Source organism: Natator depressus, chromosome 3 (assembly GCF_965152275.1).
Source record: "Natator depressus isolate rNatDep1 chromosome 3, rNatDep2.hap1, whole genome shotgun sequence".
NCBI classification, from domain to species: Eukaryota; Metazoa; Chordata; order Testudines; family Cheloniidae; genus Natator; species Natator depressus.
The window spans coordinates 172402714-172546892 of record NC_134236.1 but is presented as its reverse complement, the minus strand read 5'-3'; positions in this window follow the sequence as shown (position 1 = coordinate 172546892).

The following is a 144179-nucleotide window of genomic DNA, read 5'->3' as shown; positions in this document are numbered from 1 at the left end:
AATGATAGGGTGAGTTATGGTACTTTGCGTCTCCAGCTTGATTACTCAATACAGTTTCAAAATAATCACTCTTCAGTGTCAGGCAATGAATCTTAAATCCTGTAAGCAGAAATAAACAATGCAAATGAACAAAGACCTAGCACTACCCCATTAAAAGACTCTTTATCCTCAAAAATGTTGGGGTTTTGGTTGTCAAAACAAAAAAAAAATAATTAATTTTTGACGAAAACCTGAAAAATGTCATCAAACAATGGAACAATTTTCATGAGAAAGTTTCCATGTAATCAAAAAGATGTTTTTCATTAAAAAAAGTTATGATGAAATATTTTTGACAAGTTCTACTAACCCTGTCTGAATTAATATTTCTCTCATATGGGAAGAATTTACACTTTTATGTCAACCTGCAAATCCAACAATGGAGAAAGTGATAAATATCATCTAGTTCTAGCTCATCAGCATATAAAATATAATAAAACAAGGGAGAGAGGGGACTTGTATCAATTGCTCAATGTTTTTGTAAAGTAAGTAAGGCTAAAATGACCTGTAATCCCCTCAGGCTAGGAAACTTTTTATTCCTAGAAATATTAAAGTGCTATTTAGGTGAACTCTTTTCTCTGTACTGGGTTTTCCAATTTCCTACCTTAACGGACATGCTGTCAAGATAATGGATTTTTCTAATAGTTCTCTGTGAACTACTGATACCATCTTGGCTTAATTAAACAGAGTGTTTTGATAAATCAATTTACTTTACACTGTTAATTCTGTTGGTTTCTTTTGCATTTTGTTCCCGTGTAACTAGTTTGTTCAGTCTTATTTTTGTTTCAGGTCAGTTTCTAGCCAGTCTCAATTTCCAGTAATTGTGCTTTAGACAGTGGTGTTATTTCGGGCTTTCCAGCACAGAGGAGAAGTGTTTACAGTAAAGGAATGCAACCAACTTGAAAATCACATTTCTGTCTGGAAGTTTTGTACCTACTAGAGTTACAAGCAGGACCTAAGATTACTAAATTGAGCCTTTAGGCTCAAGGAGCCATGACATGCCAGGAGGAGCACTGAAGGGAAGTAAGTTACTAAAATGCTGAAAAGCTTGAAGCTTACTTACCACTTTGCACCCAACAACACTTTGTGCCAATATCACAGTTCCCTCTGTATGTCCAGTTAGCTACATTGTTTTTCCCTTGCTGGAAATACCTTTTTATCAAGGTTTCAGTTGTGCCTATTGGGCATATCCTGTGTTGTGAGGAGTGCAGGGCTACTCTGCCCCTGTAAATACTCTCCATCACAGAGGCAGAATACATAGCAGAGGATCCGGGCATGAAGAAGCAAAGCTCCCACTGCCACTCCCCTGTAGTTTACTATTCCTCTCCACTACACAGCCAGCTGACTCTAATGGCCAGTATGTTGGTGAGGTGGAACCATGACCTTACCTTCTTCTCAGCTTCTCCCTCTCCTGGATCATGAACCACCATTGGTGGAGTAAGGAGAGGCAGCCTCTCTACTCCCTGGATCACAGGGGCTGCGGCTGCAACTGTGCTGGACCCTACGGGCACACATGGGAAGGCCCCTTATATCCTACTTCCTCCCAGCTCCCTTGTAAGAACCTGACAGAATGTGATCTCAAGAGAGCAGCAGATTAAAACCATCAGGAAATACTATTTAAAGGGGAGCATTATCAGAAACGGGAATGTTTTGAAATGAGTCAGTTCTAAAAAAAACAAAACCCATCAAATTTTAAGGTAAAATGTTTTCATTTCAATGTAATAATGATCATAGTGAAACACCTCTAGATCATTCAACACCGACCAGATGAAATCTAAACTGCATGCTGTTTAGGGCAGAGACCATGCTTATATGTGGTTCTGAACAAACAATACATTATTAATAATAATGCGTAACAAAATACATATTTTAGATATATACATGTGCGTATATAATATCTATTTACAAAACCTATGTTTTGGATTTAAATTATAGTTTTTGGCAGTGTTGCTTTAAAGCAACCTCTTAAAGCAAAGATAGATTTTCTGGATTGTATCTATTTAATCCCATTGAAGTCAGTGCAGTTACACCAGGGATGCATGTAGCCTGATGTTGTTTACAAAGATTTGCAAGAGATTTGGGGCAAAGTTTGGCCATCAAATCAATGGGAGATGTATGTGCATATTGGAGAAATGTGGAATTTGACTCTTAATTTTGTCTTAAACCAGTACTTGAAACTCAGATTGGAAAATGCTGAATGAGGCCATTAAATGCAGTAGCCTTAATACTGCCCTAAAACAACTTATCCTTTTAGAGAAATGGGTCAGGGTTAGAACTCTGTCTCTCTTATCAAGCTCACAGTTAAAGATCAAAGCTGAAACGTATAAACCAGTTAATTGCAATCGGTTATTTTATGCCAAAGCAAACAGTGATTATAGATTTCAGACTGATACCAACATACAATAAGCCTGCTGTAGTTTTGAACATGGGTACACAAAGAGCCAGATGTCCAAGTCCCACAAAAGGGACACATAACATTAACGGTTATGCTCTAACACAGAGCGCCACAATGGAGGGTTTTCATTTCCTAGTTCTAGCAGCCACCCATTTAAAAATTGGGGTTCCCATATGACCCACATTTCAGGGTAAACCCCTTGCACAGGGAGTTGTAATTTCAGAACTGCATGTATTTTAGTGAAGGGGGTTCACACACACATCCCTACCCATGAAAAAATGACAAATTCATGTTTATGTTGATAATTCCTCCCCTCCCCCAAAGAATATACTCTAAATCAGCGGTGTCCAATACGTTCATCACCAGCCACATGTGGCTAATAGGCTATTGAGTTGTGGCAAATGCATGTAGCTTTTTTATAATGTGGCTTTTGAATAATGTGGCTAATAAGGAAAAGTCAAAACCACAAGTGTGGCTAGCAGTGTGGCTAGCATCGAATTTCTATTGGACACCGCTGCTCTAAATACTCTCTACAGATTTCATCTCCCCTCGACACACACACACACACACGAATCTCCTATTCGTGTCAATGCAAGTTATGTCTGCATATCATGGGGAGAACAGACCCCGAAATAATTCACTACTACATAAATTAGCTTCCCTTGATGAATACCTGCTATCAACATTTGTGGAAAGGTCCCTCTCGAAACATTTTCAGAGACTAATCAACAAGTTCAATTCTTAAGACTGCCCTGGAAAGACTTTCCTTGTTTAAACCTGCCAGAAAACATGTGGGCAGCTCTGATTCCATAGGATTTTCTATTGTAGCATTTTAAAAATTATTGATACTGGCTTGGACACATTACCGAAAAAAGGCAATCAATGGGGTTACATTTTGGCTTGATTTTACTTCATTAATTATTGAACTCAAATAGGCCTGGATTGCTCAGGGGACTGTTAATGGGCTGCAGAGCCTTTCACCTCTAGGTCACCAGTTTAAAGCCAACCCTGCTCAGAAGTGAGTGAGAGTCATTACTATCTATCTGAAGACTGTTCAATGGCCCCTGTGAAATAAGTCAGAGGTCTCTGTTTCTCTCCTAATGCTTAAGGCCCTGATTCAATAAGACCCTTAAGCATGTGCTTAATAAGAAGCAGATGATGAAGTCCTTTTGAATTTAATGGGATTTAAGCCTCTGCTTACAGTTAAGCATGTACTTAAGTGCTTTGGTGAACAGGGATGGACTCAAACACATCTTAAGAGCTTTGCTGAATCAGGCCTAAGTGTCTATATCACACACACAACAAACAAAAAACCCACCCAAACCTTGCTGACTGACTGTCTCAGCAGGGATGCCAAAGACTGAATGGGCATAGATACTGAACTGCTTTCTCAGTCATAGAACAATTCCCTTTAGATATAGTACGACAGGGTGGGAGAAATGTGCACTTCTGCTACCTTGTCATATTTGTTCTGTGTATGTCATTAAATAACTTTTCACTGGCCTAGTCTGTCACCCTGATATCTTTCATGAGCACTAAATGTACTTGAAAAAGTGAATACAAATATGGCATTTTGTACACCCTTAGTTGAGCTTATAGGTGTTTCACCCTTCAGGTATTCATGTAGTCCAAAAAAATTGGCAACATTATAAAAAACAACAGTATCATCCACTGATTACATATATAGTGAAGTTTATTTGCTATAAAGTAAAGCTTTTAAAACTGAAAAGTTGTTTTGCAGTTTATAACATATGCACCATCTATACTTAAAACCATGTGGAATGGCAAATGTAGGTCTTTAAACTCAGCAACTGGAGCAGTTGTCTGACCTGCTAGAGCAAATAACTTCTAAGATTACCAGTGGATCAGATTTTGTTTTGCTTCTTTTAAACTGAAGTGTATTATGGGATTTCTCCATGGTACACTGATCATTGTTTTGCACAATCAAGGTTAACTGCTGTGAAATGTAAGCTACTGTTTCAAACCATTGCAGGCTGAGACAGCCACCATTTTAACACCACATCTGTGATTCTAGAAAATAATTTGAACTTTACCAGATTTCTCTCTCTCTCTCCCCCTAAAGGTCTGTCTGGGTGACAGCTAGCTGTACAACATAGATTTGGTCTCCTCATTCTGGAGTGACTGAGGACTACAGGACAGATTCTGATCTCAGTTCCACAGTGCATCTGCTGAAGTCAATAGAGTGATTCTGGATTTATTTCATATAAGCGAGATCAAAATCTAGCTCAGTATTTCTTAAATTTTCTGGTGCTTTTTCACTTGAATAACAAGGAGTTAGCTGGTCTTTAAATAGGTGCATAATGGAATGATCACACCCAGTTTCCTGAGACCTAAACAACAGTGTTTCAAATGTTTAATCTCAGGAGATTTCTATCCCACAGAATTTTGGATAAGATTCCAATAAACATTCTTAGATTAAATGAATGAAACCATTGAACTCTTAGATATGTCCATTACTAGTGGAAGATAAACCTCAAAACAGTGCTAATTGTTTGGCCCAATTAATACTTTTTCAGCCAGCAGGAATGATCAGAGAGTGCTCATCGGATTATGAATCTGTCAATTCACCCATGAAGACTGTCATATTGTATGGATATTCCCTCCACATTCCTGATCAAGATTTTAGAATAACCAGAAAAAATTATCCCCAAAGAGCTTTTCCTGCATTTTACACTCAGCCCAGTGCATGCTGGGTTATTGCCTCGGTATCTTAGTGGTGCCATGTGGATACTTCACACTTGTAAAGTGAAGTATATTTGTAAGTATTTGCAGGATCAGGACCTTGATCCATAAACTTATGATTGGTAGCAAATAATGTATCTTATATATTTACCCTTTGTTCCCCATTCACAAAATACTCACTGGAGATTTGGATTGATGACTGCATTTGGATTGATGGCTTGTAATTGTTCAAACAACACTTTATACAAATTTCAGGTTTCAGAATAGCAGCCGTGTTAGTCTGTATCCTCAGAAAGAACAGGAGTACTTGTGGCACCTTAGAGGCTAACAAATTTATTAGAACATATGCCCACGAAAGCTTATGCTCTAATAAATTTGTTAGTCTCTAAGGTGCCACAAGTACTCCTTTTCTTTTTACTTTATACAAATGTATTTCAACCTATTGGTGGTCTGGAAACTAATCACTTCATCTGTATCTTTGATTACTTGCTATTCATTATTAGTTTTTTTTGTGGTGCATGATTGATCAGCCTCGTCACATAATATAGAACAACTCAGCCTTCATGTAAATAAAACCAGCTCTCTCAGATGTTTTTGGAAACCCAACCAGAGACCAGTTTCAAGGCTGAACTGAAAAACAATTCAGAATTCAAGAAAATCGGGTCCCAGTGCATTTATTGAAGTAGCTCCCTGTAAATAGGGACACAGCTACCATGCTCTGGCACCTCATATTGGAAGTATAACTCAGAACCATGACTATGTTCCTTTGTCCCGTTCATGAATGTTCTTGTCTGGATACTTTTTAATATTTCTACTTCAAGCTGCCATTGCTATTAGCCCCAGAAGCCACAGGGCATTGCCAGTAACACCTAAGGTCTAATGATGAAAAATAAAAACTTGGAGCTGCCTTTAAATTGACCATCCCTCTTCTCCATACACATGGGGAAATTGTGTCTGACATAGCAACACTGCTGACAAAATCAATACCAGAACTTACTTTGTTCCAATCCTCTAATGTGCTCCAGACACTTGCTGTACCACAACAAAAGGGAACATTCTCAGCATTTATATTCATTCACATCATTCTGAATACACTGAATGAGAAAAGAAAGACTGGCGATAGATTTTTGATAAAGGAACACCTGTTTTTCCTGTAACACCATGCTACTTAAATGAGGCTAATGAAATGACAGCGCGATTGGGGACAGAAGTTTAAATCCAGATTAGCAATTGGAGTCAGACTGACAACAAGTAGGGGAAACAGAAGTTTGGTTCAATCTAATTTTGAATGCTTCTTAAGTGTAAGAACTTGATGGGAGAGTGTCACCTTCCAAACTCATAAATGAGGCGTTGTGTATTGCAGTTTCCTACCAGGATTTTTAGTGTCTTACATTATTAAGTGATATATTGCACTCATATACATTGTTACTGTTTGTATTACATTGGTGCCCAGAGGCCCCAGATGAGAATGGGGACTCACTGGATAAGATACTGTACATAGATATAGTAAAAAAGATAGTCCCTGCCCCAAAGCCTAAATAGACCAGACACGTAAAGTATAAGACACAGAGACTTGTCCAAGCTCACAGAACAGGTCAGTGGCAAGGAATAGATCCAGTTCTCCTGACTTCCAGGCCAGTGCCCTAACCACTAGACTAGGCTGACTCTTTAATAGTAATATGTTAATTTCCTTTACGCTGCATACCGATCCTAGTCCAAAATCAAAGTTGTTAGGCTTGATGCAGAGGGCTCCTCGTGAGGCTTGGGAAACAGAAGAATCCTTTTAATTTGTGGAGTGGCAACAGGAATGCTTTTCAACTGCTACCGCAGCCCTGAAGCTGCAGCAATCTATGCCCCTCTGGTGACTGCAGGGTTGCAATGGCCGGTGGATAGTGGAGCATGGATCAACTGCTTTGGGAGCTGCAGGAGCTGCCATGGAACTGAGCTTTGTGGTGTCCATGGTGTGAGGAGACACTCTGAGGCTCCCCAAAGATCTTGAAGAGCAAAATACTGATTCCACTTCATTCCTGTCCTCTGCAACTCAGGAGAAAGTGGCAAAGACTAGAGAATGACAAATAGGTCTTATGTTGTAAGCAGCTTTACTTTTCACTGGGAATATTTTTGCATGACATTAGTTGGAAACAAACCAGTTCTGACTGCTTCTCTTGGAAGATCAAGTTCAGGAAATGCAAAACTCCAGGGAACACCTGTCAACACTCCTTTCTCTCCATTTCCTCCTCCCAAAAAGTCTAGAGACCCCACATTCTTACCTAAGAGGTTTTGAGTAGGGTTTCTTGGACCTGATTGGAGAGGGACTTCTCTAGTGAGAAAGTTCTGTGGGGAATTAAGGAAGGCCAGCTAGAGTGGAGAAATCCTAGCTGATAGAGTAAAACCAGTGCCCATGAAAGTAGAATCATGAAAAATCATTTTTGTCAGGTATGAGGGCACCTAATAAAAGGAGCCTGCCTATTAGTTTTCTTTTCTATTTGAACTATTAAATGCTTTAACCAACAATATTTTGTAAACCAACACTTGTAGCTTTTAGCTGACAGCTAACACCGAGAGTGAAATTTCTCACTTTCATCTGGTACTGGCAGCTTTTCCAAGTCCATTTTCATGTAAACAGAGGTCAGATCTGCAAACAGGTATGGGGAACATTTTTTGTTAAAATCTTGCCTTATTTTTTGCCAGGTGGGTGTCCATTTCCAAGGAAATGGAAACTGGAGATGGAAATGGCCACAGGAGCTGAGAATCACAAACTTGTCTTATTTCCATGGATCCAGAGCCAAATTCTACTCTCATTTACATCAGTACAAAACCAGAGTACAGTAAGTCCACTGAAATCAATGGAGTTACACCAGTATAAAGCCAGCACAAGAGCAATATCAGCCTCCATTCTCCATTATTTCTGAAATATTTCCAGAAAAACTGTCATTAGTTAACCATTTCAAAGAAGTCAGGGCCATTTTGTTTCAGCCATTACTTTTTGTTTTCAGATGCCTCTGCATATCCTGGTTCTGGGGTTGGAACCAGGATCAAAAATTGGTAGTGATAGAAATTTTGAGAGAAAGTCTGACTACACAAAATTTCCAGACCAACTTTGAAGACTTATTAGGGACTTCTATGAAGCCCATTGAAGTCAATTAAAAAAATTGGGTTTGGGTCAAGCCCTTAGTTCACATATATTCCGTCTGGATATAGTTCAAAAAAGCATCCATACTTTTTCAGCCAAACAGATTAAATTATTAGAAAAATGTACCATACTGTATCTGTGTATGGATCTTGTGAAGGGTATCCTTCTTGTGTTTTGCTATCCATCCATCCATACTATGGTTTTCTATAGCACCCTAAGAGGAAGAGAGTGCATTGTAAAATAGAACCCTGATTGATTTATTCATACATTGATTTATAGTGGTACTTATAAAGGTCTGACCCTACTCTCATTTAACTCAACAACAAAGCTTCCATTGTTTTACATGGTGCAGGATCAGGCTATTACAGAGTTGCAAAAAGGAGTGACTTCAGTGAAGGTAGTAGGGTTATGCCAGTGTAAAGCCAATATGTGGGGCCTGATTCTGATTTCACACATATGGAAGGCGACTGATTACAGGGGAATTACTCCTGCTTTACATGAGTGTAAGCGAGAGTAGGATTGGGCCTTAGATCAGGTTTATTTAGTTGATTGCTGTTTCTCTGCAAACAGAAAAAAGCGGCATGGAACAAAGACGGTAGCATAGCAACAAGATAAGACACTATGAAGCCATTCATAGGTTACTTGAATAGCTACACTTTAATAGCAAAGTAGAATGGAACAATGACTGCTAAACTGTAGGACGATATTGATTGCTAATTTGTTTACTATTTTGGCTGAAATGCCTTCCAGCATTCTAAGTCAATTTTTAATCCATATAAACAGCCAAGGAATGCTCTATCACAAAAACATGTAATTACAGGGGATTATATTACACCTCCAGCATTTTGGCAAAAGCACTCAATGGCAAAAGATAAAAAGGTAGCACCAAAGTCTTTTTTGATTTTGTACTAACAGCAAACTTTCTAGTTAAGACTACAATGCATTCATTGTTCAATGTCTTGGCTCCTGTTCTTCAGATTCAGAGCTATTGGCTCTAAAATAAACACACACACAATTAACTTCCTCCATTCTCCTTTGCTTTGCTCATATCAGTTCAGAGATAGACACTCTAGCAAAGGTAATATGAATTCTGAAAAGTTACAACTGTAGCAAAAATAAATTCCAACAGAGCTAACATAGTGATACTGTACATAACACTTCCAGCGGCACTACTGTTTAAAATAAAAAGGACACAGTAATATATGTAGTAGTATATATATTACTGTGTCCTTTAAATATATATATATATACAGGGCTTTCTGCGTTTGCTTTCTGCTTTTGCCAAGAATTAAGTGGCTGTTTTGTGCATTATCTGTGGGCTAAACTCCTGACCACACTTTTAACGGCTGTAGTTCTTTTAGCCAAAGCTTGATTTAAATTAAAAAAGCCTGCCCATAAGCATTCATCATTTCCTCCGAAGGGCGAGAGCTTTCTGAAGAATCCGTCAAATCAGGAGGCTCTAGTCACAGAGATACAGACAGACAGGAAAATACACATAATTTAATTTCGTTTTATGTGTTCATTGGAATTTACTCACTTGGGATAGATTGGCTGAAATGTTCTTTATTTTAGGCCCATATCGTGCAGTCTTTGCACAGGCAAACTCCCAATGAGGTCAATGGAAGTGTTGCCCACTGAAGACTTGAAAGATCAGCCCCCAAGCATTTTCCAAATTTTATCCAGCTCTGCCAATGGCAAACACTTAATAAGAGAAACTGCCTGGGACACCTGTGAGGCTCTGGTTTAGATTTTGCTCCCGCTCGCACCAGTATCACTCAGGAGTTATACTCTTGAAGACAATTGAGTTACAATGATTTAAAACTGATATGAGAGGAGAATCATGACTTCTGTGTTTAAAGTTGCATGGAGGAGACTTTAGCTTACCCATAAGGATGGAGCACTCTGCAGAAATCCTTTTTTAAGCTACACATGTCCATTCAGCCCTTCTCAGCAAGTAGGGTGACCAGCTAGCAAGTGTGAAAAATCAGGACGGGGAGGGTGATGGTAATAGTTGCCTATATAAGACAAAGCCCCTAGTATTGGGTGTCTGGTCACCCTATTTGCAGGGCAGGTGGCCACAATGTGGGCCCTTTGGGGAGCAGGGTATCAAAAAAAGAGGGGGAAAAGCCCTCCATTGAAGGATAGTGAAAAGGGAACTTTCTTTTCCTTTTGCCCTCTCTCTCTCAAAGCAATATCTTTGTTTTAACATTCAAGCTAACGTCTGCCTAGATTCACAGTGAACCAGAGAGTTAATGATCCTTCTGAAATATAACTCAGTCAGTTCTTTCATAGTCTGGGCACCTGGTTCTAGCTACTACCAACCCCTCCCTGCCCCATGCATTTTGTTTTGCATTTACTAACTGGTTTCTTTAGGGTGCATATTTGGAGTTGACTGAACCTTCCCACCAACCCTGATGGAATTTGTTTATTTTGATTCACACATGTTGCTTCTTGAGACTTCTACAGAGTCTTTGCAAAAAGCAGCAACCCTTTCAAACCATCCTAGACGTAATCTGTGACAGTTATCAATGTGCTCTGTTTTTCTTTAAATTGCTCGGAGCTGGGCTGCTAGTCGCTCCTGCAGGCCCAATAGAAACATAACCTTTTACTCCCCCAGTTCCAGCTTGCTTGGACTTCTTGGATTCAGAATGATGGGTTCCTGCCGCACATATTCCTCCCCCCACCCAGAGGACCCTCAGACATTGAAACATCAGGTTATGTGCCAGCTGGGGCCAGATTTCCAATATAAACCAGCTCCCTTTAAGTGTTTATATAAGGATCAGAATTTGAAGAGGACACTCCCAGCACTCCCATTGCCGCATTTATGGCCAGGTTTTCAAAGAAGTTGAGCACAGAAAATGCTGAGCTCCCATGGAAATCTGGCCCTAAGTTGTTAAAGCATTTGTTGACCTTCTATTTATTGTAACCAAAACCAAAGAAAAAGAAAATCTTCAAAAATAATGGTTTGAAAAGTACAGGATTTCTGGTGCGGATGTTTTAAATCCAAGTCTTCTTTAGTTTTGGCAATTGCATAACCATTTTCACTTCATTTTCCTGACATACTGCCAATTGAACCATAAGTGTGTTTAGCAAAGTGAATTAAAGAGCACCTTTCTTGCCAGAAAAAATGACATCTGCTGTTATGAAGATAACATGGTATTTCCGATGTTAAAAAAATTAAAATCCCAATCTCATTTGCTGTCATCAAGACCAGGAAAATAGAAATAAACACAGTGTGCTGTCTTCACTGGAAAAAACCACTTCATTTGGGTCAGATTGTGCTTTCATCTACTTCGGTGAGCACAGGATCATTCTCTTTATACGCTGCTTGTCATACAAATTTTACTTTTGAATGCTAAAATACTTCTCATATTAAACATGTTAGATTTGAACCAGTGATTAAGAGAAGAAAGGCTCTCTTCCCACTGAGTCATCCAGTTCCCCAGTTAAAAAGTGGCTTTCTTGATTGTCAGGTTTTTGTTTTGTAGATAGTCCCTTCACTTTTCTGGGTGAAATTCATCCTTGTGCAGGGAAACCCCAGAAGGCCTACATGCCACTTGACCCTCATTTATAAACAAAAATAGTACCAGTGTAAGTCATTTTTTTCCAATCAATTTAGTTAAAGAATACAAACCCCTGGCTTCTGCAATCAGTTTCACATTGGCTTATATTGATTTAGATTAAGGCAGTAAATTGATTAGAAGTATTTATATATATAGTTAAACTGGTGAAACTTGTGTGTATAGAGAAGGCCTCCAGAGTCACATAAATCCTGCAAATAGAGCTTATATGGTGCATAGGTCTTGTGCTGCTTTCTGCACAGGAGTGACTTCTATCCTCTTGTGAAGTAGCTCAGAGTAGGGAAGAACTGTATTTTTTGTGCACTAGTGCACTGTACAGTATGTGCTTAATATATATGACTGAGAATCATAAGATGCTAGAATCTAGCTATACTGTAGACGAGTATGAGGGCCCAGAGCAGTAAGTTAGGGTTAGAATTTGTGGTCAGTAGGACTCAGAAGCCAGTAATAGAACAGTAGGGTGCTGGGTAGTGTATTAGAAAGACATCCAAACAGACATATGATGGGTTTTTTTATGGAAGCAATTGACTTCAAACTGAGGACAGAATTTGGCCAAAATATTTAAAATCAGAGAAAGCTGCTTTCCTGGATTCTTGTGTATTTTGTATTTTTCTTTTATTGGCATTTGAAATACAAACTTTCCTTTGGCTATTAGTTCAATTTCAGCCCTCTCCTTTGAAGGGAAAAACCTTGTGGGAAGAACATAGTGCCTTGCTTGTCTCTGTATACCACAAGTGAAAAGAACTGGGACAAGCTGAGCAACATTCAGGTCTAGATATGAATTAAACACGTTTCAAAGAGACTCTTGGACTATATCAACTATAGTTTGAAGCTGCCTATCATCAGTTGGAGACATATTTCTTTCCAGTGCCACCCTAGTGGTCTTTATCATATGAATTACTAGAAGTTACATTTTGCCAACAAAGAAGAAAATATTCCAACAAGAAACACATTGGTCGTGGCTAGTCCAGAACCTTAAGCTATGTGTGCTCAGGGAGTAGAGCTATTTAGCATGGGCCAGATCTTCAAGTCTTTATTCAGTTTGTATTCTGTCCATGCGCAGGAAAACTTTCCCACTGACTTCAGTGGATGTTTTTCCAGAATAAGGAACGAATTTAAACTGAAAGCCCAATCCCTCAAATCCTGCACAACTTTACTCACAGCAGTAGTCCCCTTAATGCCAACAAGACTACATCCAAAGCTTAGGATTTGGCCCTTTGTTAGTTCACCATCAAAGAAGAAAATGTATAATGATCTTTTCCAGTCTTTTAATGCTAATAGAAAAATGACAAGTAGTTTAATTAACAAACAACAACTATTTGACTATTACCAAAAGTTTCCATGGCATCTTTGTTCCTGGCTGTTCAAAAAACAAACAAACAAAAAAAGTCCCTGCTTGCTCATGTGAGAAATGTAGAACTTCTGTAATTTATTGTAAATTTGTCAAACCATTCTCTAAAGTGCACATACGTTGCTATTTCTATTCCTAGCTTCTGTGGTTAAGTTGCCACTAGCCAAGTTTCCAAAATAAAATATGAAGTTCCCTCAACACAGAAAAGTGTCCAGTAACATTCTGTGGAATATCTAGAGCATAAGCCAGTCAATAAAAATAATAATTTATTGCTCATTAGGTAAAAAAAGAGTGATAGCAAGCCCAGGTGGCGGATGGGGTCAGAACTTCCCGTATGCTAACATAAAGGGGCTAAAGTAGTGCTGCAGCAATTTTAAATCAAAGCTTCGCAAATTGGCAGTACATCAAGTTGCGACATTTTCTTTTGTTAGACACAATCTCTGACAGCGTAATGGTGAAATCCTAACCCCATTGAAGTCAATGGCAAAACTCCCACTGAGGCAGGATTTCAACTTAATAGAAAATAATTAACTTCCCAATTCCTGCCAGTGGTTTGGGCTCTAGGCACCAACCCATTAGCCATAAAACCTGCCTGCACTACTGACTAGCAGTTGCAAACATGTGCACAGCACAATATGGCCAGGGAAAGGTTGCTGTGGGGAGGTCTGTAAGCAGTGGTGTTGGGATGGCTACAAGGGAGAATGGCTTTCAAGCCAATGTCAGTGATAATCAGCAGTGATGTGAAAAGAGATGACGAAAGTATACAATGGTATTTCAGACACAGTTTTGGTGGTAGACCAAATTCCCAGCTTCCATTATTGGCAGTCCTTAAAACAGCTCTGTTCAGAGTGGAAATGAGCCCAACTTAGTGCCCTCAGATCTGAATACACCAGCATTTGGGCAGGAGAGCTTTGTAATCTGGGTCCCAGTGTCACAGCTGACTCATGTATAATAGATCAAAATACCTCTGAACTTTGGGGAGATTCTACATCAGGATCTACATTATGCAGCTCATGGCAAGCTCTAGTTCAAAGGTGCCCATGCATTGTCCCCTCTTCTTTATGATGTGTGCCTCTGCACTGTGACATTCCTCACATGCTGAATCAAGCTCTTTCACTTCTGAGAGCTGTGACAGGTGAAGAAGGAGAAAGGAGCAATGAAAATAATTCACAAACATTACCAGAGAATATAGAAAAAATGGCAAAGCTTCCTTATCTGTATGAACATCGTGCTCCATTATTGTTTATTAGGACAGCACAACAAGAACCGTATCCTAGTATGAACAAACCATACATTACAAAGGGACATTAGGAAGGCCCCCTATAAAGCCTCAGTGCTGCATCAGGATCCCCTAGCAAGACATCTGTGCCTGTAAAGAGCCTTATTGGCCAAAGCTGTCTAGCCCTAAGCACGCAGCACTCTTTATGTAACGCCAGCCTAGGGTTGAGAGTGATGTACACTGACACAACTAGAATATCAGAATGTGTAAAAGACGACAGCTAGTGGAGACATTGTCTCCACCTTCCTTGAAGGCTCACAGGCCCCATTCATCAAAGCGTTGTGGTCCTGTTTGTCTCTTTATTAAGCTTGGATGACCAAGTAGAATCAGTAGCTAAAAATGCTGCCTTTGACACCTAGCTTACTAGGAAAGTTTATCCCTTCCTCCCAGAATAGAACCTGATTTGTAACCTCCAGGATGGATTGTAATTCACTGTATCTGAAGCTAAACGTGAAGACGACTCTCAGGCTCCAGCTGGTAGAGAATGCAGCTGCCCGTCTTCTACATGGCTCAGGCTGCTGTGAGAATATGTGGCCCATTAGTTCTCATTCAGCTTCTGGTGCCAGGTCAAGGTCTTGGTCCTTATTTTCAAGGCAATTAATAGATCAAGCCCCAGCTACATCAAAAGACCGAATGCTAACCTATGAATGGTTTTGACAGCTGTGGTCCTCTGGGTTAATGCAGTTCACGAAGCCCAGGACAGAGTGCATAAGAGGTGGGGACACAGCATTCTCAGTTAAAGGCTCCTGCTATGGCACAAACTTCTAGAGGAGAGTAGGTAAATCCACAGTGTGACTATTAGGAAACATTGCAAAACCTTCCTCTTTGGAAAGACCTTTACATCATAAGAATCACAAATCACTGACACCCCTCACCCCCCAAAAAACCCAAACAAACAGATTTTTTTTAAAAATGAAGTCAGTCCAGCTAAAATCACCATACAAAAACGTTAATAAAATCTTAAAACCAAAAGCACAAAGCCTATTCCATGCAGAGATTTTACTCTAAAAAGGGAGAAGTACCAGAGACTCCATAAAATTCAGCAGGGACTTCATTATTGCTATTGATTTTATATGGAAGGTGTTCAGACACTGTGGTGATTGGTGGCACTACAAAATCCTTATGTAGATAAGATGAGTGAAACCATGAAAAACTGTAACAAAATATGGCTCACCTGATTTGCGGATTTATTATAAATCTCAACCTCAGGTAATGTTCTCTGAAACATTTGCGTATGTAGAGGAACATTTTCTTATGGCTTGAATTTTAAACATTGTTCTAGTCTTTGAATCACAGTGAATGTTGTAAAATTATGGAATTTCTTTGGGTCTGGTTTTAATGTCCCTTACACAGTTGTAAATCAGGAATCGCTCCATTGAAGTCAATGGAGTTTCACAAATGTAAAATTAATGGGGGTGATATTAGGGTCAAGCCCTTTATTTCAGCATCGCAGGGACATTTGTTAAATTTAATTTTTTTTTAAATCAGATGTTTACTTCTAAGGAAGAACCTGCACATTGTACTGTCTTTATATCTGACTTGCAGGCTGACTTCAGTTTCCATATGTTTCCATACTGTTAACATCTCGAATGTCATAATCTGGTGGCCTTTTGAAATGATAGTGTTTTGCAACACAGTTTCCAATAGATTTTTTCTGGTTCAATAACTGTAGATTATACAGCTCTCAGGCAGATGAACATTACCCAAATTGACCTGATATTAGATTTCCAAAGGATATGTTTGCAGACTTGTTGGCTCTGATCATAAATATGCTTGCCTTCATTTTAAGAATGCAGTTCACACATGGGGTGAAACCTCTCCTGTTTAAAATGAGTGTATATTGTATTTAAAAGTAAATGCAGAATACCTATGAAGGGAGGATAGCATGTTTACATGTCAGAAATATAGACATTTGAGGGGAAGAAGATGGTGGCTATAGATAACGTGTATGGTGAATACTACATGAAAGAGATAGTGCATCTGAACTTTTAACTGAAGTTGACTAGCTTCATGGACATTTTACTGCACACACTTTAATCTATTATCATCTGTCTGGCCAGATCTTGCAATCCTTGCTCGGGTAAAATTCCCATTGAAGTCAATGGGAGAGTCGTTTGAGTGAAGATTGTGGGAGAGGTTCCGTACAACGTTTCATATGGTATTATAGAAGCAGAACAGCACCTTAAAAACATTTCAGAATGTTCTTTTTGAAACACCTCCTTTGTGACTGTACATGAGCCGATAGCTCAATCTGCTAATATTTGTCACGTCACTAGTGCTGTGGAGATGATATCCTAATTCCACCTGTTTTGTAACTTCCTGACATTTCTTTCATCCGTAATAGGGATGCAATGCCTACCTGAGACTTGATCTGCTCACATCTTTCTTTGATGTTCTTCACTCTGCGTCAGGGATCAGAGTGTCAACAGACATGTCATTGGTATGAATGATTTGCAGCAACAGGTGAAAGTCTTTAAATGAGTGTATTTACTACAGGCTTTCAAGGACTCTGTATCAGCTATGCCTGATCGTATTCCATGTGTACTTTCCATTGTGTTTCTGTTTATACAAGTAGTGGCATGGTCACATTTCATGCAAGTTGAACTATTCAGTGAATTTCTCATGCTGATCCTGTAAAACTGGTCTAGCGTGGATGGTGCATCTCTTGAGCTTTCATCACTCAGTAATGGACAGATGCACTTCAGTGTAAGACAAACTAATAATACAACTTTAGTTCAAGGCTCCCCATGAATCCACCTTTGCCTGCATCTGATATGGCCTTCTGTGCTCTCTTACAAGCTCTACACTGTAATCACTTTCATGCCCCTCTGCTTCCTTTTCTCACTTATGACTTTCTCCGGAACTGTTCCTATGCCTGGAGCTGCTATCCCTTCCAATGTGACTGCACTTTCCTCATTCAAATCGCTCCTCAAAGTCCGTCTCTTTTTGGGACCATGTTATGCCATGGAATTTTTTAAGTGCAGCTTGCCACTGATGGCATTGGTATGGACCTTGGCTAGCATTCCACCACTGATCTATCACCACAGCTGTTTGCGCAATTTAAATAAAAACCTTTCAGCCGCCCCACAGGATGGTTGTTATTGCAGGATATGTCAGTGACAGTAACCCTAACTGTGCAAACAATCAAGCAAGACAAAAACTACAAACTCCCATAAAACAAGAAAACAAACTAACAAATAGCTATAACGATAAAGTGCTAGAAATATCTATTGTACATAAAATGTAATACCAATAATTAAAAATAAGTGTGGCTACTTTGAGAATAGGAAAATAAACTGCTGTGATTCTGTAGAATAGTGCATATATAATGCTAGACTGTGGTTCTTCTTCTTTTCTCCATCTCTTTTCTCCCTTTCCTTAAATCATATAATGAGGGGACTCGATGTGCATAGTTAGGACCAAAGAGTCTCTGTGAATACAAACTACTCATGGGTACCAGATTGGTCAGAATCTTCTTTCTGTTTTACTGGGGTGAATGAGTGTCATAGTATGCAGGATGCACATAGAATAATAGACTAGGCCCTTTAGTCAGTGTGGGGAGCAGTTTTCTACTTTTAAAATAATATTGATCTCTTATATTTAGTGGATAAAATTGAAAAAAATAAGTGAAAAATAAATACCTACTCAAAACTAGAGGAATCGGGGCCAAGTCCTTAGATCTCTGGACTGGGAATCAGGAGACCTAGCTCTACGCAGCCTGCTGCATGATCATTCCCCCTTCTGTGTGTTTCTATAAAGTACTGCATAAAATATTTACACTGTTTTTAATTAACTTCTCCAGTAACACTATTATGTACATGAAGGTGCACAAATACAATCTGGAGCTCATGCTGATATCCCTTAGCACATCAAGAATGAATATATTCAGGTGTATTTAAGGAATAACTAGCTTCAGATTTCATTTGCAAATTACTAGTGATGGGTATCCTTAAATGCTCATTGCCAGTGAAACACGGGATGGGGGGGGAAAAGGTTGTTTTCAACAATGTGCAATGGCTGCATCTGCAACAACAACATTCGCAAAGCATTGGCATCAAGGAGCATTTGATGTGAGCAGAGTGACATGAAAGGTTAATTGGTAGAGTGCCTTTGTCTGCAATACATCAAGGCAGCAGTGTCACTGCTTGTAATACTTTGTGATTTTAAGACAGACTGCAAGCACCGCTGCTTGTGGATTTGTCGTCTTTTGTTGTTTGTTCAGTAACTTTCATGTGACAAATTAGTATTTTCCTATAAATAACTCCTATTCTTTTTTACTCTGTGTTTCCAAGGATGAAAAGGGGTCTTAGTGGAATGGTGCTGGTTGGAAAAACATTTTTTTCCCCCTGAGGGCATTTTTTGCCTTTTAGTTGAAAAACAGAAAGAAAGAAAGAAAGAAAGAAAGAAAGAAAGAAAGAAAGAAAGAAAGAAAGAAAGAAAGAAAGATATCCACCACCACCACCACCACCACCCTTTTTGGGGTTTCAGTTTTCTGCTGAAGAAGCTAAAATTTTAAAGGCCAGGAGACACTTTCTGGAAAAAAAATGTTTAGTTGAAAACCCAATTTTCCATTAAAAAAAGGTTTATTGAGAAAAATTTCAAGCAGCCCTCCTCAGGCCCTTTATTGCATACAAGGCCAAATTGTGATGCCATTGAAATTAGTGGCAAAACTTCCAACAACTTCACTAGGAACAGAATTTGGTTTGCATTGTATGATTTAATTGCACAGGGCTTCACTTATTCAAAACTGCTATTTAATTTAGCATCACAGTGCACCTGTTAAATGGATTCTGCAGCCCATCCCTGAGAGGTAGTGACATTTTAGCCAGTATCTTACAGGATTGATATATGGTTTGTTGAGTACCCCACTGACTACAAAAGAGGCAATTGGGACGAGTAGGGACTATTTGTATGTGTGACTCAAGGACCTCTGGATGTCAACTGGCAGAGGGCTCAGGGTGCATAAGGGCTACAGAGATCCCCTGGGTCTGGTATTTACATACTAGTTCACCAAAAAGCATCATGTAAAGTCTCTACTGAAAGCTTGTGTCACCCGGGTCAACATAATAGTTATGTACGTGGTAGCTAAGAGGCAAGTAATAGGATTTGTTATTTAGTTTTTAGCTGGTGTGGTTAGGAGTAAATAGAATGTTAGTGGGGCACAAGATTGACAGGTGTATATTGACTTATTACAGAACCAAATGATTTAGTATAGATTAAGGCTGGAACACAAGGCCTCAGGCCTAGAAATAGATTAACATGAGGATAACTTTGTACCATAAAATGTGCTGTTACAGTAAATAGCTTTGTTAAGTGCTTATGTTAGGGGAAAATGTATCACACTGTGGCAGTTAAAACTGCAAGATGCCAATTAAAATGGGTTGTAACATTTGGGGGAATTTTTTGTAGATATAGAGTGTGAGTAATAAGTTAACCTCAAGTTGCTATGGTGATTAATTGATGTAAATGTTAATGAGCATATGAGGAATTACATATTTAGCCTATGAAAAATGGGGCTCCCCAAAGTTAGTGGGGTGCGGAAGTACAAACAAGGGAAAGAGGTGGAACCTTTTGTGCATATGTATGAACCTCCATGGGTGTTGGTATAACTCATCATAAAAGGCACCACTCTGTGTCTGTGCTGGGAGGGAATGCATCAGGAGATGCTCAACTGATGGCCACCTGATGATCATCCATATTCCAGTGTACCCCACATGGAGATGTGAGTAACGCACATATTAATGCTGTACATTCTATATTATCCCACTTTCTTCTGTTCTGGATCAGTGATTGTGGTATTTACCTGCTTAGTGAAATTCTTAATAAATGGATGTGTGATTACTTGTGACTGTTCCTCGGGTACTCCGAGGGTCTCTCACTCTAATGATCTGGTGATATTCACCTTGTTGCTCTCAGGACTATAGCCAATCAGGAGACCCAAACCTCATCAACCGTCACTACACTATAAGGCATAAGCCCCAACTCTGTTAAACCCTATCAATTAGGCCATAAAGGTTACAATATATATTTGAAATTCTGCTCATAAGGCCTTGTAGTTAAAGGCAGGTCCACCCAGGTTACGTCTACACTACGGTTAGATACCTGCAGCTGGCCCATGCCAACTGACTTGGGTTAACAGGGCTTGGGCTAAATGGCTATTTAATTATGGTGCAGATGTTTGGGCATGGGTTGGAGCCCAAACTCTGGGATCCTGCGAGGGGGAGGGTCCCAGAACTCGGGGTGCAGCTTGAGTTTGAATGTCAACACTCCAATTAAACAGCCCTTTATCCCAAGCCCTGCGAGCCGGAATCAGTGGGCAAGGATCAGCCGCAGGTGTCTAATTGCAATGTAGACATACCTCCAGAAATAGCATGCCTTAAGACAAGTTCCAAACCACAGGGGAGGGAGACACTTGTCTCCCTGGTGGACAGTTGCGTGTCTTATACTGGGAGTCTGTTTGCATACTGAGCCAAATGCTGATGAAAAGATTGCCAGGGACTTAAAGAGAAAAAAATTAACAGAAAAAGGTGAACAGCAGTGGGAGAGGGGAACTCCATTTACAGGTAATGAACAAAGGACTGGTCTAATATAGCTAAGGGTACAAAAAGACACCTTGGCATTCTTCGTCTGGGGAGAAAATCCATCCTGCCTGAAAAATGCTGAAATTTGGGTTGGGTTTACTATAATTGCACAGAGAGGTTCCATTTGCAGCCACTTAAGCTATTGTAACTTCTCTGTAAGCTGAATGTGTAATTTGCTTACCTTAAATATGATATTCTAAGAAACCTTGTTGTCTAAAGTAATACTAAACCTCTTCATTGCTGTATTCATTTATGATAAATAAATCTGTGCCCTAGTCAGTGTTTGTCCACAAGTAGTTTCTTGTAAGATTCTAACAGTGAAATTTGTTTCATAGGAGACATTTGGTCACTGTAGCTGAAGCCTCTTTATTCCGCAGGACAAGTCTGTTTGGTGTCAATGACCCCTGGTGAAACTGCACAATATTGGCACTACTACAATTTGAGCAAAGAGTTGTGATTCATTATGAACAAGACTTTCAAAACTGTGCAACTTGATCTGCAATACTAAAAATAACAGGTGCAAACAGCACCCGATCCCAGTGACCTCAGTGAAACAGCAGGGGCTGGACAGGCATGGAAGAAATCCAAAGGGAGTCTCACCTCCTTTGTGTATTTAGAATTAAATCTCTCAAAGATTCTCTCACTACTACAAATGATCCCCCTGACATCCTCACATGAGTAATGCCAGTTTGCAGAACCCGGGCCTTACGTTGCAGGAGGTAGCCACTGAAAAGGGATGGAAATGGTAAGAGACCCCTGGGTTTGAAATCTAGTTTGAGACACTTAGTCTCTGACCCTTACCAAATTTCTTAACCTTCCTGGGCCTCCATCAACCCAGTTATAAAAATGGCCCAATGCTGCCACTGTGACTCTTGCAGATTAGTTCAACTCAAGTGAGTGGGACATCTTTAGGATTACCATATTTCAAGTTCCCCAAAAGAGGACACTGCTGGGGGAGAAACTGGGCGGGGGGGGGAGGGCGTTACTTGGAGGTGCTGGAGGAGTGTGTGTGTGTACTGGGAGGGGTATTCAGGGGAAATTGGAGAGGGTACCTGTGGCAGGGGTACTCACTAGAGGTCGGGGGCAGTGTCACTCCCTGTCACAGCGGTAGGGCGGCTGGCGCAAGCCCAGGATGCAGTGCCAGCCGTCAGTCAGCACCTCCCCGCTGGACCCCATCCCCAAGGCTGGGAGCTGGGGCCTAGGTGGGTGGAATCCGGCAGCTCTGGCTTGCAGGGGAATGGACCAATCATCTGCAGAGTCAGGGGAAGGACCAACTGGGAAGTGGACCTATCGGGGCTCTTTCTGAGCTGCAGCTTCTCCGCTCAGCAAAAACCACAGACATTTCCTGTTATTTTTTAAATCCCCCTGGAGAGAGAAAGGAGGCTCAAAAAAGAGGCCGTGTCTGAGAAACCACAGACATATGGTAACCCTAGACATCTGGTTGAGTAAGGTATTATTTGGTGTGAGCAACGGTGGCACAATCTTGCTCTTAAGCACTCTCTTGCTATAAACAAGACGCTGCATCACTGCTCTGCTATTCTAATAGATTACAGAAAACTAAAATGTTATCTATGTGTACATTTTGGGTTTAAAAATAAAAATTCTTCACATTTTACTTAGAAATGTAGGCCCTGTTTCAACAATGGACTGAAACATATGCTGAACTTTAAGCATGCATATAAACCCATCCCAATTCTGCTAGCTTTCTGCACCTGCAAGGGTTGCCAGGCGTCCGGTTTTCGACTGGAATGCCCGGTCGAAAAGGTCCCTGCCTGCCCTAGCCCTGCGTGGCTCCCGGAAGCAGCCGCCAGGTCCTTGCAGCCCTTAGGAGCGTGAGCGGCCAGAGAGGCTCCGCGTACACTGCCCTCGCCTCCAGTGGTGGTTCTGTGGCTCCCATTGGCCAGGAACCGTGATGAATGGGAGCTGCCGGGGCAGCGCCTGCGGGTGCATGGGCAGCACACGGAGCCTCCCTGGTTGCTCATGTGCCTACAGGCTGCAGGGAGCTGGCGGCCACTTCCTGGGAGCAGCGGTAAGCACTGCCAGGACCCTGCACTCGGAACCCCCTCCAGCACCCCAACCCCCTGCCCCATCCTGGAGTCCCCTCCTTTACCCACACCCCTCATCCCAGGCCCCACCCCAGAGCCTGCACTCTGAGCCGGAGCCCTCACCATCCCCACCATGCCCCAGCTCCCTGCCCCAGCCTTGAGCCCACTCTGAACCCCTCGGCCCAAGCCCAGAGCCCCCTCCTTCATCCCAAACCCCTCATCCCTGGCTCCACCCCAAAGCCCACACCCCCTGCTGGAGCCCACACCCCCTCCTGCACCTCAAGCCCCTGCTCCAGCCCTGAGACCTCTCCTGCACCCTGAACCCCTCATTTCTGGCCCCACCTGGAGCCCACACCCCCAGCCCAGAGCCCATAACCCTCCCTCACCCTAACCCCCTGCCGCAGTCCAGAGCCTCTCCTGCACCCTGAACCGCTCATACCCAGCCCCATCCTGGAGCCCGCACCCCCAGCCAGAGCCCTCACCCCCATCCTGTACCCCACCCCCGCCCCAGCCCGGTGAAAGTGAGTGAGGGTGGAGGAGAGCGAGGGGGCAGTGCCTCGGAGAAGGGGCAGGGCCTGGGCAGGGCCGTAGGGAAGGGGCGGGGCAAGGTTGTTTGGTTTTGCGTGATCAGAAAGTTGGCAACCCTAGCACCGGCATAAGTCCTATTGATGTCAATGAGACTTACGCACATGCTGTGTACTGGGCTGAGTCAAAGCCTGAGTGCTTCTGACAGTTGCCGGACCTAGATTTATGGCTGAACAGGTGCAGCACAGCCCGTGGAAGTGGTAGCTTCCCCATATTGCTCTACCACTGTGACTCAAACAGACCTGGAAGGACCACCAATGGGTGCAGAAGGGGAGTTAAATCTCTTTGGCCATTCAAGCCATGGTTTCTGTGTTGAGACTACTCATAGGGAAGCAGTTGTGGTGGTAGTTTTTAAGTGGACACCAGAAATGAGACCATCCTATGTGGCAATTAGAGTTGTGCTTTCTGTGATGTCACAGAAATCTCTAGTGCAATGAGAAACATTCTAAAATTATGGTCATACTGGACATGTGCAAGAAATGTGTTCCTCACAATGACAGCGCACAGCAAACATCCACTATGACATGAAATACAAAGAACAAAGGACTTGCTGTGCTGATTCCAATAACGTACACACAATATTAATTAGATCAGAGTTAAAAATAATACACTATGCTGTCTTGGTTTCAGAACAATGCCTTTTGGATAGTACAAAGTGGGGGGGGGGTATTGTGAGGATGATCATAATGAAGTTGAGTTTTGGGTGTGAAATTATGCACATGGAGAGAGAGAGAGAGAGAGAGAGAGAGATCCATTGGAACACTAATAAAAACAAAATTATCTAATTAATCCAAGAGCTTTTTTAGATTTATAATCGGTTTCAGATCCTAACATCCATTCCTTTCTGTGGCCAGTTAAAAACAATTTGGGAGGTTAAGAGTCATGTGTGTATTTGGATGTAAATAAGATGTTTGGATTAGGATTTCCTTCACACATAGACTAGTGGGTTTCACAAGTTTGCAAGATGGTGCAGTTAGTGGGTATGGTTTAGTCTATGCAGCACCTTAGTGCAGCATAATCAGTTTCTAATTGCAGACTATGATCTCTCACTGAAAAATATTTGAAGTCCAGCTCCTCAGCTGATGTAAAACAATGTGTCTCCTTTCATTTCAACCGAATAATACCTGTTTTCTCCAACCAAGCAGTTAGCCCAACCTTTTGCCCCAAATGCTTAGAGAATTAAGATCCTGCAGAAATACAGAATCAAATAAAAATTGAAGATAAACAAGATATGCATTCAATTGATCAACAACAGATATAAAAAGTGTCATACAATTATAAATTACATACACACTTGGCATACAAATATACTATTTACACATCTATAGCATCCTAACAAAGCACTAACCACCCACTAAAATGCAGATGTTATGTGTCCACTTGCTGGCCCAGCATCCGTGGATTTCATGCATGGAGAGATTTGTCTCAGATATTTTCTTTAGAAGATGTGCTTCATTGTTTTGAAGCATGATCTGAAAATGGTTCTACCTTGGATGAGCCATTAGCACATGGCCTATGATATCTGAGAGCTCTGCTTAACTTATCCTCTGTGGGTTCCCCTTTAGTTTTTCAGTCATGAGAACAACCATAGAAAATTCTAAGTAGATTTCAAACTTTGTCATGTGGCCAGAGATTTTATCCATTCATCACTATGGTATTTGGATATCACCATACTGCCCCCTTCCACTGAAAAAGATAAGTGAACTGGGATAACATGGTTTTGGTAATTAAATATTCATGATAAATAGGCCCAATGGCCTGTGATGGGATATGAGATGGGGTGGGATCTGAGTTACCCAGGAAAGAATTTTCTGTAGTATCTGGCTGGTGAATCTTGTCCATATGCTCAGGGTTTAGCTGATCGCCATATTTGGAGTCGGGAAGGAATTTTCCTCCAGGGCAGATTGGAAGAGGCCCTGGAGGTTTTTCGCCTTCCTCTGTAGCATGGGGCACGGGTCACTTGCTGGAGGATTCTCTGCTTCTTGAAGTCTTTAAACCATGATTTGAGGACTTCAATAGCTCAGACATAGGTGAGAGGTTTTTTGCAGGAGTGGTGGGTGAAATTCTGTGGCCTGCGTTGTGCAGGAGGTCAGACTAGATGATCATAATGGTCCCTTCTGACCTAAATATCTATGAATCTATGAAACTGTGATGGCCTCTTCTTCAGCCTGTCATTCTGTCTTCCCAGAATATGTGGGTGGCTCTTTTCATAGCTCATTTTCCTTCTATTTCCCACCCCATACGCACACTGAAGCAGAATCCAGGACAAGGAAGGCAACCTAACTCTTTCTGATTCTTCTCTAGTGAAGGAGAGCTGAAGGTGGTGGGAGATAGGGAAAGACCCTTCAGGGCCACCTCTTGCATCCCTTCATTTTGCCTTCATATCACAGAACTGAGCCAACAAGCCCTTGAGAAAGAAGCTGCTCTCAATTCCTGTTTGCACTGACAGGGTTGGAGCTGGATAACTTTACTGAGCAGATCCAGAAGAATAATGATAAAAGAAAAATGTTCTCCCTTTATTTTATTTTATTTTTTAAATTTAACTCACTAATCTTAGTGCCTTCTAGAAGTCTCAATGTATAAAACCCTTCCAGGCACTGTCATACCAACTACTGTATCTTAGAATACAAGTCTTTTTAGAGCTGACAGAATGTAAAAATTCTGCATAACAGATGTGCCTTTACAGGCTGAGTTCACCTCCATCCCTACTTATCACTGGGTGCAGCATGAGTAAAATTCAGACAATTTAAAATAATGCTACTAAAACAGAAGCTTCCTCAAATTTACAGCAGAGGTTATAAAACAATCTGACCCCATTGCGAGATCCAACGGTAGCAGTGAATGCTGTGACTTGGAAACAAACTGGAGAATACTAACTCCTCATTTGAATCCTTTTTAAAATAATGTTTGCTTTAAGATGAAGGGTGCTGGCAACATAGGGGAGAGGAATAGGTATGGAGGGAGTAGAGGACACAAAGTGTGGAAGTGGACATGGAATCAGGCCAAAAAGGGCTTGGTGGAATCATTTAGTTACAGTGGGAAAATCAAGAGGATCAAATCCCATCACTGGAGATACAGTGGCATGAATTTGACCAGGCATCTTTATTCCTAGGGTCAAAATCAACATCACTGATTGAGTTATGAAACTTTGAGCTGGCAAAGTCTTTGATCTCATAATGTCATGGCTGTGATGCTGGCAGACTAGGTGCCAGCTCTTGCCAGGACTTTCAGCCTCAGCTGAGCACTGACAAACTTATTGCTGGAAACCAGTCTGTTTCATCTGTGTATGGTTAGTATGGTTAAGATGGGTATTGAACTTATAACAATGTGTTTAGACTTTATGAAATACTTGTAAGTTGCTGCATGCATTAATCTTACTTATAGTATCTTTCTCACGTGCTATAAGGTAATATTTAAGTTTTTGCTTCATAACTGTAAAAAAATGTTTGCTCTGAAACTGTGAACCATGTCATGAAGGATTGTCTTCTAACCAAAGTGAAATGGGCCATTGTGGGACATCACAATACACTGATGAAGAGGCTATGTGCAAAAGGTCTCATCCTATCAGCTTGAATTCTGGAAGGAGGAAATAGAAACAGCTGACAAGAAAAAATGTGATCTCTCTCTTTTGCTGTTTGAACTCTCACAGTGCTGGAGTAGAGATCCCCAGGGCCAACCCAGACATTCAGAACTGACAGATTACGTCAACTCTGTCATCTTTTAAAACTATAGACTAACTCATTTGTGTATCTATGCTTGCCTGCTTTAAACCTTATAATAACTCTCATTTCTTTTTCTGAAACTAACTATAGATTTCTTAATTATTACAGGATTGGCTACAAGCATTGTCTTTGGTGAGAGATCTAAAGTACAAATTGACCTGGGATAAGTGACTAGACTGGGAGCAACCTGAATATTTTGTGATCTTTGGGGTATAGCAACCAACTAGCAATAAGTGCAGCTTGCCTAGGTTGCGAAATAGTCCCCTTGGGCATTCCAGTCTTTCTGACTCCATGGTAAGACTTGGTAGTGCTTCAAGAGTTCACATTTGTGACTGGGTTGGTAGTCTAATTATAGAACATACCACCAGTTTGGGGTCTTTGCCCTGCTCCTTGACAGTCTTCCTTGAGGTTGACAGTCATGGTACTGAGGCACCGACAATGGCATGTTGTGTTTTAAAAGCTAGCAGGTTTAGAGGAGAAAACTGAGGGTTAAAACAAGAGTCCAAAACTCCTGGGTTCTAATCCTGGCATTTCCACTGACTTGCTGTGTAACCCGAAGTAAGTCAATTTGCCTCTTCCCTGTAAAATGGGAATACTACTACCCTCCCCTCACAGTAGTGTAAGAGGAGTCTGAGAAATATCTTGGTAAGGATTGCCAAATCTGGGATAAAAAGGGTGAGCCCCTACTTCTGTGGGTACCAAGGCCCCCACTGACCGGGTTGGTTTGAGACAGAGAAACTCATGGGAGGAGCCAGCCAGAGACTCCAGCTGATAGCAAACATAGCTGCAGTAAAGGACATTAGTGATATCCTCAGACGCTTTCCCCAGCTTTTACTCCGGCCATTTCTCTCCTCTGTGCTGATTGGATGTTTACTCCTGCACAGTCAATCCACTTCAGCCTCACCCGTCACCATGCTCCATCGCTGCTTCGTGCCTCTCACACTTCAGTGTCTCCTCTCCTTCCCTTCCTTTCTGTTTCTCTAATCCTCCTCTAGCAAAATACTTCCTCCGCCACAACAACAACAACAAAGTGCATGGAATGAACATGACTTTGCAAAAACATCACGTTGTTCACTCTGCTTGCGTGTTTTATTCCTTTCCTCCAACCATTGCCTGTCTTGTCCATTTAGACCAGTGGTAGGCAACCTGCCATCAGGGTAATCTGATTGCAGACCGCAAGACTGGTAATCTGATTGCGGCCTGCCACTTCCATTGGCCAGAAATGGAAACCACAGCCACTGGGAGCTGAGGGGAGCTGTGCCTGTGGGCAGTCGACATCAGCAAAATGTCTCGCCGCCCGCAATCAGATTACCCTCATGGGCCGCAAGCAGCCCGTGGGCCGCTGGTTGCCCACCACTGATTTAGACAGGGAGTAGAGCTACGCATCGAATGCAAATTCCATTTCATGGAATATTTTGAGAGCAGCACGGAGCCGTCAGGAATGTGCTATCTGCTGATTGATTCAGCAACAGCATGATGAAGCAATTCCATAGACTGGCATAGGAAGAAATTCCTATAAAAATAGACTTTAAAAAGTGAGAACTTTGGGGTCTGATTCTGCAAACCAACTTCCAGGAGCATCAGATGAGCATCTGACAAGGCCCTGCTCCCTCCTCATGTCCAGGCCACCTGGCCAGTGGCTTGGCATGAGCAACTCTAAGGCTGGTAACTATGATAACAACTTTGCAGAACCTGTGTGTGTGTTTATGAATGAATGTGTGAATAAATATGAGATTGAATGGAATGTTATAGCTATAACTAACTGCTTACTATGATTCTTTCTGTATTCACAATAAATATGGTATTTTGCCTTTTTCCCTTTAATAAGATCCTGCTGGTTTTTATTTTATTGGTATAACACAGAGAACAGTGGGACAAACATCTTGTTCTGGATAGACAAAAGTGGGAGATTGGGTGACCTCATGTGCTACTACCCACAGGAGATTCGAAGTCTCAGGGTACATCTTTACTGCAAAAAAACATGTGTGGTAGTGAGCCTCAGAGCCCAGGTCAAATGCCTCGGCTCATGGGCTTCACATTACAGGACTAAACACAGCAGTGGGCTTGGGCTCAATCCAGTGACGGGGGACGGTCTCAGAGCTAAGGCTCTAGACTAAGCCTGGATGTCTACACTGCTATTTTTACCCCTCTTAGTGCACGCCCCACAAACCTGAGTCAGTGACCTGGGCCCTAAGACTCACTGCTGCAGGGTTTTTTCGTTTTGTGTTGTGTAGTGTAGATGTACCCTAAGTCTAAATTACTAACCCTGACAATTCATGTCAAAGCTATGCAACCAACACCACAGGAATGAGGGAATGAGTTCTGATATTTAAAGCAGACTTTCCAGCTGCCACAGACTGGGACATGGGCTATCATGCCTAGTGGTTGGAGCCAGGGCGGTCAAGAACCAGGAGTCAGAAACTGAGTAGGGCAGGAGCAACCCAAGAAAGAAGGCAGGAACAGGACTGGAGGAAAGCTCGGAAAAACAAGGCAGGCACAGGAGCGGCCACATCTGCAGGTGTGAATATTGAGCCGGCACTAGTCCTACTGCTGGCCTTAAGAGCAATCCCAGCACTACCACTCAGCCAATCAGGCAATCTGGCCAATTAATAGTTTCAGCCAAAGTTAGCTAGCCAATCCCAGGCCCAGCTGCAGGCCCCCATTCGTGACACTAACATCCATAATACTGTGGCTTTGTCTACACTAAGAAAGCTGAGACCTCTAATTCTTCAAGAGTGTAGCTTCTTTAGTGATAGCAATGCATCAATCTGTGGTGTAAACAGGGCTCAGACATTTTTGGCTTGGTGTCATCCAGACCTGGTGCAAGTAAGTTTACATAAGACCAGTCTACATTGCCACCTCCATCTTTGTTACCCAGGGTCAAGCTGCACCCGTGGAGAATTACTGGTCCCCCACTTTTCCCAGCGTGGACACCTCCTGTGAGGGTTGGCAAATCAGAGAATCCTGCATGCGTCCTTTAATGGTATAAAAAGGAGGGTATAAAAGGTGCATTTTGCTGATAAACAATGTGGTCATTGACCCTATAGGAAAGTAAATACTATTTCAAAAATATCCAGCTAGAAAGAGAAAAACCAAAGCATCCTCTAGCCTTGTTGACAATTCTAAATAATTCTGCTAATGGTGTTTGCAAGGGCTGGCCAAATGGCAAACACAACTTTGAAAGGTTCTTGGTTCCCTATTGTTCTGAGCAGTGGATGTAGGGTACCAAAGCTGTTACCAGCTTCCCTTAATCAACAAGGTATAACTACAGCAGTCTGTATGAGGAGTGAAAGAAAGGAAGGGTAACAAATGAAGAGCAAGGTTTCTCAGCAGGGTGTATGAAAAGAAAACTGTAGCAAAACAGCTTTATTCATTCAAGCAAAGTCTTACGGGTCTAACGCAAGGTAGATGTTTGAGTCTGTAAGAAAAACAATTTATGGCACAATTGGGTTTTGTTTGCTCTGTTTAGACATTCGTCTGTCTTCACAATGTCTTTGAAACCTTGTTTACAAGGAAGACAGGTTGCACCAAAGCAAATAAGATTGGAGCTGTTGACAGACAGGATGCAGTCAGGAATTTTTAATCAAGAGACCATGTTTGCTGGAGTGACTCTTCACATCTTTCCTATGAAATAATTCAACTATCTATATTTTCCCTCCCATTGGAAGGGAAGGTTGCTGATGTGATGGCCTCCTAAAATGATGCAATGGCAAATAATTCATGTTTTCCTCTATTTTAATGTATGGGTTATAGCTCTCTGCAGGAAAGAAAAAATGTTTCTAAATCTGGTAAATTGACCTTTTGAGGACCAGCCTTAACAATGTTTGTTCATCAAATGCAAACCTATTACACATGTCTGTTATTATACATGCAGTGGTCACTGTTAAAAAGGCAACACAGCTTCTGCTATCACAAAATAAGCTTTATTTGATCATGAGATGATTTTCTTTTTGTGATTAAATGAATCTCAATTCAGCGGTGGGCCTGAAATTTGCTGTCTCCAATAGCTGTGTGACCAACAGTTCACTTGCACAAATGTTCATTGCAAGTAAATAAAATGTGCATAAACCTGGTTGAAGTAAAATTCAATGTAGAAGTCACAGAAGCATTCACAAATATTTTTTTCTGACTATTCACTGACAAATAGCCATGGAAACACAGGCTGACTGAAGGTTGGAACACAACACTCTTTCTGGTGCTGCATCAGAGCACTATGAGCCACACTTTGCTTTTGGCATCTAGCATCCTTGTTGAGAGTGTACATACCTGCCAAAAATTACATTAGAAATACAGTATCCGGCCTCCGTGCCAACGCATTCCTCTTCCAGCAAGGAAATAACCTACTCCTTGAGTCCAGTCTTTCCTGGTGGCTTGAAAACTGGGACATAGTCATTACAGATTAAACTGAGCTTTTGCTTTGGACGAAAGGACTATTGCTGTTACCTTGATGTGATGTAACACAGTGTTGTAGAAGGGAGGCCATCTTGGAAACGTGACTCAAGTTGCTCTTAACAACAACTGCTGTTACGACTACTAGTACTGCTACTCAGGTTTAGCACTTACACAGCACTGTACACTTGCCAAGAGGTGTTAAAATATTCACTCCCTGATATTGTGTCTTCGAATCCCTTGACGTTATCACTGAATGAAGAAATGCCCAATTTTGTGGTCTCTAATGAGATGATTTGTTCCTTTTAGGAATACTACTTTGTAGTACGAAACATTTTACCGAGAAGAGGAATATGCAGCCTTTGTAACTTCTCCTTCTTGGCTTGCTACACAGTCTGGGTTCTCCTTTATGTTTGTTGCAGAAGAGCATAATTCCATCCCCTGGGTTAGCAGTGAATGCTCGGGGTGGAATATGCTACTTAGAATGAGAGTAACTTTAGGGATAGATTAATAGACATTTGTGTTAACTTTCGAGTTCTTGGCTGATAACAAAAATATTTAGAAATACAGGCAGAAGAATCTTAGCATTGCCATTCTCTTGAATCCAGCATCTAGAAATCCCCATATAAACAAACCAGCCTTTTAAATGCATTTTGTGCAATTACATTAATTCAGACCTTGGATCCAACAAATGGAAGATTTTGGAGATATTTTTGCTCTACCTTTACTACTTCTCCATAATTAATCATTAAAAGTGTTTTCCTTTGCTCCCTTCCCCCATTATTTGCAGTTTTTAAGACAGGAAAGATGATCTTCTAGTTAAAGCACTATACTGGGACTCAGAAGATCTGGTTTCAATTGCCAGCTCTGGCACAGACTTTCTATATGGCATTGGTCAAGTCATTTAATAATGATAGTAATTAATAATACCTTTCTCCCACTCTCTGCCTGTCTAGTTTATTTAGAATGAAAATTCTTCAGGGCAGAAAGTGCCTCTTACTATTCATTTATAGAGCGCCTAGTATAAAAAGGCCCCAATCTTGGCTGGGCCCTTCAGTACTACTGCACTGTAATCAATACAAACAATAAACAAATAATAGCCAGTATTTCCCTTACAAATGCCTTCTCTAAGAGGTCCTGAGACACATTATCACAAAGCTGACACCTTCTACAGGTACCAACTTCAAAATGACTCTCTCGTGCCTATAGTCACTGTTTGCTTTTGATCACTTGAGCAGTGTATCTTGTGCCGGGGAGACAAAAAAGCACTTGTCCCTCTCTGAGGGTAACTGCTCTTATCACAGAGAACAATCCCCACCTGCCACTGTGATCCATATCAGGAAACTAGATTCGAGTATGATCTTCTGTTTAGGCCTGATGGGCACTAAAGTTAATGGCATTGAGAGCAGAGGTCTGAAATGCCCGGACAGATTACTTTACTGTGTTGAGCAGCAGTGCCAACTTGCAAAAACATTTGTCTCTTCACGGTTTGCCTAGCTATGCAAGCCAGGCTTTGTATTTGTATGCTTTGAGACATCACATACAGACGTGATTTGCAGAGTTCAAATCAAACTATTCCTTTAGAGAACGGCTGAAGCAAAGCAGTTACCTTACGAGAGGGAAGCACTTTCTTAGCTCTGTTTTGATTTTCAGTATGATACATTATAGTAGCCATCTGTGCCCTAAAGTGAAGAGATTTTTTTTTCTCTTTAAAGAAAGCTTTCTCCTCACTCCTGCCTGTACATTCTTAGCCATTTTATAATTCAAGCTATGACACATGCTATCTGGAGGCAATGGCCACAGGATTGGTCTGCCTGCCAATGTGCCCTGACTTATGTAAAAGAACAAACCCTCCATTGTTTCCTGAGCACCATATGTCAATACAATAAAATCACTGTCTTCTGTGTTCAAGCTTACATTTGTTTATGATTAGAGTTTACTTCTTGGCTGTTAGACTAAAAATGTATGTTCTTTTTCTTGCACTAAAATACTTTTTCTACTCACCCACCTCCACCCCCAGCAAGAGAATGTGTAGCCAGAGGAATAAAGTTCTCTCATCAATTGCACAGTTTTAAAACCAAATCTTATGTTTCTTTTTAAAAATATAAGTAATTTGGTTATAATTTTCATAGGTAAGCACCGGCATAACCCTACTTGTACGCATATATAGGTCTAACCAGAAAAATGCAGGTTAGTTCTATGGAGGCCCTGATTTAGGACAGTAATTAAGCACATGCTTAACTTTAAGTGAGTAGTCCCATTGAAGTCAACTGGAATAATCACATGCTTAAAGCTAAGCATGTGCTTAAGTGCTTTGCTAAATTGAGGCTCTAGGGAGTCTAGCATGAAGCTGGAAGTTAAGAGACCTGGATCCAACTCCCACTTCTCCCACTAACTTGCCTTGTGATCTTGGGCACCTCAATTCTTCTCTGCACGCTCATGACCCCAGCCATAAAAGGGGATAACATCATGCAACCACTTTTTTAAAGTGCTTAGCAATATGGGAATGGAAAATGCTACCGACGTGTAAAGTATTATTAGGGGAAGTAAAGGTACTTAAGATACCTTAAAGCTTGGGGAGGACTGGGCTTTATATTTAATGGAGAGAAATGTTCACCTTAAAGGAGAGCAGGTATATTAACTACCCTCCTTTAGGGTTTCTGTCATGGGAGGGTGCCTTTATAATCTCCTTGGGGTCCACATGAGCCCAGCTGGCAGAAGCAGCTGAAGGTGATGCACTGAAAGTTCCCACCCACTGGCTCCCCCACTTCCCAGGATAGTCCTGGCCCCCCACCCCCTTTGCCTCATGAATCCTCCACCCAGTTGAGGGGAGATGACAGAAAGTGAATGCATCTGGTTCTCTTCTTGCTCACGTCAGTTTTACCCCTACTTGGGTGGAATTAGTCCTGGTGTAAATGAGAGGGGAATCAGGCTCACGGGGGTTTATATGCACTTAATCCTGTAACAAGTACTTCCTTTATGTCTTCAGCTGCTCCAGAAAGGGTGCAGTACTGTCAACACCTGCCCCAATGATAACCTACCTGCCATTATACTCCCACAATCATAAAATGTTTTCTGTAGTTTCCCATGGGGTGATAAGTCTTGTTTCCCTCCAAGTGTTATCATTACTTCGGCCTGGGCTCAAGATGAAGATATCTGCCAGGTTCCACCCACCCACACAATATACACTTTGTCCAATGTACTATAGCACAATGCTAGGTACAATATATTGAAAGTAAATATTTGGATACTTAAGTAACCGTGCTGAAAAGAGCCCCTATCTTTATGAGCTATATCAAACCATAATGAAATGTGTAAATTATCTGGTTGTTATATCTCTGGAAACATTCCCTCCCACTGGTGCTCTGGGAAGTGATTTTCAGTTTGTGAGCTGGAATAAAGTTAGAGAAGTAAAACAAAATCCTTTCTACCAGGCTACAGTATTAAATTATTTGTTGGCCCAAGGAAGATTGCTAAAAGGTAAGTAGTCAAAAGCAGTTGCATATGAAAACTCAGGCACATAGGTGGCCCGACTGGTTTTTAATATAGATACAATCTTTATCATGAAGGAACAAAGTCCTTCATTTCCTGTTGATGATGATCATACGATATCAGTGCAATTTAAGCAATCACAGCCAAATATTGACTGTTTGTGGAGCACCTTTAAATCTTGAACTCTTTGCATATGAGGTAGTTAACTAAAAAAAGGTCTAAGCTGCACCTGCTATTCAGACACAAACCTTTAAGCTGAGGAAAGGGGCACTGAGTATAAGAAACATCCTGAGTAGTTATCTTTCTCAGTGCTCTTTACCTTTGCTGCCAAGGAGAGGTTGATTCACTGCCTCAAAAAAAAAACAAACAATCAATGCAGTGAGGAAAAATTGCCGAGATATGACTGAGAAGCCAATAGTAAACTCCTGGATTTCTATTTTTCCCGCCCAGCTGCTTAAAGAAATTGTTAACTTATTAACTGACTGGATCAGGCAGGTGGGACCAAAAAAAAAGTTGAAATTTTATAGTGAGTAATAAAACATCAAATATTTACTTCTAGAAATGATAAATAAAACTGGCTACAGGTGTGACTCAAGCAGATTTCACCTTTAATTCCTACCACCTTCACTTCTGTCTGAGCATGTGCTGGCCATGAAGTTAAGATCAAATCAAGGAATGGTCATGAAATCTACAAATATAATAGATGGAAATACATAGCATTTTGGCCCATAGGAGTATCACAAGGAAGGCACAATGGGAATTTCTCTTTCTGTTTTCAGTCACGTACAACATGGACACTACCCATTGTTGTTGGATGTTTCTATACCTTAGCATATCAGTTTGGCTTCCTTGCTTTCAGAAGTCACGGATTTCCAACTGAATTTCCAGGGTTTCATAGTTTAGAATGTACTCACTCTACCAAATGAAAGTGTTGGTAGCTTGTTTATTGAATCCCTATATAAAACCATTAGTGGGTAATTGAGTGGGTAAAATTTTCAAAAGTACTTACATGATTTGGGAACCTAAGTTCCATTTTCAAAAGAGACAGGGCCAGATTTACAAGGTATTTAGGTGTCTAATGATGCAGATAGGCACATAGGCCTAAATCCTCCAAGGTATGGAGACAACTTTGAGGATGTGGCCCCTAGTGGGATTTTAAGTGCCTAAATGAGTTAGCCACCTAACTCCCATGGAAATAACTTCTTAAATATTAATACTTATTGCCTCCTGTACATATTTGCAAACATATTAAAATGCAAGTATTAAAACATATTCAGATAACATTATTTTGTTTAAATAATACTTTTCTAAGGCACTTTACAATACAAACATTAGTCTTGGACATTTTTTACCCAAGACATTTTAGCATTCTATTTGTAACTAGTTATGTAAAATGATAGCCAAGTCTAAAAAGATAGGAGAAAACGGAATATGTCAAAGGTTGATGCAATTTGCCTGATTCTCTACTGAGACCTGCATTTTGTATAGTGAATTACATGGGTGCAAAGTGAATATAAAAGATTTGTTGAGTTTTACACCCACTTTTCACAGGTATAAATGGCTACACAAGGTGTAAGGGGCAATGATTTTACCCTCTACACAATATTTAGAGGTTACGTGACTTGCCAAAGTTACATAGTAAGTCAGTGGTAGAGTGGGGAATAGAACCCAGGGGTACCAGTTCCATGCTCTCCCCAGGATCTCATAATTTATAACACTTGTTTTCTTGGTTGTTGCCAGGAGATAGTATTTCCTAATACTGAATGTTGCTATTATGGCATACTGCATTTGCACTTAATGGTAGGGCATGTTTTCCAAAGGCTTTAATATTATAATGCTTAGATCAGATCAGAAGTATCAAATGAAAAGGAGTGAACATCAGAATCCATGAACTTATCAACACTTTTGATAGTGAAAAGGGCATGCTCCATACAACCTAGGCTACCTGACTCACCAAGGAGGTCCATGATGGGATAAAACAATATAACACTGTGGATGGCAAAGTGACCCCATCCACCCAAACTAAAATCAGGTACTTCATGAGCAATCAGATATCCAAGATTCTCCACAGACCTACAGCAGGTTGAAGATCAACACACAGTATATAAGGGGAGTGATGTATCTGGGTTATTTCCAGATAAGTAATTATCTGTACTATTCCTAGAAGAAGGAGACAGATTGGAGAAGATGAGTCCAAATAATGGAAAGACAGAGCAGCAAACGTGGTGTTGTTTTGATGTGATGAGCAGAGTTCTTCCCTCTTGGACTTTGGCTAAGTCATACAACATTATAAAAATCCATCACTAGCAGATATTTCAGTGACTGAGTGCTGTGCTCAATGCATAGCTGCTGCTGCTTTTTTTTTTGCTTTTTTTTTTAACATCAAAGCTGAGGACAGGAAAATAGTATCATTGACGAAGGTTTCAACATGCATGTAAGGATTGTTCTAATAAAATAGGAGTAATTAGTTTGGAAAGAAAGAGAAAATTGTCCCTTTAATTTCCCAAGATGACCTATGAGATCTCATTTCCCACCCTGCGACCCCCCACCCTCTGACCACAATTGGGATGAAATTTCTGCAGGGCATTTACGAATACAATGAGACAAAGGGTCTTATTTCGAAAGGAAACAGCAGTAGAATTATAATTCATAAACGCTTACAAACTTAATTCAAGATCACATGACCCTCTTTATTTTGGAGAAGGTTTGTGTCAAGCTGTCTTGAAGTGGATCACGAGCATGAGTACCAACCTCAGGCAGACTGTTGGGGACCAGGGCACAAACCCCAAATTGGCTGTGACTTCTATACTTCAGTTTCACAGATCAATCATCACGTGAAAATCAGGCAGTATAACTGCCTTAACATGGAGTCACAGACAGCTCTCTTGGGAAAACCGATCTGTCTTGCCATCCACGAGAGCCTACCTTGGTGATAGATAGCCCCTTACACCACAAATCACAACCGACCTAAAAGTCGCAATTCTTCAACAAAAAAACTTCAAAAACAGACTCCAACGAGAGACTGCCCCCCCCCCCACCGTTCCTCACACATTCTTGTCAACTGCTGGAAATGGCCCACCTTGATTATCACTACAAAAGGTTTTTTTTCTCTCCTGCTGGTAATAGCTCACCTTACCTGATCACGCTCATTACCGTGTGTATGGTAACACGCATTGTTTCATGTTCTCTGTGTATATAAAATCTCCCCACTGTATTTTCCACTGCATGCATCTGATGAAGTGAGCTGTAGCTCATGAAAGCTTATGCTCAAATAAATTTGTTAGTCTCTAAGGTGCCACAAGTACTCCTTTTCTTTGTGTGGATACAGACTAACACGGCTGCTACTCTGAAACCTAACAATATTCAGGTTACTTTCAGTCCCAAAGGACCAATCCCTTACCCCAGATCAATTGCACCTTAGAGGTTCTCACACCAAAGACAAGACTTGTAGCCAATCCTATAATAAACTATATACCAATTTATTAATAGGAAAAGAAAGCAAGAAATATTTACAAGGTTAAAGCATGTAAATATACATACACAAATGAGTTACAGTCTTAATTTTCCAAAGTTAAAGAGGCTTCTGTGATAAGCAAGATCCGTATGTCCTTTAGGGCTAACCCAGGCTGAGCACTGGGGATCTTACACTTATGCCTAGTAATTCTTGTCCTCCCGAGTCTAAGCAGCATAAAGATACAGTTCTTCTTTGTTAGGGGTTTTTAATCCCTTCCCCCTTTTTTGCTTTGAGTCAGCTGATGGGAAGAATTAACTTGCAATACTCATCTTCCAGCGGAGGGAAGGAGAGAGAATAAACAAAAAGGTATTTTGTCCTCTTTAATATCGCACTCTAGTCTGTCTGGTGTCTATCCTTGTTGGCCAGGACATAGCACCTTCTGTTGGAGATTCGTATCAGTTAATGTTTCTCTCCAGTCTGGTGATTTACACAGTCACAGAGGTTTATGATGCAAATACTGAGATATTACCTTATAATATGGTATACAGATGTTATAAGTGAGATTAATGTATGCAGCAATTTACAAGCATTACATAAAGTCTAAACACTAAACACATTCTTGTAATTCTAATACCTATTTTAACAATACTAACATGCAGGTGAGCCAGACCAATTTCAGCTCTGGATATGTCAGTATCAGACATTGGGCCCTTGGCATCAGCTGGCAACTTGTCTGCCAGTGTTGCAGTTTGAATAGGAAGTTTGTTAACCATTAATATCAAATTTCCATTCTTGTCTTTTTATGTATATCATGCATGCTGTTTGGCTCATTATATAGGGGCAAATCCTGAAGCACTTATTCAAGGGGTATTGTCAGGGGAAGTTGTGGATGCTCAGAGCCTAAGAGGGTGTTCTCAGCACTTAGCATGATTTGCCCCTAGGTCAATAGTCCGTTCAAGAGCTTACTGAAGTCAATGAAAGTTTTACTTGACTAAGAATGGAGTAAAAACTGAAACAGGAAATCAAGATTTAGCCCATAGAGAACAGTAAATGGGTCCGGTGAATTATAAGGAAATAATTCCATCAGTAGTGACATCATAATTCACAGGCGAGCCTGATGCCCAAGATTAAAATAATCCCATGTAATATGTAGAGTCAGACACATTTTTGTTTTTCATTTTCTAATTTATGAATGCAGGACTCTTTTTAAATTTCAGAATGTTTAACACTTTTTAATATTATCACAGCAACCATTTAAGAAATCATTAAAGCTGTGAACATTGATATTGAAGAGCAGAAGTGATTCTATTTTCATCACTTCCAGAGTCAGTGTTTTAAGATGTATGTGGATTTATTTAAAAACTGTTCCCTGAACAGTCAGGTAACTGACATATCTGTCAGAATGTATCAGATTGAAGGTCTATGAATTTCTGATGTTGGAACAACTGGTTATTTTTTCTTCCTTGGTAATACATAGTTTCCTATGCAATTTTGGCCATCATATTATAAAATTGTTCCCCTTTACAAAATCCACTTAGCTCAGTGCTAACAGTACATATTGCTAAATTTCAGAGAATTCAGCAGCTTGATTTATATTTTGATGTCATGGGACACTTCTGTTGAAGTTCACAGTACAAAGCATGTATTCCCTGAATTGCCAGTTAGCACTGACAGAAGTGGAAAAATGGGTCTAAATTCTACCATCAGTTACATTATTGTAAATCCAGAGTAACCCCACTGACTTCAGTTCAGATACTGTAGATTTATATTACTGTAACTGAGCACAGACTTTGACTCATAGCGTTAATGTTGATTGGGAACAGCAAGACCCAGACACTAATGAAAGGGTCATGCTTTAAGGGTCATGAGTTCAAAAACAGATAAGAGTTTAGGACATGTTTGCCAAAGTCAGTTTATTTATTAACCAAAAAATAAAAAAATAAAAAATAGACACGTGCCTCTTGTTCTAATGCAACCATCACATTGGGTATCACGGGGCACTGAATAAACCACAGCTGCTCTGAATTTCTTTTGAAGAGAACATCTTCCCACATTAAAAAAACCTTGGGCCAAATTTTCAAGGTTGGCACCTAAAGGCAGTCCACAAAGTGTGTGCTCACAAAGAAAGGTTTAGCTTGCATAAGTGGACACTTATGTATTTTTTCAACACAGCCTTCCAATGTGACTCTGCACCTTGTGTCCCATATACTGGTATGTCTAAAGGAAATGGTAAATTCCTTGGGACTAAGTCCTTGGGGCAAATTCATTCTTGGTGTAGCTCCACTGAAGGTAATAGAAGCAAACAATGGATAGATTTAGCTATTTGTCTTCCATGCATTTATAAAAGTCTTCTGCACACTCAGAGGGCTGTATCAACAAATAATAACACACACAATTCTATTTTGCATGAGGTAAAGCAGGTGTTGCTGCTACAGTTTAGGCTCCAACCTCTGGAAATTTAACTGTGGTTGTAACTGATCAAAGTAAACGTTGGGGAACCCATTCTCAAGGTCTGAGTGCATTTATTGAATGGAATTCTGCCGAGGATACAATTTAGTGATATGCCTCAACATAAACAGTTCAACTATCACTTTCACTACTCAATGTAGTTCTAATAATGTCTCACCCAAATTTCTAAAATATACCAGTAATCCAAGAGAGGGGATCCATCTCCTAAAGATACTCAGCTAACAATTGTATTTCCCAATATTTTAACAAAAGGTTTGCTGTTGCCTGGTTTAATCCCAGCCAAGCTGTCTGTGGAGGTATGCTCAGCATGCTCTGCTTCCTATTGACACACTTTTTAATATTCACTATATTTCATCTTTTAATGCAGTCCTAATGAGTGCACATTGGAACACCGCAGAACCAGCCTCAGAAGAATGTGGTTCTGAAATACAACACAGAACAGGGGAAGCATTGTATGACAGCCTCTGTTAATGTTTTAATGGTTGAGAGATTTCCAGCACGTTGGCAATGTCAGGACAAACCAATTTAATAAATTATTAACACTAATCAAACATTTTTATGATGGAAGTCAAGACTTCCTTGGCAGTTAAGGTTAATTCTGTTGAAGTTTGACAAAAATGTTACTGTTTGATGAAAGCCATGTTTCAGCTATAGCCTGCTTTAAGCTACATCTTTGCATTTCACCGAGAAGAAATGGCTGAACAACATGGTCTTTAAGTACATAAATAGAAAATATGAGGAAGAGCAGGAGCTGATAAATGGTCGTGAAGTATAAATTGATGATACTGTATATAATACACCTGCCATTTCTTTGAAAAGAGAAAGACAGAATGTCATCGGGAAGAGATAAAACTCAGGCTGTCAAGGGATTTTGCTAAATCAATACTACGAAATCTAAGAAATTCAGACATTTGACAATAGCACATCAAAAGCCTCACCATTTTCTCATGCTTGGAACAAACTCGACTTCAGACAAGGAAAATATTTTAAAAGCACGCTTTTGTTTAATAGATAAGTAGGAACAACAACACTGCACAAACAGCATGCTTTCCCTCCCACTATCAGCCTTGCCAGTTAGTTCAATTCCAGCACAGTACAAGCTAGTGAGGGATATGGAATCCTCCAGGGCAACCAGAGTCTGTATAGCATCAATCCATGAAGAGGGTCAGGTTTTCCAGCACCAGCTACCAAACCAGGATCTAGTCGTTTATCTCTGAGTTATCAGCACAAGACTCCGTTCCACTGAACCGCAGTCATGTAAAATTTGAAGTTCCCGAGGTTTCCAGATAACTGAGTTTCAGCCACAAAGCTCTCTCTGTTCTCCTCTCCATTCACATAGAAATCAGCATCTCCTCCTCTGTTCAGTGACATTAATTTTTTTTTTCTCGCTTCCAGGTGATGCCATCTTGGAAACTTCAGGCTGAGAACCAAGAAAAACATAGTTCATACTAAGTCACTGCTAATTACTTCAGTCAAATAAAACTATTAATGACCAGTAGAAATATGTATTTTATTTAATTTTCAAAAACATATCATGGTTAAGGAAAAAAGTGATCAAGCCATGCCTGTTTCCAAATGAGAAGGTGATTTTCTCGGCTTGTCATAAACTTTCATCGGACAATGAAGATTGTTACTGAATAAAAACAGTGCATAGTATTTTGTGCTTATATAGCACCTTACATGCCTCAGAATTTCAAAGTGCTTTACAAAGGAGGTGCCCAGTCCTGCAATTCTCTCTACATTAGCGCACTGCTGCCTATTGACCCACTGAAGTCAATGAGGCTCCATGCAGGTGCAGTGGTGTGCCTCTGTGCAGAGAATCACAAGCTTGGGGCTTATTTAGCATCATTGAAATGCATCCACCACAGTGGGAAAGGACATTAGCCAGACAAAACAGGGGGGAAATGTTTGGTCACTAGGACACCTGGTGCCTGAACTAAAATGCATGTAAGTCATTGGAGAGACACCCATTGATTTTAGTGGGTTTCTGATCTGGCCTTTGGTGAACCCCCTGCTGTTACAGAAAGTGCCCAAACCTCAAACTGGTAAAATTTGACTTAGCCCCATTTAAGTCTGCTGTGAATAGTTCATCTTGAAGTCAATGGAGCTACAGTGATTTACACCAGCTGAGAATTTGGCCCGGAATCTCTAATGTTATTGGCGAGTACCTCCATGTTTAAGTTCTTACCTGAAATACCTTCATACTAAGTTACATGGAACTTAATGTGTTTACCTTGGAAGGATGAAAAGAGTCAATGCTGCCACACATAAAACTTTGGTCCAAGGAATGCTGCATATATTAAATCTGATGCTAATGGCTTATCTATACAAACACTTAGTTCACGGCAAACTGGGAGGTAAATCTACCCCATATTAGCCTGCTGTGCACTAACTGTTCATGTGGACCCTGCTGCCACGCACTAAAAGTTCTCTAATGGGCTTTAATCCCGTCTTGTTCCAAAGCTGGGTGGACTAACATGCACTACAGAACTTTTGGTGTGCAGCAGGAGGGTCCACAGGGACAGTTAGAGAGCAGCAGGCTGAGTGGGATAGATAAACCCAGGCCTCCTATGAACTAAATGTTCATATAGACACACCCTAAGACTTCTACAGCACCCTCTGCATTTTAGCTCTCCTTTAGTGCTAATGACTGACTATGATCGAACATAGTGGTGGATGAAGTATTGACAGCAAATTGGTTGATTCACAAACTTTGATTTTTTTATTAATGTATTACTTATTCAAAATTTTTCTGTAAGTGTTTCATATTAAAACATCTTAAGAGTATAAATTGTTCACCAAAATGTTCATTACAGCCAGTGCTTTGTAGTATTCGCTCCTTGTGCTTTGCAACCAATGATCTAACGCAACCGGTATTGTTTCTGCTCTTTGATTGGATGACAAGCTTTCATAACCATGGGAAAGAATTGAACAACTTGTGGTGTGAACATTTTCTCAAATGTATTCATACAACTATTTAGGAATTTCTCCTTCTGTGGGATGTTCTTTGAGACAAAACGCCATATATACAAATATTCATGAAAAGCAAATAGAAGGATTCAGATGTGATTTTACAGCCTTTATTTGATGAATGCTCCTGGATCCTTCCCCCTCCCTCCTTTATTCACCCAGATTTCTTCCTGTATACTACTATGAAACTTCTATACGACACCCAGTCTTCTGAGGTGCTGAATGATCTCAATTCTCATTTTGGGCATCTGGACTTAGGGTCAGGAGTTTAGTTCAGTTCAGTCTGAATAAGACCCCAAAAGTTTGGATGTTTGTTCAAAACTTAACTAAATTTATCTAGTTTAGAAATCATCATGGAAATCTCAAAAGTACAGGCTTTTTCTCGAAAGTTCCTGTGTTTCCTGCTCCTGGACTGGTAAGCAAAACAACAATGGGCAAATCTTGTTCTCACTAAGTCAATGGAATTTTGCCACTGACTTCAAGTGGACCCAAGTAAATTGATAATTCTGCTAGTGGTCCCAAGTGAAAAATGGATACAGGGATAAAGACAAGCTTGGGCTCAGTCTTTATTTTTGAGACACTTTGCCTGTTGGGAGAACTATTTATTGTCCACACCCATCTGTACTCTACAGCAAGCGTGGGCAGACACAGCAAATGCTGCCTTGGAAAGCCAAAGACATTACAAAAACTATCTTCATTGCTTTAAATAAATCACCTGAGTTATAGTAGTTGCCACAGTTTTGTACTGGCAACTCCACGATAAGGGATGATAAAATCTAACCTCTGATTCCAAAACCAGGCTGCTCTACTGTAGGGCTATATTCCTTACATTCAGCCCTCTGCTTGAAAGTCTGATCACTCTCTGTTTCCTGACGCTCCATCTGTACAGATTTGTTGTTACTGGTATCAGCTCAGCAAATGGAAGCCTGTCCTTTTTACTCTAGATCTGAAAACAAATGCTGCTTAATTTAAATATGTCAGCTCCTGAATCATAATAAATCAAGCTGTTTTTGTCTGTATTGTGTAGTACAGAGAAGTCTCTAACCCTGTTTACATGAGAGTTCACTAGGCCCGTTTGCAGAACAATGCTGTTTCTTTTCCTACTCTACAAGTTTTTTCCTGATTAGCTTCTCTTCCCACCTATCTCTATCTGGCTACTTTCCCAAGGGCAGCCAAGAAGCAAAACTCAGTGCTGTTCTCTGAATGTCTTATAAGAATTAGTTTCATATGAGACAGCCAACTCTCTTTCCCCTATCAAAGATAGAGGGTTGATGCACCCTGCTGGCATAGAACTTGAAAATCTCTCACTTGCCCCTCCCCCCAGCAGCTGAATAATTAACTGAGCAGAGAATATAGATTTTTGCTTTGATATGAACACTACAGTTAACTTGCTTGTTTGTAGTTTCAACCTAGGAAATTCTCCAAATCATTACAAACCTCTTACGATCTTGGGAGTTTAAAAAAAGAAAGAAAGGAAGAAGAGCTTGTAATTGTCAGCTCTGAAAAGTTTTAGTTTTTCAATGAAACACACCACGCCAAGTAAACCTTGAAGAGAGTCCTTAACCTAACTTGCCTGAAGCTAGCTACAGTTTCTCTAAATCAAAGCAGAGCCTCAGCTAACAGTTGCAGTATGTTAGTTCCTGGATGGGCTACTTTATGAAGAATTATAAAGTGACACAGCAGTCTGGCTGGGAAAAAAATCATGCTTTGATGTTTTGAACCACAGACTTCAAGAGGACCAACAGAGATGGTCCTGTTTTTATTGCAACCTCTGTCAGTCCTCCCCCCACCTTTTTGGGGGGCCTGGACTGTTATCTTTCAGTCACTCTGTAAGTTTAACTTATTTACAGACTGAATGACTCTGTTTATAAGTCTGTGTCAGTGAACGGACAGGGCAAGTGTGACTTCCTACTGTCTGAAATGTGATTCCCCTTCCCTTCTTGGGGTGTGCATGGGAAGGAGAGAAGGATGAATCCTGTGAATTTCCTTCTTTTTGTTGATCTTTCTTGATTACATGTATCCCTAAAATACAGCAGTGAAAAAATGGGCCCATTCCTGAATTGGTAAACAGCAAAACTCCCACAGAAATCAATAGGAGTTTGCCTGGGTAAGAGTTGAGTAAGTATCTCAGGACCTGGCAAGGCTTTTTCCATTGTAAGACATGCATTAAAGCCCCTAATTGTTCCTACCCTGTTATGTTAGCATTGTACTTAGCCATAGCATTGGGAAATTGTATATACCTCATAACATTTCAATCGTGACATTAAAGGGGCACTGACAACTTAATCATATTGGCTTAGATACCGCAATGTTAGGTGTCTTAGAAAGTACTATGGTCCTGATTCAGATATCCTTACTCAGCTTGAATAGTATTTTACTCCAGGAGTAGTCCCACTGAAATCAGTGGGATGGGTCCTGGAATGAGGTATTACTCAAGGGGAGTCAGGATAGCAGAACTGGACTCAAAGATAGGTAGGTAGGTTGTAAACAAACAGTCTGCTTGTGTTACTAACACCGTAGATTATTACAAATTAAAGGAATTTCAAAAATCCAGTGAACATATCACTATTTATGATCTATGTTACATTTTGATTTTCCTTTGTCTTGGACAATGAAAATCAGTGCAGTTAGTTTCTCTTTCAGGTTCTTGGTGATGGAATGTTTGGGTTAAAAATATCGCAGGGGAATGTTTGTTTATTTTAAAACAATTCTTTTCATTGGAATTTTTAATTGTAATTGTGGGAATATGTTTATAGATCCCAGGTTTTAAAAACTTGTTTTTACAAACCTGAGATTTTGGGACAAGTTGACATTCACAGTAACCCTTTAAAGGCATAAAATATTGTTAACTCCACAGACATTGTTGGCTACTTTTTGAAAAGTGAATGGAATACATCTGATGAATGGTACTGGGTTGACATCCTTAGACATGAAAGGCATTTGTATGGTCACTGAATGGTTACAGCACAACACTGGCATGTCTCTCGATCTGGCCAAGGAACACCAAAGTCTCTGGACCTCATCTAATGTTCCATACGAGCACATTATTATTGACCTAACAAGCCGCCCTCACAGTTTAGACTTGCCATGCAGACACTGGACCACACTGAACCGCATCTGGACAAACCAGGGATGATGTGGCTACTTGATGCACAAGTGGAAAATCAAAGACTCCCCTTTGTGTGACTGCGGTGAGAACATCCAAACCATTGAACATATCATAACACAATGCCCCAAATATGGATTCAAAGGTGAATTGGATGATATCCACAAAGTCGCAGAGGAGGCCTTGAAATGGCTTATGGACCTACAACTGCATCTACAGCATGTTGCTCTGTAGATGCCATATGAACGAACGAGAGAGAGACTGGTCGTGCAAGCTTTCTCAATCTCTCCCACTAATGACCCTGACTTTCTATTGCTTTGCACCTAATGTACTAATTTATACCTGTGCAAAGGGAAGGTAAAACGCTGCTACAGCGGCACGTGAGTGGAGAATTCTGACCGGAGAGCACTGTACAACCACTTTGTGCAGATGGAAATGACCAGTTACTGTGTAGAGCAGTGGAGAATCAAGCCCAAGTGGGCCTCACTTGGCCTTTCTGTACAAAGGGAGAATTAAATCTCTGTTAGTGATTAAAAGGTTCCCAGATCCAGTTTGAGTAAGCACGTGGAAGTTTGAGTGCCTATGTAAACCTTATCCAAATTCAGTGACCATCCTAAGTGAGGCCCCTCTCTGATACTTCTTTCTTTCACTCTAGTTTTCTTCTCCTTTATGGTGGCAGCAGCAGTTCTTCACAGGATGTTTAGCAATGCTGTAGGTAGTCTTCTTGGGGAAGGCTCCAGAACTTTTACCCTCCTTCCCACACTGGCAGTAATTCTCCTAGAAGTGGCCATGCATCCTCCCACCGCTGGAGTCTCCTTGGGGAAAACTCAGCTCTCTCCTACCACCTTCAGTGCTCTCCTTGTGGAAGGCATTGGTTATGGCCTTTTCTGAGCAATAGGAGGTGATGATGTGATGCTGATGCTGACCCTTTGGAATTTCACACCTTAGGGCTTCTTTAGGCTGTACAGTTTCCTGTGTGAGTTATAGCCTCTGGGGTGTCATTATGCGGGAAGACCCAGATAATAGCAAATTCAGTGCACTCCACTCCTACCAAAGGAGTGAGTGAGGAGACAGACAAACCCTTCACAAAGCTCTGAAATGATTGAATTCAGTTTGGTTCCAGGACTGTGCAAAGATTTGGGTTGTTCTTGTTTTAACTGACCTATTTTCTCCATCCCCAGCCCTTTCATCTGTTGGGCTCTTCTGAGGCTGCCAACTAATGCCAACTCCAGTGGCAATGAAAATCCATGTCTACTAGGAAGTGGATTGGCATCAATTTATTCCACATAGACCGTCATGCAGCTGTCAGATGGCAATAGCATTCAGACACCATCCACATGTGTTAAAGCTGAGCTGGTTGCACAAGCATATTTTCCATGCTCAAGTTTATATTCTATAATATTTCACAAATCTGCAATTAGTTTCCAAAAGTATATTTTATATCTTGTAAATTGCACAGCCATTTTTCATTTTTTTTTTCCAAAATGTGAAGAAATTCTCTATTTCAAACACAGATTGGAAGGAATGGAGAAAGAAGGGAGCTGGATGATTGCTACAACTTGCAAAATTGAAGTACACCAGTGATTCCCCCACTTCCCCCCCCTCCCCGTACACCTTTTTCCAAAACTGACAAAAAGATAAGAGCTTGACCCACTGAAGTCAATGAGAATCTTTCCACTTCAAAGGGCGCTTGATCAGGCCCCAAATGTGATAGCTTCTCGTTACCATATGTACTAAGCTCTTCCTACAGCTCTGTTTAACAGACTGTTATGTAGGGATGGGTGAGCCCTTTCAGACTAACAAAAGAGCTGGCTTGAATCCTAGCCCAAAGTTCATACAAACATTTTCTGAAGCTGAAATAAGTTTGGTGAACTTTTCTTTTGTTTCTTTTTTTTCTTTTTCTTCTGTTTTTTTTTTTTAAACTTTCATGCCCTGCTTCACGTCCTGGGTTCTGTTGTACTTTTGGCCCTTGCTCCTCTGAAACACGTGGATGGAACAGTGGAGAATGTAGTGTGAATAGCCAAGCACATTGTTCCTGAGCCATTCTGCCTGCTCAGATAAGCCTTGGGTAACACATACAGCAGTGCCCCTTGATTCTGCTCCAAAGGGGAGCAGCCTGTGCTCCCCTAGCACCAGCCGCTGGATGGAATTGTATGCCCAGCAGGACATGTGGTCTAGCTACACTCCCAAGGAGAGCACCATCCCACCACCCTCAGGGCACAGATATGCTATTAGGTGCATTATCTGGCCTCCAGTCTATCCTTCAAGGGAGAGCTAGAGCCATATCCATATTTTACCAAATTCCCGCGCAGGTGGCCAAGCAGCACCCTGCATGTTCCTTCCCCTCTGATACACCCACACACGAGGGCAGAATTCTGCCATGTCTGAAAGGTAGCGATATGACCCCCATTACCACAATAACTGAGCATCTCACAATCGTTAACATAGTCCTTGCCACTGTAATTCTCACAACACCTCTGTGAAGTAGGGAAGCACAATCATCATCATTTTACAGATGGGGAACTGAGGCTCAGAAGCTAAGGCCCAGATCCTCAAAGGTATTTAACCCATTCAAATCCATAGGAGGTAGATGCCTAGGGGGACCTTTGAGGATCTGGCCCTAAGTGACTTGCCTAAGGCCACCCAGGAAGTTTGTGGCAGAGCAGGAAACTGAACCCAGGTCTCCCCAACCACTGCCCTAATCACTCAGCATACCTTGAGAAAAGCTGATCTCATGCTATTACTCACATGGCTGAAACCAATCAGGCCTAAAAGTCCCACAGGGAACTCTGTTTCACAGAAGCTCCGGCCTGATTTCCCAAGTAAAGAGATTAGGTACATGTAGATAACAATCAAAACTGAATGACAGAGGAGTTCAGGATGAAATTTTTTAAAATGAATAAATCAGATAAACATTTAAATTGTATCTCTCTGAACATTTGGCTTCACTCAGCACTATTATTATAGTTAATAACATCTTGCAAGGGGAACTAGGTGGCACAATGAGTTAGACACAACGGTTATCTTTTACAGATTTGCAGCCAAATTCTCTTTAGGTCACATTGTAGAATCATAGAAGATTAGGGTTGGAAGAGACCTCAGGAGGTCATCCAGTCCAACCCCCTGCTCAAAGCAGGACCCACCCCAACTAAATCATCCCAGCCAAGGCTTTGTCAAGCAGGGCCTTAAAAACCTCCATCACATCCTCATCCCTGATGGGCATCTGTCCCTAACTCACACCAATAATAACTTGGCATCCCCATCATCAGCCCACTCTCAAGATCCAGAAAGGACTCAGACCTAGTGCAGCAGGGTAAAGTTTGTGAGTTTAGATCTCAGATGAGCTTTACTGGCCAATTTGTATGAGGAAGGCTGAATACAGCCTGCCTGCGCTCTTGCTCTTAGCATCTCCCTTTCGTGCACACCATACACACACTTTTTTTGTTAGAGCCTGTTCCTGCAGGCTTGAGAAGGAAACACCACGAAGCAAAGCCCATCTATAAACATATGTCACATGATTATATGTTCTAGAAACACAATGTATAATTTCCTTTCTTGTATGATTTCATGAGCTATATTACACTGTGAAATTCAGTAATGACACTGCTAGACAACCCATGACTTTAGGGTTGTTTTTTGAGGACTCAGATGCCAGCAATGGGTTTTGTGTTCTCATCTACATGCCCAGTGCTCCACCTCACATCTGTGTTTCTCAGCAGTGCTGGGATTGGAGCACGGAGCCCACTAAGGCCAAGCAGCATGCTGTAGCAATTAGGGCACTGGACTAGGAGTCAAAAGACCTATGTTTAATTCCCAACTCTGCCACTGACCTGCTCTTGTGCTTTTTAACTAAGTCTACATCCCTCTGTTTCCCTCCCCACCAAGCATCTATTTTGATTCTGAGCACTTTGGTGCAGGGACTCTCTTACTATGTGTTTGCACAGTGCTGAGCACAATGAGGCCCTGATCTATGACTGGAAACTGCCCGGCACTGCCACAATACTAAAATTAATTGACAACAATCCAAAAGGCCTTCAGTGTTTGTATATTCATTGAGTTCTTTGCCTTGTGCAAGTAAAACAAAACCTGTAGCAAGGTTTCCCCACTTGTAATCACCTTATTATTATTATTATGTTAAGCTGAAAATTCATAGGCTAAAACCATTTATTTAATATGCAAAATTAATACATATTTTGAAAATTTTAGAGGGGGAGATTCCTTTCTACATATCTCATGGAAAATAAGAGCTCATCATGAACTTGTTTGCCTGTTCTGCTGGGCCAAGTTTTAATAAATGATTAATATTATTGAAAAGGAGCTTAACGTTGCTGCAGTCATATCCGCCTATGAAGTGTCACTTTGACATCCTTTGTTACAGGCATTCATTGCAACTTTCACACACTGTAAACTAAAGGGTATTTACAAATGCAATTAGTGTTAAATACATGTCTGAAGAACTCCTTGACGATTTACCAATTAGTGGGCAGCATGGTGAGGCCTTTGTATTTACCACTTACGATGAAAATTGGCTCCCTGTATTGCACAAATTACATAGCAGTGTAACCACAGTTCTGTCAGGAAGGGCTTGGCTGTGTTGCAGAGAGCAGCTTTTAGTTCTGAAAAACTTTCCCCACCCTCTTCACCCCCATGTTTATTAAAAGAGAAAGTAACAGGGATTAGGTAGCGAGGGTAGATCTATGAATAGGATAGCATTTCACATTGATTATTAAACCACTGCCTTTGTGAAACAAATCCAGGACTCAAAGAGAACTTTGATATTTAAAGCTCCCTAGCTAAATTCAAAATCTCTGGTTGGAGAAAAAAAAGTACCTATATGACATATATATAGAACATTTGGCCACTGATTGGAAGAAGCCTTAGTCCTTTCATCTCCTCTATACTCTCTAGTTTATGGTGTGTGAAAGTTGTCACACGTTTTCACTACAAAAGATGCAAATGTGATTCTTAAGGGTTTTTGTATAATAACTGCTTAAAATACTGATTGCCTTTACAAGCAGGAGCATGTGTTTTATTTGTTCGTAGAACACCATATACACCTATGGCACAGTGCAAACAACAAGGAACAATAATTTACCCTTTGATGCATGTGCAGACCATTCACTAACATTATGGGAAGTTATACGCCCACACATTAAGGGGGAAGATAAATTCCTGCACCTTTACAGTTAGCATAAAATTAGTCATGAACGTGGGTCCACATTATCTTCTGGCATAAACATTGTCCACGTGCAGCCCAGAAAGGAAGGTAGTTTTATGAAGTTTAGCTTAATATGTTGATTTGGTCACTAAGGAGTAATCTGTAAGTACAGCCAAGGCATTTAAGAATTATATTCAGATTTCTGCGTCGAGCATCTGTCACTGCAGCACCAATACGCTGCGTGCTGATACAAACGTGGGGGGAGCTGTGATTCTTCATTGCATTGTCTCCTCAATGCTGTTGAAGTGAAACTCTGCTCAGGCAGGTCACCAGCAAAGCACCCTAGTTACAAAGAAACTCATTGTAGTTGGAAATCAAGGAAAGCCGTTTTGTGGTGGGATACAATGAAGGTGGGGTATGAAGTGATCCAGTTGAAGCAGTACATCTCCCATGAAAAGCACAATGGAGGACTCTTTACTTTCCAGGGAGCAGGACTTCAGTGTGGCAGTTTCTATAAAAAAGAAAACATATAAAGCAGCTGCAGGGAAGTTGCTATTTTGTTATTCACTTGATGCATCCTATAGAGATTGTTTTAAAGGTACCCATGTGGATCTGCAGTCGCAGCCTTTGAGAAATACCAATCTCAGAGTGATGGTGCCACCTTCTTGTCAAGTAGGATAGTAGCAATTTCTGAAAGTGTTGAGAAATAACAGTGAATACTAGTGTCTGCCTCTGTTGAGTCCAGCATGGAATTCTGGCTAGCAGCATCAAAGGCATTTTAATCTGGACTATGAAGCTGATGTGGACTGGTCCCACATCCTAATGTTTCCTGGCAACCAGTCCTTCCTATGTTTCCTGAGTTGCAGTAAAAAGACAAATCAATCAGCTTCTTTTCACTTCCATAACATGCTATATCTACAAATTCTGTCTTCTTTGATGGACACAAAGATAACATTTTTATAACTCATGGAACTGATTTAAAATTAATTTAATTTGACCACACAGGGAGCAGAAAATTCAACAAGGGAATATTATTTTTCTGTTCAGAGGTTTTTCTATTCCGAAAATGAGTTTACTTTATTGCTTGGTTTGATGTAGGGAAATTAATTCTCCTGGCATCTTTACTCAACCAGAGACAAAATGTTTCTTTCATAAAAGTAATTTCACAGCTATATAAGCCGAAAGCAGGAATTTTTTTTAAAAAATAATTTCTTATGGGTCATTTAAACTATTTTATAGTATTTAGATTTGTTAGAATTTGTATCTGAAGGGCTATAATATTTTGTACCAATAATGGTCCCATCACAATAGAGAATTGTGTTACATACAGCAGGGATAAAATTGTGGGGAGCACATGGGGAGGAACACACAGAAGGGAGCTGTAAAGGGGAGAAAAAGGATTTGTCAGGAAAAAAAATAGTTTTACCTTGGAGATAATGTGATTTTTTTAAAAAGAAAAGGAATACTTGTGGCACCTTAGAGACTAACCAATTTATTTGAGCATAAGCTTTCATGAAGTGAGCTGTAGCTCATGAAAGCTTATGCTCAAATAAATTGGTTAGTCTCTAAGGTGCCACAAGTACTCCTTTTCTTTTTGCGAATACAGACTAACATGGCTGTTACTCTGAAACCTGTGATTTTTTTAAATTCCTGAATAATGACAGATGTTAAGGGGTAAATCCAGGAGCATGATTATATTTCACATCCTCTTCATCTGTTTCCAGGACTTAAGGCTCCAGTTCTTCAAGTTGCTTAAGCATATGCCTAACTTTAAGCATGTAATTAGTTCCAGTGACTTCACGTTTTATTGTATACATTTGGCTTCAGTGGGATTACTCATCCATTGACTTTGATAGGTTTGCTGGAGTAAGGAGGACAGGACTGGGTCCTCAATGACTGCCAGATTAGCCACAGTATTGGTAACCAAAGAAAACTCGTGCAGTTCATGTCAAGTGTGAATTTCATGCCCACCATGTTACTGAGAAAGCACTGCCTTGATGGAGTTTTTACATGGTTCATAACAAACAGCAGATGTGGTCAGCCTACTAATTATTCTCTTAAATCCTATTTCTCATTCAAATCTGCCATTTTGCCCATTGCAAAATCTTATTGTGTTTTCATTTTTGGGGTGATGTCCCTGGAAATAGCTCATTATTGGGAAATTTCTCCTCAGTACTTGGCTGCTTGCTTTGATAGCTGAAGCAGAAGCGTGCTTCGTCCTCCCTATTTCTTTCTTTCCTGTTTTTTTAAAAAAATATCAGTTTCAGGGAAGACTGGGCAGTCTTTCAAAATTCACTGTCAGCATATTGTACAAACAGGAAGCAGCACTGCAGAAACAAGTCATTAAAAAGTCTGCAGACCAACCTGGAATCATCTGGAAATCAGGACTTTCCCACCAAAATCGGAATATTCTACATCCCACATAGCTTTATATCCTCACAAAAGTGAAATGTGTATTTCATGAAACTATCACAGTGAGTGGCATTGTAAATGAACACATATTTTCTCACTGCCCTGTCCTAGGGGGGTGTGTGTGTGTCTCTCTCTCTCTCTCTCTCACACACACACAGTCAATTCACAAAACAGTTTCAAGCATTCTTTACTTGTTGGGAACATTTCCAGAAAGGAAGGCACCTTGTAATAAATCATCTGTCTTCTCCCACCTTCCCCCTTCAGGCTTTACATTTTTTATTTTTCAGCCTCCTACCTTGAGATGACATTATGAGGGAGACACAGTGGAAAGACACAATTGATTCATTTCTCAACAAGCTAATGTGGAATCCCGGGGACAACACTGCCAGTTAAAGGTAGTCCAATGGTAAAATCTCTGAACAACCAAAATTCTTGCTAACTGACAAAGGTACTACTAAAGATGTACAACCAAAATTCCAAGTACCACAGTAAGAACACACATTTTAAAAGGAAGATTAACTTTCATTTGTGCCTCCTATCATGTAAAAGAGTTGAAAACAGCAGATTCCAGCCTTACTAAAGTCAACTGAATGGCAAATTTCTTTCACTTTTACCATTCTACTTTAAAAAAAAACAAACTAACCATTCACCATCTTGTAATCTTAGTCATCTCAATGCAGCATAACTATGCACAACTGGCTATGTTTTTAACATCTGCTTTTCATTTGCTTAACAGGAAACCAGTACAATTTCCATGATAAAGGAGGATTCTGGTGTTATACTCTCATTTATCTGTCATGTGTACACTTGGCAGCATTTGATCTTTATTCTCTTGACTCTAAGAAATAATCTATGAATTATTGCTTTTTGACAATGCAAACAAATAAGGCTATCTATAAATAAACCATGGAAAGGACAGAGTGAACGTCTGCTCAGTACTCACACACGGACTGCCTAAGGGCTAGCACTGGTTTATTTTTTGGCCGTAGCACCAGATCAAGAGGTCACTTTCCTGTGAGAGTCCTTTTGTGTAAGCCTGAGTGAGGGGAACATAGTCCCTCACACAAAGCATGTCTGAAGAAATTCGCTGCCTTTTTTTGCTTCTTAGAGCATATTGTCTGACACCACAAAGAAGAATGACCACTGATTTAAAAAGTATGGTGGCAGGGCCAGGACACATGAATTGCACTCTTGTCACTCTTACTGAATGTACATTGACACTGAGAGCTCCATTTTTGTGACTATGCAACAAGGAATTTTGAAAGTTGGGAGATAATAGCACAGCGAGCACTGTAGCAGTGGCAACTCGGAATATATTTTTCATAGACGGTCAGAGAGTTCACTTTCAAACCATTTTTCTGCTGAGGAAAGAGAAGGATTCTCATAAAAATCAGTGAAACTATTTCTTATTCTTACTGAAAGAGTCCATTTTGAAACCCTGTGCTAACAGAAATGTACTAACAATATTTTAAGAATAAATTGGAAACATATCAAGACTGAAACTGATTTTTTGTTCAGATGACACTGGAGTCATTTGATGAGATTCTCACTTGCAGCCTCATTAAGGCGTTTTGTTGTGAGCAGTTTCACTTTTATGTAGTTTTCTAGCACAGGATATTCCACAGCAATTTGGGCTGAATCCAACTTCCATGAAAGTCAGTACCAAGATTCCAGTTGACTTCTACGGCTTTCCCAATCAAATGCATTTTCATGAAAGTTTATGGTTTTTTGCCTCCAAATATCTCTCTTTATAGCTGCCAGTGTTTTCAGTTGTGCCCATTTGAATTTCTCCACTGTATCCCAATTAAAGAGTCAGCCAGGCCAAATAAGGGCCTGATCCTACAAACGTTGACATGCAACTGAGATATTCAAAGGAGCCCAAGGGAGTTAGGAGCACAGGTGCTACTGAACGTCAGTTGGACTTGTGTACCTAAGTCACGTAGACCCTTTTGAAAATCTCACCTTTTGTGCATAGCTTTACTCATTTAAGTACTCTCAATAGGACTTCTTGTCCCATTGCACTCACCTCGGGGGGAGGTGGGACACACCCGAGTCCAGTCCAATGAATGTTTAAATATTTATACAAAGTGGAATAGCTTCAAAAGGAGAGACCCACCCCAGAATACCTGATAGCCTAGTCACAAGGGTGCCTAAAAAGGGTGAGATGTTGGTTCAAGTCCCTGCTCCAGAGCAGGGATTCAAACATAGCTTTGTTGGATTCCAGGTCAGAGCCCAATTCACTGGGCTACCAGAGGCAGGGGCAGAAGCACCTCCTCCTCTTTGTTTTTGTGAACAGCACCTAAGTCACCTTTCTAACCTTTTGTTTCCAAAATTTCTTTGCTTTTATATTTAAAGAAAAATGCCAAAAACTGAAACAAAGCTTTTTCAGAATTTTCAATTCGCCAAACATTTGGAAAATTTTCATTTTTCTTACAGCATGCAATCCAGCTGTCATTGAAGTCAATGGAAGCCTTTGTTTGACCTTAATGGGAGCTGGATCAGTCCCATACCATATTTATTAACATGGTATCACAACGTCCCTTTGGGTCACAATAATAAACGTTAGAGCTACATTTTCAAAATTAAGTGCAACAGTCGAGCCTCCAAAAACGTTCATTCACCCATTGTGTCCTGTGTTTAAATGTTCAAATTTGGTAACAAATGCACAAATAAGGCATGGGCCAATAGTCGCTATATTTCTTATGGATAAACCTATTTATAGTCACCTTACATTAACTTGCTGACATACTTAAAATATATATACATATAAAGCTATTTTTGTCCAAATAGATCTGTTGCAGATTTGCCAAGCTACAGCAATAGAAAAGACTCTAAAGGAAAGACTAGCTGCTGGAAGTGGTACATTAAAAGGAAAAAAATGAAATCACAAAAAGCCCCTCATTTTTGTAACCACTCTAAAAATAGAAAAACAAAAGCTCAGTCAGCTGGAGCCATTTCTGATAGACAAAATCTTCCTTGGGGAGTTGACGGGGGCATCGAAAGATGGGAGCTCTAATTCTTTATCTATATTTTTGTTAACAAAGAACAGAGAGTAGAAATGAGGAATTTAAATAATTGACAGTGTTTCCTTTTTTCATGATTGTGAGCCTGTTATCCTCACTGCTGGTCACTTACTTGTATGAGTAGCCCCACTGAAGTCTTGGGTGAGTAACTGCTTAGCATGGTGAGTAAGGGGGTCAAAATCTGTCCCACAGGGAGTGTAGCATGGACAGAAATGAAGAACACATGTATCTGTACAGGTAAGTCTTAAAGTTTGTGCCCTGATATCTTCAAATACTCCTTGTTTCTTTAACAATGAATCTAACAAATAGTAAGTACCAGCTGGAATCAGTAGAGGCTTCCAAGGTGTCTAAAAAGCTTTATGAAAGGGCCAGAAATGTTCAGAAAGGAAAAACAAGTATGGAGGATTTATTTTTAAAATCCATTCATAGTTTAAAGCGGAAGGATTGGAAAGGGCAGGATAAGAGGGAAAAGAAATAGTGATTTTGCCAATATATTTTGTTTTTCCATCAGGAAAATATAAATGAAATCTTTCAGCTTGAGTTGGGTCGATCTGAGCGAAACATTTCAGTTTGTCCAACCACACTGAAACATTTCATATTGAGTCAGTTCTACAGTAATCTGTGTCTGCCTGAACTGTCGCTCATGGGAGTTGCAGCTTTGGTCCCTCATGCCCTCCTCTCCTCTATGGGTTACTCCCAACTAGACTACATCTCCCATGATGCACCACAGCCTCCTCTGTATCTGAATCCACCACGGTGCATCCTAGCAGTCCCATGGCCACAGAGGGTATGGCTACACTGCAATTTTGAAGCAGCTCAACTTTTGCAAAAGGCTTGATTGGTTCGCTCTCCATTGCAAACCCCAAAGGCTCTCGGATAGTGTGCTTGCAGATCAGTGATCAGAAGAGAATGGGTTAATACTGATCCGAGCTGCTGCCATTTCTGTTTTCAATAGAGTGGGCTGCAGTGGGATAGAGGGGAACTAACAAATTGTCCCTTGGAATTGTAGGATATTTCTGTCTGATTCCCAGAACCCGAGTCAAGCGAGGCTGCACCTATGCCGCAAAGCAATAGGTCTCAGACCCTGGATCCTAGCTTAATTTGAGCTTGGACCCTCCAGCCCTGCAGATCCTGGGACCTTGGGTCCAAGCCCTGGGTTAGCGCAATTGCAGTGTAGACCCAAAGGGGGTTAGGCTTGAGCCTGGGCTCAAGCACAGGCTTACGTAGCAGTGTAGACATATCTAGAGTATCACAGGAAAAGTAACCTGGCTGGGGAGCTTGAACGACAGAGAATGACCTCTAATACACTTCAGACTTCAAACACTTCAATTTTTCTGCTTACAGGTTTCAGTCATCTCAGAATCTTCCATGTTCAGCTGTCTGAGTGTGGTCCATGAGTCAAGTACATAAGTAAAGTTTACTATACATTGTATACTATGGGGATGGTTATGGTTTTATCATTCAGTCCTAACCCAAGCAACCATATTGGGCCTTAGAGATAAAAGGAGAAGAAAATTAGATTTAAGCAGAACTGTATAAGTAATTCACATCTGGGTTTGGGAAATACAAAAGGATCCATAAGTAGAGGATCTTGAAGTCCTATCCCTCACTTTCCTAGCCACATATGCCCTCAGTGCATTGATGTACAGGTAGCCCCAGAAAAGTTTGGCTCTGCCATTAGACGGACCTCTATGGCTGTGGAGTTGTATTTGGGGTTTAATGGGGATAGCACTGGTTGCAAGGGGGTACTGATTTAAGTTACAGCAACAGATACTGGGAATCCATTCAGTATTTTATTTGTTTTTACTTTATTTCGATAGTTTAATAAAGTAAGCTATTGGTGTGTGTGCGCTATATGGGCGTATGTGTGTGTGTATACATGTGTAGACTACATATATGTAGTCTACTTTGTTAAATTGTAAGTATTAGAACCTGGAATATATATATATATATATATATATATATATATATATATAAAATCATTTTTATTATTACTGTCCCAATATGATGTCTCTGTCCACTGTGGGAGTGGTTGTTTTTAAATTCAATGTAAGCATTACATCAAATGTTACAGACATGTGTATTAGTGTGTGTGTGTGTGTGTGTGTGCGTGCGCATGCACATAAACAAATGCACCTAGATATATAAAAGTGTGCACGCAAACCTGTATATATGTATATGCACGCGCACACACACACACACACACTCACTCCAAAATCAGGACAGTGTTCTTGTGGCTCAGAGACAGGCTTTCCTGCCATCTACATATGGGAACACATGAATCATGACTGCAGCAGAAATTTCTGCTGTAGACTGGTGGAAAATGCTATGAAAGTAAACAGAACCTTCTACAGTTCATCTGTATTTTCATCTCTGCATGAATTGCCAGCCCTCTGTAGAAGGTTCTGTTTACTTTCACAGACTCAGGAAATATATTTTACATTTACATTTAGTTTGTTTTAATCGCAGTAGGGCTAAAAAAGAAACAATTTATTATCATATGCTGTACACACATATATGAGATTGATTTATTTCCATGTTTTGTGTACCTGGTTCAGTAAGACACCTGGAAAAGAACTCTTCAAACTGTGGTCATTCATCTCAGTAAGCAAATAATATTGGTCTCTTCTTCACATATAAGTCAGCTAAGAATTATAAAATAATCATTGAGAGGAATATTGAGCAGAAGTATAAAAATTAGCAGCATTAAATGGAGGAAAATGTCTCAGATCCTCTGCTAGTACAAATGATGTCAAATGTCGCTGCACCCATGTACACCAGCTGAGGATCTGGCCACAAATGAAAAACAAACAAATAAAAAACCTACCACCTGTTTTAGCAATGTGCATAAGTACTCAGTTCACAGTGTAACTGGGGAAGGAGACATGATGGACAGAAATAAAATCTGTTTGATCTGAACAAAATTCATATTGTCGATCCTTGCATTTCATTCTAAATGGACTCGAAAACGCAGGCCAGTAAAGTTGGATTCCTACAATTTAGAGACTGCAAGCTGATCTATCTATCTATACTATAAGCAACAGGTATTTAGGAGGCCATGTGACATCCCAGACATCTTACTCTTCACATACATCTGTTTGGATGCACAGAGGAATTGATCAGACTTAGTACAATGAAAGAAAACTTGCATGAAAGAATTAGATTTGCACTTCTCTGCCAAACTGAAAATAAATTACAACAATCCACAGAGATAGTTCTCTCATCCACTCCCTCCCGCCACCCACCACAGGTAATTACAACTATACTGACCCTCTGCCTAAACAAGGATATTTTCCAAGAGCTTCGGTAGTGCTGCCACCAAGAGGAGAAAATACAGGAAAACTAGTGAAGTAGACATCAGAATGGGAAATATTGTCTTTTATATTGTCAGACAAAGATACTCATTCTGAAATAAATGCAAAAGAAACTCTAGCAATAGGATTAGTCTATTTTATTGATTTGTTTGTAAATATTCATTTTTCAGGAGATACAGAACCACAGAGTTGCAGGCCAGAAGAGACCATCAGATCACCTAATATGACCTCCAGGTTCTCACATCACCCAGCACCCGCACAATAAACCCAATTAGATCAAAATATTATGGCTGATAGGAGACTAGACTAGTATGTGTCACAGGAAGAGAATAGATGGGACCGAGGTGCACCAGTGCCTGAGGCCCCTGCAATGGCAGTGAAATGATTAAGTGAGTTCTACCCAAATAATCCTGGCAAGTGACCAGCACTACATTGCAGAGGAAGGCAAAAAACCCATGCAATTGTGTTGCCAAATGATTTTTAAAAAATATTATTAATTACTGAGTACACTAGCAACATTGTGCATTCATCAGAGTAGGCTGTCTTTGGTTGGCCTCTCATGATGTCGCACACAAAAATGGGCCAAGAGCAAAATGCCAGATTTACATACCCCAGAACTTTGGCAAAGTACAAATATAAACTTTGTAGCTCAGGCCTTTCTCCCACTAAATTCAAGCTATTGCGAGCTGTCACCTTATGTAGCTGACTCATCTATGCCAGAATGTTCTGCTTTTGTAGAAATGCTGACTTATCTCCTCTCACACAAATACATCCAGGGCACAAATGCTGCATTTATGCCAGGTGGCACCAAAGTGAGGCTTCTGAATAGATCCATTCATATCCACACTCATGTAGGAAGAATAATATAAAGAGGGTGGGCAAGGGGGGAAGACATATCCTCTGTTTTGGTTTACCAGTTTCCCCACAATTTAAACAGAGGTTACACTTAATGGTGTCAATTCTTGGCCTCACTTCTGGTTGCTTTGTGATGCCAGAAATTTGTCCCAAAAGAGCAACTGAAGATTCCCCTGATGAAGGAAGTCCTCAAGTTGTGCAAAGCTGGCTGTGTGCCACCCCTCGTCCCATAAAAGATGGGGAAGGGAACACAAGGGATTTGCCAGAGGAGTGAGGGGATTGGGGCAGAGAAAACGATCTGAAATTCAGCACTGCCGCCTAGAGTAGACGGACCTAGGACTGCTCTAAGTTATTCTGGAGGCTTTTGGGGGGCAAAAGACAGCCCAGGATTGATGGAGCAGAAAGGTGGCTTTTAACCGTCTTTATCCCAGAACACCACCTCAGCTGTGCCAAGCATATACTCAGCTCAGCTGAAGACTGAGTGCACTACTTCCGTTTTGGGATGGGCTTGAGCTAAACAGTTCATATCTGGATCCAAAACTTCCTCAAAGTTCTGGGCATTTCCCAGAGCACTGGTTCAGAACAAAATATTTTAATATGTTAGATAGTGTTGCTAAAACCAGCTAAATGCTACCTGCAAGTATAGCAGTTACTTTCTTTAGGGTATATCCACACTGGATTAAAGGACCCATGGAACGTCTGCGGGTGGCCAGAGTCAGCTGACTTGGGCTCATGAGGCTCAGGTTGTGGGACTAAAAATTGCAGTGTAGATGTTCAGGCTTGGGCTGGAGCCCAGGCTCTGGATCCTCCCCCTCATGGGGTCCCAGAGCTTGGGCTCCAGTTGAAGCCCAAACATTTATACTGCAATTTTTAGCCTTGCAGCCTGAAGCCTGTGTGCCCAAGTCAGCTGACCCAGGCCAGCCATCGGTGTTTAATTGCAGTATAGATGTACCATTAGTGGCTTTAGGGATGTGGAGGACAACTTTACTATGTACAATGGTGGTTCTCTCTTTTCACATCTTTGGACCCTCATCTACTATGTAAGCAATGCCAGCCTCAACACCCCATTTGTTCACTTCTCCCATAAACATTTCCATGTCATCTTCTATGCTTTCCCCCATGCAAATCATGCCTTTCCTGAGCCAACCTGCAAGGTCACTATACTCTTTGCATTTAAATCCAGTCTGAAGGCCCACTTTTACTGTGACACCTACAAGAAACCAGCCAGTTAATCAGGGCACATGTACTGTGTGATATATATGTAGAACCAGATGGTCCATTAGTCTAATCTGGATTCGCATTTCTAATAGCTCTACATGTTAAATTTGGTGACAGTGACTTTCGTGACAGCAGACTAACAACAATAAAGCTATTGATTAATCCGGACGGAAGACACATTGATGATCTTACTTGATAATGAAAATACTCCTGCTAGAATTTCAAGGTCTGCATTACATATATGCTTGTACTTGTGACAGTTAGAGTAAAAAATAATACATATAGGGTGAAATGTTGCTCTAAACTAAACAGGCACAATTCCCATTGATTCAAATGGAGTTATATCTACTTTTCCCAGAGCTGAATTTGGTCCACAGTGTGCATAAATAAATATTGGCTGTTAGTCTTTACTGGCCCATCAGATACCAACAAAGAAGTTTCTATTAATTATTAAAAGGAAAAACTTTTGAATTCCTCTCCCACATAGCCTTTTGCAGATCTTTTTGGCACATAATTGAATGGATTGCATAACTGGAACTATCTTATTGTAGTTGCCGACTGATTTCCTGGTTACTTATGTTTTCACATTTGGATTAGACAAAAGTTCAAACAGAGTTCCACTCTGACAGTCACTCAACATACAACATGTGCCTGTGAGGATGAGAGAAAAGGGAAAGAAAAGGTACTCCGAGAGCTCTGCGGGAAAATCACTGCAAGAAAGATTGTTTGTGGAGTTTGCCAGAGGTGGCTGGTGAGCGTTGTGGTGCATTTGCACTTCAACCTGAAATGTGGGCAGCAGGCAGCCAGTTAGCTGGCTCACTTCTGTCATCAGGTTGACTCTGACTCACAGGCCCGGGCTTGATGAAATACCTTTGTCAGTAAACTTTGGTTACCTCTCACAAATTTTTAAAATGGAAAAACATTTCATAGAGCAAAAACATACAGGTGGTTTTCCTAGCTCTAGAAGCTGTTCTCTTTCCCACTTACATAGTTCTTTTTCTGATCTAGGAACCTCATTCCCTGCTGCCTTGCTCCTTGTGTAGTTATTTTCACCTCTGTGAAGTGAATGCAGGGTAGCTGTAAAAGGCTACCAAATCAGAATGACACCAATGGTAGCATGATTATACAAGGTACAAGGTTGTGGAGAATCAGGAACTAGGACTATACACCTGGGCCAGTGCAAACTAGTACTTTTGGAAGCGAGTATATTTTATATTGTGTTCTTTACACTGAAGCTTTGCAGACCCATGACCTATCAGTGGAACATGACTTATTTTGGGGAAACAGTGTTTTTTTTGTGCAAGTTGTCATCTCTGGCAGAAGAATGTATCTGGTTAGTGAGGAGACCAGAATCTACAGGCCAACCCTCCTCTCACGTGCACCACAGTAAAAGCCTGATCCAAAGGCTACTGAAGTTCTTCAGTGGGCCCTGGATCAGGCCATAAACCTGGAGTAGCTCAATTGGGATTAATGGAGTAACACTGGTGTACAGCGGGCATGAGTGAAAGGAGAATCAGGCCCCAAATCCTTCAAACCTTGTTTCTCAGAATTTCCTGCCAAAAGTGAGTATACTCTTCATTCTAAAAAAATTAAAATCACACCTAATACTTTAGCACATCCTTCACTTTGGAAGAAGGGGTCAATTGGAAGGTTCCCATATTGGGTCCGATCTGAACCCCTTGTTCTCACCATATTCTTATAGTCCATCCTCACAACAGTAGGAATAAATTATATTTTTTCACAGTGGAAAGAGGTAAATAGTGGGGTCCTCCAATGATATGTTCTAGAACCAGTGCAGTTCAACATATTCATAAATGATTTGGAAAAGGCAGTAGTGGGGTGGCAAAGTTTGCAGACAATACAAAATTACTCAAGGTAGTTAAGTCCAAAGCTAACTGCAAAGAGCTAAAAAGGAATCTCACAAAACTGGGTGACTGGGTGACAAAATGGCAGATGAAATTCAGTATTTGTAAATGCAAGGTAATGCACATTGGAAAATATTATCCTAATTATACATCCAAAATGATGGGGTCTAAATTAACTCTTACCACTCAAGAAAGAACTTGGAGTCATCATGGATAATTCTCTGGAAACATCTGCTCTATCTGCAGCGGCTGTCAAAAAAGCTAAGAGTTTGTTAGGAATCACTAGGAATGGGATAGAACAGGGGTCCCCAACGCGGTGCCCGTGGGTGCAATGATGCCCGCCGGGGCAGCTGTGTTCGCCTGCAGGACACCGCGCCGCCGAAATCCTGCCGCCGATCGCAGCCGCCGGAGAACCACCTGCCAAAAATGCCACCGAGAAGTGTTGCCATTTCTCGGCGGCATTTCGGCGGCAACACTTCTTTCCGCTGCCACTTCTTGGTGGCATTTCGGTGGCAAGGTGTCTGGCGCCCGCCACAGTCTTCTGGGAATAGGAATGTGCTATTCCCACAGAAAGGTTGGGGACCACTGAGATAGAAAATAAGAGAAAATATCATAATACCACTATATAAATCCATTGTATGCCCACACTTTGAATACCATGTGTAGTTCTGGTCACTCCATCTCAAAAAAGATATATTAGAATTGGACAAAGTATAAAGAAGGGCAACAAAAACGATTAGGGATAGAGAACAGCTTCCATATGAGGAGAGATTAATAAGACTGGGACTGTTCAGCTTAGAATAGGGATGGCTAAGGGGGGATATCATGGAGGTCTATAAAATTATGAATGGTATGGAGAAAAAGTGTTATTTATCTCTTCACATAACATATGAATGAGGGGTCACCTGATGAAATTAATAGGCAACAGGTTCAAAACAAGCATAAGGAAGTACTTCTTTACATAACGTGCAGTCAACCTGTCGAACTTATTGCCAGGGGATGTTGCAAAGATCAAAAGCATAACAGAGGTCAAAAAAGAATTAGATAAGTTCATGGCTATTAGCCAAGATGGTCAGGGACACAACCGCATGGTCTCGGTGTCCTTAAACCTCAGACCCCTAGAAGCTGGGTCTGGACAAGAGGGGAAGGATGACTCAGTAATTGCCCTGTACTGTTCATTCCCTCTGAAACATCTAGTACTGGCCTTTGGCCAGTCTTACGTTATTATGCTCACAACTTTCTTTTCAGCAGCATCCTACCACAAACACACTTATCCCGGCTCTCTGGCCTTTACAAAGGCTTCACTGTGGAAACCACTAGGTCTTCATTTCTCTATTGAGCTGGGCAGCTACTCGTTCAACAGCACATTTGCTTCTGAAGCTTCTTATTCAAATGTGTCCCAGAGTGGATCATGACCTGGCAGGGAAACCTGGCTATGGGGATTTGGTGTGTGGGCTGGATTCTAGATTGGCACTTGGGAAGCCTTGGAGGAGGAAGGGAGAAAGGGTGGCCTATTGAGTTCATGAAAAGATAAAGAAAGTAGGAGATAACATTTAAGATGATATGAAGCTTAGGTCCAGAAAGAGAGCAGAGGGATTATGCATAACCTTGTTTGGCTCAGTTCTCATTAATATTCCTTTAAAAGCTGTAGGGGCTCTCAGAAGTTTCCCTCTTTCCACTGTCACAGTGGCAACATGTGAAAGTAATATATAATCCCTGTTGATTGCTGATCCAATCCTACTAACATACTAATAATTTCTTGCACTTTAAATAATGCTTTTCATACTTAGTTCTCCAAGCAGGTTACAAAGGTGGGTAATTTACAGATGGAAAAGTTTAGATGTTAATTGACTTGACCAAACTCACCCACTTTGTAAGTAGCAGAGCCAGGAACAGTACACAGATCTCCTGGATCCCAGTCAACTATCCTATTCCCTAGACCACACAGCATGTCCGTTCGTTGTGTTCACACATACAATATATCCACCACCTGCCTTACATTTGTTGGTTTGTGGTGTGTGCATGCACCTGCACACACGTACACACACAAACACACACACATGCCTCTCAATTTACACATATTCATTTGCAAAACAAAGGATGTTAGTGACAATTCATAGGGATGAATAAAAGCAGTGACATGAACCCTGCAAAAAGAACATCAGTGTATCTTGTGAAAGGTTTTACCTGTCCCCCTCTCCCTTTGTGTAATGGCTTGACATTATTTGAAAATGTCAGTGGCTTCTTTTTTAAAAAAAAATAATCTGGCTATCCTTTATATGGATTAGTTCAGATTACATAGATTGTGGTAGTATTTGATAGAATTTATTAGTTTTAAAAACATCAGATGAACATTTTATGAGATTTTAATTTCTCAGTACTGACCTATATTGATTTTGGATTTATTAGGATAATTATATTTAGTTTATGCTTCACTGCCACTGACAAGGATATGATGTATGAAGACAGTTGCGGATGATGTGTAGTTTGTCTATATTAAGGTTTATTCATTCTACTTATTTATTTTCTCTGGAAAAAATGTTTTAACTCTGTACATTGATTTGCCTGCTGTAAATAATATGTTCCTATACAAGGAAGCATGTGGAGGTGAATTCCTCCCCTTTCTGTGAACCTTCACTTAATCTGTAAAAATTACATATATTATATGTAAATTTTTTTTCCAAACAGGTTATGACATATGACATTATACCTTGTTCTTTAATTTGGCCTATGAAATATTATACTATGATTTATATAGTATAATATATATACTATGGTTACCATAATATATACACTATGGTTACCATATTTACTATGGTTTCATTATGTGATGTAATTTGACTTAAAGAAAAAATATTAACTGTGAAGGCAATTTAAGTGAATGTGGCACTATTAGCAGTGAAAGGTCCAAATGGATTGACAATCTTCAAAACTGAGCAAGTAGCAGTGCAAGCATTTGCACATTCACAGAATGACCAAAGTTCAGGATTAAAGCACAGCTCCCCATGCTCATTCATTTAGCCCTTGGCATCTTCACTGATAATGCCATCAAAGGTGCCAACTGTGATTTTATATGGACATCAGGGAATAGACGAAAGTTACCTACTCATTTCACATAGGCCACCAAACAGACATCTGATGGGAACAATTTCTGAACCCTGCCCACCTGGAACAGAATTGAGTATCTGATTTAGAGGCAGCACCGTATCCCATTATTAATCCTCTAAACTGCAATTTTTCTCAGAGGCCCAGTTCTCCACCTACCTATAGAATTCCAGAGCACACAGCAGTGTTCTAAATACACCCTTCTCCACAATGTTTGCGAAGTGACCCCTCTCTGGGATCTGCTTGTGTGCTGACAATAGCCTAGATTCTTTTCTCCTATTCTTCACAAGGTACCTTGAAATCCTCTCTCCTTTCCTAATCCAAAAATGATATGGAATCAAATTGGTAATTGGCATCTGAGTGCATTTTAAAATAGTTGTATAGCTCTGTGAATTTAGTAGTCAGGAAATGGATACAAACATGGGTGTATTTTGAGGTAGGAGGAGTAGAGAGTAACTCCAAGGCATTCTATTGCAAACAGTCCCTAATGAATCATGATACTACTGTTCCCCTCTAAATCGGTCCTAAGATCTGGCTCCATTCAAAAGAAACCTGATAAAAATGGTATGAAGGAGCATGCAAGAAAAAGACACTGGAGAATGAGACCCATGAAGTTTGCATTTGAGATGGCTTAATTACGGCTCTTGTAGGTCTCCGATGAGCCCTAAAGATTGCATCTATGAAACTGTATCCATGTTTATACACAGGCTACAAATGATGTGCAAGGTACACAACAACCTGAAGTACCAACAAAAGAAATAAAAATGGTTTCAGAGTAGCAGCCATGTTAGTCTGTATTCGCAAAAAGAAAAGGAGTACTTGTGGCACCTTAGAGACTAACAAATTTATTTGAGCATAAGCTTTCGTGAGCAACAGCTCACTTCATCGGATGCATTCAGATAAAAATATCTACCAAGAAATTATGTACAGTATAAGAGAGTCTCAGATTAAAGTCTTGTTCCAAATTTTCAGAACAAGTACATGCTCACTTTAAATGTGCCTGATTTAGGTGTGAAAATCCCTCATTGTAAGAGTGCAGGTTGGTGTGCACATGTGTATCTCCATGCTTGCATAAAACCCTGACTTGTGTATATGTACTAGGGTTGTGTGGGTCTGAAGTGGGCAAGCACTTAGATGTGCACTTGTTTAAAATTAGATATCTTTTAAAAATCCATATTTGTGTTACTAATAATACCTTCGCATATCAAAATGGGAAGAATTTAACATTTATGCTTTGTTTGCTTTTTAAATTCCACTAGGCGTGAACAATAAAAATAGACTAGCCAACTGCACTTTTGACTCTAGTCAATGGCATCTCAGTTTCACCTTCCAGTTTTCATGGAGCGGCAACATATTTCAGGGACAGATTCTGATAACCTTGCTCACATTCAGTAGTTATATACTGTACAGGCAAATCCAGTAAAGCCAATGGGAATATTTGTGGCATAATGTGGTAGTAATCTGCAATAAGGATATCAGAATCTCATCTTCAGTGTTTAGTATCCAGATTTTGGAGGGAGATGTTTAAATCTAAACAAAAATGTTTTTATTTAAACAAATTTTGTTAATAACAGAGCTGTACAAAATTGCAAAGAAAACCTTTAAATTTGAGGTCTCATGTTTCATTTTGATTACACAAACATTTATTCAGTTCTGCACAACACCTGATAAATTGCACATTTTTCCTCTCACGAATAGATCTGTTTAGTATTCATGAGCTTTATATTTAAAGAAAAAAATTAAGGGAAAAACTGCCATATTTGTAAACATTCTGCAGAATAGAAAATTTGGGGGCCAGGAGATAGCTATTTAAATTTCCAATTTTTTATTGCAAAACTTCATGAAATTCTATCCTGTCTCCATCTTAATATCACTCCTTTCTCCATTGTCTCTCCCTAGATCCTCAAAGATATTTAGGCTTCTAATTTCCATTGATTTCAATGGAAGTTAGAAGCCAAAATTCCTTCGAGGATCTTGGCCTGAGTCCCTTAAAGACATTCATTAAGTGACATTCATTTTTCTAATTTTTCCAGATCTGAATTTTGGGCCCTAAAATACTTCTCCTATAGATCCTCTATTACTGTTTGTTTAGCAAAATCTTTCTGGCATATAAAAAAGGAGTGATCATCAACTTCCACAAGAACAGGACTGGGCCCAACAGCAGGTATTCCTTAAATCCTGATTCTCCAATAGGCCTCTGTATCGGCAAAGGCATCCACATTTGCAGATCTGAAGGCAGAATCAAGGCCTTAGCCCCTAATCTTTATGCGCCAGGTTTCAGACACACATATTTCACCATGTGTGTAGTTCCATTGGGCTTGATTCTCCAAAGCCTTGCAACTTGTGTTGTCATTTACACCAGTGCACAGGTGGTGTAAACATGATACAAAATAGAATGGTGACGATTTACAGCCATTTGGCACTGGTGTAAATGACGACACAAGTTGCACAGTGTGGCCCATAGACTTGAATGGGACTGCGCGTACATCTTTACAGGATTAGAGTAGTTGTTTGTAAACTCCTTTGATCATGGACTATGTCTTCTTATGTATCTGTACAGAATCTAGCACAGTGGAGCCCTACTTCAGATCAGGATTTCTGGGTGCTGGTGTAATACGATTAATAATAAACTAATAATATTGCAGGCTTAGCCATGGAAAAGCCTGTTTTTTCTCCAAGGGATGGTACAAATCCTCTATGGCATTACAGCACAACGGGACCACAAAGCTTCTTTGGGCCAGAAGTTACGTTAACAAGGTTATTTTCAGTTGGACTCAGGCCATATATTTTAAACTACTATTTTTAGGGGTTTATCCCTTGGCCATGAAAATTCACTCAGCCTGAAACCTGGCACATAAAGTTATGGCACAGGAATGTTAAAGATTGTTGGCTTTTTAATCCTTAAAAAAAAAATCCACTGTGACTATTTTTAAACGTGAGCAAAGACAAACCAGTAGGCTTCCCAGTTTGAAATGTATGTGTGTGTGTGTGTGTCTGTGTGTGTGTACATGCACTTGTATAACTCAAACAGACTGATTTAAACCATGATATTTTCCAGACCCTTAAATCCATCGTTTGAATGAGGCATTTTTGGAATTTGTGTTTTAAAATTAAAATGGCCAAGTTGCAAATATTTGAAAAGCACACAAACAGGCCCTGTGCTTGGACAATAACTTTTTGTTCCTAATATTTTTTATTGCAAGTATCCATATAATTATTATCTCACACACACACACGAGCTTATGCTAGAGACTGAAGTAATACTAAGGGTAAGAATGAATTCCCATTAAAGTCTGGGGTTCATCTCCTATTGACTTCAATTGGAGGAGGATAAATCACAATCCAGCTATGATGGTTTGTTTTATTCATTAAATAATATGATTTTTTTTGAGGCCCAAATTCAGCAAGATTGTTGAGTATGTGACTGCCTTTAGGCCCAGGAGAAATCGCACTGGTTTCTACAGGACTATTTGCTTGCTTAAATTTATGCAATTGTTCACCTGAATTGCTGAATCAGGGCCAAAATGAGCTTTAGTCTGAATTTCTTCTTTAATTGATGTTCCAATCTATCGTATCAGGAAAATAAATGGGCATTTTAGCCAACTTTCAAAAATTAATGTATATGTATAAACATATCTTTAAACAACATTGGAATGAAGCAACCAGACAGAAAAGAAAATGTTACAGATGAGAGACACTGTCCTTTTAAAATTTACTTCACTGAGCATTTTGTCCAAAATACGTTGGGTTAATGTTGGACCATTGGCCTTAAATTTGAATTTTCTGGCTTTTGTTGGTGTGGGTCACAAATTTAACTTTGCTTAAAAATAGGTTTGGGGCTAATTCTTTTAATGTATTTAACATGTATTCCCTTTGGTTTCATTAAGAAGCAACATTTGAAACAGTATAAATCCTGGGAGTTTTACTACCTGATTAAAAACATATTCCTGCTCCATATGCTGGTGGGAAACTCATTTCTCAAAGGGTTAATTAACAGTCTTTACACATTCTGTATTTAGCTCAGGGTATCAAGCCAAAAACATAAATAACGTCTCAGACGGAAACAGGAGGTGCAGATGGTTTGTAGCTTTGGTTCTCAGTGCATTTTAAACAGGCCAAATATATGTACAGTATAAAACCGAAACAATGACTCAGTAACCATATTTAATGTACAGTTATATTTAAAGTGTACTTCCCTTTTGCAACTCCATATCTTCTAGACTTTTTTTTGAAAAACCATAAAACTTGCTGCAGTAAATGTAAGTGCAAATATCTTGGAAAGGGGGAGTGTTACTGCTATGGGCCTTGTAACTCTGACAGAGACAAATGGCAAGATATGAAACCACATTGGCATGTATGGGGCAGATAGTCATCTGACAGAAACAAAATTAAACAGTGGGGACAACAGAAATTACCACTTTGATTTACTGGCGCCATTTACAAAGCAAACAACATGTCAATTAACAGTAATATGGGATTAACTCTAATTGAAACAAAACTATAGGATGAGATTATTGGCTTCAAAAAAAAATTAGAAAAGACCCTAGTCTTTTCAAGATGCAAACTTTGAATTGTGGTTTTATAAAACCACAAGTGGGACCCTTAACCCCAACTCAAGAGTAGTTCTTTCTCACACAAATATCCTATGGAGTCCCATAGCAAAGGAACCTGGTAAAGGCAGATTCACCCAAGATCAATTGGGGTAGCTTAATGGACCATTCAACTAAGGACTATTTATTGGGTTAAGTATTTGCAGGTTTGGACTTGAATGCCTTCTGACTATGGGATAATGGGTATGAAAGAGGCATGATCTGAATGGAGGGAGCCAGAAACTCTCTCAATTTACTTTCGTTATTAGCTATCCTAGTTCTGATAAACGAGTGCTGTGGCCTTGGGCAAATTAGGTAATTTGTGCCTCACTTTCCCTATCTATGAAATGGGGTTAATACATACCTAACCCACAGGAGTGCTGTTAAGATTAGCTAGTTAATGTTTGTAAATAATTTTGCTAAATGATACGTTATGCATATTTTTCATCATCACTAAAGGCTAATTTCATTGTATTTTTCATCATCACTAAAGGCTAATTACATTATCGAAGTAAAAATTGTGATTTAAGGTCTACCAGATCCTGGCACTGGACTTGGATTTAAAGGACAAAACTATTTCTTTGTAGAATAATTATGTAGCAACTTTCAGATTACTGGAATCTCATAGTGCTTGACAAACCAAGGAGCTAAATCGTGATGGTGCAAATTGTGACAGTAACTGAGGACTCACTTCAGTCAGAACTGTGCAAAAAAGGAGGCTGCATATTCTCTGAAATGTGCAGGGTGACCAGCGACATTCTCTACATTCACACCAGAGGGCCACATCCACACTTCCTTTGCAGAAGAAAGCTTTCTTGGGTCTGTGCGGAGCACAGAGATAGTGGATCAGGCCTTGTGTAGGGAAAAGAAGCATCATACAGTTTTTACCTGGAAAATTAACACGCAGCCTTGGTCATTACACCAGATTTTACTGAAAGAGAGGCGGTTGGTCTGAACTCTGAGGTTATTCCTCTCCTTTTGTTAAGTGTGTTGTGATTTTCAAATATAACTCCCAGTCGTCAGTGACAAGCAGAGGCGGTTCATTTTGATGCCTCACCTTGAGCACACCACCTCCAGTAGTTTGGCAACCCTTACAGATACACTGCAGCCTCACCACTAGGCATGGATCTAGGACTTGTTTGGTGACTTGAAGTCACAACTCTGGTCCAGAAGCAAGCATGGTGATAATTAAATCATACTGGTAACTGTTAAAATTATAGATCCATAGACTCCAAGACTGAAGAGACCATTGTGATAATCTAGTTTGACTTCTCACTTAACACAGACCATAGAACTTCCCCAAAATAATTCCTAGAGAAGATCTTTTAGAAAAAGGATCCAAACTTGATTTAAAAATTGTCAGTGATGGAAAATCTACCATCAATCTTGATAAATTGTTCCCATGGTTAATGATCCTTGCTGCTAAAAATGTATGCTTTTTTTCCAATCTGAATTTGTCTAGCTTCAACTTCCAGTGACTGGCCCATGCTATATCTTTATCTGCTAAGACTGAAGAGCCCAGTATTAAATATTTTGTCCCCATTGTAGGTATTTAGTGACTGTGATCAAGTCGACCCTTAAAATTCTCGTTGTTAAGGCAAATAGATTGAGCTCCTTGAGTCTATTCCTCTAAGGCATGTTTTCCAAATCTTTAATCGTTCTCACGGCTCTTCTGTGAACCTTCTCCCATTTGTAAACAGCTTTTTTGAGTTGTTGACACCAGAACTGGATATATGATTTCCAGTAGCCATCATACCAGTTCCAAATACAAAAATAAAATAGATGAGCATCTTTGAAAAATATAAAGCAGCTTTCACCAAAATTAAACCAACAAGATTTAAAAATGTAGGGTGAGATTTTGAAAAGAGCCTACGACTTAAGTGACTTATGAACATGTCTCACTGATATTCAATGGGACTTGTGCTTCTAAATCATTTAGTTGCTTTCGAAAATTCCATCCATTTAAATTATATGGTTAATCACTTGTCAGGATCATGACACTGAAGTGGGAGAGATGCTATAGCTGCTTCTTAAGATGCTAAAGGAGGGACATTGTTGGCCACTTCTTCATATATTTTCTATTTTTTCCTGTGGTCATTATTAAATAACTAACATTTGTTCTCTAAGATCATGGACTAGCAATTCTGCATATTATACACCATACAAAATAAAAGTCAGATCACCAGTTGGCATAAACAAGCATAGCTCCATTGACTTCAGTGGAACTAAACCAATTACACCAGCTGTGGATCTGGCCCCAAACATCTTAAACTAGTATAGTACACTGAACATACAATAAACTTTGATACTCAGAATGAAAAGATCCCAAAGGCTTCATAACCAGAAAAAGAAAACCATGGAGAGGTCAGAGGGAACAAACAAAGGGAGGGGGAAGAGAGGGGGGAAACAGAGTACAAAGGGAGGATTCTTCCTTTGCTTCTCAACTTCTGAAGGAGATGAGAGCAAAGGGGAGCAAAAGGGAAAGGGGTGGGAGGCGGGGAGAGTCAGAGGTGGATGAATGATAGTCCCTTAGTGAGCTTTGGCAGATGCAAAAGGAAACATTTGTGAACACTGGAGAAAAGCTGAACCTCTTGCAATAAGGGGAGTGTAATTTGTGAGATGTCCATTTTTAAAACAGACTAGAAACAATGTAAACGATAGATGGAATAATAAGCTATTATGTACACATTTGCTTAGCAAAGAAAAGGTTAAGGGATGACTTGATCACACTCTATAAGTGCCTACACGGGGAACAACTATTTAATAACAGGCTCTTCAATCTAGCAGAGAAAAGTATAACCCGATCCAATGGCTGGAAGTTGAAGCTAGCCAAATTCAGACTGGAAATAAGCCATGCATTTTTAATGGAGAGTGTAATTAACTATCTGAACAGTTTACCAGAGGTGATGGATTCTCCATCCCTGACCATTTTAAAATCAAGATTGGATGTTTTTCTAAAAGATATAGCAATTATTTGGGGGAAGTTCTATGGCTTGTGTTATACAGGAAGTCAGACCAGATGATGACAATGGTCCCTTCTGACCTTGAAATCTATGAATCTACAAAGTTCACCTGACTTTACATGATATAATTGTTCACAGTCAAAATCAAATATCCACACTAACATGGAAAAAGCCACCAGTGCAGTGATCAATGCAAAGGAATTCCCAAAAAGATGCCTGCTAGGGGCACTTATTTTAGATCCTCATTTAGCAGTTCAGTCATATCAACAAAGCACTTAGGCATGTGCTTAAGTTTCACTGGGACTTAGGCACAGGTGGATTTAACATCTATGTTGTATTTAAGCACATGGCTATAGTTAAGAATGTGCCCATGTGCTTTGCTGCACAGGGATAACCTTAAGCATGTGCTTAAATACTTTGCTGTATTAGTGTGTTAAGCAATACCCAGTTTCCCTCAAGGGGAGCGCAACATGAAAACAGAATTGAACACTGCCAGCAGAGCAATAGCTGTTAGCTGGAAAGACAATTTATGGGAAAAGGAACATTTATTTCAGAGTAGCAGCTGTATTAGTCTGTATCCGCAAAAGGAACCGGAGTACTTGTGGCACCTTAGAGACTAACAAATTTATTTGAGCATAAGCTTTCGTGGGCTACAGCTCACTTCATCAGATGCATAGAATAGAATTGCTCAAATAAATTTGTTAGTCTCTAAGGTGCCACAAGTACTCCTGTTCTTTTTGCGGAACATTTACTGTTAATGAAGAGGGCTGGTAAAGGGGCACAGAGAAAAATGAGGAGGAGTAAGAAAAAGGAGAGAGGAGGAAAGGTAGAAAAATGGGAAATGACTGAAAAAGAGAAGGAGGAATAAAAGGGTGGATTGGAGACAGCCTGAGTGGAAAACAGTACAAGACAAAGAAGAGGGAGGGGAAAATGGGGAGTACAAAAGAAAAGAAAAATGGGAGTTAAGCATAACCTTCCTTCATTCTTCTGGCCTTAATCCTTTATTTTATTTCCCCCATCTTCTCTCCCAAGTTTCTCTCTCAAGTTTCCCGTGTATTGCACACTCTAGAATGAGCCAAACAACTGTCTCCACTCCTCTCCATTCTCTTACCTATGTAACTTCACAAGCTGCTGGAAGTTACTCAGCTGCTCCCAGCCTATGTAGCCCTGTTGAGCCCTCTCAACGTAAGTACATGGATATTTATTTAAGACCATAGTATGGATATTTCATTGAGAAACCTCCTTAATTCTAGGGTGAGCTAGTACTACCCACCAAACCTTATTCACGTCATGTTTTATTTGAACCATGAAAATTACAGCTAATTTTGAAGAGCTGTTTGTGGCGGGGGGAAACTGGGATTACAACATTTTGCGCACAGTATACGTCTTAATGGGCCACAATACAGTAATCCTTAGGTGTTCGGTTATGGGTTCAACTTTATACTTGATTTAATGGTGAGGGGGTGTTTTTCACCCTTATTTTTACCACTCCCATTTCCTTTTGTTTGTTTTGATCTCCTTGTCTTACCTGTTTGCTTAAACTCTTTTGTTTCCTACATCTCAGGAAAACTTGTCTGACAGCCTGAGCAGGGGCAGACAGAACTCTGCACTCTTTTTATCACAGCAACAAAAGTCATCTGGCCATCTGCAACCTGTTGACATTTTTTTTTCCAGCCCGGGGCTTGAATCCAAAAGATACAAAGATCTGTCCTTACTCCACACTGACTCTTCCTGATCTGTGCTGGAGACTCCCTGTGCCTAACATAAGATAGAAGAGGTTGTATCAGCATGCAATTTAAGTGATTACTCTTGAAAATCATATACTCAACAGGGTAGAAGTAAGCCTTGTAAGGTAACTAGAGGATCTTCATCCTGTAGGCAGAAGGGCCCAGATGAACAAAGGTACTTAGGTACCTAAACCCAAAATTTAGGCATCTCAGTCTGGGCTTAGGTACTTAAGTCCTAATTTTAGGCTCTACTGCAATTCACAAACTCCCACCAAACTCTGTAGATGCCTAAACTCACCCAAAACCTTATTTTTCAGGGTAAAATTTCTCTAGGTATTTACAGTTCTGCCTCCCAAGCATGCTCACTGCTGCCTCCCACTAGGCCTCTGGATGCCAATCTCCCACCTGAGCCCCAGAGAGATTCGCAGAACAGGGAAAGATAGGTGTTCAGATGCTAAGCTTTGTGAGGGGCCCAATCTGCTCAGAGACCACCAACTGGATCAGATCCCATTCAAAATCTGGCCACTGGAGGAAGTGGCGGTGGTGCCCACCTCATAATGTTTAGCCTAGTGGTTAGAGCACTCGCTTGGAATGTGGGAGACCAGAGTTCAATTATCTTCTCTCTGATTGAAGGGGAGAAAGAACTTGAACAGGAGTCTTCCATCACTCAGCAAGAGAGTTCTAACCACTGACCTATGGCTCTGATGGGGGCTCCCTTATTCTCTCCCATAGAAGGTGTTCTAGTCTGGATAAATAATTAAAGAGTGATTGAAACAGGGGGACTGGACCCTGGGTTTTCCATCTCCCAGGTGGGTGCCTTAACCAGCAGGCTATAGTCTTCTCTCCTCTTCTCTCCCCGGCATCTCTCTCTTTGCCCCAATGATGCTTTAAGTATCTGAAGCTGTTTCAGTGTGTGTTAATAAAAGAAATGTAAAAATTAAGTTCAAAATGGATAGTGCTATATTTCCTGGCTTTCCAATGGACAAATAAACAAAAAAACAGCGATTCCATTCAAACGCATGTTATGTGCTCATCCTAACTTATGCATGTGTGCCAAGAACATTTTCTACTATATAATTCTCTTACTATGTATAACTATATATTTCATTTTGCCTAGAAATAACCTCAGAGCATCACACAGTAGAAAAACAAAGGCCAAAAAAATTAACTACCCACATATCAACACTGCTGCATAGGCATGCAAGCCAGCACTCCTGGTGATTGGGAAATCCGAGTCTATTTTTAATATCATGTTTGTCCACCAACTGTTGCTTCATAACCATGATAAACAGTATAATTTGTGGTTTCAAAGAAAAAAAGAAAAAGAAACCTACTCTGGCAATACCATATGCTTGCAGTCTTATAAGAACCCAGAAAGGAACATGTGTATCCATGAAATTAAACAAAATTGTAACAAACAAACAAATGAGATATCTTCAGAATTTTCACTTATGCTACATTGTGATATTATCTTTTTGTACCCAGTATAACAAGAGGGCACTGGATTCAAAGCTCCTTGGTTACTTTGTACATACCCACTTGTTGCCATAAGCATCTTTTGTTTATGTAATTTTTTTAGATAGCAAAATATAGACTATGGCTTATGAAAACGCAACTTCAACAATATATTTTGTTAGTTGTACACATTATATTTACTCCTGAACTCTACTACTGAACTCAGAAAAACATGCAAGGCTGAAGCATAAATCCGAAACATCACTTGCTCTCTCTATTTACAGAGGGCTACTGGGTGCATATATGTGCCTTTTCTTCAGGAATACATCCTGGTGCCCAAACAGACTGAACATGGAATTACAATTGGCATGCAAAATAGAATACATAATAGAAATGTCTATACATAAATTTATTTACAGCAAGTGTATTTGTCATGGTCTAATCCATCTTATCCCATTAGATAGCCCCTAGCTTATGTAAGAGGGGACCTTTGGTTATGGTGAATAAACCTTGCTTTGGGACATGTACACTCTGGGTGCCACAATGCCTGTGAGAATACATTCAAAATTTGTCACTCCTTTGCTGAGCAGTAGCAGATTTGGGTGACTCATAGGTAGTTTCTCATTGGAGGAGAAATTGGTGATGCAAAGTCTGGGTACACTTTTAGTATACATATACGCTAGTGCCTGAACGGATGTAGTCAAATAGCACACAGGTAATCCCCTCATCAGCCTTCTTTGAGACTGCACTAGCTCAAATCACTTGAACAAACTGCTAAAGTGGTGTCAGCAAGGTCCATGGGAACAGTGACAGGTTAGTGCAGGGTAGATTTACACCCCAGCTTGTTGCAAACTAAATATTTGTATAGACAAACCTTTACTTTAGCCAAAGCACCAAAACCAGATTCCCAGGGAGCATGCCTGCTGCAAGCATTGACTCTAGTTACAGAGATGAAGGTGGAATGCAAACCCTCCTGCTGCTTGCAGCAGCACCACAAAAAGAACATACATCACAAAACCTACAACAATGCAGCATTTTTTCCCCCAAAGATTGACCAATGGCTTGAAAGCTAGGAAAACTATGGCTATGTCTACACCAGCTCTAGTAGACATACTCAAGCTAGCTCCCATCGAGCTAGTGTGCTAAAAATAGTAGTATGTCCTTGGTAGCATGGGCAGTGGCAAGCGGTGGCATTGGCTAGCCCCTCTCAGTATAAACCTGCCTGGACACTGTGGGTACATAGTCAGGGCAGCTAGCCTGTGCTGCCACTCTGTGCTGATCATGCTACCATGGCATCAAGGTAGCCTGAGTAGTCTATGCAGGCTAGAAATCACACCTTTAGCTCCAAGTATAGACGTAGACTATGTGTAACAGCACCACCTGGTTACTCCCAACATAATGATATAAAATATGTCCTGCAAAATTAAATTAAAAGTCCTGCTGGAGAGGGATGTGTTTCCCAATCTTTCTATTACTCTCTTGTTGACGTTTTCCTTAGAGCAGCTGCAGGCCCTGTGCATTCTCATGGTGCATTCTCACCTGTACAGATCCCTCAGACCTGTGCATTCTCACTCCAGATTTCCCCCCAGAATTTAGGGGAGAACTAAGTGCGGAAGGAATAGGAAGATGGAAGAACAAGGGAATTATGAATAAAGTCAACCACACTATCAGATGATGAGGAAAACAATAAGACTTCTTCTCACCTCCAACCAGCACAGTTGCCCTTCCCAATCCCCAATGCCAGAGGCCTCGGCATGTAGTCTTTTGTAAGCATAGTTAACAGTTTTGGAAGCCTTACTTTTCCTTGGGAAATTTGTGTAGCCCCATGTTCAGGGAAAGGGTTGGCGAGTCTTTAATAATAGAAATACATATAATAGGATAATACTGTAGCAAGAGGACAATTTGTTATAAATCCCATGACACAAAAAAGAGAGGCTACACAGCAGGCCCCAGGTTGTTTAGCGAGATGTGTGCAAACAAATGTCCTGCTTCCACAAATTGATCTCTGAAGAAATCCACGCACTTACAGTAACTTGAAGGATCGTGGCTAAAATCCCAACCCCATGGCTTCTAAAGTCTAAATACGGCTGTAAGAGAAGCCCCGTCACTTAACTCCAGCGGATGTTCTCTTTTTTTGGCAGCTCAGGCTCAGTTCCTATACACGGGAATGCTGGATCAGATTGGTGAGAGGTTTGGATGACAAGGTAGCAATCTGTAGGACCATTTGTCCTCTCTGAAGGGAAGAGTTCTGGATGAAGGCCCAACAGAATATTATAAGCGGCTGAGCCCCATTGGTTCAGGAGAATGCGCATATGAAGTATGTGGAATTCTGTGAGTTGTGTTAAGGTTTTATCTCCTTTTCCCAGGGAGGGTCTCTATTTTGTCCTCCTTTGACTTCATTTTTCCCTTCCCGTTCCCTGTAAGAGTGTTATATGCCAATGATAAAGAACAAAAAAAGAATCATTTTCTTCTAACACAGAACAAGGAACATGCTTAGTGAAAGGAAAACATTGTTTCCTCTGATGTTGGACTGTATTTCTCACTTTCTGTTTAATCACTGGACTTCTGAGTCAAACCTTTCCCATTCCCCTCCTGACTAGAGGTGGGTACAATTTCAGATGAATTGTTATTTGCTGAAAAATGCACTTTTGCTTGACTCAAAACTATTTATGAATTTGACATGAATTTGCAAAATAGTTTCAGCCCAAAAATAGTTTGCACTGAATATGATCATATAATTAAAGACTGTGCCACAATGCATATGCACAGGCAACCTTAATTTTGGCATTTCCTGACTTGTGAGTGCTTGACCTTCCAATGTTAATACTGTTCTTTTAATGTGGATTTTTATTCTGTGTTCAGTGGAAAACCTGTTGCATAGCCTGTCATCCTAATTATTGTCTCAACTCAGAGAAGAGGCTATTAAACAAAAGTCTGAAAAGACTAAGTGGAATAAAATACTGTGTGGAACAAAAATGAAAGAGCCAAAATGAAAGCTATGCACCACTAAAGTCCTCCAGATCTCCTGTTTTGAGAGCTTAGGTAGGACTTAAGTAACACCTTAGTTTGCGGCTGCGAGGGTTGAATTTTACTCGGAATATGATTATTTTGTAACTTCTATATTAAATGTCCAGAGCTTAAAATTGCACACTTATTTAAAGAACTGGTGAAATACCACTTAGCTGCTCAGAATGCATCCCTATTAAGCAGAATGTTACTATTTCTGTACTGATTACACAGAAGTCCTTATAATTCACAATCATTAAACCAAACTGGCTTCCTGAGAGTTATCTGTCCTGAGGAAGAGTAAGGACAACCCAAGAACACAGTACTACTAATAATTTGTATTTTTAGATTGCCTTTTATCCAAGGAGCTCCAAATACTTCACAAACATTAACTAAGCTTGTGAATGCCCTGGGAGGTAAGTATTAGTGTAGTTATTTTAGAAATGAGAAAGCGAGGGACCAGAATACAATGATCATTATAATGGTGTAAGCCTGAAGTAGCTTAGATATTAACTCTCCACCCTCCCAGTTCTCCCCCAAAATGGATATACAGAATTCAGAGACACTCAGTACCTTTCAAGATCAGGCCATAAGCAATTTGCCCAAGATCACCTGGGGCTCACTCATGCCATTTAGGTGCCAGTCAACCCATAAGGGAGCTCCAGGAAGAGTTCCACCTATGGAAGGATGGACACCGCTTGGAACTGCCTGGCCTGAAATGGGAAAGCACAAACTGCCACATCCTGGAGAGTGCAGTGACTGCAAGTGTGACCAGCTGCTGAACAAAGCTACCAAAAGGGATGAGCATCAGCTATCTGGTCTTTAGTGAAAGCAATTAATATGATTGTATAAGGATTCTTTTTCAACACAAAATCATGAAAATGGATTCAAACCCAAGACTCAGATATAAACACCTCTGAATTTTAGAGATGTTTAAAATCTGAACCCAGATCCCGATCTGAATGTCACAAATTACCTTTACTTAGAAAATAACTCCCTTCCCCTGCTTCCCCGATCCAAACACCTTTGAACTTAAAGGTTTTTAAGCAGATCTGTAATTCTTCTCTGCAGAAGCCTGGGTAATTCCACATACCTGACATTTCTTATGTGGTTGATGTGTTTTGCTTTCTAACTAGTTCCTTTGCAGTGATAGTGGAACCCGATAATTATGTAATTCCCATCATCAAAGGGGAAAAAAATCTTGTGTGACCTATTTTACAGTATTGACACAAATTAAAGGGCCTTTAGATTTATATAAGGCAAAGTGAGGTTGGGGGATGAGAAGGAGGTTGTGCCTGACAATAAAAAATCAAATGTTATTTTGAAGTCTCAGAAAATGGTCTCACAAGTAAACTGTGAGGGCTCAAACATGTGGTTTGTACTGTAATTACTACGTACATACTATAAGCATAAAGGATGAACCAGTTGCTACAAGGGCCCAGCATTCTTGCAGTCATCCTCAAGTAGCAACAAGCATTTTGCATGCAGCAGAGAAAGGCCTGGGAAGCAAGTCTCCCCAGTACAATACCAAGGTGGCTTTCTGAATCAGTTAATAGGAGAAGCTGAAGTATTTTTCGCCCCTCAGAGACTGAATTAGCCCATGGCTTTGTCATGTGATACTGTCAACAGCCTTCACCCATCTGAAATACTAAGGCTTTAGGATTATGTTTTCTACTATTCTGAAATTCAAATCTCTTGGCTGACACTGCAGTCTCACAGCTGTCAGACTACTGAGTTCTTTCTTTTCTAGGCTGTCCAATCAGAGAGCTGTATTATTAACCAACAAGAAGCCATCTGAATTCGTTTCTAAATCAAGACCCTTAATGTCACGCACAGAATGTAAACAGACCGCTTGGAAAGAGAAACAAGCTAATTTGTTCTTAGGGTCATTTTTCAGTGTTTCATGGTATTTTAGTTGGTAATGGGAGTCACAGAGATAGGCACGCAAGTTTAGGTTAGATATGACCCACCACAAATCCTCCCAAATCGGTGTCCATTTTAAGAACCAGACTCGAACCAAATGTTCTTGTGGTCCTGGAATTTCTGAAGAAATGTTTTTTTCCCAGTCTACCTACAATGGGAAACAGAGGTGTGGAAAGTAATGGGGAGAATGCCCCTCTAACCTAATTTTGCAGTCTTAAGATGTTTGGATAGTTCTGATAAGCTTTGGATAAATATCTGCTGCTTTGTTGCTTTTCTGCTTTTTCCAAATTCCAAACCTTTGAGGTTTGGCAAGTTTACAAATGATTGCTCTGCTTTCCCTGTGAGAGGGGCGGATTAAGTCCTATAATGCACAGCTCTGCATAGTGGCTACTGCACCACTCTGTGCAAAGGTGTGGTGCCTCCCCTGCTAGTCTGGAGAAGGTAATCTTGTTCTTGGTACTAGGTGCATGGATTTCTTGTGCTTATGGGAGCAGCAAGTCCAGATTATGTCTTGGGCTAAGGGCCCAAGAAAAAGAAGCTTCTTGTACACACATTTTGCCCTTGAGAAAAAACAGAATCCGGCACTAAATGGGTCCTGGATCCATCACACCTTTGGATACTAAAATAGTAACTGTTTCCTTACAGAGGATCTTCCCATCCAGTCCCCCTCCAACAGGCAGACTTTAATTTGTCCTGGATCCCCTTTGCACTGGCCCTGCAAACGCCTGGACATTGAACACCTGACTTTTATCAGGATACTGCTAGGACGACCACATCCTTTGGTGAAAAGAGTTCAGTTTCCATATAATATTACTCCTGGGGGAATTCTGCACCAAAAAATTAAATATTCTGTGCAGAATATTTTAAAATTCTGCAAATTTTATTTGTCCAAATAACACTGCATGATCACGCCAGTTTCAATTATTTTGGTAATTAATTTCAAAATACCTGTCAGCAAGTATGTCTGTAACAATACAGACACACACAAAAATTCCCCAAGGAGTAGAGAGTTAAAGAAACCACCATGATTACCCAGTTCCTGTTTCTCTGCCTTCTTTCCCGTCCCCCCACTCACCCACACTCAGAGCCCAGCCAGGGGCCCAGACACCCACAACCCAGAGCCCAGACAACCACCCCCTTCCCTCCGCCAGAGCCTAGCCATGGGTCCCCCCCCTTGCCCAGACAACCCTCCCACTGCAAGCCCAAGGCTCCAGAGGGAGAAACAGCCTGATGTTCACTTCCAGGCTTGCACGGAGTTTCCTGCATACTGCCTTCTCCTTCCCACAGGGCATGCTGGGAATTGCAGCTGCCAGGAGCCCTCTAGCTCCCTCCCATCCCCACCACAATGTTTTCTATGTGTGAGCTGGGCTCTGCTGGGTCCAGAAGCCCCCAGTGGCGGCTAGCAGCACTGCAGCCCATTTCTGTGGGGGAAAGGAAATTCTATGCGAACGTTAATTTCTGCAAAATTCTGCATTGTGCAGTGGTGCAGAATTCCCCCAGTAGTATTATATTCAGGCATGAAACCAGACTGACAGTGATCAAGAAAATTTAAGGATTTGGGACACAGCCAGATTTGTCTAACAGCATCTTATCAATTGCCTTGAATACAAGCAGGCATGTTAGAGATAGCAATAGCAGTGAGATTGTCAACATTAATGGATTCTTTCTTGAGCCAGGATTTAAATGACCATTTCTTTGAGGGATGCTGGTGCCCTGTCCTCCTTTGGGGAAGAACTAATACTGTCTCCTTAGCCCATTTGATTTTACTAGCCATGGGAAGCATAGATTCATCTCTCATAGACCAGAACAAAGTGCCCCCAGCATATCGAGAACCCTAGTGAGTACGGCCGTACAAAACACAGCTACAGCTGATGTGGCATTTGCCTCTATAGATATGAATGTTCTAGATTGACAGATATGGTTAATTCCATCTGAACATGTTCCAAAATTCATCACAGCAAAAAATACTTGGCCTTTTCCCCCTGGAGACTGCAACTCAGATTCACCAAATTATTCCCCGCCCATACACTCACCAGATCCATTGGCTGGATCTGGTGAGTGTATGGGCGGGGAATAATTTGGTGAGTGTATCCATTGCAGATAGAAGGAGAAGTGTATCCATTGCAGATAGAAGGAGAAGCCCTTCTTCATCTCTATGACAGGCATAGGAAAGGATTTTAAATGTTCTCTATGCTCCAATGTGAAAGAACGTCATCCCATTCCTGTCTCTTTTCTGTCTTCATACTGCATGGAGGACTTTTTCTGGTCAAACACCTTGTGCAATTTATTTACAGTGTTGTCCTCCACCCCATCCTTACAAACAACAAATGATCTTAACATGACATCAGACCACTGGTAGAATGGTCCTCCAGTTGTTGAGTACCATCCCTGTAAATAGCTCTATGAAAGAAAAGCACTAAAAAATGGAAAGTGAGAGAAGTAATAGAAAGCTATCCGCTAAGGAGATCTGAGGGGGTAGCAGTGCATTATGTAGCATTTTCCTTCAATGAAATACTCAAGAATCAAGTAGAAATGGGCTTGACTAATAATGTTTGGCTATTATGCACCTATGCACTCTCCAGTATCCTATTATTTTAATAAAGCAGCCATTGTGTAAAGAAATGTAGTTACTTGCACAGGATAAAATTAGGAATGCCAACTTACTTGACACTATTTGCTTTTTTTCAACCCAGTGGCAGCTAGCCACTTTCCATAAATACTGGTTTTCCAATTAATCCCGACATTATTTTAGCTTGCTAGACATTTCTGGTGAGACAGCTGCTATCTCATAATAGCTATCAGCCCAGGAAACACCAATGTCCTGCTTTAAATTTCATCATTTATTGGTTTTATCATTCAAACCTGTGTTGTGGAGCCTAATCCTATGAGGCGCTGAATACCCTCAGTGCTCACCGACTTGATTGACCTAATGAAGCTCAGCACCTTGCATGGTTGGTCCCATTATGTTACTGATGATGCAGTATAACACAACATAATATGACATGAAGACTACAATTTAAAGAGGGACACAAATAACTTTGATTTACAAAGATACTATTGTAGGCACTTGAGTAATCATCTTCAGTCTGTGGAAACTGGTAAACCTTTGTGGTTTACCACTAATTTAATCATTTTAGAATTATTCAGCAATTTTCTAGACCAACCAGGGCAGGACTGAGTGTGCTGAAGCACAGAAGGTAAATGGGTGGAGTGAGAGAAGCATTAGTCTCCTATATCTAGGAATCTCCCCGAGGCCTTTGGTCTTGCATCTCAGCAAAATGCTGAGAGAATTAATGTTTTTGTCATATTTCAAACAGGAAACCCTCAAAGCCACTCATTCTCATGGCATTTCCCCACGATCCAAGAAAGTGGTACTTTGAAGACTCAAAAACCAGGAAAATAATATTTGGCTTTGTGTCCTTAAAGAGGTAAACTGCAGGTGGGCCCTTCTTTGGCACATCTCAGACTTTCAATAGCTGACGGCTGTTCTTGGCAAACTGACCAACTTTTTTTTTTTTAATTTGTAACCTTAATGACTAGCAGATGTGAAATCACTAAATCCCAATTTGTGTCACCTTCAATAAAAGCGAAATGCCCCTTCACGGCTCACATAAAGTGTGTTAGAAGTGTTCTTTTGGAGGTTCAACATGATGGAAATAATGGGCTAGTGTCTCTATTTTTATAGTTTTCAGAAAAAACCCAAAACACCTAGCCAAATGGAGAGAGAGAGAGAGAGAGAGCGCGTGCAAGAGAACACATCATTCCTTATAAAACCTGTCTAGTAAAGAAATATAGGGAGGAGCAGGAGTAGACCTGAATTTACAAACACATAACTAATCCAAAAGCAGTTCTGCAGTAGCAGCTGAGACCATTGGGCCATATGGAGACTGGTCCCATTGTGAGTGTACAAGGCAAGAAAGGACGCTTCCCAGCCTCATACACCTAAATCAGTGGTTCTCAGCCAAGGGTACATGTAGTCCTGGGGGTACATAGAAGTCTTCCAGAGGGTACATTAACTCTTCTGTATATATTTTCTAGATGATACTTCGTCCTGCCTTGAGTGCAGGGGACTGGACTAGATGACCTCTCGAGGTCCCTTCCATTTCTATGATTCTATGCCTAGTTTTAATCTCACTGTTAAACAATAGAATACCAATTGAAATGTATTAAATATTTTTGGATGTTTTCTACATTTTCAAATATATTGTTTTCAATTCCACAGAATACAAAGTGTACAGTGCTCACTTTATGTTATTTTTTATTAGAAATATTTGCACTGTAAAAATGACAAAAGAAATAATATTTTTCAATTCACCCCATACAAGTACTGTAGTTCAATCTCTATCATGAAAGTGCAATTTACAAATGTAGATTTTTTTTTGTTACATAACTGCACTCAAAAACAAAACAATGTAAAACTTTAGAGCCTACAAGTCCACTCAGTCATACTTCTTGTTCAGCCAATTGCTAAGACAAACAAGTTTGTTTACATTTACAGCAGATAATGCTTCTGGCTTTTTATTGATGTCACCTGAAAGTGAGAAGAGGCATTTGCATGGCACTTTTGAAGCTGGCATTGCAAGGTATTTATGTGCCAGGTATGCTAAACATTTGCATACCCCTTCATGCTTCAGACACCATTCCAGAGGACATGCTTCCATGCTGATGACACTCGTTAAAAACATAATGTGTTAATTAGATTTGTGACTCAAGTCCTTGGGGGAGAATTGTATGTTTACCCGCATTCTGCCATATATTTCATGTTATAGCAGTCTTGCATGATGACCCCGCACATGTTGTTCATTTAAAGAACACTTTCACTGCAGATTTGACAAAACACAAAGAACTTACCAATGTGAAATTTCTAAAGATACAGTACTCAACCCAAGGTTTCAGAATCTGAAGTGCCTTCTAAAATCTGAGAGGGATGAGGTGTGGAGCATGCTTTCAGAAGTCTTAAAAGACCAACACTCTGATGCGGAAACTACAGAACCCGAACCACCAAAAAAGTAAACCAACCATCTGCTGGTGGCATCTGACTCAGATGATGAAAATGAAAATGCGTCGGTCCATACTGCTTTGGATCGTTATTGAGCAGAACCTGTCATCAGCATGGACACATGTCCTCTGGAATGGTGGTTGAAGCATGAGGGGACATATAAATCTTTAGTGCATCTGGCACATAAATATCTTGCGATGCCAACTACAACAGTGCCATGCAAACGTCCGTTCTGACTTTCAGGTGACATTGTAAACAAGAAGTGGGCAGCATTATCTCCAGCAAATGTGAACACACTGGTTTGTCTGAGCAACTGGCTGAATAAGAAGTAGAACTGAATGGACTTGTAGGCTCTAACGTTTTATATTGTTTGGTTTTTCTACGCAGTTATTTTTTACATAATTCTACATTTGTAAGTTCAACTTTCATGATAAAGAGATTGCACTACAGTACTTGTAAATGGGGGAATTGAAAAATACTGTTTCTTTTGTTTTTACAGTGCAAGTATATGTAATAAAAAATAAATACAAAGTGAGCACTGTATACTTTGTATTCTGTATTGTAATTGAAATTAATATATTTGAAAATGTAGAAAACATCCCAAAACATTTAAATAAAATGGTATTCTATTATTGTTTAACAGTGCAATTAATTGTGCAATTTTTTAAATCACTTGACAGCCCTAAAACTAAAATTTCATGCACACAATGACTTGTTTCTACTGCTCTATATACTATACACTGAAATGTAAGTACAATATTTATATTCCAATTAGTTTATTTTATAATTATATGGTTAAAAATCAGAAAGTAAGCAATTTTTCAGTAATAGTGTTCTGTGAAACTTTTGTATTTTTATGACTGCTTTTGTAAGCAAGTAGTTTTTGTGAGGTGAAACTTGGGGGTCCACAAGACAAATCAAACTCATGAAAGGGGTATGAAAGGTTGAGAGCCACTGTCCTAAACAAGATAGATAGCCACAGTGTGACTGGGAGCTCAGGCCCTTCTGGCTAACTGGAAGGGGACAAAGTGAAGCCAAGGCTCTTCCCTCCCCATTGGCTAGAAGAGTTGGCTGGATGGGGAAGGGGAGCAGTGTACCCTCTAAGGATGATGTGCATTGCCCGGCAGCCTCCAGGAGAAGTGCTGGCAAAATCATCATTATTCCTGGACACTCTTGCTGGACCCTGGTGCCTCCACACCACTTCCAGCAGGGTCTAGTCCATTGTGTTTTGTTAATCCTTTAGACACCACCCAATCAATTCCACCCAAGCAATTCCATTGCTATTGCAGTAGAGCACTAGACTCCATGTATTCTAAAAGCATTTAATATTGAGTACATCCAACCTGTACATTTTCCTCCAGTGGCTTTTGTTCCTCTCAGAACTTTTCCATTTAAATGAGAATGATGCTGCTTTCTATATTCCTGCAGCCAGGAAATGGCCATAAGATTGACTCATCTACATGCATTTGCATTTTGCCTATTTAATATTACCTCTTCTTCTGTAACATACATTGTTTTACTAGTCAAACCAAATGGGGTTGAGAGCTTCCAGCAAATCTGCAGAAAGGTCTGTTTCTGATGAGCAATTTGGTTATTATATTCAAGAGTGTCCCCATCACATTTCTGTTGGAAAGGTAGTTGAAACAGGAAGTAAAATAAGTTCTGTGCTCTACACAATATTCCCCCTTTGGAGCTTGACACTTGAAATTAGGTTATGCTCTGAAAGCACTCAGGCATAGTTTATAAGATACAGAGTGTAACAGCAGGTATAAAGAAAGCCACTTATGTTGTAATTAAGTGACTGTGTAATTAAATGCTACTAAACTGATGGCTCATTGGGAAGGATTTGTAAAGCCACTGTACGGTACTTACTTTCCTGTGACTGTTCAAGTCCATGTGCAAACTTTAATTATTTATAAGTTTCGTGAATTAAAAATATCTATCTTTTATAATAAAACAGATAAAGTCGATCATACAGCCATTCAGCTTAAGTGGATATGTTGAAAGACTCATTTGGAAATCAAGTACCTAAAGAGGATTTTTCATGGGATATGAAGCTTTCTGCTGGATCAAACGCAGCCTAATTCAGTAATGATCAAAAGCTGTTACTACCAAATGGCTGTGTGCTGGCCCAGGTGGCATGAACTGCTGGCCTCAGTGTGCTGCAGCCAAGGGTTGGAAGGAAATGGAAACTGAACTAGTCTCATCCCTACAAGTGATTTCTCCAGAGCAGAACAGAGACACGCTATTGGAATTGCAGGGCTGGCTGTACGATGGCTCCTGGCACTGTACCTGTTCTATGGATAACTAGAGGACCAAAATCTCCAGGCACTTAGATATGATGACAATGAATATGGTATAAGAACATGAACAGAGTGGAATAGATGTCCATCTGTCACCTTAAATGATAACACAATTCACTTTACATCTGTTTTAAAGAAGACAACATTTGTTTTGATGGAAGCTTGTTCATTATTTGGGTGCTGCCTGGTAAGTTGAGGAAACTATACACCCAGTTTTGCTTGAAGTACCAGGCACTGCGTGCCTGATTCTACTGTCTGGGACACTAGTTATATACAAATATATTTCACTAGAGATACTCCCAATTTACACCAGTAGAGTCTGGTGTGGCTTTTCCAAATCATTAACATTCTGGGGTGACTTTTCCAAAGCATCAACATTCCCAGCAACGTTAACGCTCCAAGCAAATCTGCTGTGTTCATTCACTACACAAAGTGAGAAGTGGAAAATACCAGTGAAGGGCTTAAACTTCTCCTTTCCTCCTTCTCCATTAGTTATTTCACTTTCAGGTTTCCCTACCTATTCCACAATCCACACTGCTTTACAAACAAGTTCCAGACAAACAGACTCTGGTTATCTAGATTTGTCTATGGATCAGTTAATTTTAGTTTGACTCTCATATGTTTCCCCTCTCAAAAACCAAATAATGTTCCTACAAACCTCTTGTGATACCGTGTGTAGGAGCTCTTTCATCAGTCTCTCAGAGTCACTCTGATTACTTTCACTGCCTGTATCTGCAGAAGCCCCTGTTTCAACTAAGATTGTTTAACATTCTTTTGTGACCATTTCTAAACATTTGCAACTAAATACATCCATTACGGGATCTTAGAGTCCTAGTTTAGCACCATAATGCATCGATTCCCTGGTCCTGTGACCCCACAGATGGGGATTTAGAGATCTGGCAGATGTTTGGTGTCTTTGTCTGAGAGATGGGGAGTTCTCCTCACTACTGAAGAGTAAAGCTAGGAAAAGCAGAATTTCAAGCATTTGGCAATGTGTGAGTGAAGTGCTTTGTACTGTATGACACAATAACACTGAAGAGAAATAAGTCCACTTCGGTAACTTTTCTTTTTGGGTAGCTTAAAATGCCGATCAACTCATGAAGACTAAGACCCCAGTTCAAGAAAGTATCCCTGTACAACAACGGTTGCTTATGTAGATGCATAATTTAAGCATGTGCTTAAGTGCTTTCCTGGATAGAGGTGGACTTAAGCATGTGGTTAAGTGCTTTCCTGAATTAGAGCCAAAACTGAGATAAATGACTATAGCTGAATAAAAAAGAAAGTCATCCAAAAATACAACACACTCCCATTCCAAAAGTGTCTTGTTTAGACATACAGAAACATTTTTCATATACATAGACTGTATTCTATCTGCCTTCTTCAATGCAGATCTAAATGTCCTGTTTAGAAAATAATATTTTTGGATAACATGCAAGTTTCCAACGTCTGCGTTGCTGTGGAGGAGGTGCTGTGCATAGGAAAGCTATATTTATAATAAAAAAACAAAACAAAAAAGAGTCCAGTAAGCAATTGTTTCACAATGTAGTCTAAAAAGCTAGAACAATTAAACAACTACAGATGTGTCAAACGATGTAGGAAAATCATGAGACACTTCCAAATGAGTAGGCGGAGGGTGTGATGAGACCATATCCTGCAGTATATGAATCTCAGATTCTTTGGCCTGCAATTTTTTTTAAAGAAAAATATCCTGGAGAATCTAAAGGGTTTCAGTTCAGCAACATAAAATAGACTTCTTTTTCTGATGTGGTGATTTTGGATTAGTCCTGGGAATACAGTGTATAAAAGAAAGTACAGAATATATTTTGCAAAGATAAAAGGCCACATTCTGATTTCAGCTGCACTGGTGTAAATGAGGAGTAACTCCATAAAGATAATGGGACACATTGTCTAAGTGTAGAATCAGGCTGGGGAGATGGGAAAGTGGCTTTAATTCACCTTTGCAGCACTCTAATTTGGGCCTTAGCCCCTGGCACAATTTAGAACACTGTTAGATCACTTGAAATTATGACAGCTTGTAATGATCTTCCAGGGACTGTTACACGTGTGTAGAATAGCATGGCCAGACATTTTCTCTCATTTCCTTCAATTGAGAGATTATGCAGTAGCCACTCCTGTCCTCATTGCAGCCCATTCACACGGACTGAGTGAGGTGGATTCTGCACCAGATTTTGTGATCACAGAATTATAGAGTACATAGGGTCCTGATTATAGCACACAATTATGCTAAATCATGTGAGCGATTCTGGATTATAGTAGTTGGGAAAATATATAGCAGGGTTGAACTAGAAAGAAAAAAAAATCTCTTACTAAACATCATGGAGTTAATTCTCCTACAAGATGATAAAGCAACTCCCCAGTAGAAGATACACCAGATATTCAGCAGACACTACAGTTTCTCTTAACCTATTATGCTGGTTGGTCAGATGCAACAGTGGTTACATATAGGAGAGGGAGTAAGACAGAAAGAGCAAGAAAGAAGGCTGGAACATCGCAAGGATCCTTCTGTGGAAAGTGCTTGATTTCACATAGTGAAACCTTTTAAGAAAACTGCCTATTAGTAAGTGGTGCTATTGTTTTGCTTAAAGGGACACTATTAAGACAGGCAAACCCCAAAATATTACCTACTTTTCCTTTTTATGTGCAAAATACACAAACTCTTTATTTATGTGGGGGGGGTTTTCCCCAAAAGAATTTACACAATAGTCTTCATAAACAAAATTAAAAAATATTCAGTATTATAATCTCAGCATTGAAGAACAACCCGATAGTGCAATAACAAACCAATGTAAGCATGCACTCGAAGTGTGGAGAGATTTGTTAAAGGAAACCAATTTCAGCTTCAGCTGTCTAAGGGGCCATTATAATTGGAAGAGACACCTATTGTCAACACTGTGAAAAGTTTTTCTCTAGACAGAGGCCTTCACAGAACAGCTTTAAGTGTCATGTAACGCTAGAGAAAAGATACAATGTCCAAAGCAAGGTCTACCATCGGTGACAAAATTCTCACTGTCCTGAACTGGCATGAGAAATAAATGTCTGTGTGAAAAGTTGCTGTTTGGTGAGTGTGTTTTCTTTTCCCACCATCTTCCCATGGTCACAGGATCAGCAGACCAATGGAGCTGCAGATCTCTGAGAAATATCACAGCCAGAGGAAAAGATACATACCTGGTTTTCTGAACTTCTATGTATTTAGTACTGGACTCCCTCAAAGAGAATGTCTTGCCAAAAATGCTTTATAAGACCACTTGTGTCTGAAGAATAAATCCTTCACTGCTTCAAATATTAATTTGCAATGAGTTCCCCTCCTCCCCTTTTTTGCTATGTAATTAGATATTCCAAGAATCTATGAGCACATTACAAGATTTCCTATTTAACTTCATAGCAAAATAGATGTGGGTATAAACAATAGTAAGTTGGGAGCTAAATGGCACACGGTAAATCCATATAAGGGATTCAGATTAAACTTATGGCAAAAAATATTTTCTGAATTATGCTGTATAAAATGATGTTGCTTATGAGGCTAATTGTAAATAGTTACTTACTATTACCATATATGGGGTGAAATATAATGGAACAAAGTTATCAGGGCATAGCAAGAGAGGAGTTATACAAACACTTAATTTAGCTTTTAATCAATGTTCTATTACCATTTATAAGACCAAATAGTAAGTATTTCAGTTTATTTTAAATGAGTATTTAAGAAATCATCTGAGCCTGTACAGCAGTTTATAAGAGAAGGGTGAGGGGTGATCTAATATTGGACCCAATCCTGGAATACTGAAGTCAATGGGAATTTTGCCACTGACTTCAATGGAAGTCATTCCCCTAATTCTGAAAGGGCAGATGAAAGATCATGTCTAAACTGTAGGCACCATGTATGACCCTACTGAGAGATGGAACTAAATTGTCCATGACAAAGTCAGTTCAGTTACAAATCCAGTTTAACTATAAAAGCAGGTATTTCAAACACAAGCCATTTAGAAACAAAATATTTAAGCTATCGCCTAACAAGAAGATTGCTGCATCATTTGAATTCTGAATGAAGTGACTTTATTTATTCAGTTAGTCTCTCTGATTCACCCACATAAAGGCAGGCTTGCTGCATCAGAAGGACCTGTACTCTAATGGCACTCTTTTTCAATGCTTGGAGACCTGGGTGCTTATCCAGTTCCATTTTCTAGTTTACAGTAAATGCTGTAGCACACTGATCATATTTCAGATAAAAATAAATTGCAGATCTGGCAATGTTTCAAAACCCTGACATTTTGGTGATCAGACTGACACTTATTCTAGACATATCACTTTATTATCTTTTTAGAAATCATTCAATTAACATTTTTTTTCATTATCTGAGCAACTAATATAGAGCTGTGTGGATTGGCTGTGAATATCTTTGAATATGGAAGTGTTCTTAATAAAATATTGGTGAATAATTCTCTCTTCATTCACTCACCTCTAATTTTTATTGTGGGACTTATGCTTTAGGTAAGACTACATGTGATATCAATACTGTACACAGACAGTTACAGCACCAATCTCACACTTGTGGCACTATCCAAAATTTTTAATAATATTCAGGGCAAAACCGCGCTCACCGTTAATATATTAATTAAGCTGCCATATGAAAGTGGTGCAACTGGGCTAGTGTGGCACATATAGTCTGTAACTCAGCTTGTGGATCTGGCCCCAAATCTTCTGTTGCCAATATCCCCCAGGCCTGTATCACGTGAGCTAAAGGAAAATCTGTAACTACTGAAGCATTTAGGCTTATGTCCTCTGGGTAGGCCAGCCAATAGACAATGACATGATTTCCACACTTGAGAAGTTCTTACATACATAGCCATTGTAGTGGTTCTTTGACTGTTCCTCTGCATCAGGCTCGGAGGGAGGCCACTCTGTTTCACTACCTCACACAGTAAGGGAGTCAATTAGCAAGCTAGGACTCTGATCCTCTGGTCAGGGCAAAGCAGCACACAGTCTATTGCCCTGACCCTTGCGGGGCGAGGGGGGAGGGGAAAGGAGGGAGGCAAGGCAATGAGCAATCTTTTGATATAGTCTTCGGGCTGGAGCAAACAGCAAACACAGTCTGGAGCTCCGGCCCTAGGGGCGGGGCAGAGCAATAGGCAGTCTTTAGCCTATGTGAGTAGGCCTGCTGGCCTCAAGTGAGTAGGCCACCAGTCCCCAAAGTGCGGGGAGCAGGGGGTAGGGGACCCAGGTCCACCCTACTCCACCAGGTCCCAGCCCTGGGCCCTAACAGTTGAGGGTGGTTCCACCACTAGGTCAGTGGGGAAGTCATCAAAACACACTGAATCATTTTCTGGTCACACAACCAAACTCATGTCTGGTTTCCCTGGGTTACTTCCTACCCCTACCTGTTTGTAGGGCTCCATTGCTCGTGGGTCCTCAGTCTTCTCTGGGTACTCAGCAACCGGCAGTCCAAGCAACTCCTCGGGGTACTCATCTGGCGGCAGTCCCAGCAGCTCCTTGGGGTACTTGTCTGGAGGCAGTCTACTCTCCATATTTGGCAGAGGGCAGTCTCGGTCGCTCCCCTCCCTTGGGGTTATCATCCAGAGGAAGGGATTGGTCCCTGGTCCAGGAGCAAGCAGTGAGGCAAAGGCATCTGAGTCCTTCCCAGACTCTCACCCAACTGAGCTAGAGGCCTCATCTCTTACACTTCCTGTTCCGTCTCTCAGCTTCAGGTGCAAGGGGAAGGGCTTGCCCGGCTCTGCCCACCAGCAGGTGAGAATGGTTCCTCCCCGTCAGGCTTGGAGGGAGGCCACTGTGCCTCACTACACCCATAATTGTGTGAATGTTAGAAGATGGTACAATATTCAGTCTCTTCTAATCTGGGCTGGATTTGGTCTAGGCCAGCGGTTCTCAAACTGTGGGTCAGGACCCCAAAGTGGGTTGTGACTCAGTTTTAACGGGGTCTCCAGGGCTGGTGTTAGACTTGCTTGGGTCTGTGACTGAAGCCAAAGCCTGAGTCGCACTGCCCAGGGCCAAATCCCAAGCCCCACCGCCTGGGGTCAAAGACAAAACCTGAGGGCTTCATCCCTAGGTGGCAAGGCTCAGGTTACAGAACCCCTCCCCCATCCCTGCCTGGGACTGAAGCCCTTGGGCTTCGACTCCACCCACCCCTCCTGCCTGAGGCGGAGGGACTCAGGCTCAGGCTTTGGTCCCCTGTCCTGGGGCCGTGTAATAATTTTTTTGTTGCCAGAAGGTGGTTGCGGTGCAATGAAGTTAGAGAACCCCTCATCTAGGCTCTGTGTCCTATTACTAATTCTCTAAACCACATAGCTGCCTAGCCTAAGTTCCTTTTGTGCAAATGACTTCTGGTCAAATGTTGTTGCTGCTATAGTTATTGCTTTCTTACTATTAATGAGCTTGATTAGCTGAAAAAAAACCCTGTGAGTTCTACTATTTACTGGGTCCCTTTAACTATTAACCAGTTAGCAATCACAATTAGCTATCACAATACTATGAACTAAAATACAGAAGCTTTGGCACAGGATAATTAAGGCTAACATCTAGAAATAGAAGACTAAATGTTTTCATCAGATTGGGTAGAATAAGGGGCATGTTTCTTCACCTTTCAATGTTTTCTAGCCAGACTCTTGAAAACAGAAATTGTGAAAATAAAAGTAAAATGTAAGCTAAAATAGGAACATTTTTCAGATGTTGTCAGGTGTCACAGGAGATATGCCCCAGAATGCTCTGAATAAAGAAGAGATTTTGTTATGTATACACAGCTAATGTTACAGCTGGAGTTGTTCTGTTGGCTGAGAATGTGACATCACTTTTTGACCTAAAATAAACAGAAACCTCCACAATAGAGCTGGTCAGAAAATGGTAAGCTTTTTCCATGAAAATTCTGGAAAGCAATGAAAACTGGGAAAACATGTTTTTGGTAAAAAAAATTCAGCTTGAGATTTTTCTGCCAAAAATATTGAAAACTTCTTTTAAAAAATTAACATTTTCTGCAAAATATTTTCATTTTGAGAATAGGTCATTTTTGGTTGAAAAAATATTTTTTTAATAAAAAAAATCAACCAGCTCTAATATGATGGGTATAGTAGACATTGAATTAAGGTGAAATTGTAGTAATAGGGTAGGAAAATGTTTTCAAAAGCACAACACAAAACACAAACTAGACATTTTGGTATGTAGGGAAAATGTTTGCCCTTTATACTGGAAAAGGGAGCTGTGGTGCATGATAATAGTGGCTTCATAACACGTCTTTGGGCCATACATCCCACCGTCAGGCTCATTTACAACCTTTGAACTCAGAAAACAGTTTGCCACAACTGATGTTAATAATAGTACATTTACAGTGCAATATGTAAGCGTATTTATTTCACGTTTGACTTCCCTTCAGCTGCCTGTCAGCAGGAGCTCAGGTAAAGCTTATGATTATTTCTTCCTTTAAACCACAAGGGACTCGTGGAGTTGTAATTAAAGTCATGTATTTTCCTGAATGTACTATACAAAATATGTTAAGTATTTGACCATATACTGAAGGATGATTATTTTGATCAAAGAGATGGAGAAATAGCACTAACAGAGAAAGAGAGTACTAGAATACTTTGGGAATCTGAGTGTTCATGTTATAATTTATACAAAAGCAGGACTCTGTCTGGCTACATAAATGTTTTTAACAAAGCACTGGCTTTAGAGAAGAAAGACAGTAGTGCAATTTTCTTGATTTTAACTCATTATTTTGCAGACTGCTTCCCCTATTTAAGCAAAGATTACTTATTTATTTAAGTCTGTTTTAATGTAATTTTATGCTGGTGTGGGTTTTTTCCCCCGGATTTTTAGATCTGGACTCATCACCCAACCACCAAAGCAGTTGGGTTTCATAACAAACTGTTTTGTTTCATGTTTTCCTAAATTCTTGTCCACCAAATACAAATAGAAAATATAAAGTTTGAGAGTACATTTTTATTGCAAGTCATAGGATTTAACTGCCCTGTTCTCACTAACGTTAGTTGGAATTGTATGGTTAAATCACCACAAAAAGTACTAAATTTTTACCCCTAAAATATTTTGCCTTGCTTAAAAAAAAAAGTACTGATTTAAATATTTTGTAATGGAATGTCTGAAGTTAAACAACCATAAGAATAACGAGTTTTGTATATAACTGGAGATGCTCACTCTTCTTGCAGGATCTTCTAATTTGAAGAAGCTCATATAAATTGGAAATGTTAATGCTTTCGTTTTAATAAAGTGTTTTATTCGTCTTCAGTAACCAACAAATTGGAGGAGGGTTTGATAAAAAATTGACAATTTTAATAAATATATGAATAAATCTAAAAAAGGTTGGCCAATATGGGCTTTTAAATGTGATTCTAGACAAACAAGCCAGTGTGAGTTTCTAAATATGAATTTAGATAATTTGGCCCATCTAATCTGATGGGCTTACCAGGTATGATGAAATACTGTAGGAAATTATTCAAATCTTAGCTTGTTCCTCAGACTGAATCCAAACCAAACTTTTTCTGAAATTTTGAATGTTTTGTTTCTTTTATTTGCTTTTGTTACATGCCTCTTGACTTTCCGTTAGCACAAGCAGAAGTGTCAAAATACTTTAGGCCAATTCTGCAATTTTTTACTGAAGTAAAGAGTTCATTGATTTGCACAGGAATTTAGCTGTTGCTGGAGTAAGGATCACAGAATTTGTGCCTGTGCTATTGGACCTAGTGTTTTATCTGGGAGTTCTAAAAATACAGCTTACAAAATCTTCTCTTTGCTCTCCTGAACACAAGTTGATTAGAACACTGAAGCCCAACAAAGAAAGTAACAGAACGCCAGTAACCATCACCTACAGCCCCCAACTAAAACCTCCCCAGCACATCATCAAGGATCTACAACCTATCCTGAAGGACAATCCCTCACTCTCACAGACCTTGGGAGACAGGCCAGTCCTCGCTTACAGACAGCCCCCCAACCTGAAGCAAATACTCTCCAGCAACCAAACACCACACAATAAAAACACTAACCCAGGAACCAAACCCCGCAACAAACCCCAGTGCCAGCTCTGTCCACATATCTATTCAAGCGACACCATCATAGGACTTAACCACATCAGCCACACCATCAGGGGCTTGTTCACCGACACATCTACCAATGTGACATGTGCCATCATGTGCCAGTAATGCCCCTCTGCCATGTATATTGGCCAAACCGGACAGTCTCTATGCAAAAGGATAAATGGACACAAATCTGACATCAAGAATTATAACATTCAAAAACCAGTAGGAAAACACTTTAATCTCCCTGGACACTCAATAACAGACTTAAAAGTGGCAATTCTTCAACAAAAAAACTTCAAAAACAGACTCCAACGAGAAACTGCAGAATTGGAATTAATTTGCAAACTGGACACCATCAAATTAGGCCTGAATAAAGACTTGGAGTGGATGGGTCACTACAAAAACTAATTTCCCCCTGCTGATACTCACACCTTCTTGTCAACTGTTTGAAATGGGCCACCTTGTTTACATTGGCCTCATTAGCACTACAAAAGTAATTTCCACCCCTTCTTGTCAACTGTTGAGAATAGCCCACTTCCACCTTAGTTGAATTGGCTTATTAGCACTGAATCCCCACTTGGTAAGGCAACTCCTGTCTGTTCATATGCTGTGTATGTATACCTCCCTACTGTATTTTCCATTCCATGCATCTGATGAAGTGGGTTTTAGCCCATGAAAGCTTATGTCCGAATAAATTTGTTAGTCTCTAAGGTGCCACAAGGAGTCCTCGTTGTTCTTGAGATTCTATAGGATTTTTTTTAAAAAAATTAAATATATTCAGATCCTTTCAGAATGAAATGATGGAAAAGGTTGTATATGGTATGCCACTTAGTACTGTGAGAGAGGTATCAGAATATTCTAGGTGAAGAAATCAAAGTTGGAAATGAAATCCTTGGGAGATTAGAAATGGGATGCAGAGCCTTTCACATTAAGGTCACTAGTTCAAATACAGCTTAGGTCACCACTAACAGAAAGTCATTACTAACTCATGGTTGGTCAGCTGTCTGCCTGAAATGAATTGGTGGACAGGAATCCACACCACTGAAACCACTGCCACAATTGGCACCTTTGTTGCAAGTCTCAATTAACAAGCCAATGACTGAATTGAGCAGAGACAGAACAATCCTTTCACCCTGAGAGGTGGTACCTCAAAAAACAGGTTAGTAAGACTTGTGGTAAGATTGTCTCTGCTGGAAGTTGCTACTTGCATTCCTAACTAGTAATCAAGATAGAAAATATCTGAGTTGGATTCTTAGCGCTGTGATGCCCAAATAAATTCTGGACAAACAAACTATTCTTGACTCTTTCATCAGGGTAGTGATTTCTCTATTACTTTAAGAGAAGAAAAGACCACATAATTACCTCCACATGTAGCCCATATCTCTCTCCTACATGATATCTTTAAATGTTAACTTCAACACCAGGAAAAGTACTCAGGTTACAACTTGATGAAAATAGGATTACTATTATACACAGTATAATAGTTCTTATGCACAAAGTGCTTTACAAACATTAATAGAGCTACACAACACCCCTGCAAGGTAAGTAAGATATTCTCAGCTCCTTGTGTAGTCTGTGATTCCTCCAGTGTAGAATTTGGTGCATAATTCACCCCTTGACACAGAATCATGCTTCAGAACCTCCACTTTCATTTAAATAAAAATTATTTTTCTAACCTTACCTTATAGTTGCAGAGACAACCTTGAAAATGTAAACTGATCCCTGAGTCTGCAAAGAGCCTGAAACACTTACTCCGAGAGGTGTGCACTGCCTCAGTCATCTCATGCAGGGCCCTATGGACTCTGTGATTGCGTGACCATGGAATTTAGCCTTTTTTCCAAGATATTACAAAATTCAGCATTGTTGCTACAGAATTGACTATTTTGCTGTAGCCAAACATCCAGCATTTTGTTCTGTCTCTCTGCTCTTTTGGGATCTATGTACTCCTGCATGTTGCTCTCCACCTTTCCCCACAAGGGGAAATTAGTTGCATTACAGGGCAGGCTCCCTCTGAAAAGGGGGGAGACAGGACATTCCACAGCTTCAGAGTCACAAAAGTAAATACATACAGTAATGCCCAGTTTCTCAAAAGAGCTCAGACCTTCTTTTGGAATAAGGCCAGATTGTCAAAAGAGATCAGCACGCTGGAAGATGAGGTTTTTTTGAAACAAATGGTCACTAGTGTCACAATCAGCCAGATTCTCAAGTGCTCAGCACTGTCATGGGGTGTAGGTATGCTCGCCCAGCTACCAAAGGGTTAATACAGACACTTCCAGCCACTGCTAATTGGAAGCCTCACAGCAGCTGGGAGGATAAAAGGGCTGGGAAGCAGAGGGGGCAGGGTGGATACCAGAGGAGTGAGCAGGTTGGAGAAAGGAGTTCCTGCCAGCAAACTACTTAACAGCTTCTCAGAGACAACAGCCCAGGGGACAAACTGACTAATAGGCTGGAGAGCCTGCGGAGATCCAGGGGCAGATAGGAAGAAGCTTGGGGTGTGGTCAAAGTCAAAAAACCCTGATCCTACTTATCTAGCTCAAGGGCCCTGAGCTGGAATCCAGTGGAGTGGGAAGGCTTGGGTTCCCCTACCAACCTCCGATGGACTTGGGAGAGAAGAAAGGGTTTTCAGATTCCTGGGCCCAGGAACAGACTGGCAGCCCTGATAGGCTATGTGAGCCCAGGAGCTGAGCCATTGCATTGAGGCACCACCTCAAAAGTACCCAGAGTTGGAGCCAGATTTTCAAAAGAGCTCTGTTCACATTTAGGCAACTAACTAAGGCGATTTACAAAATTCTCCGCATCCAACAGCTCCCTCTGTGACACTGTTGGCAAGATTTTTAAAAGAGGTAAGTGTGCCAATACATTGATCTCTTTGCAAAAATCTGGCCATTTATTGGGGTACCTTCTTTTGAAAATCAGGCCCAAAAGGAGCTGCTGGGTGCTGAATGGTTAAAAATCTAGCCCTAAGCATTGCTGGTTCTGCAGTACCAATTACATTGCCAAGATCAAAAACCCTAACTCCTCAGACCCTCAACCATAAAGGTACCAGAGGCTTGGCAAGATAAACCTGACTCATTTCAGTTCCTGAGGCTTTTTGAAAGTTAACAGCAAGGCCTTAAAATTCAACACACACTCACTTACATCTAAAATAGTGTGTCAAAATGTCATTTAGGAAGCAGTCAGTCTTATGGGGAATATTATGTTTAGAACATATTTAATAGCAATCATTTCTGAGACAGCCTTACCAGTATAATTTACACGACCTTTCTGAATCTTGTCATCAGGGCACAGTCTCTCTTAGACATCAGCTGTGCAGGGGGAAATTCTTTCTTACAGAGAAAACCTTCCTCTGAGAGAAAAATCATTAGGTGATAGAATATAAACAATCTGGTCATGGTCATTGTCTTCTTTTTTGGCTGGAAAGAGCAACTTCCTGGATTATGAAATATGATGTTGATCAACATATTGTTTCAAACTGGAACACTGGAAACTACTACAATTAGGAATTTTAAACAGGCCAGTTAGCAAATGGGGCTGATTTAGTTTAATTTTAATGTTAAGAAAAAATATTTTAATGATTAAAGAATCTCTAGGTATTGGAATTTCTTCAGTGTGGGGAATGTGTTCACTAATAGAAATAATACCAAGTGGGTGACCTAGATAAACTGGAGAAAAAAAACTTATCTTTGTATCAGGGACAATCTTTTTGTTATGTTTGTACAAAGCCTAGCATGAGCTCCTGTTTCCTGATGAGAGCCCCTCAGTACTAACACAATAAATGATAACAATACATTGTTGATCTATAATTGGGGTCATTGTCATACCTTTCTTCATTATATTTGGGATTAGAAGGAAAATATGGTCATATGTAATTATTATTATTAATTATTTGTATTAGAATAGCACCTGAGACCCCACCCGAGATCAGGGACCCTTTGTGCTATGCACTGTACATAAACAGCATGAGAAAGAGTCCACGCTTTGAAGAACTTTACAGTCTAAATAGACAAGACTGACAAAGGGCGAGGGGAAAGAGAGGCTCAGAGAAGTTGGCATGTGCAGTTTAAATGTTGAGGTAATAGAGGCCCTGACACACAAAGGGACTGAGGTGTTATGATTCTGAGAGTTGGGACACCTACATTTGCCCAGAAAATCACTGGAACAATACTGCAATCCACAAAGTCTGAGTTAAGCATGTAGGCTTCCTATAAAATGAATGGGAAGAAATGGGCACCTAAGAATTCAATCCATAAAAGCCAGCATGCTAGATGGGAAGCCACCTAAGATAACCAATGGGAAATGCCAACGAGAAAGTATGCCCCAAGCTGTGCCCCTCTCACAGAGAGAAGCCTCTAAGTCCAGGGAGGCACCTATCTCTCCGCTTGTGACCAACAACCAGCTCCTCTCCTGGAGTCAGGTCTCTTAGTTACCTAAGTTTGTTTCTGGTGAGAATAAATAAAGGCACCTGCCTCGTTCTACAGTAAATGGCTGAAGAAGAAGTGCTGTTGTTGCTAGTGCCCATCCATAAATTTTAGCCCAGTGGATACAGCACTCCCTTTGGATGAAGGAGAGACAGGGTCAATTCTACCCTCTGCTTGCAGGGGAGGAAGGATTTGAATAGGTGTTTCCCATACGTCTCAGGAGAGTGCTCTAACCATTGGGCTATGGGATATTCTAATGTGGGGCTTTGTGAAGGGACATGCCCTCATGCTGACCGAGAGGAGACTAACGAGCTCTTCTGGGCCTGTTCAACACCAATGAGGCACACCTGCAAGTCTTGTTCTGCCTGGATGGGCGGAGCTTAAAAGAGAAAACCTACCACAAGAAGGGGCTGTGAACAGGAAGAGGGTTGTCCTGCCTCAGACAGCTGAGATAGGCTTGCTGAGGGGGAGACAGCAACAAGCCTCACCACTCCCAAAGCTGCAGGACCCAGCCTCAGAGCAGTATGCCCAACAAGGAGGGGCTGGAGGTGGACCCCATTTAGATTAAGCCCAAAGGACTGACTCAAGAAGACTGCCTGAGTTCCAGGTCACCCTTATTCTCTTTAATTTCCTACAGACTCCTCTCTCCTGTAAGGAAGGGGAAAGGACTTTCCTTTTGTTTGTCTGCTCCAAGAATGGTCTTGGGTATCTGCCTGGTAGGGAGAGAAGGACGGTATAAGGTCTTGAGGTGGGTTCTGGAGGGGAGCCCTGCCCTCTACAGGCTCTCGTAATCTCTCCTGTTGAAGTTCTTTCACAGTGGATAAATAATTAAAGAGTCATTGAGCTGGGGGAAGTTGTAGGGAGTCTGTAGCCTGGTGGTTTGGCACCCACCTAGGTGGTGGAAGACCTGAGATACAGCCCCCCTGCTGCAATGGCACTTTGTGATTCCTGTGATATACTGTAGAACTGGAAATATTTGCTGTACATTTATTTTCACTATTTGTAGCTGTTTTTAAAAACTGCTGGAAATAAAAGTACAGGACGTAATTCACCCCATTGTGGTGGGCCAATGCACAGTCTTCTGCAGCACTTAAATACTACTTAAACCCCACGTTAACAATATTGTCTGACTCATGGTATCTGATCTTGTGAGGTTGATGCCAAAAAATATGAAATTTCTTTAGACGATTATCTTGTGTTTTGATCTGTTTTGATTTTTTAACTCCCCCTGCCCACCGGTGCATTTTGTGTAGTTCCAGCAGTTCTTAATTTCTCTCTCCTCGGCCTGGAGGGGACAGCTGAAGTGGGATCCTTCTCTTCTCTCCCTGCTCAAGCCTAGGGGCAGAGGCAGGGAGTTCCAAGGATCCTTCCTCTTTATTTTCCTCCTTTTCAGATCTGGTGTTACAGGGAGGGGCAACAGAGTAGACTGAGAGGAGGGAGCTGAGCCATTCTGAACTGATGGGCTCTTTCTGCTCACTCTTTTCCCCCTCCCCTTCCCCTCATTTGAGAATGGTGTTGGCTTCACCCTCCCACAACCCAAAAAGTCCTCTGAGTTCCTGAAGAGAGGCTCTGTCACAGTGGTTACATGACTCCCATGATGCACTATGACAGTTCCTCCAGAGGGGGATAACACAGTGCATCATGGGAGATATAGTCCAGGCCTATAGAGGATACAAGGGGCATGAGGCACTTCCTGTGAGGCACCACAGCAGCTTGGTCAGACAGAGATTAACATCGAACTAACTCAAAACAAAAAGTTTAGATTCAATTTGGCAATGCAAAATGTTTTGATTTGGGTCAACCTAACTCAAAACAAAAAATTTTGTTTCAAATTTCCTGGTGCGAAAAATTTTTTAAAAAAATCTGCAAAATTGAAATTTTCCTCACAGATTTTTTTTTAAAAACATTTCAGCACAAAATTGCTGATGGCTCTATCATTGGGTGAGATTTCCACATTTTTGTACTGTAAGTCTCTCTCTCACCCATTTCTGGCTACTCACCCAAAGGCCAGAGCCCACCCCCATCCCATCACCAAAAAAGCTGGAGGCAGTATCAAAGCATTTTAATCATTATCCATGAAAGATACCTACATCTCAACCTCTTTTGTGTTGTGTTTACATGCTCTCCATAAAATACAAAAGCAAAATTAAAATTCTAAAGTATCGCTCACCCCACTCTTTTGATTTCTGTATTGGTCTCTATCAAATCAAACTGAAACACGCACTGGACCTTTTCCTTGTCTTGTCTACCTATCTCACACCTTTAGTTCATTTGGATTAGTTTTCCTGAGCATCCCAGTATCAGCTAGCTTTTTGTCTCTAGGGAACTGGTTTGTGACTGCTCCCCAGACTTGGAACATGTCTTAATAATATCATACAGTAGATTCTTATAACTTTACATGTAATGTTGCCATACATTTTACTAGGACAATAATGGTCAGCAAATTATGAGTTTTCAAATGATACCTCACAAAGCATACTTTGTACAAAATATATCATAACATAATCCTATGAAAAAGGTGGCTCTAGGGATATAGATTGTCACACAGCAAAACACTTAAGTTCTTTCTATTGGAGCCTGAGTGACGAGGGGGAGTAAAACCATTCTAATTTATTTGTCTTTTACACCCATCTGGTGCAGATATAAATGACTATACCAGCTACAAGGTAGTGAAGAATCGGGCTCAAGACCTGCAGCAGGGACTACACATCCACAATGGTGAGCCTCATTTTGCACAATGAAATGTTACACTAACATAGTCTCCACATTCTTAGAAATCTTGTAGCAGTATTGGGGCGGGGGGGGGGGGGACGGACACAAGTGAATTCATATTGGTATAAATAGTGATAAGAAAAATAATACCAGTTCTGAATGTGAACTTGTGGATGAGACACATAGTGATACTAACAACCAGTGAATGCTACGCTGATAGCACCATGTGACTCCAGAAGCAGCATCCATAACACATTCTTTGCCATTCCAAGATGAGACAAACTTGGAGGAAATCCCTTGCTCTCCTGCAGAAAAATGAGTCTAAATCAAAAGAAACTGAAACAAAGACAGAGAATAAACTGCCAACCAAGAAACCAAAAGGCTCATTAAAATCAGTAAGTGCCTATTTTCACACAGCTTTGTGCCTTGTATAGTCATTAAATGGTCCTCCGTCTTCAGACCTCAGTGTGAACGTGGTAATCATTTCAATTTCTGAAATATATTAATCACTGAGCTGTGTAATAAGAAGAAATAATTTCCATCCTATAGCTGTATTACTTCCTCACTCCTTCCTTAACCAGGAGTTTCCCCAGATCTCTTCTTTGGAGCTGGGTTCTGAGTTACCCAGTTGTAGGACTGTGATGGGGTGCACTTGGCCTTTGCTACAGGAGGCCCCATGGTCCTACTACACCCCACCCTAGGAAGTAGTGAAGTGACAAGAAAAGAGCAGAGAAGGTGGGTCCTCCAGGCCCACCTACAGAGGTCACCCAGAAGCAGCCAATCAGAGCCCAGCAGGCTCAAATAAAAGGAGCTGCAGAGGTTTAGCAGGTCAGTTTCTGATGGAAACCAGAGGAGTAAAGAAGGGTGCTTCTTGCTGGCTAAGCAAGACTGACAAGTAGCCAGAGTTTATGGTGGGCAGAATTTACACAGAATGCAGAGGGAGAAAGGCCCTGAGATAGGGTTGCTGGAAAGAGGCAGCAAAAGATTGAACTTGACAGTATGTGGCTACTGTGTACAGGGTCCCTGGGTTAGAACCTGGAGTAGTGGGTGGGCCTGGGTTTTTCCACCAACCACTGGTAAAGTGGTGTAAACCGACAGAAGGGGACAGGGCTTAATTGGGAGCCCAAATTGAGGGCTGATTTTAAAGGGCTGAAGATGCTAGCAGGGGCAAATAGACGATATATTTATTGGTCTCTTTAATACTCTGGAAGGGTTCATTTGGACTTTGTGACTTGGCCAGAGGACCAGACCACTCAATACTATTTAGAAAAGCTGGACAAGCACAAGTCCATTGGGCCGGATGTGCTGCATCCAAGAGTGCTAAAGGAGTTGGCAGATGTGATAGCAGAGCCATTATCTTGGAAAACTCATGGCGATCGGGGGAAGTCCCAGACGACTGGAAAAAGGCTAATGTAGTGCCCATCTTTAAAAAAGGGAACAAGGAGGATCCTGGGAACTACAGGCCAGTCAGCCTCACCTCAGTCCCTGGAAAAATCATGGAGCAGGTCCTCAAGGAATCAATTCTGAAGCACTTAGAGGAGAGGAAAGTGATCAGGAACAGTCAGCATGGATTCACCAAGGGCAAGTCATGCCTGACTAATCTAATTGCCTTCTATGACAAGATAACTGGCTCTGTGGATGAGGGGAAAGCAGCGGACATGTTGTTCCTTGACTTTAGCAAAGCTTTTGACATGGTCTCCCACAGTATTCTTCCCAGCAAGTTAAAGAAGTATGGGCTGGATGAATGAACTATAAGGCGGATAGAAAGTTGGCTAGATTGTTGGGCTCAACGGGTAGTGATCAATGGCTCCATGTCTAGTTGGCAGCCGGTATCAAGTGGAGTGCCCCAGGGGTCGGTCCTGGGGCCGGTTTTATTCAATATCTTCATAAATGATCTGGAGGATGGTGTGGATTGCACCCTCAGCAAGTTTGCAGATGACACTAAACCGGGAGGAGAGGTAGATATGCTGGAGGGTAGGGATAGGATACAGAGGGACCTAGACAAATTGGAGGATTGGGCCAAAAGAAATCTGATGAGGTTCAACAAGGACAAGTGCAGAGTTCTTCACTTAGGACAGAAGAATCCCATGCACCGCTACAGACTAGGGACCGAATGGCTAGGCAGCAGTTCTGCAGAAAAGGACCTAGGGGTTACAGTGGAGGAGAAGCTGGATATGAGTCAACAGTGTGCCCTTGTTGCCAAGAAGGCCAATGGCATTTTGGGATGCATAAGTAGGGACATTGCCAGCAGATCGAGGGACGTGATCGTTCCCCTCTATTCGACATTGGTGAGGTCTCATCTGGAGTACTGTGTCCAGTTTTGGGCCCCACACTACAAGAAGGATGTGGAAAAATTGGAAAGAGTCCAGCGGAGGGCAACAAAAATAATTAGGGGACTGGAACACATGACTTATGAGGAGTGGCTGAGGGAACTGGGATTGTTTAGTCTGCGGAAGAGAAGAATGAGGGGGGATTTGATAGCTGCTTTCAACTACCTGAAAGGGGGTTCCAAAGAGGATGGCTCTAGACTGTTCTCAGTGGTAGCTGATGACAGAACAAGGAGTAATCGTCTCAAGTTGCAGTGGGGGAGGTTTAGGTTGGATATTAGGAAAAACTTTTTCACTGGGAGGGTGGTGAAACACTGGAATGCGTTACCTAGGGAGGTGGTGGAATCTCCTTCCTTAGAAGTTTTTAAGGTCAGGCTTGACAAAGCCCTGGCTGGGATAATTTAGTTGGGGATTGGTCCTGCTTTGGGTAGGGGGTTGGACTAGATGACCTCCTGAGGTCCCTTCCAACCCTGATATTCTATGAGTACCCCTCCGTGGTTTGCTGGCAGCTTGCAGGGAGCACCAGGAATTAGAAAAGGACTGTGATACCACACCCTGCCACTTGGAGATGCTCCAGATGTGAGAGCCCAATTACAAGGGCTTGTGATCTGAAGCCGTGGTTCGCTGTTCCTGGCCAATGGGAGCTGCGGGAAGCGGTGCTGAGCCTCCGCAGGTACAGCAGCTCGCACCTCCCAGTCGCCGTGGTTCGGGCCACCGCTTTCCACAGCTCCCATTGGCCAGGAACGGTGAACCACAGCTACTGGGAGGTGCGAGCTGCTGTACCTGCGGAGGCTCAGGTAAACAAAGCGTCTCGCGGCCCGCCGGGGGCTTACTGAACAAGCCGCAAACCAAGTTTGGGAACCCCTGTCATAGATGATAGCTAAATCAGTCACTCTTTCCTTTTTCATACATGAGATAGGTTTTAATCAAATATTAACTTTCGGTGTCTTCTGAAACATACCTGGGGGAACATATCCCTCAGCTGGTATAATTTGGGGTCATAGGTGTGGTTTGACTTCTGTATTTGGAGGGGAGGCTCCAGTCAGGCCAATGGGGTCATGCATGGGAGGGGGACAAATTCTGTGCCTGCCGGTAGGGGCACCATTTCAGATTTGGGGATGGGAGGCAAGTTTAACCATGATTCCAGGGGCTACTTAGGCAACTGAAAACTCTAGTGTTTTTGCAGATATTAACTTAGAATTATCTGACAGGAGCACTATCTAATTCCTATATCAAGAAAGAAAATTAAATAAATATTTGACTCACTCAACTCTAATAATATGTTCTGACATCTTGTGGCAAGTCACTTAAGGGACACTGGTTAGGTTTAAAACTCTAATGTATATTCTTACTCAGATACTCTTACTAAAGCCAGAAGGGACCCCATCGTGATCATCTAGTCTGACCTCCGGCACGCTGCAGGCCACAGAACCTCATCCACCGACTCTTGCAATAGATCCCTAACTTCTGGCTGAGCTACCAAAGTCCTCAAATCACGGTTTAAAGACTTCAAGTTACAGAGAATCCACCATTTACACTAGTTTAAATCTGCAAGTGACCCTATACCCCATGCTGCAGAAGAAGGTGAAAACCCGCCATGGTCTCTGCCAATCTGACATGGGGAAAAATTTCTTCCTGACACCAAATATGGTGATCAGTTAGACCCTGAGCAAGTGGGTAAGACCCACCAGGCAGATACCTGGGAAAGAATTCTCTGTCGTAACTCAGAGCCCTCCCCATCTGGTGTCCTGTCTCCAGCTGGTGGGGATTTTTGCTACTGGCAGTCACCAGTGGGCCACATGCCATTATAGGCAGTCCTGTCATACCATTCCCTCCATAAGCTTATCTACCTCAGTCTTGAAGCCAGTTAGGTTTTTTGCCCCCACTGCTCCCCTTGGGAGGCTGCTCCAGAACGTCACTCCTCCAATGGTTAGAAATCTTCACCTAATTTCAACTTGTTGATGGCCAATTTGTATGTATTTGTTCTGGGGTCCACATTGATTCTTAACTTAAATAACTCCTCTCCCTCTGTGGTATTTATCCCCCTGATGTATTTATACAGAGTAATCATATCTCCCCTCAGCTTTCTATTGGTTCGACCAGCAGTTCTCAGACTGTGGGTCACACCTCAAGGTGGGTCGCAACCCCATTTTAATGAGGTCGCCAGGGCTGGTGTTAGCCTTGCAGGGGCGCAAACTGGGAGCAGCATGTGACACATCTCCTGTCCCCGCTACAGAACTCATTGCATTGCATACTCAGGCTGCCTGCCCATGATGCTTGCTTCCGTTTGGAATAAGGGGGGCCACCCTCTCCCTTGCCTCCCCACCTCCACCTCTGCCTATGTTTGGGGTAGCTCCATTACAAACAATGGAATATTTACGTAAGCTGAGTAACTGTCCTGAAGTCTAAAACAGTTCAAGCATTCAAACATGGGGGAAGGGTTATTTGAACTGAACCTCTGAACCTCATATTTAAGTTTGCTCATCACTACTAGGCACTTTTCTTTTCCCTCTCCCACAATATGTTGGTTAAAGTGGAAAAAATCTATCAGTACAGCCATATGAGTGAGATAAAAACAACTCAATCAAAATTAATTTTGATTGATCAGCATTATATAGTGAAATGCATGCACAAGAAGACTCATTTGTAAGCACCTCATGGATAAAACAATATGGAAATACAGCTCAAAATACTCAGTCTGAAATAGGTCACATGGCTTTAAAGAGATTTACTTATTTACAAGAGACATGATTCTGCCTTTGTTCTTCACATAAGTAGGCATTACTCATGTGAGTGGTCTCATTGACTTCTATGGAACTACTATGGCAGAATTGGGCCCAATAAGGCTATGACTACTAATGTACCAGAGTCCATTTGGATTTTATTTGGAGTCAGCGATAGAAGGTTTCTGATCCATTTCTGAACTCCCCCAAAATCTAAGAACTGTTGTATCTGGTGCTCTGCTTTGGCTCTATGATTTTTTTTCAAGAAAAATGCAAACTCTCTCCCCCTCCCAAACCCCCCATGTATTTAAATTAATACAACAATTATTACTGGGAATCAAGCTGCCAATCCCTCCTAGGTACCAAATGGCTCCCTCACCAGCTTTTCACAAGAACAGGATTGGTCCATACCATAGAAACCAAGTTAGGAAACTTTAGACATTTGTTTCTTTTGTTGCTGCTGATTCTGTGATTGGTCAGGTGTATTAGCTAGGGACTAATCTTACCATAGAATCATAGAATATCAGGGTTGGAAGGGACCTCAGGAGGTCATCTAGTCCAACCCCCTGCTCAAAGCAGGACCGATCCCCGACTACATCATCCCAGCCAGGGCTTTGTCAAGCCTGACCTTAAAAAATTCTAGGGAAGGAGATTCCACCACCTCCCTAGGTAACGCATTCCAGTGTTTCACCACCCTCCTAGTGAAAAAGTTTTTCCTAATATCCAACCTAAATCTCCCCCACTGCAACTTGAGACCATTACTCCTTGTTCTGTCATCTGCTACCACTGAGAACAGTCTAGAGCCATCCTCTTTGGAACCCCCTTTCAGGTAGTTGAAAGCAGCTATCAAATCCCCCCTCATTCTTCTCTTCTGAAGACTAAACATCCCCAGTTCCCTCAGCCTCTCCTCATAAGTCATGTGTTCCAGTCCCCTGATCATTTTTGTTGCCCTCTGCTGGACTCTTTCCAATTTCTCCACATCCTTCTTGTAGTGTGGGGCCCAAAACTGGACACAGTACTCCAGATGAGACCTCACCAATGTCGAATAGAGGGGAACGATCACGTCCCTCGATCTGCTGGCAATGCCCCTACTTATGCATCCCAAAATGCCATTGGCCTTCTTGGCAACAAGGGCACACTGTTGACTCATATCCAGCTTCTCCTCCACTGTAACCCCTAGGTCCTTTTCTGCAGAACTGCTGCCTAGCCATTCGGTCCCTAGTCTGTAGCGGTGCATTGGATTCTTCCATCCTAAGTGCAGGACTTTGCACTTGTCCTTGTTGAACCTCATCAGATTTCTTTTGGCCCAATCCTCCAATTTGTCTAGGTCCCTCTGTATCCTATCCCTACCCTCCAGCATATCTACCACTCCTCCCAGTTTAGTGTCATCTGCAAACTTGCTGAGGGTGCAATCCACACCATCCTCCAGATCATTTATGAAGATATTGAATAAAACCAGCCCCAGGACCGACCCCTGGGGCACTCCACTTGATACCGGCTGCCAACTAGACATGGAGCCATTGATCACTACCCATTGAGCCCGACAATCTAGCCGGCTTTCTATCCACCTTACAGTCCATTCATCCAGCCCATACTTTAACTTGCTGGGAAGAATACTGTGGGAGACAGTGTCAAAAGCTTTGCTAAAGTCAAGGAACAACACGTCCACCACTTTCCCCTCATCCACAGAGCCAGTTATCTCATCATAGAAGGCAATTAGATTAGTCAGGCATGACTTGCCCTTGGTGAATCCATGCTGACTGTTCCTGGTCACTTTCCTCTCCTCTAAGTGCTTCAGAATTGATTCCTTGAGGACCTGCTCCAAGATTTTTCCAGGGACTGAGGTGAGGCTGACTGGCCTGTAGTTCCCAGGATCCTCCTCCTTCCCTTTCTTAAAGATGGGCACTACATTAGCCTTTTTCCAGTCATCTGGGACCTCCTCCAATCGCCATGAGTTTTCAAAGATAATGGCCAATGGCGCTGCAATCACATCCGCCAACTCCTTTAGCACTCTCGGATGCAACGCATCCGGCCCCATGGACTTGTGCTCGTCCAGCTTTTCTAAATAGTCCCGAACCACTTCTTTCTCCACAGAGGGCTGGTCACCTTCTCCCCATGCTGTGCTGCCCAGTGCAGTAGTCTGTGAGCTGACCTTATTCGTGAAGACAGAGGCAAAAAAAGCATTGAGTACATTAGCTTTTTCCACATCCTCTGTCACTAGGTTGCCTCCCTCATTCAGTAAGGGGCCCACACTTTCCTTGACTTTCTTCTTGGCTACCCATATCACATTCTGTACTTGCATTTCTGATCTCTGTTCTCTTTCTCAGAGATTAAAGAAGAATTTCATGGTGAAAATCTTCTACCAAGATTCAGAGCTGATTAACATATTTATATATACATTAGTTTTGATCAGAAGCAGCCAAATATCTTGGGCCAGCCCTTCCTTTGCTATTGAAGGAAATGACATGAGGGAATTGTACCTTTGTGCTTTGATGTGCTTTCCTAGAGGGAAAGTGTACTTCAGACAGAAATAATAGATTCATTTTATGTCATTTTGATATGCACATAAATGTCTTTTTCTGTAATAATGTCTGGGCAAGGTCTTTTCCATAGTTTTAGATTACCTATGACATTGAAACAGACATGAAAGATGGCAAATCCATACACACAGGCCACATTCTGCATGCTGTCTAGACTAGCTAGTGGAACACTTTCTCAGGAATGACAGTGTGACTCTCTGTATCTTGGGGGAACACCCAGCACCCCTGTGTTCATCCTTGTAAAATGATTGTGTGGTATCCAAAGTTTGTCATGTTGGGTGTCTTTGGAAGGTTCATGATGTGAGCATTGTTGCACCTTATAGACTAACAGACGAATTGGAGCATAAGCTTTCATGGGTGAATACCCACTTCATCCGGCGTGATGCATCTGTTGAAGTGGGTATTCACCCACAAAAGCTTATGCTCCAATACGTCTGTTAGTCTACAAGGTGCCACAGGACTCTTTGCCACTTTTACAGATCCAGACTAACACGGCTATCCTTCTGACCACCAGACCAGGGGGATGAGGTGGACGAGGCTTTCTTCCAGCAACTCGCAGAAGTTACTAGATCGCAGGCCCTGCTTCTCATGGGAGACTTCAATCACCCTGATATCTGCTGGGAGAACAATACAGCAGTGCACAGGCAATCCAGGAAGTTTTTGGAAAATGTAGGGGACAATTTCCTGGTGCAAGTGCTGGAGGAACCAACTAGGGGCAGAGCTCTTCTTGACCTGCTGCTCACAAACCGGGAAGAATTAGTAGGGGAAGCAAAAGTGGATGGGAACCTGGGAGGCAGTGACCATGAAATGGTCGAGTTCAGGATCCTAACACAAGGAAGAAAGGAGAGCAGCAGAATACAGACCCTGGATTTCAGAAAAGCAGACTTTGACTCCCTCAGGGAACTGATGGGCAAGATCCCCTGGGAGAATAACATGAGGGGGAAAGGAGTCCAGGAGAGCTGGCTGTATTTTAAAGAATCCTTATTGAGGTTACAGGGACACACCATCCCAATGTGTAGAAAGAATAGTAAATATGGCAGGCGACCAGCTTGACTTAACAGTGAAATCCTTGCTGCTCTTAAATACAAAAAAGAAGCTTACAAGAAGTGGAAGATTGGACAAATGACCAGGGATGAGTATAAAAATATTGCTCGGGCTTGCAGGAGTGAAATCAGGAAGGCCAAATCACACCTGGACTTGCAGCTAGCAAGAGATGTTAAGAGTAACAAGAAGGGTTTCTTCAGGTATGTTAGCAACAAGAAGAAAGTCAAGGAAAGTGTGGGCCCCTTACTGAATGAGGGAGGCAACCTAGTGACAGAGGATGTGGAAAAAGCTAATGTACTCAATGCTTTTTTTGCCTCTGTCTTCACGAATAAGGTCAGCTCACAGACTACTGCACTGGGCAGCACAGCATGGGGAGAAGGTGACCAGCCCTCTGTGGAGAAAGAAGTGGTTCGGGACTATTTAGAAAAGCTGGATAAGCACAAGTCCATGGGGCCGGATGCGTTGCATCCGAGAGTGCTAAAGGAGTTGGCGGATGTGATTGCAGAGCCATTGGCCAGTATCTTTGAAAACTCATGGCGATTGGAGGAGGTCCCAGATGACTGGAAAAAGGCTAATGTAGTGCCCATCTTTAAGAAAGGGAAGAAGGAGGATCCTGGGAACTACAGGCCAGTCAGCCTCACCTCAGTCCCTGGAAAAATCATGGAGCAGGTCCTCAAGAAATCAATTCTGAAGCACTTAGAGGAGAGGAAAGTGACCAGGAAAGTCAGCATGGATTCACCAAGGGCAAGTCATGCCTGACTAATCTAATTGCCTTCTATGATGAGATAACTGGCTCTGTGGATGAGGGGAAAGTGGTGGACGTGTTGTTCCTTGACTTTAGCAAAGCTTTTGACACTGTCTCCCACAGTATTCTTCCCAGCAAGTTAAAGAAGTATGGGTTGGATGAATGAACTATAAGGTGGATAGAAAGCTGGCTAGATTGTCGGGCTCAATGGGTAGTGATCAATGGCTCCATGTCTAGTTGGCAGCCGGTATCAAGTGGAGTGCCCCAGGGGTCGGTCCTGGGGCTGGTTTTATTCAATATCTTCATAAATGATCTGGAGGATGGTGTGGATTGCACCCTCAGCAAGTTTGCAGATGACACTAAACTGGGAGGAGAGGTAGATATGCTGGAGGGTAGGGATAGGATACAGAGGGACCTAGACAAATTGGAGGATTGGGCCAAAAGAAATCTGATGAGGTTCAACAAGGACAAGTGCAGAGTCCTGCACTTAGGACGGAAGAATCCAATGCACCGCTACAGACTAGGGACCGAATGGCTAGGCAGCAGTTCTGCAGAAAAGGACCTAGGGGTTACAGTGGAGGAGAAGCTGGATATGAGTCAACAGTGTGCCCTTGTTGCCAAGAAGGCCAATGGCATTTTGGGATGCATAAGTAGGGACATTGCCAGCAGATCGAGGGACGTGATCGTTCTCCTCTATTCGACATTGGTGAGGTCTCATCTGGAGTACTGTGTCCAGTTTTGGGCCCCACACTACAAGAAGGATGCGGAGAAATTGGAAAGAGTCCAGCGGAGGGCAACAAAAATGATCAGGGGACTGGAACACATGACTTATGAGGAGAGGCTGAGGGAACTGGGGATGTTTAGTCTTCAGAAGAGAAGAATGAGGGGGGATTTGATAGCTGCTTTCAACTACCTGAAAGGGGGTTCCAAAGAGGATGGCTCTAGACTGTTCTCAGTGGTAGCAGATGACAGAACAAGGAATAATGGTCTCAAGTTGCAGTGGGGGAGATTTAGGTTGGATATTAGGAAAAACTTTTTCACTAGGAGGGTGGTGAAACACTGGAATGCGTTACCTAGGGAGGTGGTGGAATCTCCTTCCCTAGAATTTTTTAAGGTCAGGCTTGACAAAGCCCTGGCTGGGATGATTTAGTCGGAGATCGGTCCTGCTTTGAGCAGGGGGTTGGACTAGATGACCTCCTGAGGTCCCTTCCAACCCTGATATTCTATGATTCTATGAGCGGATCTGTTGGACTCTCAAGTTCGTCACCGCTCTTCCTTTGGTCAGTTTGGGATGGCGATGAGGTAATGCTCCCCTGACTCAGAAGGATGGGGATGCCAAGAGGGAAGAAAGAACATGATAAAAGGGAGAGACATTTGCCATGCTCCTCCTCTCTCTTCCACCTGCATCTACAGACACGACCACCACCAAGTGACTGAAGTGCTGATCAAAGGGGAGAGCCTGGCTGAAGAGCAACCAGCCACCCTGCAGTGAGAAGCATCTAAGTTTGCAAGGGCACTGAAGGTGTTAAGAGGAGCTTAGAATGCGTTTTTCTTTTATTTCATTTGACCAAATCTGACTTTTTGTGCTCTGACTTATAATCACTTAAAATCTATCTTTGTAGTTAATAAATTCATTTGTTTATTCTACCTGAAGCAGTGTGTTTGGTTTGAAGTATGTCAGAGACTCCCCTTGGGGTAACAAGCCTGGTGCATATCAATTTCTTTGTGAAATTGACAAACTCATATAAGCTTGCAGTGTCCAGCGGGCATAACTGGACACTGCAAGATGGAGGTTCCTAGGGTTGTGTCTGGGACTGGAGATATTGGCTAGTGTCATTCGGTTGCACAACCCAAGGAGCAGCTTACATGCCAGAGGCTGTGTGTGAACAGCCCAGGAGTGGGGGCTCTCACAGCAGAGCAGGGTAAGGCTGGCTCCCAGAGTCAGGTTGGAGTGACCTAGCAGATCAACGGTCCATATAATACCAGAGGGGAACGTCACAGACAGTATTTGAAAATAAAGGCTGCCCTTAGTTTTGTGGGTTGCACAGTGCAGGGGGAAAAGCAGAGTGGGACAGACCACATGGTAGGTGCTAGAAATTCAAATGCCTAGGATATTTCTTTCAATGCAACAGTTCTGATTTCATCATCCCAGCAGACTAGTGTCTCAATCCACTGTCAATGGAAATCAAGGAGAATCTTTCCATTGACTTTTTCACAGATCTTGGATGAGTTTCTGTGCAGGGCCGGATTTCCAATCAGGCACAGAAGGCACATGCCTAGAGGCGCTGGCACCAAAAAGTTAAAAGTGGGTTAAAAGTTTAATATTTTATGGAAAACACAAAGGTCAGCTGTAGGCGGGGGTGGGGCTGAATATGCTGTGCCTAAGGATACATAAGGTGTAAATCCAGCCCTGATTCTGTGCAGCACCTCTAAGAAGCACAACACACAACTTCCTTCCCAGGTGAAGTGGAGTTAAGGCAACTTTAAAGCCATCTTTGTACCCTCCTGAGCAGGCTGGAGAAATCCCTGGCACAAATTAGACAGCCTTGGGGAGAGGGGAAGGGTGTCTGTCTCAGTCACAGTAACCTCCCTGGGCTGCCCCATACTGTCCTTGGGCTACTACACCAGAGCTTGTGAGGGGGTCCTCAGAAGTTAGCCTTAAAGTGGTCTTTCCAGCACCTGCACTAGGGGAAAATCCTCCCTGGTCAGAACAGGAGATTTTTGGACACTTTTATATTGCTTTGGCTCTTTTGCCTGGCATAAAGGGGCCAGGGTGGGGGTGAGGATCTTACCCACTAATTCTATTTTAAAATAGAATGCACTCTATTTGTTATGATTAGTTTGAAGATTTGTGCTATTTTCTGTGTAAATGTGTTGGGCCAAATCTTGAAATCCTTTCTCTCTCTTTTTTAAACTCAATCCATATTCAGGCAAACTGAGTGAGAAATTCAGAATTTAGCTTTTTATTAATAAAACCTGAAATCTTTACTCAATGTTTAATCAGTGCTCATTCAGAAAAACTTTTTCTTCACTGAATAATTTCGTGAGGATTTGGCCTGTTAATAATTATTATTCCTAATACTTACTGCTCCATCTTTGGAAGCGTGGGTTTTTTTGACACAGAAGAAATGAGTGGGTCACAATATACTGTAAGTAGCACTGCAGCAAGAATATCAAGGACTCTTTGTGCGAATACACAGCAGAACCAAAGAGGGAAAAGTGGAGAAACAGCTGCTGATATGTTTCAGACTGGTAGCTGTGTTAGTCTGTATCAGCAAAAAGAACGAGGAGCACTTGTGGCACCTTGGAGAGTAACAAATGTATTTGAGCATAAGCTTTCGTGGGCTAAAACCCACTTCATGGGATGCATGTCTCCAATGAAGTGGGTTTTAGCCCACAAAAGCTTATGCTCAAATAGATTTGTTACATTCTAAGGTGCCACAAGTACTCCTCGTTCTTTTTGCTGCTGTTATGCACTTCACTCTTTCACGGTGTCATGTTACAGGGTTATTCTACTAACTGCCAATACTGTGGGTATTTCTAGGTCCCATTTCATTTGACAACAGTTTAAGGAAAAGAGTCATAATTCCCTGAAAAAATGCCAAAGTATCCATCTATCTGATGATAGTATTTTCAACCTGGTGGCAACAAAAATTTAAGGTATAATACAGATATACTCTGAAGAGGCATGGAAATGTGGTGAGAGTTATAGCGAGCACAAGCAAAACATGTGAGTAGCAGCCGTGTTAGTCTGTATTCGCAAAAAGAAAAGGAGTACTTGTGGCACCTTAGAGACTAAGCAATTTATTTGAGCATAAGCTTTCATGAGCATAAGCTATAGCTCACGAAAGCTTATGCTCAAATAAATTGCTTAGTCTCTAAGGTGCCACAAGTACTCCTTTTCTTTTTGCAAAACATGTGAGCATTTCTGGGAGTACCTTTCAGATGAAGCCATACTGTCAAATGCTATGACCTTGTGAAAGGGAGCTAAAACTGAGCCCATGAAAGTGAGGTTGAATCAGAAATAATTAGGCAATAAAAGACAACATTTTCAAAAACACTTTGACTTAGGAGTTGAAGACCCACTTTCAAAGTAATTTGAAAGTCAATGGGAGCTCAGTTCCTAAGTGCCTCAGTCTGTTTTGAAAATGGGAGTTCAACTCCTCCTCTGGAAAACTTTGCCCAGAGGCACTTCTGAAAATATTACGTTGTGTCTCTTAGGATGCAATAGTATCACTTGAGGGGTGGGTTGAAGCCCTACTAGTTTTCATTGAAAACCAAACTGTACAAAACACACAAGAATATGCTGTAGGGGATACATCTGAATTGCCACGGAGAAGGGTAAGGGCAAGAACATGTCTCCAATGTTGGAGGTTTGTTTTTTTTTTTCCAGATTTAAATTTTTTTATTAAAGCTAATGCTAAAAAACTGTAAAGTACACAGGTTAAGAAAAAAGTGTGTCTATACATCTGGGTATAGTGTTTAGATTATCCACAAATACAAAGATTGTTTTTAAAGTCATAAGATACATATTGTGCATAATCAGCAATCACCCAAATTTAGGTGAATAAATTGAATACAGTTTAGATATTAGCATCCAAGTATTCTTATTACACTTTCTCTTGCACAAATGGTTTTGTGGTGTATTAGATATTTGGGTATTTTGATTTGCTTGGTAGAGCCTCCACTACCAGTTAATTTTGCATTGGCTTCTAATACCCTATCCTAGAGCTAGACTGCCATAACTCCCTTTTTTGGCCTATCATTACACGGGTGTTAATGGCCTACTTCACCTAGAAGGGTCCCTTAGAATATGTGCTAACTACTTATGCTAATTAGTTCAATCTTGTATTTAGCTGTGACACACTTAGTACCTTTCCCAGACCTGAAGAAGAGCTTTGTGTAGCTCGAAAGCTTTTCTCTCTCACCAACAGACGTTGGGCCAAAAATATATTACCTCACTCACCTTGTCTCTTTAATATCCTGGGACTGACATGGCTACACCAACACCGCATTCCTTTATGTATAAATCAGCCTCAGTGATTTATGTTTTCTCCTACTTTTAGCCAGTGTAGGAATCAACACTTTTTGAATTACAAACATGCATTCATGTGTTCAGAACACAGACAAAATCACTGGCCATCACCAAGCCTTTAGCAACTGTTTGAGTTACTGTAGCCAGCTGTCACATACATCTGAGAGCAACACTTCAGTTCACAGTTCATTCATTAAGTTCCAGTCACTTGAAATGCTTTTGAGTACAATCATGAGGCGTCACAGGAGCTGTCTAAAAGATTTCATGCCCTAACACTTCATCTGAGCTCTCAAAAGACAAACCAGTCATCTGTGTCACTGACATCAGAATCTGGAGCTGTATTTCTTTTCAGTTGGTTTTCTTCTTGCCAGTTTTTATCTTTGTTTTCTTATAATTCTTTTTCCTACCAAAGTAAGTCAGTTGTCAGAGAACATGGTCCTTGCTTTCCTAATGCATGACAAAAGACTTCTCCACAGTGTCTCTCTTTACTAAAGTTTTAATTTTAAAAAGATACATTGTAGACTAAAATATGATTATGTCACACAAAAAGGTGCATGTGTGGTGGGGAGGGGGAGAAAGCAGAAACAATTATACACTTACTCCATAAACCAGTTTTGTAGTGGTAGAGTTAGTCGCAACTACATTTATGAGTGAACAAAATTTCCATCCAAGGTGGGTTTTGAAATGAAACTGTATTGGATTTAAATCACACACACATACACACACACAAAGGGGAAGTGGCTTTATAGTCTTGCAAGGAACTAATTGTATACATAACTCATTGCATAAGGGTGTATGGTTTATCTGCCCCATGTAATTATTAGGAATGGGCTTTGAACCAAACCCAGTCCTCTTCTGAGGTTCAAAAAGTTTGGTTAACTGATTATTGTTTCAGCCAAGAGCAGAAGCCTCAGTACCAACATACAGTATTGTGAGAGACTGTTCTCACGGTGTCCTTATGCTGGCAGCAAGAAGGGAGCACTGGAAATCTCATAAGATCTTGCAACATTTCCAGCCTTGTTTCCAGACCAAAGAGGCTTGGATAGGTTTTGATTAAGCAGTATAACTTTTGGATGCATACCCAAACTGAACAGTCTCTCTGAAACTTTTGAGGTTCAGCACTCAGTAACTAGCCATTTGAGGAGCTGTTGGAGACTTTGTGTAATTGACAAAAGCCTGCCAATGTCCTCAGGTTTATTCTGCAGTGTCAGTAACTTTCTCATACTGTGCGTGTTGAAAGTAAGCTTCCCTTCTGACGCTGGTGTTTGAGGAGAGGTGACATGCTCATCTAATGGATGCTGTCCTGTCCTTTCAGACATTTACTCACTTATAACAATGGTGAAATGCAGACCCAGCTCACAAGTGTTATAAAAACTTTTTCATGTTGTTTTGATACTGTTTTGTTTTTTTTACAACTACTATTAAATGATTATTATTCAATTCTGAAATGTATTTTTGTGCTTTTTTTGATAGTCATTTCAATAGATGAAAGTATTAGAGCTGCGGAAAGGCTGTTTGGAATTCCATAGTGAATAGGATTCACTTTCCTAAAATTCTCTACTTCATCCAGAGAAGGCGGCATTTTGAATGAGATTTGGGCTCTGAAAATTTTCAGAGTGGATGGACACAAAGTTATTTAGTGCAGGTGTTTCAGTACAGATGTGTCCTTTTAAAAAATCCCTCCTCTCTTGCAAGTAGAAGGGGTTGTGTGGGGGGGGGGCGGGGTTTGTAACAGGAACTCTGTTATAACTGTCTCATAGAATCACAGAAATGTAGGCCTGGAAGGGACCTCAAGATGTCATTGAGTCCAGCCCCTTGCAGTGAGTGAACTTAGACCATTCCTGACAGGTGTTATCCAATTTGTTCTTAAAAACCTCCATTGATGGGGATTCCACAACCTCCCTTGGAAGCTTTTTCCAGAGCTTAACTAAAATGTATATAGTTGAAAAGTTTTTCTAATAGCTAATCTAAATCCCCCTTGCAGCAGATTAAGATCATTACTTCTTGAACTACCTTCAATGGACATAGAGAACAATCCTTTTCATAACAACCCTTAACATATGAAGACTATTATCAAGTCTCCCCTCATTCTACTTTAATCTATTTAGTTGGTAAGGTCTTCAGAGCAGGGACTATCTCCTACTCTGTGCAGCACCTAGCACAATGTGGTCCTGATTTCGGTTGGGGTTCCTACCATACACAAGTTTATAATAATAATTTTTATTCAATGGAATTCACCCTGGAGTACAGGAGGATTGTAAAGAACTTGGACTGTAGCTGCAATACCCAGCCTATGCTGCTATTAACAGAAATGTAGTCAGCAAATACATACACATTCACACACTTGAAATGAATGACAAGAAAGTGAAAGAGTGTCTAGTGGCTTGAGGGGTACTCTGGGTTACTTTAAAAAATCCTATACAGTGTGCCCAAAGATGACACACTTATGAAACTGGGGGGCATTATTCTATCATCTCCTTGATGTGAAAGAGGAGATGGATACAGCACAAGGATAAGGAGAGTGTGTGTGAAAATGAGAACCCCGATCCAGGTAAGAACTTTTATAAGGTCATACGAACATAGGAATTGCAGGACTGCATCAGAGACCTGACCCCTCAGACAGTCTAAGGGTATGTCTACACTACGAAATTAGGTCGAATTTATAGAAGTCGTTTTTTTAGAAATCGGTTTTATATATACGAGTGTGTGTGTCCCCACAGAAAATGCTCTAAGTGCATTAAGTGCATTAACTCGGTGGAGTGCTTCCACAGTACCGAGGCTAGAGTTGACTTCCGGAGCGTTGCACTGTGGGTAGCTATCCCACAGTTCCCGCAGTCTCCGCTGCCCATTGGAATTCCGGGTTGAGATCCCAATGCCTGATGGGGCTAAAACATTGTCGCGGGTGGTTCTGGGTACATGTCGTCAAGCCCCCGTTCCCTCCCTCCCTCCGTGAAAGCAAGGGCAGAAAAGCAAGGGCAATCGTTTCGCGCCTTTTTTCCTGAGTTACCTGTGCAGACGCCATACCACGGCAAGCATGGAGCCCGCTCAGCTCACTGTCACCGTATGTCTCCTGGGTGCTGGCAGACGTGGTACTGCATTGCTACACAGCAGCAGCAACCCATTGCCTTGTGGCAGCAGACGGTGCAATATGACTGGTAGCCGTCATCGTCATGTCCGAGGTGCTCCTGGTTGCCTGTGTGAGGTCGATCAGGAGCGCCTGGGCAGACATGGGCGCAGGGACTAAATTTGGAGTGACTTGATCAAGTCATTCTCTTTAGTCCTGCAGTCAGTCCTATTGAACCATCTTATGGTGAGCAGGCAGGTGATATAGATTGCTAGCAGTCCTATTGCATCATCTTCTGCCGGGCAGGCAAGAGATGAGGATGGCTAGCAGTCCTATTGTACCATCTTCTGCCGAGCAGCCATGCGATGTGGATGGCATGCAGTCCTTCTGCACCGTCTGCTGCCAGCCAAAGATGTAAAAGATAGATGGAGTGTATCAAAACAAGGAATAGACCAGATTTGTTTTGTACTCATTTGCAAACCCCCACCCCGCCCCCCGTCTAGGGGACTCATTCCTCTAGGTCACATTGCAGTCACTCACAGAGAAGGTGCAGCGAGGTAAATCTAGCCATGTATCAATCAGAGGCCAGACTAACCTCCTTGTTCCAATAAGAACAATAACTTAGGTGCACCATTTCTTATTGGAACCCTCCGTGAAGTCCTGCCTGAAATACTCCTTGATGTAAAGCCACCCCCTTTGTTGATTTTAGCTCCCTGTAAGCCAACCCTGTAAGCCGTGCCGTCAGTCGCCCCTCCCTGCGTCAGAGCAATGGCAAACAATCGTGCATCTGAGTTGAGAGTATTGTCCAGAGCAGTCACAATGGAGCTCCCGGAGGCCAATACCGTCGAATTGTGTCCACAGTACCCCAAATTCGACCCGGCAAGGCCGATTTAAGCACTAATCCACTTGTCAGGGGTGTAGTAAGGAAATCGATTTTAAGAGCCCTTTAAGTCGAAATAAAGGGTTTCATCGTGTGGACAGGTGCAGGTTTACATCGATTTAAAGCTGCTAAATTCGACCTAAAGTCCTAGTGTAGACCAGGGCTATGAAAGTGAGCAGTTCCAGGTACTTCAGAGAAAGACATAAACCTTCCCATAACCGACAAGTGTGCAGTAAAAGTTTCCTTCCAGCCTCAAGAAGTTAGTGGTTGGATTAGAAAGAACAATAATTATCATGCTCACTAATATTTTACATCAGGACTTTCTACAGGTTAATTAAGCATTGTGTGGAAAAAGTATTTTCTTATATCAATTTTAAATTTCTTTCCTTTCAGTGTCTACTCCATGGCCTCCTCCTCTTGTATTATGAAAAAGGATAAATAGGAGTGCCTGATTTCACCATCTCTGTGCCATTCGTTATTTTACATCTCTCTCTCGTGTTGCCTCTTAATTCATCCCATTTTAAAATTTTTCCTCCTTTCAATGCTGTTCCATGGCTCTATCCATTTGTGTTGCCTACCTCTGGACCTTTTCTTGTTCTCCTATATTCTTTGGCAGGCAGTCACCAGAACTGAACAGAGTGTTCGGTTGAAGGCTCACCATCGATTCATATAATGGAACTATGATATTTGCTGCATTATTTTCTCTCCCTCTTGCTTTTTAAAAAAAAAATACAAGCTAACAACTTATTTCCTGCCTTGACCTCTGTCGCATGCTGACCAGTTTTTCAGTATGCTGCCCACAAGGAAACCTAGGTTTTTTTCACCCAAGTGCTGACAGTTCATTTAGAATCCAGCAAGGTGTCTAAGTAGGGAAAGTCTCATTATTCCTTACTGTATCTCGCCCTTGATTATACAACTCTGCATTCCTTGCCCTTTTACCCCTGCTTTATCTCCATAGCTCTCTCCCCCACTACTTCTCCTTCCCCTCCCTGATTCTTCCTCACCTTGTTTGCCACTTCACCCTGTGGACACATGCACACAGTGGCAGCAACTAAGTACCTGCACAGTCAAAATGATTCAGAAATTAGTGATTAGTCAGACAAGACTCTCAGGAACATTCCAGAGTCTTAGAATATTGCACACATTTTGTGTTCAGGGTCCCACCCTTAGAGATCCGTGGATGAATAGTGATAAAGAAGTGCCAAGGGGTAGTACTACTTAGTCTCAAACTTCCACCTATATAATCTGGTTTTCTAGCATTCTAATAAATCTCTAGAAGAGCCAGTCAAACTACTATTCATTGCAAACAAGGTAGTTAACAAATGTAGTCCTTTCTTCTTCTGTTTGCAGAACCGCTGTTCTGTCACTCAATGTGATATTAGGAATTTGCTATTTGAGCCGTATCACTGATTACCAAGGGTATGTCTACACTTCAAGAGACATACCCATGTTAGCTCTCATTGAGCTAGTGTGACAGCGCAAACAGTGGGAGGTGCTAGCCACCACGAGTACATGCCAAAGCTCTCAAACAGGCACATACTGAGGGGCAGCTATACCTCCCACTGCTCTCTTTGCCCCAGCTACATTCTAACTTTAGGATACTAGCTTGATGAGAGCTAGCACAGGTGTGTTTCCTCGAGCTGGGAATCATATCACCTGCTCAAAGTGTGGACATAACCTTTGTCACATGGGATTGTTTCTGTCCACTAATTGAATGACCTGACCTCTTTATAACCTACTTCTGCTTTCAGCTGAAGCTAAATTTGTTTGGTTACTTAAAATATGTACTTTGTTGGTTGAACCAATCTCAGTATAAGCTTTTGCTTAATAAACATTGGAACAAACAAAAGCTTTGTTGGCTGGGAATAGTGAATGATAAAGGGATGTGGAAACAACTAGCCCATGTCATCAGCCACATTAATATACATACATCACATCTGTTAGCCTAAGCACACGTATACCATAAGGACTAGAACTCGAACTAGTGGTTTAGCTCCCAAACCATGTTTGCTACTTCAGCAAAAGGAGAATCTTTTTTACCTCTCAGCAGTAATGTGGTTTATATAGACTTTGTGGGCTAGCCACTAGCTGGAGAGATGACAGCAAATAGTTGAGCAGGTGTCACTCTATCTGTTAGAGGACAACAGAACATATCCACAGTAGATAGTAGAACTGGTCAAAATATTTTCATCCAAACTTTTTAAATGAAGAATAGTGTTTCACATAAATTAGTTTTTTGCGGAAATCTTTCATTTTGGTCAAATGTTTTTTGATGGCAAACCAAAATGTAAAATATTGAGGTTTCATTTTTAACACCCCCCACCCATTCCCTTTTTTCTTCACTTTTTCCCTTGTGTGAAAAGGAAGGAAAAGGCAAAAAGACGAGAAAAGGGTGGGGAAGGGTGTGTGCACAACCCCCGCCCCCAGGTTTTGGGTGTTCATTTTATTGACAATCCTGTTGTATTACGTCATGCCTTCATGGTAAAGTTGGGATTTTCAAAGGTGCTCAGAATTGGTCTTTGACTCTGCTCCTAATTATGTCAATGGTGAAATTCAGTGGGAGGAGAGTTAGGCCAATACCAAGTACTTCTGAAAATTCCACTTAGGTGTCTCTAATTGGGTCCCCAAAAACTAAGCTAACCAAAATTAATGGACTCATTTGAAAACCTTGGCCTTAATGACTTTTTTGGGAGCTATGGATGCTCTGAGAACTAGGCACTAGCTTTCTAAAACACTCAAATTAGAGACCAATTTTTAAAAATGTGTTTGTCCGTTCCTTGCTCAAGGCCACCCAGAAAGTCAATGACAGAGCCAGGAAAGGAATTCAGAACCCTGATACTTCAATCTCTTGCTCAGATTGGCAGACGACTTTCCTTCCTTTAGCTTACTCAAATGCTTTTGATACTCTGCTTCTCAGTAAAAAGGGGGAAAATGTGTAATTATGTTGACTAATTATATTCTAAGTCGTAGCACTAAGCACAGAAGGTCACTTAAAAATGAAAGTTAATACCTGTGTGGGTTATTATTGGCGATAGCAAGATGGAAATGTGACTCTCGGGCATACAGAAGGGTCAGGCTTGCTTTGACCTGGATCTGCCTCTGAACAAGCCATTTCCAACCATTTCCTATCATGTGTCTCATCAAACTACCATAAAAGACAGAGAGGGAGAATTCTCAGAGTGTTTCAATGGGAAATAATACCAAGAATTCACTTCCTAGCGGTATTTTCTCTGCAATGCAAAATGGCAGCAGCTTGCCTGGCCCCTCTCCCTTACCAGGAAATGAACTCTCTTTTTTCATTTTAAGTACTCTCACTCCTGCTATTTATTGATTGATTTTTGTTTTCTTGACTTGACAAGATCAGGTTGGTCAAACCTGAACTGCCTGGATGTTGCTGACTGGATGGGCTGCAGCCCTTTTAAAACTCTTGTAATCTTGTCTTATAAATTATATTAATGAGGGTTGTAAATCTAAGCATTCTAAGGGTATAGTTATAAAATAAAAGCCGCTATCTTGCAGGGTGCTCTTAAAATGTAATGCATCCTCTGAGAGCCAGCTTTCCTCCCACCCTCCTTTTTAAACGGAGGTTGGATTCTTTAAAGAAATACTGATGGACCAATTTTTCAAAGTCACTTTCAGGAAAGTGCAATGTAAATAACAGATTGCACACATCTGCGGAGTTTAGCATATGCAGACAAAGTGGTAAATTTTGTGCACACATTTTTAAAGGAAATTTGGAAAATTTAGCCCAATACAGCTAACCCTATTTTCACAGATTAGAAATAATGCCAGTTTCTAAACAATACCATTTTAAACATATTAAGACTACTCCCTGCCCACCCCTTTCCCAAAGGAAAAAAGCCGGAAAAAAAAAGGGATACAAAAATCATTGAGTAAATCCAAAAAACCTTTAGCAGAACCAGGAATAGAACTGTGGTCTCCTGACTCTGTGTTGTGACAAGCACAAGATATGCCTAAGGCCACCTGAATACAACATCCTCTGATGACTGACATCGCTGACCTCTGAGACAAGTATATGGATTGGTGTGTGCCATGAGACACCCCTCCTCCCAGGCTGAACGTGTTGCTTCTGTACTGCTCTCAGGACTTGATTCAAAGCCCACTGAAGTCTATGGAGAGTCTTTCCATTAATGTCAACAGACTTTGGATTAGGCCCCCTGCCTCTGCAAACTCAGGTGCAAGGATTGAGTTTGACACCCAAACTGGGTTTGTGTACACAACATTTTGGAACAAGGTTCCTAGCCCGGGCTGATAGACTAGGGCGAGAAGGACTAATGCTCTAAAAATAACTGTATAAACAGTGCTTTGAAGTTGCGGCTTGGGCCGGAGCATGGTTTCCGAAGCCCTCCCCTCTCATTAGGCTTCAGAGCCAGAGAGGCTGAAAGGCTCACTCCAGAATGCTGTGCAGATGCACCCTTGAGGCCCTAGGTCAGCAAGGTACTTAAGCATGGGATTAGTCCCATCAGAGGGAATAAGGCTACTCACATGCTTAAAGTTAGGCATGTGCTTAAGTAACCTGCTGAATCAGAGCCTGTGTGGGGAGAGTCTAACATTTGCAAGGATCAATCGTTCAGTAATTCCAATCTGTGCTTTCTGCTCGGTAGCAAGCAATTATAAAATGGCTAAATGAAATGCTCATCCAATCACCATGCCAAGCACGCTGATTTGTTGGAATTGCTTATGTCAAACTACCTATCATTATCAACTACTATATCCCTGCCCCTCAAACAAAATACACAAAAGGACAAAAATAGAAATGTGGCTAGCCAGGTTTTGGGGGCTCCTCCGGTATTTATCTGAAGTCCTCTCAGCCAGTCCAAACCTACTGACAGGATGCTAGTGTCAAAGCAGGCTGTAGTACTGTACATTTATTTTCTTTCTTGATATCACTGACAAACAGATCAAAACATGCATCCTTGGATCAAAGTGCGATGCTGACTCTTTAGACCTCAGCATATTGTTAACAGACTGGGAAGTTACGGGAGAATCTTATTACAGACCGAGCACCCAACAGAAAAGTGATGGCAATGAAAATCAGATGTTAGTAAGAACAGCTGCAGCTCATTGAAAACCACAGTCTTCAAGTATTCCAGTGCATAGGCTGGATGTTACAGCAAAAAGTAATTTACAATACAATTATAAACCCCAACACATTAATATCTATGCAACCAGCCAAGAAGTCTCATATTGCCACTGTGGTCAATTAGCAAAGGGTCAAAAAATAAAAGTTAATGCCATTTTAATCAGACACAGCAAAAGGAGCCAAATCCTCATTATTAATAATTATTATTTTACTCAGTTCTATGCAGACTGAATCCGAGAGAGTTTTGCCCGAAAAAGGACTAAGAACAAACTTCAGCAGATTGACCAAGATTAATAATTTTAAGAATAGGCCAACTTCATCTCTGCTGTAACGCCACTTATTTCAGTTTGACACTTGCCCAGTATAAAATGTATTGCTGATTTTAAAAACATTTGAGTGGCTTTAGTTTTAAAAATACATGCCCAAGTCAACTAATAAACTCACATTGGGAGTTGAAGGGTGCATATGTTCCTCTTGTGATGTGACTTGGAAGAAGTGGGATAATAGTTGCTAAACGAAGGAACCTTAACCGTAATATTAAATTCTGCGGCCCTCATTCTCAGTAGCATTACAGCCTATTTATACTGCCAGAGTAGAGCATAACAGGGCCTTAGGGTATGTCCACATTGAGAAAAAAATGCATTCCTAACTTGGGTTAGCTAAACTCAGCCTCCCCTATAGGCTTTAACTCAAGGTGCTAATCTGAGTTAAAAACCGAGTTGCCATGTCTTCACTGCTGTTCCAACCTGAGTTAGCTAACATGGGTTAGCTAACCTGAGTTAAGAGCACACTTACGCTACAAATACGTGGTTTGGGGTGAAATGTTGTTGTTTTGAGGTTTTCTTTGATCCCCCAAATGTAACACTTGAGAGGTGCAAACCCATCCAAACCAAACCAAACAAACATTTGTATGTATACCTGCGAACAAAATGCACCAAGTTTTGCACATCTTTAAGGTTGGGATTTTCAAAGGGTTGAAGCGGGGTAAAATGTCCACATCTCACTGAAAGTCAGTGGACGATAGCACCTTACTTTCTTAGGCCTCTTCAAAATCCTTATTCTATATCTTTGGGCATTCTAATTTGGATATTACACCATACTGTTTAATCATCCAGCTGAGCCAAAGCAAACTTTTCTATAACAACTTTTTAAAAAAGGATTGTAAAAAAACCAAAACAAAAAACAAACAGCCAGTTTGAAGAGAGAAATTATTTTCTTCCATCCTTTGGATGTATCTTTTTTTTTAAACACCCAATGATTCTGCAGTCTGTAAAACTCGGTAAAACGTTCCTAGTGGAGTTCAAATCCACAAGGCATCTGAGAACTAACCTGGAGAAAGATCTCGATCATTCTTTTCTTTTTCATGCATAAAACTGAATAAAATGGGGCTTTTCTTTCAGCAGCAGCCTTTCCCATTTTCTTCTGTTTTGTTTTTCTCTTTCAGTGATGAAGAAGGCACCAAGGGACAGATGAGTTAAGCTCAAATACCATATGTGTATGTGTGAATACTTCAGTATGTTCAGGAAAACAAGGCTTTCATAACTACTATACCAGTCTGAAGAAGGTGGGTTTTTTGGTGTTTGTCCTACAAATTACACTGTAAATGCTTTCTTTCATAAGTTCTAAGTCCCTGAGCAAGACACTAGAATTCCCATCTGTACAATACTTGCTTTCATCTGTGTGTTCATCAACATATGTTGAATGAGTTTCTGAAAGTTTGTTTTAAAGTTCTGGCCATGGAACATCATGTGACCACTGACTCATTTTCTTCCAGCTTAGGGTACATTTTATCTTGCCAGACATTTCCATAGTTTGTGCAAGCAGTTCCTAAAGTCTGATTCAGCTACACATGATGTGGCTGTCTGCTTGTCTGAGTGCAGGGGAAGTTTAGGGTATCATTTTCCTCTTCACACTGTGATTTTTAATCCTCTAAAGTGTTTCCTGAGTGCTAAACATGTGCTTTATTTCTGGCAAATGGTATTTAAAAGATGCTAGGAACAGTTTGTTGTTTAAAAATAAAATATATCATGAGGGTCTTCAAACAGCCCTTAATGATTGTAAGTACATCAGGAGGAAAAAGAAAGATGCATTTTTTATGTTAATAAAAATAATATTTTAATAGAATAATTTTATGGGAGGTTTCTTAAAGTAAGGAATCCACCTAATATTTAATAGGATTTATCACACACATCCACCCATCAAATGCACACAGAGAGCTCCGTCAACCAAATTAAAAAAAAAAAAAAGCCAGCCAACTGCAAACTTTAAGCAAATGTACCAGTAAAACTGAAACTCTAGCACCGAGCTGAAGAATTACAGTGGATTCTTGATAGTGCCAGATAGATGCATGCACATTACATTTTGGTAACTACAGCATAAATAACCAGATAAGTATGTTTATGCAATGGATGCCTTGGGCCAAATTCTGATCTCACCATTTATGCTGGTGGATCAGAATTTGGCCCATTCTCTCCCACAGTTAGGTTTTAAACACAACCACAGTCAGTGGGGACATGGTCTGCTAGCCTGAATGAGTTATATTGGTAAGGATTGATGGCTCCGATATTCTTTTGAGTTTATAGCCACATTAAGGCCATTTTCAAAGTTACAGGGATTAAATTTCCCAAATTTGTCTTTACAGTTTGCCTTATTATCTCAGGGAATTTGCCTTGTCAGCTTTACATTTTGGTCTAGAATCTACTGATGTGATTGTCAGTGTCTAAAAACTGGACATGTTCAATAGAATTCATATCACATCTGTCTACATACCAGAACAGAGCACCTGGTTAAACTGCTTCAGAAGGGTTTGACAACCCTGATGGTGTTTTAGAGGCTTCACTAAGCCTCTGCTACTTTTTAACTTCTCTAGAAATCAGAGACAGAAAAGGTCTGTTGAGCCTGCTAGCCTTTTTCCCTTGTGTATGCCAGATTAGTTCCTATGATATATTTTCTTGTGCTTTGTCCAGTGTAGTTTTAAAATGTCTCAAGCAATGTGGCTTCCTCCACTTCCTGCGAGAGACTATTCAGTTGTCTAATAGATCTCGCTGTCAGGATGTTTTTCCTGATATTTAACTAAGTTTTCCCTTTCTTAATTTCATCCTATTAATGTTAGTTATACTCCCTTTCCCTTCATTTCAACTATTGTTTTTCAAAGGAAATATAACAAAAAGTCTTTCTAACTAAAAGGAAGCCTGTCACCAAAGATTCATGTTGGAAGATAATGCTTGCCCTGCTTCTAGGAACTAGGGAATTGACATTTTGAAAAAGAACACAAATCCATCTCTCACTTTTTGCCAAACCTAAACAGAACTCAGACCCCCAAAATGGCATGTTCTCGTCTAATTCTAGAACCCAGTTTTCAAGTGGGTTATAAACCTGGCAAAACATATTCTGCTGGCCAACCTTCCTTACAGACCAATGCAATATGCAACTTACATAGAGGGCTTGCTCCAAAGCCCTTTGAAGGCAATGTGACTTCTCCCATCAACTTCAGTGGAATTTGGATCAGGCCCCCAATACACATGAAGACAGAACTGCACTGTACTAACAATACAAAGGTAAATTATTTGGGAATGTCTAGTAATATTTAACTAAACCTTCTATATGCTTTACTACTTCTCTGAAAGTGCCTGTGATGAAATCATGTGTATTTCAAATTTGCACGGCAAGATAATCTTTCAAGTCTCTTCACCCTTTGCTTTATAAGAGCTTAACTTGTAACAGCATGCAGAGTGGAGCAGCAATTTCCTTGAGAATTTATTTTCCAGATGGCTCCAGTAACAAGATTTTAACCTGTTGATTGCAGTAGTTATACATACAGTAATATAATATGATTAGCTCTTCCAGATATTATTGGACCTGTTTAAGTTAAGGATAAATCGCTCTCTCTCACTAATATCTATTTAGTTAGTTGTCTGGTCAATTTTGTTCCACAGAAAATTCCCAAAGGAAAGTACTGTACTGTAACAGCATTCTACCTCTCTTACATAAAATCCAGCACTAAGTGCATTTCAACATACCCTCTCTTACCAATCATGCACGCTCTCTCTCTCGGAGATAGTTTTCTAGGAGATAGGGTCTCCTATTCTGATAATTGACTTTGCATTCAGAAAAGATGGTCAATTTTCAGCCAAGGAAAACATGCTGATGTAGTGGCATTGAGATAACATCTCACAGCTTTGCTCAGTGATGGATACTAAATCTTCTAAGCTGGGCATGAAGATATGCACACCCATATCTAACATATTCACTTCATCTCTTGCTTGGTCTCTCTTCCTGAGCTACGTACAGCAAACTCCCATGTTCGTGCTAAAGTTTTACTGTTACAGCACAAAGAAAACAAACTAGAGATAATACTGTCTTTCTTTCCAGCCAGAAATGCTGGTTTCCTGCTTAAATTCAAACCTTTGATGATGGTTCACTGGCAGAACTTGCCTTAGGTTAAAAAAAAAAACTTAATTATGCAATTTTCAACTAGACTATTTTTCTCCTTAAAAAGAGAGATGAAAACCAAAAAGCACAATCCTACCTCCTTAGTAGTGTTCACTTGTGGCATTACCATTATTTTACTGCTTTGCTCTCATTTATATTTGTTTAAATGTGGTTTTGAGTATATTTACCCAAAACAAGTGGACAACAATCTAGATAGGTGTTGTCAAAGACGGTCCCTATACCAATTTCATATTGCTGTCAGCTAGTCAGAGGCTTAAGAAATAAAAATACTTTAAAAAATTTATTACATCAACATGTTATAAAGTTTTACACACACACACATACACACAGAGAGAGAGAGAGAGAGAGAGAGAGAGAGATTAGGGCCATATAAGAATCCAGAAAGATATGTTAATATTTCATATAGTACATACCCTAACTGTCCAAGATACTGTGCTGAACAGAAATTAGTGTGGTAATTTAAATCTTGATGACTCATTAATAAAGTAAACACTAATTATATGGGGAAGTACCTATTAGTTCATGTGCAAGGGCTCTGCTTTGCCCATAAAGAGACGGAACATTTAACCGTTCCGTCATAGTATTTCTCAGGTTGTTTGATACATTCTTTCAGGAATTTTATCTATACTATCGTAGCATTAAAAAGGGATGATAAATAAACCTGAATACTTTTTCTAAGCTTACATCTTCCCAGGTCAAAGGAGACAGCTCTGTCTCTATGTTACATTGCCCGGTTCTAGAAGTCAGTCTCCCAGACTTCAGCTTAGCCAAGTGAAACAGCTAGGATCATCTGATATTCAGTGGCTGGGCAATGCCCGTAACTCTTTACTGCCATAAGAGAATGGAAAGAGTAGATGTGAAGACAATTTTGGTGAGCTAGTTTGACTCTACTTATACAATATAATAAACTAACTTGCTCATACTGCTGAACCATAGAGATGATGGCCCCTCCCCCCAAGAATCAGAACAGTATCATCACCTGGGTAATGTAAGTGTCATCCCAGTGATTAAGTCTGAGATATCAAGAGCTCCAGAAGTAAGGATGTCACACAATATCCTTACGAGTGGGCAAAGTGCAGCTTGCTGTCTTCTTGGGTCTGAGTGAAGCAGCATAGTTAAAAATATTACCTGGCTACCCAGCATATGAATCATGCAATTCCACCACTTCACCATCTCCATCTCCATCTGCTGGCAGGGCAGTTGGTTCTTTGTCTGAAGCACCTTGAATATGTGCAACTCAAGACACGTGGAAGGAGCTGCAGATATTTTTGGTTGTTATGAAAACAATTTTTACTTTCAAAATAAACTCATTCCTGACTAGTGTGAGGCAGTGCATGAAGCAGGATGCATGTGAGAAACCACTGCCATGCAGTGAGGACAACCCTGCCATGACAGCAGGCACTTTGCCATTGCCGGCAATTCCGTAACTCCACACTGGTTGTGCATGGCACATTAATGCTCACTTTCGTTGCTCAACCAATATGCATGCCAGGATATATAGCAAGCAACACTTACACCCAAAGTATTACATTACAGGGATTAAACTGGTAGCCTTGGTGTAGTTGATCCCCAGGTTTGAGATGCAATTGGTGGTTAATCCATTGTTGCACTTGTCCGTAGAGTATGGTCCATAGGGTAGACCCTCCAGCACTCACAATTCTAAGGTATTTATATGGCTCCCATTACAGTAGAACCTAAATAATCTTTACTGTATTTATCCTCACAACACCCCTGTGAGGTAGAGAAGTGCTATTATTCCTATTTTCCAGATGCAGAGCTGAGACACAGAGACTTGCCAAAGTCACTCAGGAAGTCTGTGGCAGAATAGGGATATGAATCCAGAGCTCCCAAGTCCTAGGCTAGTGCCCTAACCACTGGACCATCGTTTCTCCCCAAGGGCATGCCACTTTTCTGCTTTCAGTGCTTGGAAAAGCCTTTAAGGGCCTGGCACCTGCTACCATTGGGTAACAGCAACCATCAATCCCTGGAAGCTGATTCCCTCCACATGAAGGGAAAGAAATATGAGTTTGATTGAATCTCAGGTGCCCTTCACTGCTCTTAGCAAGAGTTGGTTGGAGTATAAAAATACATTAGATCTACTAGAATGGCTTTGTGCTGGTGTTGCTGGCACTCCTCTTCTGCCTTAAATAGGAACACTTGCTGTGACAACGCACCCAATAATGAGGAAGACTTTCCTTCACCTGAGACATGCTCACTCTTATCTTTCTAACTAGGATTGTGATTGTTTCCGAGAGATGAGACAGTTACTGGTTTAGGGGTCAATTTAACCATTTGCTAACAGATGACAAGTCAGATAGTGTTTAATGGAAACAAACACACTCTCCTATCCTGAACTAGTACACGTACCTTACCTTTGAATACTGGTGGAAATATTATGTTTATTGCCAACTCCAACAGGTGGATTCCACAGAACACTGCCTCAACTTTCAAAATGAATCCCAGCACAAACATCAGGTTCTGTTGCCCCTACTCACTGCTGCGGTCTCCCTATTGCATGTACCAAACCTCTGTGCAGAGCCTCCAACTTTAGGGTGTTTCTCCCAATCAGTTATCTGAACTTTTTTAGGCTCCCTAATGGATTGCCATTATACCCCAGGGGTTCCATTCAACCCTGGTGTAATTCCACTGCTGTCAGTGAATTTAGCCCAACATCTTCCAATAGCTGGCCTGATTGTTTTCAAGTCCTTGAGATAAATAGCACCATTAATCACAGGAAAAACAGAATGCTCACCAAAATGTCTACATCTATTATAGGAAAAGAACCAGACTCTGTAAATCAAAGGGTTTTGTTTTTATTTTGGTGAAGTGGAATATTGCATTCTGTCAGAGGTTTTCTTTCATAGATGCTATTGAACAGTCTTTTGGCATTAATGACAATAGATGATATCTTGCAGTGTGTGTGTGGGTACAGCCATTTGTGGAAGAGAAATTCAATTAAAAGAAGAGTTCATGACTGAACAACTAAATCCAATGGGAAAACTATCATAAATTATATGGCTTGGATATCTTATAAAGATATAAAGTTTCTCACTGCATTGTCAGTTGTGCTAAGCTTTTTCACAGATGTGTATACTATAATAAAACTAATTAAATAGATAGGATAAGACATTCTTACGTCCCACACTATGAGCCTGATTCTTTCTTGTCAGACATGTGGCTGTAAAATGCAACTAAATCATGCTACTAACTAGATACTAATGCTAGCTTTTTGCACCCACTTTCCATAGATGCAAATGATAGGTGCAGCGCAGTGGAGAATCAGACCCTAATTGTCCATTATGGAGAGCGGATGGGATAGTTGACTGAGAATGGCCCTTATACTGCTCTGGCTGTGGAGAGCAGCCTTATTAGGATTGTAAATTGTAACATGGTATTTTCATAGTAAATAATAATCCCTTCTCACACCCATTGCATAGTTGTATAACTTGACTTCATCCCATTGAGAGATTTATTTTAATGTAAAGCGGGCAGAAAAGAGAATGGCATGTATTTTGACTGTAAAAGCAAAGCATAATTCCCAGGTAGAGGAGTTCTCTTTATACTGGCGTCATGGTGTCCCAACAACATCTCATTCAAACTGCCACCCCTGCATAGCTTGATATTTGATGAGAGAAATGAGCGACATTGGCTATGAATTTGCAACTGACTTTGCAATTGTTCAACAGTAAAAACAAAATGTTATCACAAAAGCATCATATGTACAAATACATTTCATTTAACAGGAGCATATTACGTACCAGTGGTTTTGATCCTTATATTTTCAGTTTGTTCCAAGACCTATTATGGAAAGGATTGTCAAGCTGATCGAGGGGAAAGTGTGTCGTATGCCATTCCCTACTGATAAATAAATAACATACCTTATCCTGTTACTTAAATCACGTTTTAAAATAATATGTTCTGAAGGATTTGAGTAACCCCACATAAGCCTTTTGAACTGTTTGGGATTAATTTTGATTATTCTGAGTTTGGGTAAAAGGTCTGAAACTTTCTAGTTCAAGAGTTTTTTTCCTTACTTTCCATTTCTCTCTCTCTCTCTCTCTCTCTCACACACCCCCGACCCCCAGCCCCAACCTCTGAATTACTTTTTCCCTGGGATCTTTGGTATTGCTGAGCTCTGTACAGGTTATTGCAGGTTGTCATTACTAAATTCTATGGGGTAGGATGTTCTCTTCAGGATGCGAATGGGAACTGAATATGTGGAAAATGGGATGAATATGACCCTAAATGTTTGAAATGCTCTAGAGCAACTTCCTTTGAGTTCAGATTTGAGGAGCAATTGCAGGAAGGTGATATGTTTCCAGAGTGTTCATTTCCATGAAGTTTACCTTATATGTGATGGCTTTTTGCATTTCAAACAATGAAGCTGAAAATATGGCTTAACAATCACACCATTACTAGTCATCAATAAAGCGAGAATAAAAAATTTGAGAAAATGTGTGTCTCATTGAAGTCAAAAAGAAAAGGAGGACTTGTAGCACCTTAGAGACTAACAAATTTATTTGAGCATAAGCTTTCGTGAGCTACAACTCACTTCATTGGATGCATCCGATGAAGTGAGCTGTAGCTCACAAAAGCTTATGCTCAAATAAATTTGTTTGTCTCGAAGGTGCCACAAGTCCTCCTTTTCTTTTTGTGGATACAGACTAACACGGCTGCTACTCTGAAACCTGTCATTGAAGTCAGTATTGCCTTCAAATTTCACAGAATTTTGAATCATTTTAAATTACCTATTGAATAAAAGAGACTAGAAACACAGTGAATTAATACAAAAAAGAGACAAAATGGGGAACAACTATTTAGAAAGTGGCAACTCTTGAAATACATCTGAGGTGGTGTATGATAAATGGCATAACTTGCAATGCACCACCATTTCACAAGAAGTCATTATAACTCTTAGGTGTATATGCACATTAGAGAAATCTCATTTTAAAAAAACCCTAAGGAATAGTATTGGGTGAATATTTTGGATTCAGTGTTTTTCACTGAACGATGCAGATTCAGATCAGCTGAAACATTTTGAAAATTTACATTGAATTTGACAGATTGTTTCAGCTGTAAAAATTCTGAAAAAACAGAAATGTTTTGATGTTTCGATTCAAAATGTCTTGATGTTACCTTAGTTTTATTTTTTTTAAAAGTTATAAAAACCCCAAACTGAAATAAAACATTTCATAGTGGGTCTAACAAACTGTTTCATGCAACCCAAAATAAAAATTTGCCAATATTTTCATTTCACTGTAAAATTCAAAAGGATTTTTGTTTTGGATGAATCCCAAACAATTTTTTTTTTTTTTTTTTTTGCAATTTTTCATTTTGGCCACCAAACCAAAATCTTGGTTATTTGCACAGCTCTGCTAAGGAGGTAATAAAGCTCCTTGGCAGAGTCCAGATGCCACTACATCTAGAATATAGCAATAATATAAATGACATTGAAAAAATGGCGAGGAGTAGAAGAAAATGATTATAACAACAGAAAGACGGGGGTAGATGATACAGAGTACTGCATATACGAGAAACCTATGGAGCACAATTTATAGTCACAGCTTGCAGACAATAATATCAATTAAGGATGGTACTACTCCAAGTGATCAGCGTGGCTTCATAAGGCATAACGGCCTAAAAATGAAAAGATTGGTAGACATAAGGATTTTTTTTTTTTAAAAAAGAGTGATTAGTTATTTGAGTCAATTACAGCTCAAAATAATTTACATTTTATATGGAAAAGGCTCTGGGGACATTTGCTGTTTACTACTATGAGATTCATTTCAACAGATCCATTAACCCATTGCACCTATTTCAGCACTCTCCTTATATATACCATTATATACCATACATACACAGGCACATAGAGATATTATTCAAATAAAGGGCAGAAAGAAAAGTAATACCAAGTATTTTCTTGTACTGGGTATGTTCATAATGGAATACTGCTTTTCTATTAATGGTAGATTTAGTAAATTAAGTGGCAATACAAAAACATATTTCTCATTGCCTATAACATGCAGTCCAAGCAGCCATACATTATCATTGGAAGAAAGCCAAAACTGGATAGTTTACTTTCTCATACAAGAATCCTTGCCTTCAGGACAGAAAACCTAATATAAGATTTTTACATATAATTTAGCTTTACAGCTTCGAAGCATTTAAAGCAGGACAACACCAACTATGGTTTTAACAGCGTGGCATTCATGACTTAGCCTGTAAATGAATCTTTGTTTAATGAAGGATTTATGACTGATAACTTACTACAGAAACAATGTAATGATGAAAAATAGACTAGTGCTATAAGCATATAACTAGCAGAGCTGTGTGGGAACCAGATTTTTTGTTTCACAGAAAATTCCAGGATTTTGAAGTTTTTTTTTCCTATTAAAAAACTAGATGAAAACAATTTTTAAAAATTTTCCGTGGAGCAAAATTCTTAAAAAAAAAAAAAAAAACCAGCCCTGCTTTGGGTCAATCAAAAAAATTTTGTTCAGATTTTGACTTCTTAAAATGTTTATATGGATCATACAAATTTTTAAAAAATTTGTGAAAAAAAGTCATTTTGAAACAAAATCAAAATGTTCCATTCCAATTTCTAAAAGAAATGTAATTGAAGTAGACACAAAAAACATGTTAGCAGAAAATTTCCACGCAGCCCTAATAACTTCATGTTCAGAAATATCATTCATGTTAATAAATTCATGTTGACAGCTAACACTCTGCCGTTTAATTGCTGCCTTTTGCTGCTTTGTTTGACTTGATTTACTTGGTAGATGGGTTAACATTACATACATACTTTTTCTATGAACTAGCTCATGATGTGCCTTTTCTCAAGTGCCAGATACATTATTTAAGAAACAAATGGCCAATACAAACACCCAACTTTATTTTTAAACTCAACATTTTGCTAGCAGCTTTATAGGAAAGTTTTGTTTTAAAGGAAAAGTTTTGTTTTAAGATCTTTGTGAAGCATTTTCTCAATTGATAATCTCATACTGCAAGTGAATCTGAGATGTACTGTGTAAAAGTAATGGCCAACAATATTGGTTTCTAAAGGTAGGCTCCTAAATCTGTATTTAGGCACCTAAGTAAGCGGCCTCATTTTCAGAGGTGCTCACCAATCCACAACTCCCACTGTCTTTAGAAACCCAAACATTCAAATGTTGGCCATTTTACAGGACTCGCCCATAAAGGGATTGTTGGGAAGGGAAGGAAGGACTGAATTTGTTTGATGTGAACACGGTGTACGTTGTAAAGGAATGGATTTACATGGGGTTTGGAGTCAAGGTACATTAGCCAAGCAGTCAGGGGTGACTGTATTAGAACACTTTGCATCTTAATAATGAGTGGCAGGACTGTTTTAAGGAAATATGCTGTGGTAGCTGTGCCATATGCATGTGCCTGAGTAGCCCAAAGGCTGGCTGCCCTCTCACAAACCACCTCAATAAAAAGGATAATTGATTCGCATTTTCCCGTAAATAAAGGAAACATACTGAGTTCTCATTTAAAGCCCTGTAAATAAGATACCTTTAATCAGACTGGTTTACAAATTAAGATTACAAGCTTTCAATCCCCCGAGGAACAGAAATAATCAGGATGATGACATCTGATTAGAGAAAGGCCACTCAATGCCAAGAATTTTAATCTACAAGCAATTATTTAAAGACAGCAGAAGGCAGCTGTATAAGCTGAAAGAGATGAGAATTATTAGAGGAATAACGGTAGAACAGGGAACTGCTTCTACAAAGGGAATCGCAGGGTTGATTTATAGGTTTGACACAAATAATGAATGAATGCAGGCCAGTGAAATAAGAATTCAAGATTGTTTTTGAAACTTTACTTTCAATGAAGCACAAGCTACAACAGGCCCATATCATGCTACAAATACAGAAGTGTGGGTTATTATAAGAAATTAAGTGATCAAGCAAGAATTCAGGACATCATGCTGGTCAAAGTCCTGACCTGCTTATCTGAATGGGGTGTTGATCTATAACCTTGGAAAGGCCATCATGCCATATAATATATCACTTGTGGCTAAATGCCTCTGAAAGTCCAGGCACAAGAAAGAGAGATCAGGCCTTAAAGAGTGATTATGTGCTCCAAATATTCCATTTACAGTAGGATCAGTAATGAACAAGTATGTGAATGAAATCCACAGCCTTGATGAACATTCCCCTACCCTATCCAGCAAACCCAAATGCCTTTTTTTCCCCCCAGTCCCAGGATTCCAAGTTTTGGCATCACCAGAACCACTGCCCCTCAAATAATACGAGAGAGAGAGAGAGACACACATACACACACACACAAGAAGGAAAAAGGTAAATAGTCTCTCCGCTTGCTGAAGAGATATGGCAGGCCTAGTAAGTAACGTGGCTGGAACCTTTCAGAACTCATTAATACCCTTCCCTATGAAATGACTTCAAATTCTATTGTTCTTCTCCAGAGCTGTCTCTCTCTCTCTTCCTCAGCACTCCTGTCCCTGCTATTGCGAAGAGCAAGAGAAACAGCCAGTAATTAAAGCTGGGACTTTCACAAAGCAATACAGGGTCCATTCAGTAATCTATTGGGCTAGGTAGGTGCCGCTATCTTTGACTTCTTGTGCTGGGCATAGCTATTATGATACACATGCTTCTGTAGGTAAGATCAAACAGGGTACTGTGAACATGTGACAAGAGAAGAGCTGCAGATTTAGAGTTTGATCATGAACAGTGCAGGTTTGGGGTGTTGCCGTATATAAGCATAAAATAAAAAGTGAGGTGAGCGGGAGAGGGAAAGCACTGGGACCTAATAATGTGTCAGAGTGCTGCTGTGCAACTGCCAGGTTACCCTGGGGTATCAGGAAGAGAGGCCTTAGAAAGGAACACTTAGCT